Raw genomic sequence first — 144,179 nt, 5'->3', positions numbered from 1 at the left:
TTTCACTCTTCCATGTGCTCCCCCTTCCTTCTTCCATCTACCTACTATCTATACACTTTACTCACTATATCCCCTGCCCCTTCTTGTTCCATCTGCACTTCATCTCTCCCTTAATAAACATTATCATCTTTACTTATCACCTACCAGCACATAGCCTTTATGTCACTATTTATCATGCACCCCCATGACTGCAAACTATTAGATGTTTCTGTTATATTGTTGGAAAATGGCATATAGGAAGGAATTGTGCAAATGTTGGACTACAGTGTGCTTAGGATGGTTCAAGGGACTGGCGGAGCTGTACTGTGTTAAATGTAGCGAACATAGTTCAATTTCTTTGTATGAAGATAGTCTCAGTGAGGAGGAACATGTCAATTCTGCACACATTGACCATCAGAGAATGTTCTTTGGTGATTTTAGAGCTAGAACAGATTTTTCCTTTACTTCTGCAACGTGTGAAGAGGTCTAAGTTCATGGGAATTCACAGAACCACGTGAGTGCAATTTGGCAATCCTGGAAAACTATTTGCCTGCAATATGCAATTAGGTAATAGATACAGGTTAACATTATCTTGCATACCATGTGCTTCATTATGCTCAATGCCATCACAATGGTCAGTTTTACTCAAGAAGTCAGTTGAGTTGTGCGTACTGAACACACATTCATGAACCTCTGTAATGTACCCACCACCAGACCTGGTCTAAAGCAAACACAATCTCACTTGCTCTCCACTAGCCTTTGGACTGGACCATCTGACTTCAAAGTGGTTACTCGCAGGTCAGCTAAGCTTGTATAAACGGAGAGGTTCACGGGCATTCGGGCATTCCGGGGGTCCAATCAGCATTGGGAGCAGAGCAACACAAATTAAATAAAAATGCAGAGGGGGCAAGCGGGGCGGTCATTGTCGGGGTGGCCATTGTTGGGAGTAGGCCAGTGGTGAGAGTAGGAGTGTCATGCTTTGACTCAAGAGGCTTCGATGGAAAGAGGCTGAGGCAGGTAAAAGAGGCTGAGCCAAAGACACAGGTAAGAAGATTTGGTCTTGGTTGCCCATTGTACAGTGCAGGCAGGATGGCAGACATGGCAGTGGAATGCTCCTCCTGTGGGATGTGGGGAACATGGTACCTGACAGTCTCCCTGATGACTACACCTGCGAGAAGTGCAGCCAACTCCAGCTCATGATAGACTGAATTAAGGAGCTGGAGCTGGAGCTGGATGAACTTAGGAAGTCTGAACTCTGGGAGACAGAGCAATTGATAGATATGACTTTTGAGCAGGTGGTTACACCCAGAGTGCAGAATTCTGGAGTAGAGCGATGAACACCAAGAGAGGTAAAGGGAGAAGGAAGTCAGTACAGGGTCCCTCTGTGATCACTCCCTCAGCAACAGGTATACCCCTTTGGATACTGCTGAGGGGGATGACCTATCTGGGCAAGGCAGCAGCAGCCAGACCAATAACACTATGGTAGGCTCTGAGCATCAAAAAGGTAGGGTGAATTCGGGTGGAATAATAGTCATGGGGACTTGATAGTGAGGGGGACAGATAGGAGATTCTGCAGCACCAAAAGATAGTGTCAGGTTAGTGTGTTGCCTCCTGGATGCTAGGGACCAGGATGTCTCTGAGCAGTTGCAGAATATTCTTGAAGGGGAGGGTGAGCAGCCAGAGGTCGTGGTACATATTGGTACCAATGACATAAGCAGGAGAGTGGTAGAGGTCCTGTGCAGTAAGTTTAGGGAGTTTGGAAGGAAGCTGAAGAGCAGGACCTCCAAGTGGTAATCTCCAGATTACTCACAGTGCCATGAGCTAGTGAAGGTCAGAACAAGAAGATAACACAGATGAATGAGTGGCTGAGGAAATGGTGCAGGGGGCAGGATTTCAAGTTCTTGGATTATTGGAATCCTTTCTGGGGAAGGGGTGACCTGTACAAGTGCAACAGGTGGCACCAGAACTGGAGGGGAACCAATATCTTGGGAGGGAGGTTTGCTAAAGCTACTGGGGAGGGTTTAAACTAGATTTGCAGGGGGGTGAGAATCGAAGTGAAGAGGCAGAGGATGGGGCAGTTGGCACTCAAATAGAGACTCTGTAGGGAGTTTATGAGGAAAGATAGGCAGATGATAGAGCAAGGATGCAGTCAGCCAGACGGTTAAAGATGTGCCTACTTTAATGCAAAGAGTATCATACGCAGGCAGATGAACTTAGAGTGTAGATCAATACGTGGAACTATGATGTTGTGGCCATTACAGAGACTTGGATGTCTCAGGAGCAGGTATGGCTGCTAAGTGTGCCGGGCTTTAGATGTTTCAAAAAGGACAGGGAGGGAGACAGAAGAGGTGGGGGAGTGGCACTGCTAATCAGGGATAGTTTCATGGCTACAGAAAAGTAGGAAGTCATGGAGGGATTGTCTACTAAGTCATTGTGGGTGGAAGTCAGAAACAGGAAGGTGGCAATAAAACCCTACTGTGTGTTTTTTATGGACATCCGCCCCCAGTAGTAACAGAGCCATTGAGAAGCAGACAGGGAGGCAGATTCTGGAATGATGCAATAATAATAGGGTTGTTGTGATGAGTGATTTTAACTTGCATTATATTGACTGGCACCTCCTTAGAGCAAGGGATTTAGATGGGATGTAGTTTTTTAGGTATGTTCAGGAAGGTTTTCTGATGCAATATGTAGACAAACCAACTAGAGGAGAGGCTGTACTTGATCTGATATTGGGAAATGAACCTGTCAGGTGTCAGATCTCTCAGTGTGAGAGCATTTTGGCGGTAGTGATCACAACTTTATCTCCTTTACCAGAGTGATGGAGAGGGATAGGAGCAGACAATTTGGGAAAACATCTAATTGGGGTAGGGGAAATATGATGCTATTAGGCAGGAACTTGGGAACATAAACTGAAAGCAGGTGTTCTCAGGGAAATGCTGGACAGAAGGTGGCGAATGTTCAGGGAACATTTGCATGGCGTTCTGCATAGGTATGTTCCATTGAGGCATGGAAAAGATGGTAGAGTAAAAGAACCATGGTGTACAATTGAAGTAGAAAATCTAGTTACGAAGAAAAGAAAAGCTTACAAAGGTTCAAGAAACTAGGTACTGTTAGAGCTCCAGGAAATTACAAGGGTGCCAGGAATGAGCTCAAGAATTAAATTAGGAGAGCTAGAAGGGGCCATGAGAAGGCCTTTGTGAACAGGATTAAGGAAAGGTATTCCAGAGGTATGTGAAGAGCAAGTGGATGGGCTGTGTGAAAAAAGGACCAGTCAGGGGAAATAGTGGAAACATGTGCATGGAACTGGAGGGAGTAGCAGAGGTACTTAATGAATACTTTGCTTCAGTATTCACCAGTGAAAAGGACCTTGGCCAAAGGGTGACTTAAGTGGACTGAAACGCTTGAGTGCATAGACATTAAGAAAAAGAATGTGCTGGGACTTTTGATTGGTCACTGGGGCTGGACGGGATTTATCCCAAGCTACTGTGGGAAGCGAGGAAGGAGATTGCTGAGCCTCTGTCGATGATCTTTGCATCATCAAAAGGGACGGGAGAAGTTCCAGAGGATTGGAAGGTTTCAAAAGTTGTTTCCTTGTTCAAGAAAGGGAGTAGAGATAACCCAGGAAATTATAGACCAGTGAGTCTTGCTTCAGTAGTGGGCAAGTTGTTGGAGAAGATCCTGAGAGGCAAGATATATGAGCATTTGTAGAGACATAATCTGATTAGGGATAGCCAGCATGGCTTTGTCAAGGGCAGGTCATGCCTTACAAACCTGATTGAATTCTTTGAGGATGTAACAAAACACATTGATGAAGTTAGAGCAGTGGATTTATTGTATATGAATTTCAGTAAGGCATTTGATAAGGTTCCCCATGTGAGGCTCATTCAGAAAGTAAGGAGGCATGGGATCCAAGGAGACCTTACTTTGTGGATTCAGAATTGGTTTGTCCACAGAAAGCAAAGGGTGGTCGTAGATGGTTTGTATTCTGCGTGGAGGACAGTGACCAGTGGTGTTCTACAGTGACCTGTTCTGGGAACCCTCCTCTTCATGATTTTTAGAAATGACCTGGATAAGGAACTGGAAAGTGGGTTAGTAAGTTTCTTGTAGACACAAAAGTTGGGGGTGTTATGGATAGTCTGGAGGGTTGTCAGAGGATAGAGTGCGACAGTGATAGGATGCTGGGCTGAGAAGTGGCAAATGGAGTTCAACCCAGATAAGTGTGAAGTGGTTCATTTCAGTAGATCAAAGTTGAAGACAGAATATAATATTAATGGTAAGACTCCTGGCAGTGTGGATGATCAGCAAGATTTTGGGGTCTGTGTCCACAGGACACTCAAAGCTACTGCGCAGGTTGACAGTGTTGTTAAGAAGGCATATGGTGTGTTGGCTTTCATCAACCATGGGATTGAGTTCAAAAACTGTGAGGTAATGTTACAGCTATATATGACCTTAGTTAGACCCCACTTGGAGTACTGTGCTCAGTTCTGGTCACCTCACTACAGAAAGGATGTGGAAATTATAGAAAGGATGCAGAGGAGATTTACAAGGATGTTGCCTGGATTGGGGAGCATGACTTATGCGAATAGGTTGAATGAACTTGGCCTCTTCTCCTTGGAGCAACGGAGGATGAGAGGTGACCTGATATAGGTGTATAGGATGATGAGAGGCGTTGATTGTGTGGATAGCCAGAGGCTTTTTCCCGGGGCTGACATGGCTAACACGAGGGGGGCATAGTTATAAGGTGCTTGGAAGTAGGTACAAGGGGAATGTCAGAGGTATGTTTTTCACACAGAGAATGGTGGGTGCATGGAATGCACTGCCAGCAAAGGTGGTAGAGGCAGATACAATAGGGTCTTTTAAGAGACCCTTAGATAGGTACATGGAGCTTAGAAATGTAAAGGGCTATGCAGTAGGGAAATTCTGGGCAGTATCTAGATTAGGTTACATGGTCAGCACAACAGTGTGAGCCGAAGGACCTGTAATATGCTGTAGATTTCTATGTTCTGTGTTCTGTGTTCTATCTGGACAGCCACAGTCAGCCTGTTGTTTATTGATTACATCTCAGAGTTTAACAGCTCTACACCATCAGCTGCCTGTACTGTACTGCTTCCACAAAACAACAAATTTCATGACTAATTTCAGTGACAATCAAACTGATTCTGATCCTGATTCATTACGTTATCGACTTTCCTGGATAATATGTTTCAAGTTACCATGCTTGAGGGAAAGATGACTTTGCATCCATGGGTTGTCAAGTTCTTCACCAGAGGAAATTTCCACATGTTATTTATGGGCCTTTTGTAGTCTAATTAACAGTGATTGGTTAACTGACAGATCCATACCATTGCATTATGAAACTACCAAAATTTAGATGGCATTTTTCAGTAGCAATTTTGATACTTATGTTTATAAATATGTGAAGAGAAGGAATCTAATCATAAAACTTCTTTAGTGTTAGGTAATTCATATTTGATTATTATAAGAACAGTTCAAAAATTGTCTCAACTTGTCTCTGAGGAAATTAAAATTCTGTATAAATAATGAGCTACCTTTATGAAAGGTAATTAAATAACCTTTAAAGTCACCTCCTCAGGGATGGCATACAGCTTGTTAACTAAGAATGAGCCTATGAAATGCATTCCTACTCATGGATTTATTATTTACTCATCGATTTCTTTCACTAACAATTATCTTTTGCTTTGTAGGCATGATCTGTGGATTGCCTCACGATACCCCAGCACCAAGCTGTAAGTCCACAAGTAGAGACAGATGTCTAATCATTGCTGTAGTTTTTTTTTGAAGTAGGTTCTATACAAAAGGAAAATACAGAGAATAATGCAATCTGAAACAAAGTAGAAAATGCTAGAAAAACTCTGCAAGTAAGACAACAATTTTTGGATTAGTAAATTATTATATCTGTAAGTCACTGAGATTTTGATAAAAGTCAACACCCTAAAATGTTACTTTGATTTCACTCCAATTATGATCACCAACCTGACTATTCTGTGTTTATTTCTCTCAGTATAGTCACTGACCACAAGATTTATAAACTCAAGTTTTGTTCTATGGATGATAAAGTGGATACTCTTGGCTGAAAGAGAAAGAATTCCTCACAGCACATATGAAAAACTACATGTGAACTATGGCCTTGAGAGCAGCATCCATCTACAATAACGTTTCATAAATAATTTAATATTTAGTAAGCAGGTACTTAAATACAGAAAAAAAAACACCCCTTGTCTGAAACATGAGCTTCAGAGCAAGAAATAATCATATTAGACCCAGCAAAGAGTAACATAGTTACAACAAATGAAGTGCAATAAATGGAGAATTTAATCTCCCTACACTAAACTGATTATTCACTCAGCACAAGCACTGCAATGGGAAGGTAACCTCAAGTGCTGATATCAATGAGCAGCAAATACCCATAGTTTAGTGATTTCAAATATACTGAAGCAGTAGCAACAAAGAGAAACCTCATTGCAACACATTTCTCATAATTTTTGATTAGAATCATCTCCTTTTCTCCCCATGCACACATCATGCAAGTTTGAAACAGGCAATTCAAGAAATTCAACAGATGCATTAAAGTAAGACTGCATCTTCATTTAGCTCTTCATTGCTTTCTGAGCCCTCCAGTGTGAAGGAACTCTCTTTGCATATCTGTCTCTTCCACTAAGCTCTGCATCTGTAAAGTGAGATGTTCATCCTCTGTTTGTGCTGCCGTGGCTGCTATAAGAGTGTCAGCAAATGCATAAGACTCCTGAAATGACCTTTCATTACAATTCAGTAAAGGAAAAATGATTGAGATTGGTGCATCAATATGCATAGTCTTTCTGTAAGTATAGGAATGAAAATCATGCTTGATTGACAGCTAAAGAAACTGGTGACTCCCCTGTAAAATCCCATTTTAGTGCATCTTTATTTTATGAGTTAATGAATTTATCATGCCTCATCACCTTCGGTATCCTTTTTGGTGTCAGCAGTACGGGAGGACTACTGCCTGCCAGAGAGTTGATGTAAACACCATAATCAGGTTTACAACAGTATTCCCATGACAATTTCCACAGAAATATATTTATGGATATACATTGTTTATAATATGACTTTTGCCAAAGTTTTATATGATCAATAGATTGCAAAGGCTTGTGAATATTAACTGACGCTACACAGTTTCTGCAAAGGGTCAGTGATGGCCTTGGTCTATTACAGTTTAATCAGCAGAGGATACTTGACTGAATATCAAGGATATCAATTATCAGCACGGTGGATACTGAAACGTCCAATGCTCATCCCTGATTAACTTTTATAGCGTGCCCTTGGATTGGTGTAAGCATGTTATCACTACAGCAGTAACTTGATCCACATGTGCCCTGAAAGGCCATGGTGCACAGGATATGAATATATTGTCCTCTCATTCTAATGTACAGCATCTAAAGTGAAAAATAGAATAGTTTGTTGAGTAATAATGTTTCCAAACATTGTGCTTGACTATCCAAAAGGTTTGAGAAACCTAATTCACAGTCTAGATAGGCAAGAGTGTATATTCAGGCCAGATTGATTACACTTTGAAATGTTACTACCATGTCTAGAGATGAGAGGAGCTCGTATGTCCTGAAAGAGGATTGTAACTGAGATGCGGCAATGTCACTTGGAGGAGAGAAAATCCTCAGTGTACTCTAGGTGCAATCAACTTTGAAATTAATTTTGAAATATAAGGTTCGGTTATTTGCTCTCATTTTGCTCTCAGAATAACAGTGACCGTTACTAATCTGCATCATCCTTTGCAAATTCAGATAAAGGTCGCTTACAAGGTCAAATGTAAGCAGCAAAAAGTTGATAACCAGTTTCAACACTGTGCCATCACCTCTACAAAAATATCTTCTTGCTTTTTACCTCACCACAGAGATGAAAAGCTTGAAGTTGCTCTAATATATGTAGTAATTAACATATAAACATACATAGCTAATTATATTTTATTGCTGCAAATTTAAATGTCTTCTTAATGATGTATGAAATTTTGATGTTACAGAATTTCATGTAATGTTTTTATTGCTAATGTTGTTGGGCTTTTGAAATACAAGCTCCATTTTATTCTTTCACTTACTGCAAACTAAATTCAAAAGAAAAAAAATGCCACAATGGTACTGGAGTCTACCAGCCTTTCCCTACCCTTTCTTTTACTTTACCAAATTTAGAGAAGAGCGGTGTATGTAGCTGATGTTGAAAATCAAATTTGTAATCACTAGTGTAAAGCCGCAGGTTATGATATAAACAGTCTCAGCCATCAGATGTTATAGCAGGCTGCAGGCTGCTTAGGACACAGTAAGAAAATGGATGAAATTGATATTTGTATTTTGTGAACAGTAATATGGTATGCATGGGGAGGCATGCAATTTGATGCAAAATTCTACACTGGGTTTTCAATAAAAATTTGATATCAAAATCTTTCCCCACTTTTTTGCATCACTGTATGTTGGAAATACATATCAGAGTGGTATTTGTGGAAGATAGTACACTTGATGGTTCAATTTAGATAAGTAGGTAAACGCTCAGATGCATTACAGTACCCTATCAGCTTAAATTACTATACAAATCTGTGCTCACGGCATGTGATACTGGAGCTATAGAGCTATACAGATCAAAAGCATCTCCTTCAACCCACCGTGTCTATGCTGACTGCCATCTACCCTTCCATGCAAATCCCATTTATTAATAAACTTCTGTGCATTGGCAATTCAAATGTTCACCTTGAATAATAAATATTTTGATACTCTTGGTCAAAGGTGTCACAGAGAATAATTACAATTTTTATGTTTTGGAATGGAAGCTCAGAACAAAATCTTAGTCCTTGCAGCATATCTGAAATATCCTAAGTGCTAAAGGGAAGAGGGAATACAGTTCCGTAGCTCAAATATAAAAGGAAGCAAAAACTTTTGTTAAATTAATTGAGAAAACTTTTATTTACCAATTATATGCAGTTTCCGAAGATGGTTTCCAAACCACTAGCCACTTGATTCTACCAGTGGTATAATGGATGAATTTTTACCTCATGGGAATCTGCACGAGTTGATCTGTTATGATAAATCTTGCTGGGATATTCCAGTATTGCTGTGATTGATGATTTTTTAAGTGCCAAAATGATCTGCAGCTCAACCTCAACACTGTTTTCTTCAGTCTGGGATCTAACTAAGTGTAGAAAATGTGTATTTTTGGTTTTGCAATAAATCACATCTTTCTTTCACAGCATGGAGTTTGATGCAGGAGAAAATGATCCAACGTTCGGTATGAGTTATGAAAATAGGAACAGGAGTATGCCACTCTGTCCCTGAACTTAATAATGGGTGACCCAGGCCACTTTCTGCACCACTTCCCAAAAGTACTCACTTTCCTCATCTTTCAAAAAAAAAAATACTTCCTTTATAAATATCCCAATAATCTAGACTCTACAACCCTACACCTACCCTGTTCAAAGGTGTAGGGTTGGGATCAAAACTGTGCACAGTCCTGCTGATGTGACTCAATAATTTCTTCTCCAATTATAACCATATAACAATTACAGCACGGAAACAGGCCATCTCAGCCCTTCTAGTCCATGCCGAACTCTTACTCTCACCTAGTTCCACTGACCTGCACTCAGCCCATAATCCTCCATTCCTTTCCTGTCCATATAGCTGTCCAGTTTAACTTTAAACAACAACATCGACGACATCGAACCTGCCTTGACCACTTCTGCTGGAAGGATTGAAACGGTACTTCCCTATTTCTGAACTCCAGTGCTCTTGCAATAAAGACTGTTGTGCCATTTGCTTTCTTAACCACCTGCTGCACCTGCATGCTAATCGTTTGCAATTCTCGGAACACCTTGATACCCTCTGTACTTTGCACATCTGCTGTCTTTTTCTATTTATTTTGTCTTTAGATCCCTCTTAATGAGGTGCATAACCTCACACTTGCCACAGTAGACTTTGTATACCAAATTTTCATTCATTTAATGTAATCTATCTATTCTCTGTTGCAGGTCCTTGCAATGTACCTTCTCACCCATTTTTGTGTCATTGCCAAACTTGGATGCATCACAATCTTCTAGTTCATTTATACAATTCATGAAAAAATGAGAGCCAAGAACTGATCCTTGAGGTTCTTCAGTAGTTCCATCCTTCAGGCCTGAAAAAGACCCATTTATTCTGACAAAGTACTTATGTGATAACCAGTCTTCAGCCTTTGCTAAAACAATACCACGAGCTCTTGTGTATCAGCCTTCTAAGTGGCATCTTGTCAAAAGCCTTCTGGATATACAAGTGCATAATGTCTACAACTTCCCCTCTATCCACTCTGCTTGTTACATCCGCAAAGGGCTTCTGCAAATTTGTAAAAAACAATTTTCCTTTCATAAACCCTTTAATTACATAAACTTTTCTAAATGATTATTTCTTTTTTGATTAATAATTCCAGAATCTTGCCAACAACATTGCTAAGCTGTAGTTTATACATGTTAATCTTAAGCCTATAATTACCCACTTTTTGGTCTCCTTCCCTTCTTGAACGATGAAGTCACATTTGCCGTTTTTCATTTTGCTGGTTACTTCCCCAGACTCTTTGGAGTTAAAAGGATAAAGTACATCTAGCAATTAGTATCGATAAAGTGGAAGTGACCTGAGAAGATTGCATGCTTTCTCGAAACGTGAACAATGAATTCTGTTCTGTTCACCAAGGCAATAGGATGTCTTCCACAGATACTGAGTAAAACCACGTGGTTAATACATAAGGTCAAAATTCTCAGAACGAACTAGAGGGAAGTGCTAATTTTGGTCATTGATAGGAGTCTCAGAAGAATTGCTCTAAAAGAAGGAAATAAAATAAAGGGTCTTTTGTTTTTTGTTTTTACGTTAATTGCTTTTTTACGTCATGGATGCTGATGGACTGTTGGGTGTTTCCAGCACTTTCCATTTTATTTGAAGTGTCCAGCATTAGTAAAATATTTATTTGTAAATGGAATATGGTTAAATGAATTACATACTCTACCATGCTTTTGAAAATGATAATGACTGCCTGAAGATGGTGGAGATAGCCTGAGCTCCTGTGTGCTTTTGGATGAATAATAATTCAAATACAGATTCTTTGAACAACAGTCATATTTGAGTAGTTGTCATTTCAGCCATTCAGAAGGAACTACAGCTGCTGCTGGAAATCAAAACCGATTAGGAGGCTTTAAACAAATCTCAGTTCATGCCGCTTCAATCTTGCAAGCAATATCACTAGCATTGTCCACTCTGCTGCATCAGACATTGATATTCAATAAACACCTTTCTTATGTAGTCCTCACAATGTAAGAGTTTTTCATTACATCTACAGCCTAACTTCCTTTCGGTTCATGCTCTGCTCTTTTGCAAAGCATTCCCACCCTTATACACACACACACACACACACACACACTTCCTTTCTTGCCTGTCTCACCATTTCCTTTTGCTTTCTTCTTTGCTATGATGTTCCTGCACTGGCCCTCTCCCTTTCTCTCTCCCCGTTTGCCTGCTGCTTTCCATGCCTCTCTCAACGTCTGCTTCTTGTTTTGATTTCTCTCATTTTCTGATTCTCTGCTTCCCTGCCTCCCTTTCTCCTTCTCTCCCGGACCGTCAGCCCACTCATTAATTCACTGACTCAGCAGTGCATTCTGACCCTGACTCAATGATACACCGATAGCACATCCTAGATGCTCAGACCCACATTTCCACAGAATAATGATACGTCTACTCTATCACACTCACAATGGTTCTCTCTTGTAGGTGAAAATCGCCAGGGTTAGTATAAAGTGCTCCAGACAAAACTTGCCTCTTCATTACAGCAGATGGGCATTTTTGAAGGAGAGTGCCAGGCCTGATAGTTGCTGAGGTAGGTAAGCCCAGGAGAAGCAGTACTTGTCTGAAATCTGTTGGTTATAATTTCATTATATATTGGAACAGCTGATCTAGTACCAAAAGAACTCATTTTCAACCACTCTCCGTTAATGGAGCCCTCACAAATTAGTGGAGCATAATCTTTCCACATTGGCCAGGAACAAAAATAGCCCTTAGTACACTTATATCTTTAAGTGGCACCCCAACAAGCGCAAGGGAAATTGCTTTGCAATTTCTGCCTACTTCAACAAACATCCATCACCAACTTACAGTACTATGCAAAAGTCTTAGGCACATATACTGTATATAGCTAGGGTGCCTAAGGCATTTTCATTGCACTGTAGTAATTGTATGTATTTTCCCAAACTGCTGCTGGTGCTGCAGAAAACAAATTTTAAGACATATGCGAGTGATGATAAACCTGACTCTGATATGGGTCTTTTTTGTGGACTGAGAGTGGAAAGGGGGCTGGGAGAGGGGAAACATGGTTGTGAAGAGGTAGAAATTGTGGTTTGGAAAGAGGGAATGGGAAGCACCAGACAGATTCTGTAATGATCAATAAATCGATGGTTTGGAATCAAATAACCTTTCCTCGTGCCTCAGGACTTGCTCTGTCTGCATCTGCACCTCTCCCAATCCTTAGTATCTGCCACCTGTCCCACATGCCTCCCACGGTACTCCACCCTCACCATTCCTAACGTTGTTTGCTCCCACCAGATTTACAAATTTGCTCTCAGAACTAGGATAATAGGATCAATCAAGCTCTATCGCCGTCTAGGGGTAAATGACCAGTTTCAAGTGACTCAAAGTTCAGTTCAATTGAGTTCAGTTCAGTTCACAGTAATCACTGTTGTGCCGTTGGGGGCGGAGAGGAGAGAGAATGAATGAACATTCAAATCGGATTCCAAACAGACCTTTGATATTCCTCGCAGTCAGCTTTCGGGTGAGCCCTTTGTAATGTCTTCTGAAATCACCGACTGTGACCCCTCCGTTCCAGACACGATCATTCTTCAGCAGTGAACCCGGCTCCCAGACAAGGCCGGGCACACACCAGGTTCCCGCCGACCGTATCTTTCCACCCTGTGCGTCTATGGCTGGTCTCGCGACCAGACCTCCAAAACTCCCACCGACTTGTGGGGGCGCACTGCTTCCAGGGTCTCGTTACCTCGTGGTGTCATGTGTCTTAGCGAACCTACCCCTTTTTATCCCCCTACTGGGGTATCGCCTGTCCATCACACTTCAAACAGTTTAGCGTTCAAAAGGAGCCGGTCTTGACAATACTCAGACCGGTGTCTCCTTCCGTTAAACTCTCTCGTCTCTTCATTAACATTTCCAAATGCTGCTCCATTGTCTTACTTATCTCTCTCTCCTGAAGACAGGTGGCAGATCAACTGTTGATCCCACTGGTGCTAGCACAGGACAGTTAACATCTTAGTCTATGTGTACTTTTGTAACCCTCTTTCGTCACACCCCTCTCCTTTAAGGATTTTTACCGGGGTAAAAATTATAAGCATGAATATATTATTAGATACACACAAATATACATCTTCATCAGCTATTTGGCTAATACAGAGAATTTTAAGTTGTCAACACCTTGACAGACAGCAATCACACTTTCCGTTCCTTTTATATGTGTTATTTTAATAATCCTCTAAACCAGGCTCCAACTTAGCAAACTTCATAGTGGCCGAAAACACTGATGAACTGTGATCAGTGTAACCTCTCATTGGGTTTCGTCCCGGACCACGATAACAAGGGTCGTCCCATCCCGACTTAGTTTTCTTTCGCAAGGGCTTAGTAGGAGGGGGAGGGGTAGTACCCGCAAAGTTATTGCAAAACTTCCTACAGTACCCCACCATCTCCAAGAGCCTTCTGAGGGCCCTCTTGTCTGTCGGGGTTGGGATGTCAGAGATAGCCCGCACCTTAGCTTGCATCGCTGCCAGCTGCCCCTGTGTTACCACAATTCCCAGATAAGTGACCTTCGCGTGGCCGAACTCATTTTTTTCAAGGTTCACTATCAAGCTGGCTTCAGACAGCCGTATTACATCACCAATATACACCTCTGTGTTCTTTAGCCCTTTCGTCACTGAATTACTCATTCTATAGGAATGTTGCTCACTAGGATGACCTAGCGTGACAAACACCACCCAACGTCCCAGTTCTTTGCATCGCCTTGGGACAATCAAACACACCTGTGCGAGCTGTTTAGTTAGCTCTCTTAAAGGGTCGCTTTGTTCGGGGATTAAGGGAGAGACCTTATCAGCAGAGCTGGCCAAAACAATAGCCTTCTCCCATCTGGTCGGTACCATACTCATCTTTTCAAAATGGTTTTCCCCGTATCAGGTGGCACCCTAGCTTCATTGATTTCCGCGCTAACACCGACTAGGTTTGTTAGCATATCAAAAGCCTGTGACCGTCTCAGTTCGCGTCTGCAATAACCAATAACATCCTTCCTCCTGTGCAGCCAGAAAACCTCTCTCATGGCTCCGCCGACTGTTTCCTTCAGCACCTCAAAATGTCCACCGAGGGGTACCTTGTGGGCCAGGTTAAAAATCTCATCCCCATAACTCTTTTGCACCACCCCCCATTCCTCATCTGCGGTACTTGGTCTCCCTTCCTTCCTTAGCACCTCCCCCTTCACACCATAACTCACTGGCCCCCTTCCTAATTCTGTCTCACAGAGAGCTGTTTCCTCGTCTCGCTCCTGTGCCCGTATAAAGTCCTTCTCTTCTAATTATAAATCTACCTTAATTTCCCCACTTCCTCCTGTTTCATTACGCTCCTTCTTTTCACTTTCTACCCCCTCCTCGTACAAGGCTGGTAGAAACGTCTCAGCAGTCTCTCTGGACATACAGTGAGTCACTGCGCAAACAGGATGAACCTGTGAGTCCATGGGCGGGGCCTCAATGCTGGCAGGCTGACCTGTCAATCTCACTGCCGAGAACACAATTCCTCCGGCGAGCTCATTACCGAGCAAGACTTCCACGCCTTTCATCGGTAATTCGGGCCTCACCCCGATCGTGACTAGTCCAGAGACCAAGTTGCTTTGTAGGTATATCTGGTGCAAGGGTACTGCTTCTGTCCTTTCCCCAATACCTTTGACCCTGACCTCCCCAGTCTGGGTCTCTGAACTAAACTCTAACACACTCTTCAATATCAATGACTGACACGCTCCTGTGTCTCTCCAGATCCGTACTGGAACTGGGTTTAACCCCTCCTTCACCGACACCAATCCGGCTGAGATAAACCTCTCGCGCCCTTCCTGAACTTTGGCAGACCTTTCCTCTCCTAGCGGTTCGTTTACCAGCTTGATACAGCCAGTCGAAATTGCCGTTTTTCCTTTCCCCGTCTCCTTCTTTGGGGCAAAGCACCTGGACGCAAAGTGTCCGACTTTCCCACAATTATAACATATGACCCCAGGAGACTTCCTACCAGACTGCTCCTGGTCTACCTTATCTTTTTCACTAGTCCCCAGCTTATTTTCTGACTTTTCTGGCGGACTCTCCCCGCTGTCCTGACTACCCTTCTGGTAGCCTTTACTCGGGGCAAACTTCATTTTATGCGTCAACGCGTACTCATCCGCTAACTTAGCAGTTGCGGCTAACGTGGCTGCCTCTTTCTCATCTAGGTGGGGTCTCATACCGTCAGGGACACAACCTTTAAACTGCTCAATCAGGATCAGCTGTAGCAGTCTGTCATACTCCCCATCTACCCCTTTCGAGGCGCACCAACGCTCACAATACGTCTGCATCTCATGGGCAAACTCTAAATACATGCGGTCCCACTGCTTCCTCGCATTCCGGAACCTCTGCCGGTATGCCTCCGGGACCAACTCATAAATCCTGAGGATGGCCTCTTTCACCACCTCATACCTCTGGGCATCTTCCGCAGACAAAGCCGAGTAAGCTTGTTGGGCTTTCCCTTTAAGTACACTCTGAAGCAAAACAGCCCACTTATCCCTCGGCCAATCCTGACTTGCAGCAACTTTTTCGAAATGGAGAAAGTACCGATCCACATCGGTATCGTCAAATGGGGGAACCAGCCTAACCTCCTGGGTCGCCCTGAACCCTCCACCTTGGTTCGACATGGGCCCCTGCCCTGCCATCATCTTTAACCTCTCCAGCTCGAAATCCCTTTCCCTCTGCCTCTCTTCTCGCTCCAACTGCCTCTCTCTCTCTCTTGCCGTTCTAACTGTTTCTCTCTCTCTTCTCATTGCCGTTCTAACTGTTTCTCTTCGTGTTCTAGCTGCCGTACCTGGAACTCGTGCTTGAGTCTCAGTTTTTCAAGCTGCACCTGTACTGCGTCTCCACCAGGTTTTCCAATAGATATCACCTCCAGCTTCCCCTGGGGAAACACACCTTTAGATACATAGTGCTCTACGATAGCTCTGTGTATCTCCTCTCTCCTCATTGTCGACTTCTCCTTAACAAGATTCAACCGTTTGGCCACAGCTGCCAATTCTGCTTTCCTGGCATCCTCTAATGCCTCCAAGGTCGGCGCCTTTAGAAATTCCTCAATCTCCATTTCTGCTGTTTGCCTTTTCTTTCTTTCGGGAATTTTAACCCAATCAATTTACCCTGTCCCAAATTTGGCGTTCAAAATCGTGGACGAGAACCCCACTTATGTTACGTACCCTGTAACTGGGTTGCCAAACCAGCAGAAATGGACCACTCAGTTGGAGTCTGGATTACTGGAACTAAGAAAGTTTTATTAAAGAAATAAGCAACACAGTACTCTAATCAAAAGGATAATAAATGCAACAGTTCAGCAATGATAAGCACACATGTACACAGAACTCGGATAATAGGATCAATCAAGCTCTATCGCCGTCTAGGGGTAAATGACCAGTTTCAAGTGATGCAAAGTTCAGTTCAATTGAGTTCAGTTCAGTTCACAGTAATCACTGTTGTGCCGTTGGGGGCGGAGGGGAGAGAGAACGAATGAATATTCAAATCGGATTCCAAACAGACCTTCGATATTCCTCGCAGTCAGCTTTCAGGTGAGCCCTTTGTAATGTCTTCTGAGGTCACCGGCTGTGACCCCTCCGTTCCAGACACGATCGTTCTTCAGCAGTGAACCCGGCTCCCAGGCAAGGGTGGACACACACCAGGTTCCCGCCGACCGTATCTTCCCACCCTGTGTGTCTATGGCTGGTCCCGCGACCAGACCTCCAAAACTCCCACCGACTTGTGGGGGCGCACCGCTTCCAGGGTCTTGTTACCTCGTGGTGTTGTGTGTCTTAGCGAACCTGCCCCTTTTTATCCCCCTGCTGGGGTATTGCCTGTCCATCACACTTCAAACAGTTCAGGGTTCAAAAGGAGCCGGTCTTGACAATACTCAGACCGGTGTCTCCTTCCGTTAAACTCTCTCGTCTCTTCATTAACATTTCCAAATGCTGCTCCATTGTCTTACTTATCTCTCTCTCCTGAAGACAGGTGGCAGATCAACTGTTGATCCCACTGGTGCTAGCACAGGACAGTTAACATCTTAGTCTATGTGTACTTTTGTAACCCTCTTTCGTCACATCTTCTATCTATCTCCTGGCTTGTGCTTTTCAATAACCTTTTTGTGGAGTTGCTTGGAGTGTTCTTTTGTCTTCATGGTGTAGTTTTTGCCAAGATTCTGACTCACCAGCAGTTGGACCTTCCACATACAGGTGTATTTTTACTACATTAAATTGAAACACCTTAACTGCTTACAGTTATCCTGTCCTTTTTCTAGTTTCTTGTGTTCTTGTGTTCATCCTGCTCTCCATGCCAAATGGAAGATCTGAAGCTGGGTCACAAATGGTCTGATGTCATTGTGAACAGTTTGAGAGGGTAGACAACTCTCAGCGGCAGGTTTCGAGCCAGTCTTCCAGGAATCAACAGCAGCCACATGGGGGCACCATCAGAAAGCCGCAATGAAATCACACCATCTGTGAGATGTTAATGTGAGTAGATTTTGATTCTGTTTTTCTGCATGTTTCCTTTGCACACAAGCATCTTATAGCTTTTGCTGTTCTACTTTTCCAGTTCAATCTGAGTGACAAACAATCCACTGCAGGAACTAAGCAGGTTGTGCAGTATCTGTGGATCAGGAATTGTTGAAGTTTTTGGGCTGAAAACCTGTATCAGGACTGACTGAGACCATTTAATAAAATTGGCTACAGACTTCATTCATGCTTTTTATCTCTCAGCTTCTTACCCTGATTGGTCCATTGAAGAAATTGAAGTGTTTTTAGGCTAGATCCGTGGCATTCAAGACCAGTGATCCAGAATTCTACAAGAGGTCCAGGTATGACCTACTGAAGGCCATCTTACAGTAACAGCGAAAAAGCACTTTCAAGTGAAGTTAGAGATGGAACTGGATGCATGTCAGCTATGACAGGGTTCATGGGCCATTACTTCCTACAAAGCAAAATCTAACGTCATAAGTGGCTGTGATGCTTCATTCTCCAATGAGCTAAACATCTTTTGTGCACGTTTTGAAAGGGAGAATAAAACTATACCTGTGCAAATCCCTGCAGCATCTGGTGATACTGTGATCTCTGTCTCAGAGGCCAATGTCAGAACATCTTTCAAGAGGGTATACCCTGGCAAAGCATCAGGCCTGATGGTGTACCTGGAAGGGCTCTGAAAATCGGTGTCAAGACTGTTCTATGATTAAGGATCCTCACCATCCAGGACATGTCCTCTTCTAATTTCTACCCTCAGGGAGGAGGTACAGGAGCCTGAAGACACACACTCAATGTTTTTTAGGAACAGCTTCTCTGCCTCCACCATCAGATTTCTGAATGGTGCATGAATCTCCTCAGTATTTTGCTTTTTTTTTTGCATTACTTATTTATTTTCTTTTAACTCTTATTATAACTTACAGTAACTTTTCTCTGGCTTAAGATGGTGCTGGTGAAACACAGTGAATACTGTCCTGCAGCAAACAAAAAAAAACCCACTAACTACTTTATTAATCACACTCTTTCTGGTAAAGGACCACTGCAATCAACAGCCTGTAACTTCCTTTTCAGAGCTGAGCTTTTGAACCACGGGCATGACCTGGCTTTGTTGCCGTGTGAACTGGATAGTTGCAGCATGGCGTGTAAGGGCTGAATCAAGGAGGCAGGACTCGGGCCCGAGAGTGGAGAACGAGCCAATGTTTGGTCATTGTTCAGCAGACTTGAAAGCGATTTGATGTGGCAGAACTGATGCGAGGCAGAGTTGAAGCGGCAAGGTCCTGGCTGGGCCTGTGAGCAAGGTAAGACCCAAGGTTTGATTGTTAAGTGCTGGGCAGCAGAGTCCAGGCCAAGAGCTTACTGAAGCAGCAGGGTCTGGGCCCGAGAGTGTATCGAAGCGGCCGGGCCCGGATCTGAGAGCGAGGAATGATCGGAGGATTGGATGATTTAAATACCGGTCCAGATTGAAAAGGTCTCTGTGGGCTGGACTGAAGCTGTGGCCTACAACTAACGAGCTACTGGATCGGCTGCAGTGGCTGTGGACTCACTTGCACAAACTTCAGTTGCTTGTTTGCGTTTGTTGTTTGCACGATTTGTTTTTTTTTCTGCACATTGCCTGTTTGACATTGTTTTAATGGGATCCATTGAGCTCCTTTGTTTTGTGGCTGCTTGTAAGGGGTTGAATCTCAATGTTGCACATAGCTTACATACTTTAATAATAAATGTACTTTGATATTGACATTTTTGTGCACTGCACTGTATTGTTGCCGCAAAACAACAACTTTCATGATCTACTGTGGGTCAGTGATAATAAACCTGATTCAGCCCTCACTCCAGAGGACCACGATGAATGCCCATGTAATAGGTACCACTTGATTCACATTGCATGAGTACATGGCTTCTGTTATATGTGTCCATTCCCGGGATAACCTTCCAATGAAAGGAGAGGGCATTGAACCTAGTTTAGTGGAGCTATCTTAGAAGCTATGTCATGTAACCAAATGAAATCACCCAGGCCACATTATGGTTTGACTTCAGAGAATAAATATTGCTGCCAGTGGAAGCCAGCCACTGTCAGATTTCCTAATAGCTTTACATTGACAATAATATAGGATTTCTGCAGTTGATTCAAAGGTTTATAATCCAATTTCAAATTACGTTTATGAGTACATTTCTTGATTAAGAATTTTGTGGTGGCTAGCAAGATGCTTCATTATTAAGGCTGCTAACCCCAGAGACACTTCGTGGCACTTGGTATTGTATTCACCTCCCAACTATCCTCCATTTTAGAGAATCCCTCAGGGTTGGTGATGACTTCAATTCTGAGGGGTGGTAGATACCTGGGCATGATTTTGCTTTAATGCGTGACTGTTGCACACATGATCTTGGGAGAGTAAGGTCCTACTCCAACATCAAGGAGATTGAAGAAGATTTGAGGCCAGTGTGGATTTAGGGCATACACAAATACGTGGAGCTGCAGACAAGCTGCTTGACCCAACCCCTTCATTAGTTTCCCTTTCTGTCAATTCTTCTTCTCAGCTTTCCCTCCTTGAATCACTTTCCCTTTGCCTCATGATCCCTCTTAATCACTTTTGCCCTCACTCACCCTCCATTTTATCCCCTTTGACTCATTTTTTAATCCCCTCCCCTTTTTTTACTCTTCCTTTTCTACAAGGGACCCATCCTCTTACTCGCCCCTCTTTCACTGCTCTTCCCATTCTCCCATTTGCCAGTGTTGTTGACAGAATCTCAGATTACCAAGTGGAGGTATACAGGAGTGGGATGTCGCAGTAACAGTCTTGCACTCATTAGCAAGATCAAGGAATTGATTGTGGTTTTCAGAAAGGGGAAGTTGGGGAAACGTACGCTAACCCTCATTGTGGGGTCAGCAATGGGAAGGGTGAGCAGCTTTATGTTCCTGGGTGTCAATGTCTGAGAGGATCTATCCTGGGGCAACATACTGATGCAATCACAAAGAAGTCACAGCAGTGGCTATACTTCATTAGGAGTCTGAGGAGATCTGGGATGTCACCAAAGACTCTAGCAAATTTCTACAGATGTCCCATGGAGAACTGTTTGCATCACCACCTGGAATGGAGGCGCCAAGGCGCAGGATCGCAAGCAGATGCAGACTCGACCAACTCCATCATGGGCACAACCTTTCCCACCACTGAGAGCATCTTCAAAAGGCAGTGCCTCAAGAAGGTGACATCCATGATTAAGGACCCTCACCAGCTGGGACATGCCCTCTTATCATTACTACCATCAGGGAGCAGGTACAGGAACCTGAAGACCCAAACTCAACATTTAAGGAACATCTTCTTCCTCTCTGTCATCAGATTTCTGAATGGTTCATGAACCTATGAACGCTACCTTGCTATTCTACTTTCACATGATCTTTTTCTTGTAACTTATACTTTTTTTTGTGTCTTGCACTGTAGTGCTGCCATGAAAACTCAAATTTCACAGCATAATAAATCTGATTCTGATTCTGAGGATATTGTGCAATGTGGAAAGGCAGCTGTTGGTGAATAATTCTTATGAGGCCACTTGCAACCCCCAACTTCCCTTTTCTATCTGCAGCACTTTACTACTAATCACTGTCACTTCGGTCTGAACTCCACCCTCCCCTATTCCTCTGGTTATCCTGGGGAGAGTAACCTACCCATTTCTTGACCAGACACATCAACAGAGTACACGGAAGAAGGGGGTGTATGGGGTGTCAGGGAGGGGGAACATGTTGCGTCCTTTTCAGCGCAGTTTGTCCACCTTTGGTCCCCACCTGGCACTCAGCTCTCACCTGTGGTTCCCCGTACCTGTTTGCATGCGACAGCGGCCACAACCTGGGCAACGGCTTCAATAAACCAGGTGAGGGTAGCCGACGGGTCTCAACCCCTCGGTGAGATAGGGAGTTGTCTATCCCAGTATGTGAAGACAGACTTCAGTGGATTGAGCGGACGAGACCAATGGACGGTCCGACGGTCAAGAAGGTGGTTTCTGCAAACGTTGTGGAACATGTAGAGCACGACAAGACACAGAAGACGTCCTAGTCATCCACTGCACCTAGTCCCATCTCCAGCCGTCTCGACTCTTGTCTTGCCACTGGATCCAGATGGGAATTGGGAAGAGAGAGTGAGGCTGACGCTGCGCAACTCTCCCTCACTTAAATCCAAATCACATGCTAGTCTCGACACCATCATAATGGTGTTGAGGTCCTCATTGATGTCGACGATGGACGAACACACTTGAAAGAAGCCATTGAAATGAGGCTTTTGGTCTATTTATTAATGATTCCCGTGGAAGCTGCATGGCTTGCATCTGACAACTTCACAAAGTGGTGTGAGGATCTTACTGCCTGTGAGAAATCACAACTAGGTATCCACTACTCATCACTGCAAATCTGAGAGTTGGCACATAGCAATCTTGATGAGAATTAAATCTTCCTCAAAATGTTGCTCGTGTTAACTCTGCAAGAACATGTGTGCACTAAAGGTACAATAATGACAGCATTTCCGCCATTAGTTTTATGAAATAATCCCTTGCACCTAAAATATTCCATTTCTATCATCATTCTCTTTAAAGTAAAGAAAATATTTTTTTGTTGAACTGTATAATGAAATAATCTAACTGCTAAACTGCAGTTTGAGCGACTATATTTCAAATCTTGTGTCTTTCACTGGTAGAGCTTGAACTTTATCAACCTTTTGGCATCATAGACTCTCTTCAGTCAAGATCACAAAGTATTCCTGCCTATATTGGGAGCCAGTCCCTGAAATGCCTTTGGAGTTTCCAACAACCAGTTTAGTTTTATTCCCTGTGTCTTATAAATTCAACAGTAAAATATCCTTTTATTTAGGTTCATCTGAAATATATTTCTCCTTTTTCTCCTATGGAAATACTATTTACATACTACCTATGTATAATGAAAAGCATGTTTGATATATATTATAGAGATTGCATACGATGGACTTGAAAGAACAGTTTTGGGATAGCTTGCCTTTAATGCTGTGACATCACCATGTGAAAGCTACCCATGTGACCTCCAGTACACACTGATGAAATGAGTGAGGTGTAAGATTCAACAGATGGAGAGTCTGATGAATTCTCTAGAAAAAGCAGTGTTATGCAAGTGAATATTGTATCTGACAACTTCTCAAAGTGGTGTGAGGAGCTTTCTGTGTGTGGGAAATCACAACTAAATATCCACACCTCATCAGTTTCACTGCTGCAAACCTGAGAGTTGGCACCAAGAAAACTTTAATGGGAATTTATTCTTCCCCAAGAAGTCGGTTAGTGTTACTGCTGCATGTGTGCACTTGTACTCTGTCCACAGTGACCATATTGAATTTCAAGTTGCATGACACCTCAACCTCTTTCTTCATTCCCTCACTGATCCATTTGCCACAATGAGGCCAAATGCAAGTGCGAAGAACGACACCTCATATTCCACTTGAGTAACCAATGAACATCAGATTTGATATGAACATTGAATTTTTCAATTTAACTTTCTTTGTTTCTTTGCAGCTCCTACCAGTCCACTCAGATTCTCTTTACACCTTTTCCCATTCTCTTCCATTTACCTGGATCAGTCTGACTCCCCTGCCTGATTCCATCTGCCCATCACCTACACACCTATCCACTGTTTTCCTTCTCCCTGGGCAAACACATCTGATCTCCTCACTCACATCACTCCATCTATCCGTCACCTCCTTCCTCAACTGCAAGCCCCTGCCTTACTCCTTTCTCTCACTGCTTTATACTGGCTACCTTCTCTCTACACACCCAGTCCTGATGCAGGGTAACTCAACCCAAAACTTTAACCATGTCCTTGCATCCACAGATGCTGCTTGACTAACTGAGTTCTTCCAGCAGTATGGCACTTCATTGTGGCTGAACATTTAGGCTTTTATAAACACTTTGTATTGAAATACTAATTAAATAAACAGATTTAGTAGTACAATAAATACTTTAAAATATCATCATTAAAAATGAACAAGGATCATAAACTACTGTAGTTCTAAATAGTCAATGCATTCAAATGACAGTAAACACAAATGTAATCCTTTTCATATAAGTACACAATTATTTCAGGTAGTTACTTTATTGTCAATGATTAACATAAATAGATGAAAAGCCACAAAGAGTTGTACATTAAAAATATCTGGAATTTATGAAAGCAATATACCATTAACATTATATTTCCTACCAGCTACCACTTCTTGAAATAGCATGGCAGCATCTGGTTCTTTTCCTCTCACTAATCCCTATGGGACTAATTAAGAAATGTAAAACTTGCCAAAGAATCAGTATCTAGATTCTCTCTCTTTTTTTTGTGAGAAGGTACCTGATCTTTACTGAGCCCCTCTTCATAACATTGCGCTTGAGGTTAAAATTTCAATTTAGTGCCAGCTTGAGTGTATGTTGTATTGCCTCATGTTGGTATTGAAATGTACTATATTACTCGTGTTTCTTATTAACTTTGCAGATTTTTCTTGTGCAGAATGTGGTGAACGATCTCAGGGGGCATCACTAAGCATCTTGCAGATTAAAAAAAAACTTTTAGTCATTGTTTGCAGATTTAAAAAAATGGAAAAACTTAGGTTAAGCCACTGTTGCTGTGTGGCTGAAAAATGGCTGTCAGCCTATGCTTAGAAAATAATTCTCTCAATCAGTAAAAAAGCTAATTTGCCTTTAGAATTAATTGAAAGCGGAATGTGATGAACCAATCAAGAGAATGTTCTGCTCTTCTTCAGATAGTATTATGCATCTTTAACACCTACATGAGCAGGCATGTCTGAGAGGTGACTCCTCTGACACTTCATTTCAGTATCAGTGACTCAGTCTTGGTTATGTGATTAATTCCATCGTAAGGCTTGAATCTGAGAGGCAAGATTAGTACTGACTAAATTAAATTGGCATTTACATGAACAGAATTAAGTTCACCCACCGTGCTGTCTATAGTAGATGCTTGTCTCTTTGACAGGAGGCCTGTGACTAGTGGAGTGCTGCAGGGATCGGTGCTGTTTGTCATCTATATCAATGATCTGAATGATAATGTGGTTAAATGGATCAGCAAATTTGTGGATGAGACTAAGACTGGGGGTGTAGTGGACAGCGAGAAAACCTATCAGAGCTTGTAGCAGGATCTAGACCAGCTGGAAAAATGGGCTGAGAAATGGCAGATTGAATTTAATGCAGATAAGTGCGAGATGTTGCACATTTGTTGGACCAACCAGGGTAGGTCTTACACAGTGAATGGGAGTGCACTGAGGTGTGTGGTAGAACAAAGTGATTTGGGAATACAAGTCTATAATTCATTGAAAATGGTGTCACATGTAGACAGGATCATAAGGAAAGCCTTTGTATCATTGGCCTTTATAAATCAAAGCATTGAGTACAGGAGATGGGATGCTATGTTGAAATTGTATAAGATTAAAGTATTTGGGTATAATATACTGTGGTGGATTGAAGATTAGTGATGCAAATCTAGGACAGAAAGTAGGAAGAAAAAACAGATCAATTTCAGTTTGGAGGATGTGAATAGTGGGGTGCCAGAGGGTCTGTGCTGGGATATGAATGATTTGGCTAGTGGAATCAATTGTAATTTATTTGTGACTACTGATAAAGTAAAGCTAGATGGCACTATGAAATATGTGAAAGATACAAAGAAGCTTCAAAGGGATATAAGCAAGTTAATCAATTGGACAAGGATACTGTATAGGGAATATAATATGAAAAATGTGAGATTATCCCCTTTGTTGGTAAAAAAAAGGGTGTGAGATTGAAAGGTACAGTATTGAGATTTGCATGTCTTTATGCATAAATTATTGGAAGTTAGCATTGCATGGACAGTGGGTGATTAGGAAGGTAAACAGAATATTGACTTTTATTGCAAGAGGATTTCATTACACTAGCCAAGATGCCTTAATCCAATTATATATTTTGTTGAGAAAGCATATATACTGTATCAACCTATGCTTAGCACATACAGAGGATGAATTCACCAACTGAAGAATTTTTTCCCATTTTTCAGTCGGTATATTAATCTCAAGTTCTCTTTCCCAGTCAGCTTTAATTTTATTAGAGGCATCAGGACATAAATTCATAATTATATTATATACAATTGCTATTACACCTTTCTGAGAAAGATTTAAGTCTAAGATTTTTTCCAAAGTGTCCATTGGATATGGGTGTGGAAAATTAGGAGAGACAGTAATTAAAAAGTTTCTAATCTGTAAATATCTAAAAAAGTGAGATCTGGGTAAGTTATATTTATTAGAAAGTTGATCAAAAGACATAAAACAGTTATCCAAAAATAAATCGCGAAAAGATATTATACCTTTGGTTTTCCAATCAAAGTAAGCTTGATCCATCATGGAAGGTTGAAAAAGAAAATTTGATATAATGGGACTTGCTAGAATGAATTGATTAAACCCAAAAAACCCTGTGTAGTTCACAGGGCTCATATGTCCAAAGATAAACTATCTCGTTATTACTCTTATATTAATCCAATATGTGACAGATGCCAGTCTGAGATTGCTTCTTTAAATCACATGTTTTGGTCATGTCCCTTGTTGGAGAAATATTGGAAAGATATTTTTGATATTATTTCAACGGTCCTAAATCTAGACTTACAACCTCATCCAATTACTGCTATCTTTGGATTACCAATGATAGACTCAAATAATTTAACCTCTTCATCACGAAGGATGATTGCATTTCTTACTTTAATAGCTAGAAGGTCCATCTTGTTGAATTGGAAAGAGATCAACCCTCCTACAGTATTTCATTGGTTTTCACAAACTATGGTGTGTCTGAATTTGGAGAAAATTAGAAGTGCAGTTTATGACCCTTCTATTAATTTTGAAAAAATTTGGAGGCCATTTATTCAGCATTTTCATTTGATGTAATTTGATCATTTCCAAACTGGTTTTATTTCTCTGTACTGTTGTTGGAGGGGAGTGGAGGCGTCGACGCTGAGGTTTTCTTCTTTTCCATTTTTAAGTTGTTAGTTTTGCCCAAGTCTTTTAGTTTAGTTTAGTTTTTTTTTCTTTTGGGATGGGTTTTTTTTCCCTTTTTTTTGTCTTTTTCCTTTTTTTTGCTTTATATTATCCGTGATCAGTTCTACATGTATGGGAGTTTTGGTAATTTCCAATATATGGTTTTGCAATTACTCTTTTTTTAAATGTAACAATACATCTCATTTTATCTGTATTATTGCTATGTTTTGTTTCTATATTTTGAAATTAATAAAAAGATTGAAAAAGAAAGAGAAAGCATATATAGAATATTGTATAAAGGTCTAGTGTGTTTATTGTTGGATTGATTCAAGTGATGAAACAGTAGGTTTATGGTGTGAAGACAGATAAAGCAGAATTGCCTCATACTTATTTGATACTTATTTGACATTTAAAGCAATACAATCTCATTGAAATATTGAAATTTCTTGTAATTCTTAACAGGGTAGATGCAAAGCTAATGCAATTATCTCCCTGGTTGGTGTCTATTATCATGGATCACTGCCTCAAAACAAAGAGTAGCCATTCAGGCCAGGGATGAAGAGAAATGTCTTAATCTACCAATGGATAAAACTTTGGAATCCTCTGCCAAGATGAGTGTGGAAGTCTGGCTGGCCATGGAGATTATTAAGACCAGGCTAGATAGACTTTTATATATAAAATTAATCAGATGATACTGGATTGATGCAGGAATGGAGCATTGAGGTATGAGATTAACCATGATTTTATTGAATTGCTGAGCAGGCACAATGAGGCAAATGCAGCATTCCTGCTTCTATTTTTATATCCTCATAAACCACACCCAAATACAGAATAAGACCAATTGCCTGCAGACTGTCAACCAGGATTAAGAAGATATGGCACTCATTCAGCAGTGCCTGAAATGCCCCAATGCACCCTTTTCGATATTCTAGACAAAAATGTCCTAATACCCTGAGTGGCGGAAACTGAATCTATAAAATAGAAGTAGGTAACCACTGGCACACAAATGTAAATGATGTTGAGAATGGCAGGAAAATTGGACTAAACAAATAGCTCAATGTAGATCAAGCAGAGAAAAAATGAACTTAATGACTTCCCATCTTATCAAATTCTAAAATTTTACATAAATCACTCGGAATTGCTAGAAGTGTGGAGCATATAAAAGCTTTCGTTGTCATTGTGTTTATAAAGGTCCTGGTGCAGAGTAGGTTTTGTGACTGCTATGAATGTCCTGAAGGAAAGAAAACAGTCTGCAAGATGAAGTTATCAATTCATTAAGCTGATCACAAGGGCTGACATTTTTAATTAACTCATTTGCATACTGAACGGGACAGAAACATTTATAACAATCACAATTAATATCATTCTGAATACTTCCATTTCAAAGCACTTGACTACAATGCATTTTCAATGAGATGCAGTAACAGCGTTTTTTATAGTACATGATTTTCTCAGAATTCTTAGCATCAAGCAACTGTGCATGTTTACACTGGGACTGATCCCATTTTAGTCTCTAAGGCATCACATTTTTGGGAATTGGGTGGGAAGTTTAGGATCAGTTGTGACCTTGAGGAATGCAGATGAGCTTGAGGAGTAATACAACCTGTACTTGCATCTACAGTACCAGTTATGCTGGAATCTTCTGTTTACATTTGACACTACAAAATACATAGTTTGCTATATTTTACAATATAGGACAACAATATTCTTATACATTATAGCGCTTCAGTCACATACATTGTGAGAAATAACTGATAGATGATGAAGCCATTCATTGCTAATTTATCTTTTACAGATGTCTGTAAAAGAGAAGGGGATAAATTTATAACCTGATCCTTTGTAAAATTTGCTCTGAAATTCCACCCTACAAGAAAAAAAAGAAGACAATTTGATACAAATCCAGCAAAGGGAACAAGATGATAAGAATATTTTCTGTAGAACAGCATTGATCTGTAAAATGAAAATTTTGTCAAGCTGCAGTTATTTCTGCTATCAGTAGCTGATGCTATATTATTTCTCATAATTTCAATATTAAAGTCAAAAAGAAGAAAATGTGCAATGTAAGTTCTTGCAAATGCTCCCTCATGTGAACACATTTATAATATACTTAAGGGATATTCTCATTTTAGTTCTACATTTTTGTTTTGCTTCTGCTGGGATCCACCATATTTAAACTGGTACTCAGTACACATTGTTATGGGAATATGTGTATGAGGACCGTTTTCTTTGTCCCAGAGTTGCTTCAGGTATATCTCAGAGAATGGCTCATGAATTAACATGTTAACATGGTGTTGCTGTATATTTGACTAAAACATTATTTAACTGGGAACTATTTTTCATTTTTTTTCTGATATAACATTAAAACATTTTGAGTTCAGGCAAGGGAATATTCCAGTCATTACAGGTTTTTTTTTTGTCTGAAACTGAGGCCGATCTACACAATGAAGCAGAGATGCATGTGACAAGATTGTACCTTAATGTTGTTTTGATAATATTAATGCAGTACAAAAGAGAGAAGTCCAGCAATGTTGTAATACAATTACTGAAGACAATTTATGTTTTTTGTGATTTGGATAACTAGAGGCATCTCACTATTTTTAAAGATAGAGCATCTGTCATCTCTTCAGTACTATTATAAATTGTCAATTTTGTGCAATGCTGCCATATTCCCTTTGGGGTTCCTGAAAGAGCCTGTGGCATAAATTAATTGAGACTGTCACCTTTGCTATAACAAGTATTGCTGCTGCAATTGAAGATAAAATACCTGGTGATTAGGCAGAATCAATGCACACATTGCTGTTTGTTGAAAGCTAAGAGGTTTGTCTTTGGCATGAAGCCAAAAGCTCTCTCTATTCCCTTGTACTCCCTCCCCTCCTTTGGTTCAACTGTGAGTTGCAGCTTCAGAGCAGAGATTTATTGATTTAACACATTTTCTGAGATTACCTATATTGAAAGGGGAAGATATACTCTACCTTCTGGGTTTAGTTTCTGCTGCCAATGTGCAAGGATTGCACATCGGTGGCAGAAGCTATGGGATGAATATAAATGGAGAAACTATGGAATCTCTAAGCAATTTCAATAATATTCCAAGTTGTCCAATTCATTGAACTGATGAATGTAAAATAGGTCAGGGTTATGTCTATAGAGACATCTACTTCCCTGGGAAGACTTATTCTTTTAGCAGAGAATATAACTCCTAAGCTGGCAATACTTCTTATACAACAGCACAGTAATTTTAGCATTTGCAGCTTTATACAGTGCCTTTATTGAAGGAAAACGTTTTGCTGATTGCAGAAACTTCAGGTTAAAATGATAGCTGCTGAGCCAAAAATGTTGTTAAGAGGGTTGCAAATGTTTTGTTAAGATAGTAGGTGGTAAGTGGGGAAGAAGCAGAAGTATTTTGGGAAGGAATTCTCAAATGTAGGGCTAGATAGCTGAAGGCACAGGTGCCAAAGCTGGGTTAACAGAAGCTACAAGTGCTATATAAATAGAGTTTGGAAAGATCCATATGCTGGAAGAAGATAGTGAAACAAAGAAGAATAAAGTTATGAAAGGATTTAAATGAAAAGCTGAGAACATTGTGGTACAGAGGGAAAGGAGGAATGTAGGTCAGCATGGACAGGCCATTGGGGATTTGTTATGGACTACAAGATAACAGAATGTGAGCAGCAAAGTTTTGGATGAGATGGGGTTTAAGATGGATGGAAGGAAAGCTTACAAACAAAAGCATTGGAATAGTTAAATGCAGAGATGAAAGAAGCATGGCAGAGAATTTCTGTGGCAGACTAGCTGAGGAAAAGACAAAACGGTGTTATGGTGCAGAGGCAAAAACAAAGGGGCTTTGTGGTGGAGAGAACGTGGAATCAAAATCTCAGCTCAAGGTCACAGAGGGTCCATCTTGTTTAGTTTGTATTTGACTATAGTCTGGGAGGAGATGGAAATTTTAGTAAGGTAACATAGATGGGGCGAGGCTGGTGATTGCAGGGTTTCAGAATTTAGATGGATGAATTTGCAGGTCATCTATTTTTGGGTGTTGCAGAAATACCCTGCCAAAACTGGGACAAGATCAAGTGAGATCTTGAAAAAAGGAAATTAGTGACCATTGGGGAATTAAGATGCAATGGTGTGAGGTTTGGAAGAGAGGAAATTCTTGTTTTGATCAGACAGGGCGAATAAATTTAAATTGGGCAATTTCACTAGTCAGAGCAACAGATATTGGAGAAAGATGCTGTGGTTGATATTATCATAGGTTGAAGAAAGAAAATAATAAATTGTGTTTGATGTTACACCAATGCTTTCCATTGCTTTGTATGGCTAGAAGGATGCAAATTTTATTGGAGAGAATCAAATATGAGCCTGGACGAATGAGGGCATTTCAGAAGGCAACAACAAGAGAAGGAAAGGAGGCTAGAAATGAGGTAATATTTTTCTGCCATAGAAGGGATGAGATGAAAATTTTGTGAAGCACAGAATCGATGGTTGAAAAGTTTCTGTAAAGACCTCTGAGCAGAGGGAAGGAATCACGAGAAGTGAATGTTAGAGTGTCAGTGTGGGAGATATGAAGACATGGTTGCTTGGAGTTGATGTGCTTACTAAATTTAACCATCACTGCCAGTTGGAGCAGTGGATGGTAAAACCATGATTGTAATAGTGCAGTGACTTCCTGAACAAGTTAAAGCTCTGAGGAGACTATATGGCCTCTTAAGCCTGGTTCACTGATAAAATCGTGACTGATTTGATTGTAAGCTCAGCTCAAAATTCTAATCTGTCTGCAGTAAACTTTCACATGCCTCACTTACTAAGTATCTATCAATTTCTGCTGTACAATATTCTAGCACCTTTTCAAAAAGAGAGCTCTAAGATTTGTGATCCTCTGAGGGGAAATAATGATCTCTTCTTTGTCTTCTACTGACAATCCCTTATTTTGAAAGAATGAACTCTAGTTCTAGATTCTTCTACAATAGGAAATATCACCACCACATATACTCTGCCAGGACCTTTTAAGATCTTTTATGTTTCAATCATTCCCTCTCATTTTTCAAAACTCCATTGGATACAAGCCCAGACTATTCAGTTTCCCTTTATTAGTTAATCAGCCCATTTGTGAAATTGGTCTAGTAAACCTTCTCTGAACTGCTTCCAGTGCATTAATGTCTTTCCTTAACTAAGAAGAACAATATTCTATGAAGGGCACTCAACTCACTGTGATACCTTATACATTGAAGTGTAATTGTCCCCCTTTTGTATTCAATTTCCACCAACAAACAATAACATTTACTAATAACTTTCTGGAGTTGCCAAATAACCTTTTGTGACTGGTGGTCTATGACAACCAGATCCCTTTGCAACTTAAAACTCTGCAAAATTGCATCATTCAAATAATATGCATTTCATTATCTTTCCTGCTACATTTTCATATATTATATCCCATTAGCCATATCTTTGCCCACTTATTTAATTTAACCCTATGCTTTGTACGTGAGGAGATGTAGAGGATTACTTGACCCAGAAACAGAGCAGCAGAGATGACTTAGCAGTGAGTGATACCTTTAATAATCAACTGCAAAATGACAAGCCATGAGAGGCCATAAGAAAGAGAACCGATACTAAACTCACAGGTAATAAGGTAAGTGAAGACTAGGAGCAGATGGTTGGTTCAATGGGTGAACAAGGACTGTGGATGGAAACTGGGTTTAAATAGGTTGCAGGTGATGTGTTTGAAATGACTCCTGTTAGCTGGTTGAAGACTGGGAGGTGCAAGCCTGTGCAGGCCTAACATTATAGCCTCCTGATGTCCTTTCCATATCTTTCCATCTTGTCTATTTTTGTGTCATCAGCAAATCCAGCGGCCATAGCTTTAGAGCCTTCATGAAAGTAATTTATATAAATTGTAAAAGCACTGATCCCTGTGAAACACCATTAGCTATATTGTGTCAAAAAGACTCATTTATGCCTACCCTTTGTTTTCATATCTTCTATCCATGCCTATATGTTACTTCCTATACTATGAGCTTTTATTTTCTGCAATTACTTTTCGTGCAGCACCTTCTGAATGCCTAACTATAGAACATCCACAAGTTTCCCTTTATTCACACCACATGTTACTTTTTCCAAGAACTCCAATAAATGATCAAACCTGACTTGACTTTCACAAAACCCCGTTGACTTTACCTGATAGGCTGGAACATTTAAAAGTATGCTGCAAGAACATATTTACCAAAAACTCCAAATAGTTTCCCTAAGACTGTGGTTTCTGACCCATTGTTTCCAACTCACTCTCTTCCATGCTATTTTCTAATCTAAGGGTATCTTTCCCCAAATCTGGGAATTCTGGAAAATTAAAAACAATTTACTTGTCTATTCCTGGTTATTCTATAAAATAGAGATTTTTTGTAATTAAATTGTGGATAATCGGACGAGATTGTATTATGTTAGGACCAAGGCAAGGACAGAATTAATGAAAGCCTCAGAAAGAACTCTTCAGGGAGAGCTTAGACAAGAACAGGAAACAAGGCCTCACTTTAAAAGGTATGTGGTAGATGAATTCCAGAAGTTCATGTACAGACCCACCTGCCTTAGGAGCTGAATGTGCTTTATTAATGAGAGAAAGGCATTAGAATTGCCATAACAGCAAAAGCATGATGGGAAAGGATGATTTTTAGAAAAACATGTCTGTGCATTCCAAAAGAAAAAATGCAAATGGTAGAAATCTGAACAAATATAATGAAAAATTCCAAAGATGAGTCATTGACCTGAAATATTGATGCTCTTTGTCCCTCAACAGATGTTGCTAATATGCAAGGTACTTCAGCTTTTTCTGCAATAACTGTAATATATCAAACCTTATATAATAGAATATAGAACATAGACATCTGCAGCACGTTACAGGCCCTTTGGCCCACAATGTTGTGCTGACCATGTAACTTACTCTAGAAACTGGTCTAGAATTTCCCTAGCGCATAGCCCTCTATTTTACTAAGCTCCATATATCTACCTAAACCCTATCGTATCCGGCTCCACCACCATCGCTGGCAGCCCATTCCAGGCACCCACCACTCTCTGCGTAAAAAAACTTACCCCTGACATCCCCCCTGTACCTACTTCCAAGCACCTTAAAACTATGCCCCAGGATAAAGCCTCTGACTATCCACACGATTAATACCTCTCATCATCTTATCCACCTCTATCAGGTCACCTCTCATCCTTCATTGATCTAAGGAGAAAAAGCCAAGTTCACTCAACCTATTCTCATAAGGTACGTGCTCCAATCCAGGCAACAACCTTGTAAATCTCCTCTGTTCTCTCTCTACCGTATCCACATCCTTCCTCTAGCGAGGTGACCAGAACTGAACCCCAGTACTCCAAGTGGGGTCTGACCAAGGTCTTATATAGCTGTAACATTACCTCACGATTCTTGAACTCAATCCCATGGTTGATGAATGCCAACACACCATACGCCTTCTTAACAACACTGTCAACCTGCGCAGCAGCCTTGAATGTCCTATTGACATGGAACCCGAGATCTCTCAGATCCTCCACACTGCCAAGAGTCTTACCATTAATATTATATTCTGTCTTCAAATCAGACTTACCAAAATGAACTACTTCACACTTATCTGGGTTGAAGTCCATCTGCTACTTCTCAGCCCAGTTCTGCATCCTATCAATGTCCCGCTAGGACCTCTGACAACCCTCCAGACTATTCACAACACCCCCAAACTTTGCGTCATCAGAAAATTTACTAACCCCTCCTTCCACTTCTTCATCCAGGTCATTTATAAAAATCACAAAGAGGAGGGGACCCAGAACAGATCCCTGTGAAACACCACTATTCACTGACCTCCAAGCAGAATGCGAACCAAATACAACCTTTTGTTGGCAAGCCAATTCTGAATCCACAAAGGAAGGTTTCCTTGGATTCCATGCCTCCTTTCTTTCTGAAGGAGCCTTGTGTGGGGAACCTTATCAAATGCCTTACTGAAATCTATGTACACTATATCCACCGCTCTACCTAATCTGTCAATTGTCCTGCCTCCCAGATGATCCTTAGTTCATCCACCTCCAGTCCTTAATGTGATCTTTCAGGAGCTGGAGTTGGCTGCACTTCCTGCTGGTGTAGTTCTCAGGGAGGCCATGAATTCCCACATCCCACAGGAGGAGCATTCCACTGCCATATCTGCCATCCTGCCTGCACTGTACAATGGGCAACCAAGACCAAATCAGCAATAACAAAAGGAAAAACCTACCCTTCTTACCTGTTTCTTTGGCCTCAGCCAAAATGTTTGAATGAATTGTTCTGCCCTAGTTGTCAAATCCTCAAGCAACTGGTTCACATTTAAAACAACTATTAATCAGAAATAATTGTCATAATTACCCCCTTAAGTAATCGGGCAAAGTGACTAAACTCTTCTTTACATTCAGTTTTTGGGGATCGAATTACTGACATGTTAATTTATACCCTGAAATAATCACAAACATTTTAATTGTTACTTAATTTATAAACAGGAGTCAGATATAATATTAAATATTCTTATGTACCCACCAGTGTAGACGTAAGGCATGTAGAAATGCAGAAAGACCTTCCATAACCAGTAGAATGGCCACAGTGAGAACAGCAAATGCAGCAAATATGATTGCAAGACCCATTGCGTTTAAACCTTTACTTGTAGAGAAGCCATTGTGTAGAACCATATGCCACAACACTTCAGAAAGTTCTGGAATAAATAGTTGAAAGGGTCAAGTGTATCATGTGAGAGTAGAATCAAAAGTAGGAGAGACCTTGCAATGTTAAGACCCCTTTATCAATGCTAGTTGAGTTTTGATGATACAAGGACAAAATTGCATTGACAGTTCTGCATAATTATTTAATATAGCACATCAGATATTTTGCTGTTCAGTTTTTGACTGGTGCAGGTTGCATTAGAATTGTTACAGAAAGTGTTAACTTGGACTGGGAGAATAATTTCAAGCCCGTTAATTGACAAAAAATTGTTGCTTCTATAATTTCAGTCACAATCATATAGCGACAAGAATGAGCCTATATTTGGAATTAATACTTAACTTGTCTCTTCAGTGGGATTTCAATGATTTCCAGCTGTTTCCATAGCAATTCACAATAAGTGGGCATATCTGTTTGACTGCACTGACATTTGATTTATGACAATGATCCAGTATGTGGGTTGCATTTGTTAATGGCATTATATTATCTCTATTTACTTGCTGGTCTTCTACTTTTAGCTGCTTTTCTGAGATAATAGGGAGGCTATATTTGTCATTTTCCAGTTCTCACGAATCTTTATTGAATTTACTGAATTTGCATAAACGTGGTTTAAATCTTTTTCTAGTTCAAGCCGCTAAGAGTGCGTTCCCTCACTTCTGCCCATCTGACCCTCAACACAGGTGCCCCTCAGGGCTATTAAGCCCCCTCCATACCCATGAATGTGTCACCACCCACAGCTCCAATCCGATAATCAAATTTGCTGATGACACTACGCTGATTGGCCTAATCTCAAATAATAATGAGGCAGCCTACAAAGAAGAAGTCATCACCCTGACACAGTGGTGTCAAGAAAACAACCTCTCCCTCAATGTCGCAAAAACAAAGGAGCTGGTTGTGGACTACAGGAGGAATGGAGACAGTCTAACCCCTATAGACATCAATGGATCTGGGGTTGAGAGGGTGAACAGCTTTAAGTTCCTTGGCTTTAAACATCAATGAGGATCTCATGTGGTCTGTACATACTGGCTGTGTGGTGAAAAAGGCACAACAGTGCCTCTTTCACCTCAGATGGCTGAAGAAGTTTGTTATGGGTCCCCAAATCCTAAGAACTTTCTCCAGGGGCATAACTGAGAGCATCCTGACTGGCTGCATCACTGCCTGGTATGGGAACTGTACTTCCCTCAATCGCCGGACTCTGCAGAGAGTGGTGCGGACAGTTCAGTGCATCCATTCAGGACATTTACAAAGAGAAGTGCATAAAAAGGGCCTGAAGGATCATTGGGGACCTGAATCACCCCAACCACAAACTGTTCCAGCTGCTACCATCCGGGAAACAATACCGCAGCATAAAAGCCAGGACCAATAGGCTCCAGGACAGCTTCTTCCACCAGGCCATCAGACTGGTTAATTCATACTATCGCAACTATATTTCTATGTTATTGACTATCCTGTTGTACATAATATTTATTATAAAATACTATAAATTGCACATTGCACACTTACACGGAGACGTAACGTAAAAATTCTTACTCCTCATGTATATGAAGGATGTAAGTAATAAAGTCAATTTGATTCGTTTGAAGGTCAATTGTACAAGACTTATAGACCAGGTGCTTACTTCCAGCCATCATACTTATTATCAATTCTCAGCCGTTACTCCTGATGGTTCGATGATGACTGTCATTTGTTGTCTAAGAATCACTGTATGAATTTGGCCAAGGAAATTTGAGTTCATTTAGAACTATAAAATTAGCTGAAATAAATGTAACGTTAAATGAAGAATTTTTAATTAAGCTTAAGTTGAACAAGCTTGTCATCTCTTTGCTCTTTGCCTTCTGTTTTCATTCTCAAACTTTACTTATACTTGACTTGTCACTTAATCCACCCTTTCTTTTTGTTCTGTCAAGTACAATAATATAAATGATTGGATCAGTAGTGAAGTTCATACAATAGCCACCTCATCTTGAAATCGTTGATGCTGAGAGTTAAGATGGGGACCTTTTACACCTGTGTTCAGATAAAGTATCTTCTAAAAAATGATTTTTGTAATTTTGCCAGATGAATCCTTGATCCTGCCATAATATCCACAAAATTGGATATACCCAGCCTTTACAAACATTTCCAGCACAGCCTTCTAGTCTTGAATTTTTCAACCGTCTTACAAAGCTATAAATGTAAAGTTGGAGATTGGACCATGTGTGATGAGTCCTACATTGATATTTGTGTCTTCCATGCTGTCATTTTGGATAACCAACATAAGTCGTGGGGGAAGATGCTGAGTTAGGACTTGGATAGGATCCAGAGAACCCACTGATGAGTATTTGGAAAACTGGCCTAATTAGGGAGCATCAGTGTGGCTTTGTGTAGAGCAAGCCATGTCTTGCTGATTTGACTCAAGGAGGTGATAAAAGTAATTGTTGAAGGTAGAGCTTTGCATGTTGTCTTCATGGATCTTAGTAAAGTGTTTGGTTAAAGGTCAATATGAAATATTGATATATAGAGTGGACTTGTATAGGATGTTTCCTATAGTGGGAGAGTCTAGGTCCAAAGAGCACAGCTTCAATATTCAGTGATGTCCCTTCAGAACAATGAGGAGGAATTTCTTTCGCCAGAGGGTGGTGAATCCATGGAATTCATTGCCACAGATGAAAGTGGAGGCCAAGTCATTGGGTATATTTAAAGTGGAGATTCATAGGTTCTTGATTAGTAAGGGCATCAAAGGGATGGGGAGAAGGCAGGAGAACAATTCATTCAAAACATTTATTATATAGGGTTTGATATATTACAGTTATTGCAGAAAAAGCTGAAGTACCTTACATACTAGCAGCATCTGATGAGGGAGATCCCTAGCCCCTTCAGCAATTTGATGGTGGATGTGGCTATAAGTCCCCTACAACCCACTTTCACAGGACCAATGCTGGTTTTCCAGCCCCCTCACTGAGCTTCAGCTGTTGGATCTACATAGGGTAGCTTCTTGCACTCATCTGCTTCAGCCACCGAATCCTCCCACGGGACTGTGAGTTCCACGATGTAGACAATCTGTAATGAATTGGACCAGAGAACCAAGTTTAACCTAAGGTTGTTGGTAGCAATTTCCGGTGGAAAGTTGAGTTGTTGATTGACATCCATCAGCATTTTCCAGTCACGGGCCATGCTCATCTGTCCTGTTTCTGGCTTAGGGGGGAGATTAGTTGGTCTTTTCCTTCCCTCTCGGATGAATGCTGCTGGTATCAGAGTGTTAGTCACTCCAGGGGGCAAGGAGTTGGTTGCTATCCTCTTGGTCTAGATTGCTGCTGCCAGACTCTTCAAGGCCTGGTTGTGATGCCACGTGTATCTGCCTTCTGTGAGGCTGGTTTTGCAGTTTGCTAGGATATACTTGAGGGTTGCCGGAACCAGGCACAGGGCACAAGCTGGGTCCTCACTGAGCAACTGATGGAGGGTTTTTTTTTGTGAGGGAAGTGCATCATATGTAGCTCTGATGAGAAAGCTAAGTCTGATTGCTTCCATCTCCCATATGTCCTTCCAGCTGATTTCCCTCCTCTCACTGCTTTTCCACCACATCCATTGCCCCTGCTTAGCCAGGGAGACAGCTTTGCACTTCTGTCTGACTCTTCTTGCTGCCGTACTTCCTTGACAACCACCTTCCTTTGCTCTGGGATGGTGGCCGTGTGCCAGTTGGGTCCACTTGCTGCCAGACCAAAGCCATCCCTGCCCTATTGGACTTGCCCAACAATGTCTCTATGCCTAAGGGCTGCTGTTGCTTGCTGCACCACATCAGCTGGGGTCCATTACACCCAGTTGATAAGGTCTGAGCAGCGTTACTGATGGTCTTGTCACCAGATTCTTTGAGTGTCATCTGTAGACGTAACTTAGAACACTTTGAATTCCTCTTTAAGGCTAGTGAAAGGTAGTTCTGGACTCCTTTACCATAGAGACTGATGTTACTGATACATCTTGGGATAACAAGCCAATTCTTTGCAAATGATGTAATAGTTCGCTTGAGTTTTTTCATGGTTGTTGGTGGGATCTCATGGACAGTGAGTGGCCACATCACCCAGGGTAGGAGTCCAAACTGTAAGCACCAGAGTTTCAATTTTCCAGGCAGCCCAGTCTTGTCAATATCACCCAGGCCGCTGGCGATGTGTTGCTTTAATTACTGCAGCTGCTCTTTGTCATGAAGCTGGCATTGTACCATCTACCCAGGCTTTGGACAGGCTATTCAGACACTGTTGGAATTGGGTCATCACCAATGAAGAACTTCATGTCTTTCAGCATGCCCTTGGCAATGGGATGCTTCATGACTTGCTGGGTTTGATTTTCGTTCTAGCCCACTTGATGTTTTCCTGCAGCTTTCCAAGAAGTCGCTTGGTGCATGCTGAAGTACTGGTCATGTAGACGGATGGGCTGGTAAGTTAGCAGACAATACAAAGATTGTCGGTGTTGTGGAGAGCATAGAAGATTGTCAAAGGATATAGATCATAACACCATAAGACCATAAGACATTGGAGCAGAATTAGATCATTTGGCCCATCGAGTCTGCTGATCCTTTTTTACTCTCTTCAGCCTCACTTCCCAGCCTTGTCCCTGTAACTTTTGATGCTGTGGCCAATCAAGAACCTATCAATCTCTGTCTTAAAGACACCCAATGACCTGACCTCCACAGCTGCCTGTGGTAATAAATTCCACAAATTCACCTCCGTGTGGCTAAAGAAATTTCTCCGCATCTCTGTTTTAAATACACGCCCCTCTATCCTGAGTCTGTGCCCTCTTGTCCTAGACTCCCCGAATATGGGAAACATCCTTTCCATATCTTCTCAGTCTAGGCCTTTCAACATTTGAAAGGTTTCAATGAGATTCTGCCCTCATCCTTCTAAATTCCAGCGAGTACAGACCCAGAGCTATCAAATGTTCCTCGTATGATAACTCTTTCAATCCCGGAATCATCCTTGTGAACCTCCTCTGAACCCCCTCCAATGCCGGCACATCTTTTCTCAAATGAGGAACCCAAAACTGTTAATACTCAAGGTGAGGCCTCACCAGTGCCTTATAAAGCCTCAGCATTACATCCTTGCTCTTGTATTCTAGACCTCTTGAAATGAATGCTAACATGGCATTTGACTTCCTCACCACCGACTCTACCTGCAAGTTAACCTTTATGGGGTTCTGCACAAGGACTCCCAAGTCCCTTTGCGTCTCAGATTTTTGGGTTTTCTCCCTGTTTAGAAAATAGTCTGTACATTTATTTCTACTACCAAAGTGCATGACCATGCATTTTCCAACGTTGTATTTCACTTGTCACTTTCTTGCCCATTATCCTAATCTGTCTAAGTCCTTCTGCAGTCTTCCTGTTTCCTCAACACTACCTGCCCTTCCACCAATTTTCGTATCATCTGAAAACATGGCAACAAAGCCATCTATTCCATCATCTAAATCAGTGGTCCCCAACCACTGGGCCGCAAAGCATGTGCTACTGGGCCGCGAGGAAACGATATGAGTCAGCTGCACCTTTCCTCATTCCCTGTCACGCCCACCGTTGAGCTGGAACGCATGCGAGGTCATTACCCCCGCATCATCCATGTCAGCGCGGGAAGGAGATCAATTCCTTGAGCTTGCAAATGATGGTAGGCTGAAAAGTATGTTTGACATATCGTGTCTGCTGGCATTCTGGATCAAAGTGAAGGCTAAATATCCTGAGATAGCCACGAAAGCACTGAAAACGTTGCTTCCATTTCCAACATATCTCTGCAATGAATGCAACGAAAACTAAATTGCGGAATAGACTGAACATAAGGAACCCCCTTCGAGTATCACTGTCTCCCACCACCCCTCGATAGGACCGTCTTGTTGCAGGAAAACAAGCCCACAGCTCCCACCGATTCAGCAATATTGGTGTGTTGCAATGATTTTATTTGTTCATACGGGGAAAATATGTGCTGTGTGTTTAATATCCAAACGTTACTTAAAATGTTATGATGCTATTGACCTATAAGTGACTTATAATTGACTTATCACTATATTCATGGGAGGAAAATATGCGCTGTGTGTTTAATATTAAATTTGTTAGATAAACCCTTTTAGAAACAAAATTGAGTGTATTAGCCACTTATCACCTATATTCTGGTCGTGATTAACACCCCCTCAAACAGAATCGCCAAAAACGATTTGTAGAAAAAAATCGGCACGTACATGCATGCGCAAGTCACGCATGCGCACTGGTGCCTGTGCAAGGCTTCATGGTCATGGTAGTCTTTCTTGGGGTAAACACAATGTATTTGACTGCTACTCTAGTCCTTTGGCAACCCTACCACCCCCCTGCCACCCCTGGTCGGCCGGTCCGCAAGAATATTGTCAATAATAAACCGGTCCGCAGTGCGAAAATGTTGGGGACCCCTGTTCCAAATCATTGATATACAGCATAAAAAGAAGTGGTCCCAATACTGACCCTGCAGAATACCACTAGTCACTGGCAGCGAACCAGAAAAGGACACCTTTATTCCCACTCACTACCTCCTACCAATCAGCCAATGCTCTAACCGTGCCTGTAATATTTTCCAGTGATTAGCTGAAGATATGATTGGAGAAGTGGCAGATGGAGCTTAGTCTGCCCAAATATGGGATGTTGCATTTTGGGAGAACAAATATAAAAGGAGAGTACACTGTCAACGGAAAGACTCTTAATAGTGTTGATGAGCAGAGGGACATTGGGGTCCAAGTCCATAGCTCTGTGAAAGTGGATATGCAGTTTAATATGGTGGTAAAGAAGGCATATGGCATGTGTCCTGCCAAAGTGTCTCAGCCCGAAACGTCGACTGTACTTTTTTCCTCGATGCTGCCTGGCCTGCTGAGTTCCTCCAGCATCTTGTGTGTGTTGCTCGGATTTCCAGCATCTGCAGATTTTCTCGTGTTTGCGTATGGCATGCTTGCCTTTATTAGTTGAGGCACCGAGTTCAAGAGTTGGGAAGTTATGTTGCAGCTTTATAAAACTGCATCTGGAGGATTGCATTCAGTTTTGGTCGCCCCATTATAGGAAGGATGTGCAGGCTGTGGAAAGGGGTATGGGGAGGTTGACCAGAATGCTGCCTGGATCAGGAGGCATGTGCTATGGGAAGTTAGACAAACTTGGGTTGCTTTCTCCGGAGTGGTGGAGCCTGAGGAGAGACCTGATAAAGATTTGTAAGATTATGAGAGACATAAATAATCAATAACTTCTTCCCAGGGTCAAGGTGTTTAATACTAGAGGGCACGTGCTTAAAGTGAGAGGGAATAAATTTAAAGGAGATATGCAGGGCTAGTTTGTTACACAGAGAGTGCTGAATGTCTGGGGTGGTAGTGGAGGCAGAAGCATAGGGGCGTTCAAGGGGCTCTTAGGCACATATGTGTGCAGAAAATTGAGGGATATAGATATTGAGTAGACAGAAAGGGTTAGTTAACTAATAAATTAATTTAGTGTTGTTAATTACTTACCAGTTTAATTAGTTTGGCACAACATCATGGTCCGAGGTGCCTGTTCATCTGCTAGACTGTTTTACATTCTATACCCTATGTCTATGAAAGACTCCATAATCATTTTGCTAGTAAGGATAGGGAGGCCTCCATTTTAATGACAGTCTTCAGTGAAAACATTGGGAGGAACACCTCTGGGCTAAACCACTAGCAAATAATTTTCCAAGACCTGTGGCTGAAGCAGGACAAGTCTGGGTGGCAATTACTTTCTATTATTGCATTGATCACCACAAATTCAGCAGGATAAACGTTTAGACATTTTCAGCAAGGACTGGCTTCTAAGGGTGGCCTTATCAATCTGATTTCATGAAATTAGTTCATTTTTATCTCCAATACAAAATAGAATATGCTGAAGATACTTGACAGGGCAGGCAGAGGGAGACAGAGTCAGTGTTTCAGGTCATTGATTTTTCAACAGAACTAGCAAGGTGAGAACACGTTTGTTTTACGTTGCAGGGATTTGTATGTGTTGTATTTCCAGGATTTTCTCCTTTTCTTGAGGTCTATTTTTCAGAATCTGCCGTTTCTTGTTTTTCAGTATTTATCTCTATCTTTTCTGTTGCTACTTCATAGCACAGATTTAAATAATTGATTTACAAATAATTAGAAGGTAGTATTCGAAAGCAGAATTTCAGGTCTTACTGAGAATGAGGCAACAATATTTTCACAATAATGCCGTAAATCAGTAGGGAATGCATGATCATTGGTGAAGACAAAACTTTTTCTGTATTTCACTGAATGTACAGATTAAATGTTAGAAGTAAATGTCATTTACGTCCAAACTTCAGAACCGTCATTCTTTAGGAATGCTTTCTCCTGTACTTTCACTCCTCAGTTAGGGACTGTATGTGAGGAACAGTTCTTTGATTTTTTTTACCCTGACTTGAATGCTTCATGCTTGCAATGATTCTACAGGATAAAATAGTTTATTTCTCAGCACTGGCATCTTTCATGAGTACCAAATTGCTTGAATTCTCAACACTTGCCAGTCAAGATATTAACTGATTTCTACTAGGTAATGGAAAGGTTAAGCTATCAGTACTCACCAGCATGAGCCAAGCTCAGAGCCCATAAACGCAGGTAAGAGGCAGTGTTCGACACACAACCCAGGCAGTACTCAATTGTATGGATCCCTTGCTGTACAAAGGTATCACCAAAGCTGAACTGTTAAATAAAACAAAATGAATTCTGTAGTAACTTGAGGTTTGCAGCATTAACACATTAGTTAATATGGAAAACATGTGGACTTATGACTGACCTGTAAGTTAATCATGTAATTAAATAATAAGAAAGCTATGCTTTTAAAAGTGAAGTACTTATAGCATAATAGACTTTGATTCCAATCTGCTGTTGTGGAAAGGATTAATTAGAAAAGTCAACACACTGCAGTAGAAGTGGAAAGAAATAATCTCATAGCTCGCTAGTCTGACTCGTTAAGCACAATATAAACATCCACTAATGCCAGGAAAATACTAATAAACTTACTTTTTATCGGCATCACCACCTTACCTTACTTTCCATGCTAATTTACCTTTTCTTCTTCCCAATGATTCTTGCTACTTCCTCCATTAATTTCTGGTCCACTGCATTCTGTCTGGAGGATGGAAACCTTTGAGATGTCACACTCAGCCATTTATTATTTAAAATAAATTATCAATTAGAATATCTACTTGTAAGGCAAACTTGGACCAAAATAAGGCAATGGCACTGGTACATCTAAACAAATCAGTAAAAGAGCATTGCATCAATGTGGTTCTTATCAAAAATTAATCTGAGTGTCTTCAATTATCTGGGGAGTTTGTGGACTCGAATCAAAACCGTGGTTGATAGTGATGGTTGGGATGGGGTTAGGGTGTTTTGGTGGAATGTAGCAATAACGCTTGGCTGAGGGGCAGGTTTCCAATTACAGTACCACAGCAATACTTAAGGTGTTAGCTCTAAAATATTAGATGCAGCTTAATGATTGAGTATGAATGATGACTATTATATATTTCTCATGCATGGCAGAGATGAGTATAGATTGAGACATAGCTTCGTTGATAATTGAGGAAGGATGATGAAATACACGCGGAAGAGGATTGGCTGCAGGGTAATTGTCCAGCAGATGGGGTTAATAACTTTAAAGTGTGATGATAGAATTACTGTTTTGTGGTCCTCAGTAGACACTTGCTTCAATGTTAGGAAGACTGCTTCAATTCATTCTATTTACTATCCTTTGGGTTTGAAACAGTGAAATCAGTATGAAGGCTATGTGCAGAATTAGTGAACCTTTCTAATGAATTACATGATTAACATGATTAGCTTACAATTATGCCAGTGTCTAAGATGAATAATGTGAGCTGCCTTAATGACTGTCGCCCGGTGGCACTCACATCCACAGTGATAAAATGCTTTGAGAGGTTTGTCTTGACTAGACTGAACTCCTGCCTCAGCGAGGACCTGGACCCATTGCAATTTGCTTATTGCCACAATAGGTCAATGCCAGATGCAATCTCAATGGCCCTCCACACGGCTTTAGACCACCTGGACAACACGCACACCTATGTCAGGATGCTGTTCATCAACTGGAACTCAGCATTTAATACCATCATTCCCAGAATTCTGACTGAGAAGTTGCAAAACCTGGGCCTCTGTATCTCCCTCTGCAATTGGATCCTTGACTTCCTAACCGGAAGACTACAATCTGTAGGGATTGGTGATAACATCTACTCCTCGCTGACAATCAACATTGGTGCACCTCAGCAGTGTGTGTTTAGCCTACTGCTCTACTCTCTATATACCCATGACTGTGTGGCTAGGCATAGCTCAAATACCATCTATAAATTTGTTGATGACATAACCATTGTTGGTAGAATCTCAGGTGGTGATGAGATTCTATGTAATGAATCAGAGAACTAGGTAATGTTAGAGATCTAGAAGATTATAAGACTAACAAGAAGGAGCTTAAAGGGGAAATTAGGAGAGCCAGAAGGGGCCATGAGAAGGCCTTGGTGGGCAGGATTAAGGAAAATCTCAAGTATGTGAAGAGCAAGAGGATAAGACGTGAAAGAATAGGACCTATCAAGTGTGACAGTGGGAAAGTGTGTATGGAACTGGAGGAACTAGCAGAGGTACTTAATGAATACTTTACTTCAGTATTCACTATGGAAAAGGATCTTGGTGATTGTAGTGCTGACTTGCAGCAGGCTGAAAACCTTGAGCATGTAGATATTAAGAAAGAGGATGTGCTGGAGCTTTCGGAAAGCATCAAGTTGGATAAGTCGCCGGGACCAGATGAGGTGTACCCCAGGCTACTGTGGGAGGTGAGGAAGGAGATTGCTGAGCCTCTGGCGATGATCTTTGAATCATCAATGGGGACAGGAGAGGTTCTGGAGGATTGGAGGGTTGCGGATGTTGTTCCTTTATTCAAGAACGGGAGTAGAGATAGCCCAGGAAATTTTAGAACAGTGAGTTTTACTTCAGTGGTTGGTAAGTTGTTGGAGAATATCCTGAGAGGCAGGAATTATGAACTTTTGGAGAGGTATAATATGATTAGGAGTAGTCAGCATGGCTTTGTCAAGGGCAGGTCGTGCCTCACGAGCCTAATTGAGTTTTTTTGAGTATGTGACTAAACACATTGATGAGGGAAGAGCAGTAGATGTAGTGTATATGGATTTCAGCAAGGCATTTGATAAGGTACCCTATGCAAGGTTTATTGAGAAAGTAAGGAGGTGTGGGATCCAAGGGGACATTGCTTTGTGAATCCAGAACTGGCTTGGCCACAGAAGGCAAAGCGTGGTTGTAAAAAGGTCATATTCTGCAAGGAGATCAGTGACCAGAGGTGTGCCTCAGGGATCTGTTCTGGGACCCTTACTCTTCGTGATTTTTATAAATGACCTGGATGAGGAAGTGGAGGGATGGGTTAGTAAGTTTGCTGATGACACAAAGGTTGGAGGTGTTGTGGATAGTACGGAGGGCTGTCAGAGGTTACAGCGGGATATTGATAGGATGCAAAACTGGGCTGAGAAGTGGCAGATGGAGTTCAACCCTGATAAGTGTGAAGTGGTTCATTTTGGTAGGTCAAATATGATGGCAGAATATAGTATTAATGCAAGACTCTTGGCAGTGTGGAGGATCAGAGGGATCTTGGGGTCCGAGTCCATAGGATGCACAAAACAGCTGCACAGGTTGACTCTATGGTTAAGAACGCATACGGTGTATTGGCCTCCATTAATCATGGAATTGAATTTAGGAGCCGAGACGTAATGTTGCAGCTATATAGGACCCTGGTCAGACCCCACTTGGAGTACTGTGCTCAGTTCTGGTCACCTCATTACAGGAAGGATGTGGAAGCCATAGAAAGGGTGCAGAGGATATTTACAAGGATGTTGCCTGGATTGGGGAGCATGCCTTATGAAAACAGGTTGAGTGAACTTGGCCTTTTCTCCTTGGAGTGACGGAGGATGAGAGGTGACCTGATAGAGGTGTATAAGATGATGAGAGGCATTGATCGTGTGGATAGTCGGAGGCTTTTCCCCAGATCTTAAATGGTTGCCACAAGAGGACACAGGGTTAAGGTGCTGGGGAGTAGGTACAGAGGAGATGTCAGGGGTAAGTTTTTTACTCAGAGAGTGGTGAGTGCATGGAATGGGCTGCTGGCAACAGTGGTGGAAGCGGATACGATAGGATCTTTTAAGAGACTTTTGGACAGGTACATGGAGCTTAGAAAAATAGAGGGCTGTGGGTAAGCCTAGTAATTTCTAAGGTAGGGACATGTTCGGCACAACTTTGAGGGCCGAAGAGCCTATATTATGCTGTAGGTTTTCTATGTTTCTATGAGAGGGTTTACAGGAGTAAGGTATGCCAACTAGTGGAGTAATGTCGCAGCAACAACCTGACACTCAACGTCAGTAAGATGAACGAGTTGATTGCGGACTTCAGGAAGGGTAAGACGAAGGAACACATACCCATTCTCAGAGAGGGATTAGAAGTGGAGGGAGTGAGCAGTTTCAAGTTCCTGGATGTCAAGATCTCTGAGGATCTAACCTGGTCCCAACATATTGATGCAGTTATAAAGAAGGCAAGACAGTGGCTATTCTTCATTAGGAGTCTGAAGAGATTTGGAATGTCAACAAATACACGCTGAGACTTCTATAGATGTATCGAGGAGAACATTCTGACAGGCTGCATCACTGCTTGGTATGGTGGGGAGGGGGGCTACTACACAGGATCGAAACAAATTACAGAGGGTTGTAAATTTAGTCAGCTCCATCTTGGGTACTAGCCTACAAAGTATCCAGGACATCTTCGAGGTGTCTCAGAAAGACAGTGTCCATTATTAAGTATCTCCAGCACCCAGGGCATGTCGTTTTCTCACTGTTACCATCAGGTAGGAGGTACAAACTCACACACTCAGCAATTCAGGAACAGCTTCTTTCCCTCTGCCATCTGATTCCTAAATGGACATTGAACCCTTGGACACCACCTCACTTTTTAATATATATTATTTCTGTTTTTTGCATGATTTTTGATCTATTCAATATACATACACTGCAATCTATTTATCTATCTATCTATCTATTTATTTATTTATTTATTATTTATTTATTGTTTCTATATTATGTATTACTTTGAGCTGCTGCTGCTAAATTAACAAATTTCACGACACATGCTGGTGATAATAAACTTGATTCTGATTCTGAATCATAGTCAAGTATCTAATGGATCTGAGTTTCAGAGTTTAGTTTGTTCATATGTGATCATTTTGATTTTGAAATTGATTACCTGAATGGTGGTGTTGAAAGAGTAGACAAAGAGTTAATTCTTTTTAGCTTCTCCCTGTTATGCTTCTATCGGGAGGATTTTCAAAATTAAAAGTCATTCTATCAGTGGGCTTTAGGTGATAACAGGTTATTGCATAGGTATGGAACAAACTGAATGTGTTCTAACTGATAAGATTTCAGCTGAGGTCTAAAACAGACTTCCTTTGTTACATGTGATGGCTTTATCAACTTCAGCAAGTTGCTCTACTATGAGATAGTGGGCAGGTGGTTAACAGTCTCATCCATATCAGTATAGGTAATTCTTCTGAGAACATTTTTTAAGCAATAACCTGAAGTATTAACTCTCCATAATATGATAACTATTCAACTGAATGGCAATTCAAACAGGATGAAGGTCTGGCGAGTTATTCTTTTTAAATCTAAAATCCATCTACTTTGAAAGATACTATACCTCTTACAAAGCCAGGGTGAAATAAAAGTAACAAAAGCAATCTGTTAGCATAGATTGTGGTGCATTAACAAAGCTTGGCTGGCTATTCGAGCTTCAAACTTGAAGCCTGAAAAGCGGGTCCTTAATTGTAAGAGTAATTATTATTGAAAACTATTATTGTCTATGTGTAATTATTAATAATTATCATTGCACAAATATGATTATAGACCAAAAGACCATAACATGTCAGTGCAGAATTAGGCTATTCGGTCCATTGTGTCTGCTCCTTTACCAAACAAGAACCTATTGATCTGCCTAAGATACACCCAATGACTTGGCCTCCATTGCCCTCTTCAGCAATTAATTCCACAGATTCACCTCCCTCAAGCTGAATAAGTTCCTCCTCATCTCAGTCCTAAAGGGATATCTCTTTATTCTGAGGCTTTGCGCTAGAATCCCGGACTCTCCTACTAATAGACATATCCTTTCCACATCTACTTTATCTAAGCCTTACACTGTCCGGTAGGTTTCAATGAGATCTTTTCTCATCCTTCTGAACTCCATTGAGAACAGGGCTAAATCGTTCCAACCCTCTTCATAGATTCAACCTTTACATTCCATGTGAAGCTTCTCTGGATCGTCTCAAGGGCTGGCATATCCTTCCTTAGCTACAGGGCCAAGAATTGCTTACAATTTTCCAAATGCAGTCTGAACAAATATGCGAGAAGCAAATGTGGTTGGGCACCTTATAAAGCCTCAGCATTACATTCATGCTTTTATATTCTAGTCCTCTTGAAATGAGTAACAGCATTGCATTTAACTTTATTACCGACTCAACCTAAAAGTTAACCAGAAAGGAATTCTGAACTATGACTTGCAAATCCCTTTGCATCTATGATTTTCGTATTCTTTCTCCATTTAGAAAATAGTCTGAAACAATATGTGTAACTCCACTCTTCCCTACTCTGTATTCTAACCCTCCCAACCTGACCAACTCTCTGCAACTGAGACGTTATCTATCCCTCCACCTATCTTTGTATCGTTTGCATACTTGGCCACAATGCCATCAGCTCTGGATCATTAATCTAGATAAATAGTGTATAAAGGGAAAAGTTGTGGTCTCAACACTAACCTCTGTAGAGTTCCACTAATCACTGGCAGCCATCCTGAAAAGGACACCTTTATCCCCACTCTCTGCATTCTGCCAATCACCGAATCTATCTGTGCTAGTACCTTGTGTCTAACACCATGGGCTCTTATCTTGGTTAGCAGCTTTGTGTGTCATGCCTTTGAGTAAATATTAATTTATTTACTTGGAAAAATCTGTCAATAACAATTTAAATAAATAAACACTATACATAAATTATTTATAAGCGTTGCATGGTTAATTCCCATGAAAGTCAATAAAAAGCTTTGCATTCTATTACTTTTTGGAATAAAAATAAATTATTCTTGAACTGATCTCAGAAAGAGGAATTTTGCTTCAATAGACATGGGAATCCATTTACCTTTTATGTTTAGCTTGTGGCCATTAAAGGAACAGATTAATTCAACACTGTTACACAACACACAATAATATTTTATGCTTTGTATATTATTATGCTGAATGTCAAAATCAGTAGGATTTTTGCTTTATCATCAGTAATAGCATTGTGCATAGACTAGTTTGAAATAAGAATATGCTTATCTTAAAAATGTATTCGGAGAAGATTACTTAAAAACATTACGCACTCCTCAACCAACGTTACCAAGAGTAACTTCTACATTCAAAAGAGTAACGAGGTCAAATATCCTCACCTTCAGCTTTTTCCTTTGGTGGTCATTGTACAGCAGGTAGGGCTTTATAAGGAGCATCCATGGAACCATCAGCAGAGCCAAGAGAACCAAGAACGTTTGCACACTCCTCTGTGGAGACATGTTTTAAATTATTTTAAAAATGTACTGATGTAGAATGGACAATGAAAGTACCACTCCATTTTTGATTGAAAGGTAAAGGGCACTGACTTTTCACAATAGCTATCTTTATAATTAACTTTTTTTGCAACTCACATTCAATAAGCAGGTCCTGCTTATTGTCTGCATTCTCGAATTCCTGTTGCAGCTGTTTGAATTAATAGTGTTGCATACCACTGTGCATAGTTTTTATTATTAATTCAGTCTAAATGTTCAATTATTCATCGTAATGTTAAGTAGAAATAGATCTCACACATCCAGAGAAGGTATTGTATCAGAATTAGTGATATCTTCCCTGGCTCCCTTATATCTTCCCCATGCCTTTATTTACTGAATCTCTCTTACAGACTTTGAAGCACAGTGTTTTATCATCCTTAAAAATGGTTCCCTTTTTGTTAAATTTTGTACTTTACTACTTGCCATATACATTATTTTACCCATTTCTCTACCTCTGATAAGCACTCATTTTGTTCCCTTTGTATGTGTCATTTTCCTTTATGAACATAGCTTTCCAGTGTGAAGAAGACTGGGATTTTCTTAAACTTTTCGTGGCATGTGGGTGTTGCTGCCTTGGGCAGAATTTATTGCCTGTCTTTAAATGTAACTGAGAAAGCAGAGGTCAGCTGCCTTCTGTAACTACAGCAGCCTTGCGTGGTGAAGGTACCCATAATACTCACATGTAAGGAGTTCCATAATTTTGACTCAGAATTGATTCAGAATTGACTCAGAATTCTGCTCAGGTTGGTGACACATAGGGGCAGCTTGAAAGTGGTGCAACTCCCATGCAGGCTGTTCCTGTCCTTCTCAGTGGTAGTGATTAGGGATTCTGGATATGAAGTCTTGGCAAATTGCTGCAGAGCAATCTGCAAGTTGTTTGCAAGGTGGACCAGAATGGAGGAGTTAAAGATATTGATGTGGTACCAATCAAGGAAGTTTTTGATGGAAAGATCGCTGAATATCAAAGGGGTATCCTCTCATTTAACAATATTCCCTAATATTCATTCTCTCTCACTAGCCATTGCACAAATGAGAGTGGAAAGCATTTTACATAACTAAAATAATTCTGACTATTCTTTGGCAAGTGATTCACATCCAGATTTTCCAAACTTTTACAAACATTTACAGGGCATAACTCAGAGATGCCATGGAGTACTGTTCACTTTCTCGAATGAGTGCAGCTCCAAAAACTGTTGAGACACAGCTCCATTAATGTTAAATAACATACTTAAATGGCAGTCTGTCCACCATCTTATTAATGTACACCATCTACAGGATGTTCTCTGTTAAACATTAAGGTCTTGTTAGCACCTTAAAGTTGGTAACCTCTATCGTCTAAAAGGAAAAATCACAGCAAGTGACTGAGAGTGTGCAAGCTTCCCTCCAAATCATCCCCATCCTGATTTGGTCACATATTGTAATTCCTTCATGATCTCTGGGCCAAGATTAATTCCCAACATCACTTTAAGAAATCTGCTCACAACTGCCTTCTCTGTAATGGCTGGAAATTCCCAGGTCCATGAATGAATATAATACATTTCATTGTTAATGAGTCGGAATTCACCACTTGTAAAGCACCATCCTGACATGGAGTGTTGAAGGTCTAAAAGGAATCTCCAAGATTTTCCTTAGGACATCTAGATCAAACTAATAAATGTTCCCCTGTTGTGGAGTCTACTTCCTGAGACTAATATTAAAAAAAACACTCACAAAGGTTAAAAATCCTGACAATTATAGGCTCATCCTGGAGGGCAAGGATAGTACATATTTTGAATCTTTCATGATCAAATCACTTCCTTAAAGTGAGGAATCGGAGAAAGAATTTTAGTTCAAAATGGTATTCTGTTCATTCATGCATTAACCCTAAGGAAATTATATTTTAGTTTACGTTTATTCCCGTCCAGCTCATATGTAGTCTGTAGGATAGAGGAGAGAAATGGAACTCCTTTCATGCTCTGTGAGACCTAATGCATATGAGACCATAAGACCATAAGATATAGGAGCAGAAGGAGGCCATTTGGCCTATCGAGTCTGCTCCACCATTCAATAATGGGCTGATCCAATTCTTCCAGTCATCCCCACTCCCCTGCCTTCTCCCCCTACCCTTTGATGCCTTGGCTAATCAAGAACCTATCTATCTCTGCCTTAAATACACCCAATGACTTGGCCTCCACAGCCATTTGTGGCAACAAATTCCACAGATTTATCACCCTCTGACTAAAATAATTTCTCCGCATCTCTGTTCTAAATGATGTCCTTCAATCCTGAAGTTGTGCCCTCTTGTCCTAGACTCCTCTACCATGGGAAATAACTTTGACATATCTCATCTTTTCAGGCCTCTTAACATTCGGTATGTTCCTATGAGATCCCCCTCATTCTCCTGAACTCCAGGGAATACAGCCCAAGAGCTGCCAGATGTTCCTCATATGGTAACCCTTTCATTCCTAGAATCATTCTCGTGAATCTTCTCTGAACCCTCTCCAATGTCAGTATGTCCTTCCTAAAATAAGCAGCCCAAAACTGCACACAATACTCCAAGTGTTGTCTCACGAGTGCCTTATAAAGCCTCAACATCACATCCCTGCTCTTTTATTCTATACATCTAGAAATGAATGCCAACATTGCATTCACCTTCTTCACCACTGACTCAACCTGGAGGTTAACCTTTAGGGTATCCTGCACAAGGACTTCCAAGTCCCTTTGCATCTCTGCATTTTGACTTCTCTCTCCATCTAAATAATAGTCTGCCCGTTTACTTCTTCCACCAAAGTGCATGACCATACACCTTCCAATGTTGTATTTCATTTGCCACTTCTTTGCCCATTCGCCTAAACTATCTAAGTCTCTCTGCAGGCTCTCTGTTTCCTCAACACTACCCGCTCGTCCACCTATCTTTGTATCATCGGCAAATTTAGCCACAAATCCATTAATCCCATTCTCCAAATCATTGACATATATTGTAAAAAGCAGCGGTCCCAACACCGACCCCCGTGGAACTCCACTGGTAACCGGCAGCCAGCTAAAATAGGATCCCTTTATTCCCACTCTCTGTTTTCTGCCGATCAGCCAATGCTCCACCCACGCTAGTAACTTTCCCGTAATTCCATCTGCCTTATCTTGCTAAGCAGCCTTATGTGCGGCACCCTCTCAAAGACGTTATGAAAATCCAAGTACACTACATCTACTGTATCTCATTTGTCTACCCTGCTTGTAATTTCCTCAAAAAATTGCAGTAGGTTCGTCAGGCGGAATTTTCCTTTCAAGAAACCATGCTGACTTTGGCCTATCTTTGTCATGTGTCTCCAGGTACTCCATAATCTCATCCCTAACAATCAATTCCAGCAAATTCCCAACCACTGATGACAGGCTAATAGGTCTATAGTTTCCATTCTGCTGCCTCCCACCCTTCTTAAATAACAGAGTAACATTTGCAATTTTCCAGTCATCCGGTACAATTCTGGATTCTATCGATTCTTGAAAGAATATTGTTAATGCCCCTGCAATCTCTCCAGCTATTTCCTTCAGAACCCAAGTATGCATTCCATCATGTCCAGGAGATTTATCCACCCTCAGACCATTAAGCTTCCTGAGCACCTTCTCAGTTGTAATTTTCACTGCACCTACTTCACTTCCCCGAGATTCTTGAATGTCCGGTATACTACAAATGTCTTTCACTGTGAAGATTGATGCAAAATATGTATTCAGTTCCTCTGCCATCTCTGTGTCTCTCATTACAATATCTCCAGTGTCATTTTCTAGTGGTCTTATATCCACCCTCAACTCCCTGTTACCCTTTGTATACTTAAAAAGTTTTTTAGTATCTTCTTTGATATTAGTCGCCAGCTTCATTTCATAATTCATCTTTCCCTTCCTAAAGACTTTCTTAGTTTCCCTCTGCAAGTTTTTAAAAGCTTGTGTTATCATGTTTTATGTCACACCCCCTTAGGTCCAAATCAAGCTCAGGGCTTCAGAAAACCTTCAGAGTAACTAATGATGATGAACCTCAGGAAATATCTAATGCAGAACAAAATGGTGACACACTGAGTTAATTAAAACTCTCCGTTAGATAAGAAACAGAAATCTACAATTAACACTGGCATAAACTTGCTTTACTCAAAATTTTGCTTGCAGTTTTCCTAATGGGAGAGATATGAAATGTACCTCACAGTTTTAGTTTATGCATTGATTGCAAAGATCAGGAGAACCTCTAAACTTCCCTTTTGGAGTTATAAGCCTAATGTTCTTGTTTTTAACATCCATTAAACTGCTGTTAATGAGTGGTTATGGTAACCAATATTAATATTTGAATATTACATTTCAGTATTCAGATTTACGGTTCTCAAATAATAAAATAAATGACGAGTAGTAGTGTGATCAACTTGTCTGATGATTTTGTAAACTGAATGCTCAATAGTGTCATTAGTGATAATTATGCTGACAATGGAATATCAGGGATTACTTTAAAACTTGTGACAGCACCTATCTTAATAATACAAGTTGAGTACCGCTTATCTCAAATTCCAAAATCTAAAACCCTCCGAAATCTGAAATTTTCTGAGCACTGACATCAAGTCACAAATGGAAAGTTCCACAAGGCAGAGGGAAGGTTGCCAGGCTATATGCATGTCTCTGCACACCGCAGACACTTTTGAGAAGCGACCTCACAGAGGTAATGAAGAGAATTTAATGAAAAATAGAAAAACACTGCATAAAATGAAAAATGAAGATCTCAACTGTGTATTGAAAGAGTAAATTTGTCAGCATCGAGTGAACATATGCCACCTGATGATATGCTGATCATAAAACAAGCCAAGGTATATCACAACAAACTGAAAATTGATGGTAATTGTTTCATGAGCAAAATGATTAAAAACATTATATAAAATTAACCCCCTCCATCATAGTTGATGTGGAACAGGCAGCTGTTTGAAATCGATGGTGGATATGAAGCCAGTCGCTGCACTGGAACCCTGTATAGATGCTTCAGGGGCGGTTATTCAAATCTGACAGTCTGTGGAGGACCCAGTTCCATCATGTCAGACTTTGCTCTGTCTGTGGACTTTCACTCTGTGAACTTCACACCAGCTCGACATGAGCTGTATATGTAATGTAAATGGATTTCATGTTTAGACTTGGGTTCCATCCCAAGGTATCTCATTACATAGATGCAAATATTCTGAGATCTGAAACACTTTTAGCCTCAAGCATTTTGGATAAGAAGTGTTTAACCTGTCGTACTAAAAGCAATGGTGCCCCTCTTGAAATGGTGTTATTTATTATATTTATATAAGTTTAATAAAAAGTTTAAGATGACTTAAATAAGTTTAGCAATTACATTTTGCTAAACAAGCCAGAACGATAAACTCAGATTTCTCAAGTGCCCACCTGATTACAGTAGAAGAATGTAATTGTTGGATCACTGTAGTTAAACATTAGCATGTTGATGAAATGGACGAGGATGCTGGGAGCAATTTCCGACTCAGCCACGGTAAATTGGCACCACTTGAAGATTATCAAGAAAACCAAGTAACCAAACAGAGCAGTCATGAAAATAATCTCTGGGATAAACTGCAGGAAAATGTTGTTAAGCTCCTTAAAGTAACTGAAAAGAAATACAAACATTTTCTAGTTAGAATTAATATTTTTAATAGAAGAATTGCTATTCTATAACTTTGTGAGAAGAATATTTTATAATTTCTATCTGCCACTGTAGTCAATGTAAACCTAAAGAGGCACACCATTTTAAAACAACAAAATATACTTAATATCTAAATAGAGGGTCAAATTTTCACCTAAGTGTTGGGTAATGCATAAACAGGGTGCAGATAATAAAATATGGTCAGGTGAATTGTATGTTTGTCATAGAAGCTCCTGAATATTTCTTCCATTCAGTAATTTCAATGAGAAAAAAATAATCCCTATTTCCCATCACACCTTCCTCCTTGTGTTCCATCTGGGCATTGCTCTTTGCTGAGATACTGAAAGTGAAGACTACACTCTAGTATCTGAACAAAGTCTCAGAATAATCACGAGGCTGACTAAAATGTGGTGGAAGCTTTCATATGTTGGGCCTGTATAAGTCTGAAGATAACTGAAGAACATTCTACCAATAAATAATGTTCTGATATTCAGATTTTTCTCTTTTTTCTGTAAAGAAGCATTTGACAATCTTGTTAAATGATGATGTAAAATTGATGTTTAATCAGGAATTAATAAGTTCCCTCTATTATTTATAATGATGTAGTCATCATATTTGTAATTATTCACATATAAGCCTGAAGATTTTATTAACAGTACTGATAGGGATCCTTTAAGTTAAGTTATCTAATATTTTAATGGAAACATTATAGCATTAATAACCATTTAAGTCTAGTGATATTGAAAATGGACATTTCTACTCTAGTTTCTTCTGTAACAAAACAAAGTGACTCAGTATCTGTTGAAGCAAAGGAATCAATAATGTAGTTTTTTTGTATTATCTATGGTTTAAGTTCAATGAAACTTAAAGAAGTAACACAGCTAAATCAATTTTCCCTCAGGTACAACTGTAAAAATTAAAAAAGTCTGAGGGGGACTTCTAACATCTTTAAGAGAGTTTTACATAATTGTCACTCCACCTAACTTTCTGAACAAGGCCCTGTTGGTAAAGTCAAGGTCCCCCAGGCATGTGCAATAACATGAATGATCTGAAACAGCACAGATTCCTTCCCCAATTAGTTGGTGAAAGCTAAAGTTACCCTGAACAAGGAGCAGGCGGGAAACAGAACTACCCGCCTGCCCCTTGGGCACCATGGTAGCATAGAGGTTAGCACAAGGCTATTACAGCTTGGGGCATGGAGTTCAGAGTTCAATTCGGGTGTCCTCTGTAATGAGTTTCTGTAAATCCTCCTTGTAGAATGCATGGGTTTTGGATGGCTAAACGTCAACTTGGCTAAAGGATAGCTGCCATTGGGAGGTGAATGTCCAAAGATATACAGTGTATCGGAAAGATAGGTTAGTAGGCAGAGGGGGTGGTGTGGCCCTGTGTATAAGAAATACAGTAATATTAAATCATTAGAAAGGAATGACATAGGATCAGAAGGTGTAGAGTCTTTATGGGTTGAGTTAAGAAATGGAAGGGGTAGAAGGACCCTAATGGCTGTTGTATACAGGCCTCCAAACAGCAGCCGGGATGTGGATTACAATTACAGCAGGAGATAGAAAAGGCGTGTTAGAAAGGCAATGTCATGATAACCGTTGGTGATTTTAACATGAAAGTGGATTGGGAAAACCAGGTCAGTGCTGGACCTCAAGAGAGAGAATTTGTAGAATGTCTAAGGGATGGCTTTTTAGAACAGCTTGTTGTTGAGCCCACTAGGTGATTGGCTGTGCTGGATTGAGTGTTGTAGCAATGATCTGGAGGTGGTAAGAGAGCTTAAGGTTAAGGAACTCTTAGGGAACAGTGATTACAATATGATCGAGTTCATTTTGAAATTTGAGAAGGAGAAACTAAATTCCAATGTGTTAGTATTTCAGTGGAATAAAGGAAATTACAATGGCAAGAGAGAGGTACTAGCCAAAGTTGACTGGAAAGGGACACTAGCAGGAAGGACAGCAGAGCAGCAATGGCTGGAGTTTCTGTGAAAAATAAGGGAATACAAGACAGGTGTATTCCAAATAAGAAGAAATTTTCGAATGGAAGGACACTACCGTGGCTGACAAGTGAAGTCAGAGCCAAGGTAAAAGTAAAAGAGAGGGCATACAAGGAAGCCAAAGCTAGTGGGAAGTTAGAGGATTAGGAAGCTTTTTAAAACTTACAGAAGGAAAGGAAAGGAAAAGATGGATTATGAAAGGAAGCTGGTGACTAATATCAAAGAAGATACTAAACGCTTTTTTAAGTATATAAAAGGTAAAAGAGAACTGAGGATAGATATAGGACCAACAGAAAATGACGCAGGAGATATTGTAATGAGAGATGGCAGAGGAACTGAATGTGTATTTTGCATCAGTCTTCATAGTGTCAGGGAAGTGAAGTCTGTGTAGTGAAAATTACAACTGAGAAGTTGCTCAGGAAGCTTAATGGTCTGAAGGTGGATAAATCTCCTGGACCTGATGGAATGCACCCTCAGATTCTGAAGAGAGTAGCCGGAGAGGTTGCGGTGGCATTAACGATGATCTTTCAAGAATCGATAGATGACTGGAAAATTGCAACTGTTACCCCACTACTTAAGAAAGCACACTATAGACCTGTTAGTCTGACCTCAGTGGTTGGGAAGTTGTTGGAATCAGTTGTTAGGGATGAGATTACGGAGTATCTGGAGGCACATGACAAGATAGGCCAAAGCCAGCATGGTTTCCTGAAAGGAAAATCCTGCCTGACTAACCTACTGAAATTTTTTGTGGAAATTACAAGCAGGGTAGACAAATAAGATGCAGTGTGGATTTTCAGAAGGCCTTTGAGAAGGTGCCGCACATGAGGCTGCTTAGCAAGATAACAGCCCATTGAATTACAGGGAAGTTACTAGCATGGATGGAGCATTGGATGATCAGCAGAAAACAGAGAGTGGGAATAAAGGGATCCTATTCTGGCTGGCTGCCAGTTACCAATAGAGTTCCACAGGGTTCGGTGTTGGGACCGCTGCTTTTTATGATGCATGTCAATGATTTAGACTATGGAATTAATGGATTTTTGACTGAATTTGCCAATGATACAAGGATAGGTGGAGAAGCAGGTAGTGTTGGGGAAACAGAGAGCCTGCAGAGAGACTTGGATAGTTTAGGGGAATGGGCAAAGAAGTGGCAAATGAAATACAATGTTGGAAAGAGTATGGTCATGCACCTGGGTTGTATTCCTTGGAGTTCAGGAGAATGAGGGGGGATCTCATAGAAACAATTTGAATATTAAAAGGCCTGAACAGATTAGATATGGCAAAATTTTTTCCCATGGTAGGAGAGTCTAGGACAAGAGGGCATGACTTCAGGATGGAAGGATATCCTTTAAGAACAGAGATGTGGAGAAATTACTTTAGTCAGAGGGTGGTAAATCTGTGGAATTTGATGCCATGAGCGGCTGTGGAGTCCAAGTCATTGGGTGCATTTAAGGCAGAGATAGATAGATTCTTGATTAGCCAGGGCATCAAAGGTTATGGGGAGAAGGTAGAGGAGTGAGGATGACTGGAAGAATTGGATCAGCCCATGACTGAATGGTGGAGAAGACTCGACAGGCCAAATGGCCTACCTCTGCTTCTATATCTTATGATCCTATCTTATGGTTTTCCTTGGGTCCTCCAGTTTTCTCCCACAGTTCAAAGACAAGTCTATTGATATTGAATTGGTCATTGTAAATTGTCCCATCATTAGGTTGGGGTTCAATTCGGGTTGTTAGGGGTTGCTGGGGCAGTATGGCTCAAAGGGCTAGAATGGACTACACCATGCTATATCTCCAAATAAATAAAATCAATAAATCTGTAGCTATGTTATCTGTCTGCCTCACGCTAATTAGGGAAACTTCCACCAACCAAAGAACTCCAGTGGGGTCAATTCAGAAATGGACATTACCCTATGGAGCTGCCAGCCCCACATTCTAAAGAATTCAGTTCGTGTATTCTGCTCTCATTCTCAAATAATTCCACAGGACAATATTTGTAGACTAGCCCATAATGTCCAATTTCTGAATGGACACTGAACCCACAAACATGACCTCACTACTTTTTTTTTGCACTGCTTGTTTAACTACTTAATATATATCAATTTATATCAATTATATCCTTTAATTCACAGTTTTTTTCTCTCTACCAAGTATTGCATTATACTGCTGCTACTAAGTTAACAAATTTCACGACTTATGGCGGTGGTATTAAAGCTGATTCTGATTCTGATAATTTGTAAATAGCAGGATGTATCTCTGAATAACTATCCACTGGTGATAATTGCTGATCTTTTTGTCCACCTCTGCCATTGTGTCAATGAACATGTATGGAATGAGGTACTTCGAAACAAATTACCACTCTGTTGTATCTTTAGGTTCTTTTGTGCTGCAGTGTGCATAGACAAGTTTAAAGCGATTGGACTATAAACAGACTATCCTTTATAAAAGGCAGAAGCTCTCATTTAAATTGCAGTGTCTGGGCACAAGAATGTTTCAAGAATTATACAATGTGATACAAACTAGTGCCTAAAGGTAACCCAGACTTATATAACCCACGGTTCTCACCAGAGTTACTCCCAGGTCTCCAAATTGATATTCTGGTTTCTAAATGCTATTAACTTTTGGTGGTGGGTTATACTTTGCTTTTTCCTCTGTTAACTCACAGATTTCTTAATCAGTGATTCTATCATCCAATCCTGGCAATTATTCCTAATTATTCCATCTGTGTTTCCTTTTGGTATTATGTTCTTACTATCTTCAATCTTCGATGTACAATGGCTGCATCATTACTTCTAGGTCCTCTCCACTGAAGCAAAGAAAATTGTGTGAAAATTAATTCAACTGGCAGCTCTAAACAGTTGCAGTTACGTATTCTATTCCAGTTCCTAAATAAGCTTCCACTGATAATTTCAGCAGTAGAAAAGATTGTACACCTGCTGTGGTGAATCTCATTTAGCACTATTGCAGAGGGATGAATTTTAGAAATATTTTCTTTTAATTCTTTAAAGGCAGAGTTTTCCTCTTTCTCCATGATCTACCACATTTTAATTTTGATTATACCATTCAGACTTTTTGGATTTTCTAACATTTTTGCTTTGTTAGTCCTATCAATGTGGAACACTCAGCATGTGAATGTCAATTTAACCCTTGATTAAGCAGAACCAACTGACCTACTGGAAGAGCTGATCAACTAAAAGAATTTTTGACAAATATGTTTTTTCAACACTAGGTGGAAACCTTTCATCATATGTATAAAACAAGCTTTAACTCTGCATTAGATTCAAAAAATAATTTCATTTTAGATCAAGGTAGAGGATTCAGTGCTAGAGAATGAAAGCATTTTTCCCATTTATATAGTTAGATCACTCATTAATTATAAACCAAATCCCATAGTGCTTCACCCCAGTACTATGTCTCTTAACACTAAGGAAAGCATTCTTTCTTTCTGTAACATTGAGATGCTTTTTGCTATTGAATCCTACTGACCTTTATGTGTTAAACGAATTTTGATAAGTCAATTCATAGTCTCTTCAAAATGTATTGTACAACCTTGAATCTTTGGGATTTTATAGGCATTACTGAAAATAGAACAACACAATACAGGAACACGCTCTGCAGAAAATGGAACAGTAAAGCTCAGGAGCAGGTAGGGAACAGAGGGAAATGGACCCATATGCAGGCAGATGGTTGCATCCATCTATTCCCTGACTAATTCCATTTGCCTGCACATGGCCCTTATCCCTCTGTTCCTTGCTTATTCATGTGCCTGTTTAAATGCCTCTTAAACTTTGCTATCATCTGCTTCTACCACACGTTTAAGGCACCTATCAGTGTCTGTAGAAAGAAAGTGCCACACACATTTCATTTGCACTCACCTCCTCTCACCTTAAAAATATGCCCTCTAGCTTACCATGTTTCTGGGGGAAAAGACTCTGACTATCTAACTTATCTATGTCTCTCATAATTTTATATACTCCCATCTGGTCCTAGCTTTCTTTAACTAATACACACCAATCCAGACAGCATTTTGATGAATCTTTTCTGCATCCTCCCCAAAGCTTCCACATCCTTCCAGTATTATGGAAACCAGAAATGCACACAATCTTCCAAATGTGGCTTAACCAAACATTTTCTTTACAACTGTATTATGATTTGCCTATTTTTATGCTCAATATGCCAACTGATCATCATACCTACCTTTTCCTTCTAAGGAAGGATTCTAAGCTATTTGGAAAAGTAGAAGTATATCCAACTACTTTTCCAAATAGCATTTATTTATTTTATTTTCAGCTCTTTATAATTTATTTGGTGGAATAGTAATTATGCATAGGACAAAAGAGACGTGTGTGTGTGTGTGTGTTTGTGTGTATATGTGTGCACACAAGTGCACGCTTGTGAATACATGAGGGGAGAGTGAGATGGAAAGGAAGTTGCATTTGGATTTGGAGTTCTGGTTCTGGGTGTACTCCTGTTCCTAGCACTGATATTCAGTGGAAGGTGGAAATGATCCCCGGAGAAAGAATCATTCATGAATTTTTATTTAGGCTTTTTACCAAGACTTCATTCCATGGTTGGGACCCTTTTGATTGAACTTTCATGCCTTCATAGTAATCTCACGGCCACTTTTCAGTAATGTCAGGGAGAACATTTTCAACTTTATAGAAGTTTGATAATCTGTGTAGAATTGCTTGTACTTTGCCATATGGATTTGGATTAGGAAGTATTTAACAGGATCCCAATCAAAGTAAATAACTACATTATATTCTGATTGAGATCGGATACACAAAACAGTGTAAAAAAGCAGAATTTAAATGTCTATTGATTACAGCCACACAGATGGACAACTGTGACATGATACATGATAGAGGAGAGGAGAAGATGGCGGCACGACGCAGTGTGCAGCGGCCACTCTGGTGATGAATATCTGTTATCTGTCAAGTAGGGTGCCGTGCACAATCCTGATTTGATGGAGACAGACGTGAGAGCACGGAGGAACATCTGGTGAAACTTCTGAAATGCCTGCTTTGCTGCCGCTGCTACTGTGTGATCTGAAATCTCGGGAGGGCAAGGCCCCGAGTCCTCTGCTTTGCTTGTTGCTTGGCGGCTGGGGCAGGGTTGAAGCACTCGGCAGAGATGGTGCTCGGTGCTTGGTGTCGGAGGGCTGATCAGAGGCTCAAAGTTTTCCGACGGACTCAAGAGTCGGCTGTGGGCGGGTGCTTCCAGGATGCTGCATCGGCAAGTTTGTGGCGCTGGAGGTTCATGGCAGGGAGAGTTTCTCCCTTCTAAAGTCTGCGTGAGATGATGGGCTATCGGGACTTTGAGACCTTTTTTTACTGTGCCCATGGCCTGCTCTTTATCAAATTACGGTATTGCTTTGCACTGTTGTAACTATATGTTATAATTATGTGGTTTTTGTCAGTTTTAGTCTTGGCCTGTCCTGTGTTTCTGTGATATCATACTGGAGGAACATTGTATCATTTCTTAATGCATGCATTTCTAAATGACAATAAACGAGGACTGAGTGTCCTCATAATCTAATCTAATAATCTAATATTTTTAAATCAAACTTTTCATTTTCTTTGTGCTTTTATAATCTTGTAGCCAGTGCTCTGTACTCACATGTGGTTCAATAAACTTAGAATTACTCCAAAAAGCATGTGAACAATCCCCAGGATGATTGACATTTTCATTTTATAGGAGTTCAGAAATGTTAATTTATTTACAGCAATGTTCCAAATCTGGGGAAAAAAAGGATAAAATGTCATACCCATGCTTACAGCAATCTTAGATTGTTATCATTAAAGAATATGCAAAAACCCAACAAGAATATACAAACAAAAACAACAGGAGCAGTATTTTAAAAATTAGGTGCAAATTTTAGGACTCTACTGGATTAGAAAATAGTCTAAGAGAATAGGGCAGACTAAAAGCACTGTATAGATAATGACTAAGTTGATTTTTAAATGGTGCTGAAAGGAAGATTGGAAGGCTACAAGATGCTATGGTTAACTGGGGCAAGTACTGATAACTCTAATATGTACCCTGAGACACAACTCCCTCTCTATATCAGTTTAATCTTCCCACTTGCTGGGTCTTTTGAGATCTTCTTCTTATTTTTTAAGATATCCAGAGGTTGAAAGATTAAACGTGATTCAAGATGATGATTGTTTTAGGAAGAGAAAGGGAAACAAAATGAACTTAGGTAAAACACACACACAACAATTTAGAAAACAGAATACCAAAGTTACAATGGGGAGATATAACAAGGAGGATGGAATCAGAGTTTAATGCAACTTACTGGATCAATGCCAAATGGATAGGGTTTTCCTGAAAACACTCCTAGCAGAGCAGGATTCAACTGAAGTACAGCTGATTTTTGTAATGTTTCATTACTGAAAAAATATAGAGATATGGAAATCATCAAAATCAATTCCTGACCCTACAACTACTGAAGTTACAATAACTAAGCCACTTTCATGTGACATACATTGCGTTTACAGTGTTATGCTTACACACAAATTCTAAAAGGGTTTCTAAACTCTACCTTTTAAAGCATGATAATGACTAATAGAGCTATCAAGCCATATGAATTATAAAAATCAGATGTATTGTATAATACTATTGACTGTGGTAGAGTAAGTATATATATTTGATTTCTAAATGTAATAACTAAGCAGAATTTTAATTCAATGATATTAGACATAGGAGCAGAATTAGGCCATTCAGCCCATCGAGTCCCCTCAACCATTTCATCATGGATGATCCAGGATCCCATTCAACCCCATACACCTGTCCTCTCACCATATCTTTTGATGCCCCAACCGATCATGAATCTATCAACTTCTGCTCTGAATATACCCACGCACTTGGCCTCTACCGCAGTCTGTGGCAGAGTATTCCACAGATTCATCACTCTTTGGCTAAACAATTCCTTCTCATTTCTGTTCTAAAAGGTCACCCCTCAATTTTGAGGCTGTGTTCTCTAGTTCTGGATACCCACATCAGAGGAAACATCCTTTCCACATCCACTTTATCGAGTTCTTTCAACATTTAGTACATTGCAATGAGATCCTAGCACATTCTTCTAAGTTCTAGTGAGTACAGATCTAAGGTTGCCAAATGCTCCTCATATGTTAACCCCTTCATTCCTGGAATCATCCTCGTGAACCTCCTCTGGACTCTCTCCAATGACAATGCATCCTTTCTGAGATAAGGGGCCCAAAACTGTTGACAATAGTGTCTTATATAATTTCAGCATTATCTCCTTGTTGTTACATTCTATTCCCCTTGAAATAAATGCCAACATTGCATTTGCCTTCTTTACCATAGACTCAAACTGTGAATTAACATGCTGGGAGTCTTGCACGAGGACTCCTAAGTCCCTTTGCACTTCTAATGGTTGAATTTTCTCCCCATCTAAATATTAGTCTGCACTATTGTTCCTTTTACCAAAATGCATTTTCGTACATTTCCCAACACCATATTGCATCTGCCACTCTTTTGCTCATTCTTTCAATTTGTCTAAGTCCCACTGCAATCACATTACTTTCTCAGCACTACCTACCTCTCCACCTATCTTTGTATCATCTTTAAACTTTGCCACAAAGCCACCAACTCCACTAAATCATTGACAAACAATGTGAAAAGTAGTGGTCCCAATACTGGCCTCTGAGGAACACCACTAGTCACTAGCAGTCAACCAGAAAAGTCCCCCTTTATTTCCTCTTGCTGCCTCCTGCCTGTCAGCCATTCCTTTATCCATGTCAGTATACTTCCTTAACACCATAGGATTTCATCATGTTAAACAGTCTCATGTGAGGCACTATATCAAATACCTTCTGAAAGTCTATGTAAATGACATCCACAGCCTTACCTTGAAGAATTCTAACAGATTTGTCAGGCAAGATTTCCCTTTACAGAAACTATGTTGACTTTGACTTATTTTATCAGTAGTCTCCAAGCACCCCAAAACCTCATCCTTAGTATGGTTTCCCAACCACTGAGGTTAGGTTAACTGGCCTATAATTTTCTTTCTTTTGCCTTCCTCACTTCTTAAAGAGTGGAGTAATGTTTGCAATTTTACAGTCTTCCAGGATCATGCCAGAGTCAAGTGATTTTTGAAAGATCATGACAAATGTATCCGGTATCTCTTCAGCAATTTTTCTCAGGACTCTGGGATATAGTCCATCTGGTCCAGGTGACTTATTCTCTTTAAGACCTTTCAGTCTGCCTGGGGCTTTTTCCTTTGTAATAGCAATGGCACTCACTCCTGTACTTTGACACTCACAGACCTCTGGCACACTGCTAGTGTCTTCCATAGTAAAGATTGATGCAAAATGCCATTAAGTTCATCTGCCATTTATTTGTCCCCCATCACTACCTCACCAGCATCATTTTCCAGTGATCCAATATCAACTCTCATCTCCCTTTTATTCTTTATATAACTGAAAAATACTTTTGGCATCCTGCTTATTATTGGCTAGTTTGCCTTCATATTTCATCTTTTCCCTTCTTATAGCTTTTCTAGTTGCCTTTTGTTGGATTTTAAAAGCTTCCCAATCATCCAACTTCCCACTCACTTTTGCTACCTTATATGCCCTTTTCTTGAGATCCACGCAGTCCTTAACTTCTTTTGTCAGCCACGGCTGTTTACCTCTGCTATTTGAGAACTTCTTCCTCTGTTCTATCCTGCACCTTGTGAACTATTCCCAGAAACTTCAGCCACCTCTGTTCTGCTGTCACCCCCACCCGTGTCCCTCTTCAATATATTAAGGTGTTCATTTTTGGGTTAGAGTTTAACAGAGATGAAATAAGATTTGCTGCCAAGTCTAAAACGAACTATGAGATTGGCAGGTTGGGATGTTAGTTTAAATATGCAAATCCAGCTTGAAATAGATTAGATTGAAATTAAATTTATGCCTAAACTGTTTTATATGTTTGCTTCTTTGTCATAAGCTTTTTCCCCTATGAAAATTGTAATTTATTTATTTACTTGCTTGAGGAAAATAAACCTTTGTAACGTCAAAATTATGGCGTGATAATGGCACTAAACGAGGAGTCTAATGTGGTCAAATGAATTAAATAATGGAAAGAATGAGGTCCAGAATGAAGCATTATTCCTACATAATTATCATTGGATTGTTCAGGGTTGTTGAGAGGAAGCATGTTTTGACACATTATCTTATGGCAATCTGGAATTCTTCCCCAAAACCCGTAAAGATTAGATTAATCAAACATTTTAGAGCTGAGATTGATTAGATTTTGTCAGATTTAATACTAAAACCAAGGTGGCTAGCTTGAGTTAAGATGTAAGTATAGTCTATTGTGTGGAATAGATAGAGCTAAGATGTAACTACTATCTAACAAACGCTAGAGGCTTTTTCCTAATTCTACTCCTACGCCACTCTTACTTGACAGAACACTTTTCTGCACATCTTCCTTGATGAGAGGAGGAACCATATATGGGTAGTATTTCAATTGCTGATTCACAGAAGAATTCCCTTTGGGGTTTCCTATTGATCTGTTAGATATTTGCTCATAAAGATGCAGGAAATATAGTGGAAATAACTGGTGTTGCAAATGAAACCCATTTGTGTTCTGTGAGTGGGTTTCCCATTATTTTACGAGAATCCTTATAGAATTCAGAGGAATTCTCATGTGGCATACTCACTTCCAGTGTCCATTTGGCTGAAACATAGGTCTGACACTCCAGGCTGATCCAAAGATGTTAAAAGCTTTGGAGAAGCAGTCATTATAAATGAGGCCAGTATAGATCGAGAAGAGTCCCATCAGCAGAATAATGTAACGTCCATGAAACAAGATGTTTAAAATCTAAACAAAATTGAAGTTCTTTTAATGTGTTCTAAGTGTCCCTCATTTGTATCAGAAAAAATTACAAATCATTTTAATATTGAAATATTATTCATCAGTAAGTATTTTAAAATACTTAAATTAAAATTAAGTATATCTTTAAAGGTTTAGGGTTTTGATTTCCTACTGTGGCATAATTAGGCTGATGATGGTTATCCTGTCATTGGCTAGGTTGGTAACTTAATGAAGCAAGCCACTTACTTCATTTTTCATTTTTTTGTTTCTCTGGTGCTTTTCATACAAGATCATTCCTAGAGCTGCTATAGCCATGATCAGTCCATGCCCACAGTCACCAAACATAATGGCGAAAATAAAAGGGAACGTGATGATGCTATAAGGGGCTTTATGGAGGCAAATAAACAAATGCAAGACATGATTAGTATCAATGCACAAGTATTATAAGAGTAATTTCTGAGACCATAAGACCATAAAACATAAAAAAGCAGAATTAAGCCATTTGGCACATTGTCTGCTCTGCCATTCCACCATGGCTGATTTATTATCTCTCTCAACTCCATTCTCCTGCTTTCACTCTGTAACATTTCACACCCATACTAATCAAGAACCTGTCAGTCTCCATTTTAAATAAACCCAATGACTTGGGGGTTTCCACAGCCATCTGTGACAATGAATTCACAGATTCACCACCTCTGGCTGAAAGTATTTCTCTTCATCTCTGTTCTAAACGAACATCCTTCTATTCTGAGGCTGTGCCCTCTGGTCCTAGACTCAACCCCTATGGAACCATCCTTTTCACGTCCACTCTATCTAGGCCTTTCAACATTTGATAGGTTTCAATGAAATCTCCTTTCATTCTTCTGAACTCCTCATACATTAACCTTTTCATTCCCGGGATCATTCTTGTGAACCTCCTCTGACCTCTCTCCAGTGTTAGCACATCCTTTCTTAGATAAGGGGCCCAAAATAGCTCACGATAGTCCAAGTATACTCTGACCAATGCCTTATAAAACTTTAGCCTTGGTGTTTGCCTACAGAAAAAAAAAGATTTAGATAAGATCGTAGCCATCCTTCTTGCTGTATGAATTATTTTTGAAGTATAACACTTGTTTAGGAGGAAGAGTTGAAGTTAATTTTCTTAAATCAATGATCTGGACGATCAGTTAAAATGGGTGGGCTGTGTTAGCTGAGGGACAGATGTTGGACAAGGCATTTTCTCTTCTCTTCGGATGATGCAGTGGAATGTTTTACATCCACCGGAGAGAGCGGCTTGGACCTCAGCTTTAGGAAGACACGGCTAAGGCTGTACTAGTCAGTGACAGCTCTGACGCTTGTATTGTGCTACAACTCATAACCTTCTGACTTCAAGATAAAATAATCAGATTAGATCTTCCATATAGTTTCATAAAGTTGTCATCATTGTAATTAGATCTATAATCCTACAAACTACAGCTGGTGGACAAGTACTTGGTCAATTTGTATGATGTTCCTCTTCCCACTTTTTAACTAGTTTGCTTATTTTAAATGATTTATTGTCACTTCTAACTTAGCAGAAAGCAGAATATCTCTTGCAGTTGTATTTAAATAAAAATACGTTTTGTATGGGTGGCCTTGTGAAACATGCTCTCTGACAAAGCAGAGACAATCTAAAAGCCTTGTGGAAAACTAGATATTGGATAGAGAACAGAAAGGAGGAGTGGTGGAGAGGATTAGGAAGGGAACTCTACAGAGTAGGCACTTGTGCCCTAAGTCTGTAAAATAATAGGATGGGAAACAACAGAAAATCTGCAGATGCTGCAAATTGAAAGCGACACACACAAAATGCTGGGGAAACTCAGCAGGTTGGGCAGCGTCTATGGAAATGAGTAAACAATCAATGTTTCTGGACCGAGACCCTTCTTCTGGATAGAGAGGGAAGTGGGGTAGATGCCTGAATTACAAGGTGATAGGTGAAGCAAAGTGGGTGGGAAAGTCAAGGGCCGGAGAAGAGAGAATCTGATAGCAGAGGAGAGTGGATAAGAGGAGAAAGGGAAGGAGGAGGGTACCCGGGGGGAGTAATAGGCAGGTGAGAAGAGGTAAAAGGCCAGAGTGGAGAATAGAGGAGGAGGGGGAATTAATAGGATAGCTGTTGCAGAAAGACAAGAAACAAAGTTATCTGTTGTTTGCTAAGTAACCAAGAAGGTAGATTTTACTTTGCATCAATTTTCTGGTTAGAATACAAGGAGAAAAAGGACAAATTTTATGGCACAAGGTCCAAAGCCCCTCTTGAAAAAGTGGTGTAGCCAGCCACTTATGTTCCTAGTGGCTGACTACGCCAGGTAGTAAGGCCCCTTAAATATGATAGTGAGGAGTTTAAAGTACAATTTGAACAACATGATAAGAACTCCCTACTAAACTGCATTGCTTCTTTGCTGCCCTCTTGAGCCACTCTTGGAATTTTTCACTCTGACAAATGCACACATATACAATATGTCTACTTGTATACAATTCAGAATGTGGGGTGCACTTTGAAATCATTGTAGGACTCTTCCTGGTCTATTATTGCAAGTGTAATTGATGTAAATTATATTATTCCTTAACGCATTTTCCAAAAACATATAATTATTGAAAAACATTAAAACAATTAAAATGCCAAACCTCCATTCTGCAAGCAAAAACATCAATTCAAATGATCTGAATACACTGGGGAAGTCCAGCAAGACTAAGCCCCACTCCCAGAGTCCCCATGGAGACCAACAATAGATTTTCACACAGCAAGTGCTGGACAGTTCTGTGTTATCTCAAGTTTTACGAAAGAACAAATGGCTGAATGCCAGCTGTTTTGTAGCACTTTTCAGCCTGATGGCTTTGATATTCACATTCAAGGCTGGAAGTTATAGATAAATTGCATATTTAGACTTTACCAATTCCTGGAACACCTCACCTGCTTAGTTTTCCACTCAGTCTGACGCCTACGTATGCAGTGCTATTTCAAATTGCCTTCTGCTGTCTCCCTCTGCCAGACCCACAAAGTTTACCTCACCATTGCGATGTTGCCTGCCACTTCCTTTTGAAACAGTGCAGGAAATGAGGCAACAAAAGTGTGAAGTATTGATTTGGTATTCCAAAAGTTAAAAAGCAATCAAAACTGCGCCGATGATGCATTGAGATTGCATTAGTGACCTTGGCTGTCTGGCTTGTGGTGTTGATCAGTCATTGAGATTGATGATCCCTGGGCATCTCCTATACTATGGATCATTATGGATGACATCTATTTGTGTTCATTTTCTTTGTTCTGTTTATATAGATCACATCTGGTAGCATGTTCATCAGCCTATGAAGGGAAGTAAATAGGTGGTGCAGATATAAATGTGGATGAGGGAAATTATTAGGTTGCTACCAGCAACACTTTGGCAGGAGGTGCACTTTTTTCAATGGCTCAGACTAATTGTTTACTCTACAGTATTGTCTTTGTGATGCTCTAGCCATCTGTGGCAATCCTGAAATATCAGAGCTGTGACACAGCCTCTGAAACTGACAGATGTACTGGTGATAACACTGGGTGCTAACACTGCCCTTGACACTAACACTGCTCCAGCTGCTCCAACAGTGAATAGATTGGCTGTATTGCGTGTGCTGGTTTAATGTCTTTACATTTTTTGTAGCAGTTAATTATTTCTTCATTGAACTATTTGAAGTTGCTATATTTGCAAAAGTGAAACCTTTTAAAATAACCCAAAAGCTTTGAAAGAGAACGATGTAGTGCATATATCTGAATATCATAAGAACAACTATTCTCCGATTCTAAAACCTGTGAACACCTTATTTACTGAAGCTTATTTAATTATTTACCTTATTTAATTCAAACCTGTTCCTGTAAGTTACTTAATTAGAAATTTAGTAATTGACTGATTTCATTCAGTCACATACAATTTGGCTAATGTGTGCTTTTATGACTGGAGGCATACAGAAAAGCTAGTTAAAATTAAATGTATTTTCCTGTGATGTATAACAAATGAGATTTTGCTTTACAACTGGCAAACTAATCTCTGCAGCTTAACAAACAAAAATGAGCACAATTTCATATTCTTGCTCACAATATTGCACCAACAGTTATTCAATTTGTGATTAATTGTTCTGGTTATGAAGGTCTATTATAAAATACAACTGTTGTAATATATGTTGATATATATTACAAGGAGCTGAAACGATCTAATTCCCACTTTCCACCATGCTGCTGATTCTGAAGGCTGACTTAAAATCCTTTCCTGGCTCTCATACTCAGAAATTTACACCGTTTTTTTTTGTAATTTTTCTGTGGATGCTTGTCAAATACAAAAGGTTGACACACAAAGAGCTGTGACAGGGCTGTAACTAGACAATTATCAATCTATAGTTATTTTTTCTGATTAAAATACAATAAAAATAAATCAAAGATTCTTGAGGCTGCAACTGGGTCACATGATTTTCCAGGTGCAGGGAAACAAGCATTTGGGGAAGTGGTCTGATAGAGCGAGTGTGGATGTGTGTATACGGTGAGCCTTTGATTTTTGCTGCATCCACATAATCCAATAATTCAGGACACTAACTTGGGAGAATCTTCCAGCTGTTCATATGTTGCTGCAGCACAGTTGCAGCACAACCTCATTCCATGTAACTTTTCACCTTAGGGGCAAGTTCAGCAATCACTACACTGGATGGAGAGGAGTCGCTGGACATACTCGGTTCTGTTGCTGTCCTGTTCTTGAAACATCAAGAGCACCCTGACTTAATTCTCAGATCAGAAAGTGGAAGTGTTGCTCGGCACTGCCAGGCAGTGGGGACACAAACCAACATCTGGAAGAACTATTTCAAGCACATGCTAATCTGTAGGTGGTGAATCTGCTTGCAATCCATCAGGCAGAATTTTGTTCACAGGAGTTTGTACCTGGAAATCCGTATGCTCCCGTTGCTTCCTTTTACAAAGCATTAGAACCCTCAGAAGGGGAATGCGTAACACACTGTGGTCACCAGTCAACCTGACTGTGCTCCCCTGATTGCTGGGGCAGCTTTGAGTTGGAAATTGTCACTCTATTCCCTGAACAATCACAACAATTCATCCCAATATCCTACATCCTAATCACTTCCCCCTTGATTTCCGTGGCTAGCTGGCTCCAGAGGCCTCTTGGTAGCTGCTTTTTAGATGTAAGAACATAGAAATACAGGACATAGGCTGTAGACCCTTCCAGCCATTCTGCTGTTGCTGTACAGGCCCTCCCAAAGTTATGAACACTCAAATTATGGACATCCCGTATGTATAAACAAGTGCTTGGGAGACTGTTGGGATGAATGAGGATGGATGTACAGTTTTCCAAATTCATCACCCTCGACTGAAGAAATTTCTCCTTAGCTAAGTCCTAAATACCATACCCTCTACGTTGAGAGTATGATCCTTCATTCCAAATTTCTGCCTCCCCAACCACCTAAAGCTAGGAATGGCATCCTCCTCAAATCCAATCTGTTTTAGCCCCATCTGAATTTTGTGTGTTTTAATGAGATTCCCACTCACTCTCTGGTGAACACAAGCCCAGTCAACCCAATCCTTCCCTGTACAACTGACGTACTGTTCCACAAACCAGTCTGGTGAAAGCTTGATGCATTAATTTTGTGACAAGTGTATCCTCTCTTCGGCAAAGAGACAAAACTGCACACAAACCTTTGTGTGCTTTCACCCAGTCTGTGTGTAACGATAACAGGACATCTTTGCTCCTGTGTTCATACCTCTTACAAAGAAGGTCAAGCATACCATTAGTATTTCCTAACTGCTTGCTACACTTGTGTGTTTGCTTTTAGTGAATGGTGTGCAAGGTCAACCAGATCTCTTTAAACTTCAGTATTTCCCAATATTTCATCATCTATACAGTACTCTTGCTTTCTGTTTTTTCCTATCAAGTGAAATCTTCATATTTAAATTCAGATTCAGATTTACTTATCACCTGCATGGAAACATACAGTGAAATGTGTCATTTGCATCAACAACTAACACACTTCCTAATCCATGCCAGGAACAATTACCCGCATGGCTCCCCCTGCTACACGGACACCAGAATAATCATGTCTGAAACCCAATAACCTTCAGGGCCTACAGTTTGTGTGCTGTCTTAGAAACATAGATAATAGGTGCAGGAGTAGGCCATTCGGCCTTTCGAGCCTGCACCGCCATTCAGTACGATCATGGCTGATCATCCAACTCAGAACCCTATACCTGCCTTCTTTCCATACCCCCTGATCCCTTTAGCCAGAAGGGCCATATCTAACTCCCTCTTAAATATAGCCAATGAACTGGCCTCAACTGTTTCCTGTGGCAGAGAATTCCACAGATTCACCACTCTCTGTGTGAAGAAGTTTTTCCTCACCTCGGCCCTAAAAGGCTTCCCCTTTATCTTCAAACTGTGACCCCTTGTTCTGGACTTCCCCAACATCGGGAACAATCTTCCTGCATCTAGTCTGTCCAATTCCTTTAGGATTTTATATGTTTCAATCAGATCCCCCCTCAATCTTCTAAATTCCAGAGAGTATAAGCCTAGTCGATCCAGTCTTTCATCATATGAAAGTCCTGCCATCCTAGGAATCAATCTGGTGAACCTTCTTTGTACCCCCTCTATGGCAAGAATGTCTTTCCTCAGATTAGGGGACCAAAACTGCACACAATACTCCAGGTGTGGTCTCACCAAGGCCCTGTACAACTGCAGTAGTACCTTCCTGCTCCTGTACTTGAATCCTCTTGTTATGAATGCCAGCATACCATTCGCCTTTTTCACCGCCTGCTGTACCTGCATGCCCACTTTCAATGACTGGTTTATAATGACACCCAGGTCTCGTTGCACCTCCCCTTTTCCTAATCATCCACCATTCAGATAATAATCTGTTTTCCTGTTCTTGCCACCAAAGTGGATAACCTCACATTTATCCACATTAAATTGCATCTGCCATGAATTTGCCCACTCATCTAACCTACCCAAGTCACCCTGCATCCTCTTAGCATCTTCCTCACAGCTAACACTGCCACCCAGCTTTGTGTCATCCGCAAACTTGGAGATGCTGCATTTAATTCCCTCATCTGTGTCATTAATATATATTGTAAACAACTGGGGTCCCAGCACTGAGCCTTGCGGTACCCCACTAGTCACTGCCTGTCATTCTGAAAAGGTCCCGTTTATTCCCACTCTTTGCTTCCTGTCTGCCAACCAATTCTCTAACCACATCAATACCTTACCCCCAATACTGTGTGCTTTAAGTTTGCACACTAATCTCCTGTGTGGGACCTTGTCAAAAGCCTTTTGAAAATCCAAATACACCACATCCACTGGTTCTCCCCTATCCACTCTACTAGTTACATCCTCAAAAACTTCTATGAAATTCGTCAGACATGATTTTCCTTTCACAAATCCATGCTGACTTTGTCCGATGATTTCACTGATTTCCAAATGTGTTGTTATCACATCCTTGATAACTGACTCTAGCATTTTCCCCACCACTGATGTCAGGCTTACCGGTCTATAATTCCCCGGTTTGTCTCTCCCTCCTTTTTTAAAAAGCAGGGTTACACTAGCCACCCTTCAATCCTCAGGAACTAATCCAGAATCTAAAGAGTTTTGAAAAATTATCACTAATGCATCCATTATTTCTTGGGCTACTTCCTTAAGCACTCTGGGATGCAGACCATCTGGCCCTGGGGAGTTATCTGCCTTCAATCCCTTCAATTTACCTAACACCACTTCCCTCAGTTCCTCCATCTCACTAGACCCTCAGTCCCCTACTATTTCCGGAAGATTATTTATGTCCTCCTTAGTGAAGACAGAACCAAAGTAGTTATTCAATTGGTCTGCCATGTCCTTGTTCCCCATGATCAATTCACCTGTTTCTGACTGTAAGGGACCTACATTTGTCTTAACCAATCTTTTTCTTTTCACATATCTATAAAAGCTTTTACAGTCAGTTTTCATGTTCCTGCCAGTTTTCTCTCATAATCTTTTTTCCCTTTCCTAATTAAGCCCTTTGTCCTCCTCCGCTGGACTCTGAATTTCTCCCAGTCCTCAGGTGTGCCGCTTTTTCTGGCTAATCTGTATGTTTCTTCTTTGGAATTGATACTATCCCTAATTTCCCTTGTTAGCCACAGGTGCACTACCTTCCCTGGTTTATTCTTTTGTCAAACTGGGATGAACGATTGTTGTAGTTCATTCATGCGATCTTTAAATGCTTGCCATTGCATATCCACCGTCAACCCTTTAAGTATCATTTGCTAGTCTATTTTAGCTAATTCATGTCTCATAACTTCAAAGTTACCCTTCTTTAAGTTCAGAACCTTTGTTTCTGAATTAACCATGTCATTTTCCATCTTAATGAAGAATTCCACCATATTATGGCCACTCTTACCCAGGGAGCCTTGCACGACAAGATTGCTAACTAACCCTCCCTCATTGCTCAATACCCAGTCTAGAATGGCCTGCTCTCTAGCTGGTTCCTCGAAATGTTGGTTCAGAAAACTATCCTGCATACATTCCAAGAAATCCTCTTCCTCAGCACCCTTACCAATTTGGTTCACCCAATCTATATGTAGATTGAACCCATTATAACTGCTGTTCCTTCATTGCACACATTTCTAATTTCCTGTTTAATGCCATCCCCAACCTCACTACTACTGTTAGGTGGCATGTACACAACTCCCACCAGCGTTTTCTGCCCCTTAGTGTTATGTAGCTCTACCCATATCGATTCCACATCCTCCCGGCTAATGTCCTTCCTTTCTATTGCGTTAATCTCCTCTCTAACCAGCAATGCCACCCCACCTCCTTTTCTTTCATGTCTATCCCTCCTGAATATTGAATATCCCTGAATGTTGAGCTCCCATCCTTGGTCACCCTGGAGCCATGTCTTTGTGATCCCAACTATATCATATTCATTAATAACTATCTGCACATTCAATTCATCCACCTTGTTACGAATGCTCCTTGTATTGACACACAAAGCCTTCAGGCTTGCTTTTACAACACTCTTAGCCCTTATACAATTATGTTGAAAAGTGGCCCTTTTTGATTTTTGCCCTGGATTTGCCAGCCTGCCACTTTTACTTTTCACCTTACTACTTCTTGCTTCTACCCTCATTTTACACCCCTGTGTCTCTCTTGACTTGTTCCCATCCCACTGCCACATTAGTTTAAATCCTCCTGAACAACAGTAGCAAATGCTCCCCCGAGGACATTGGTTCCGGTCCGGCCCAGGTGCAGACTGTCCTGTTTGTACCGGTCCCACCTCCTCCAGAACTGGTTCCAATGCCCCAGAAATTTGAATCCATCCCCCTTGCACCATTTTTCGAGCCATGTATTCATCTGAAATATCCTCCTATTTCTACTCTGACTAGCACGTGGCACTGGTAGTAATCCAGAGATTACTACCTTTGTGGTCCTACTTTTTAGTTTATCTCCTAACTCTCAAAATTCACCTTGTAGAACCTCATCCCGTTTTTTACCTATATCGTTGGTACCTATGTGCACCACGACCACTGGCTGTTCACCCTCCTGCTCCAGAATGTCCTGCAGCTGCTCAGCGGTATCCTTGACCCTTGCACCAGGGAGGCAATGTACCCTCCTGGAGTCTCATTTGCGTTCGCAGAAGCACCTATCTATTCCCCTTACAATCGAATCCCCTATCACTATAGCTCTCCCACTCCTTTTCCTTCCCTCCTGTGCCGCAGAGCCACCCATGGTGCCATTAACTCGGCCGCTGCTGCTTTCCCTGATGAGACATCTCCCCCAACAGTATCCAAAACAATATGTCTGTTTAGGAGGGAGATGACCTCAGGGGACTCCTGCACTACCTGCCTACTGCTACGCTGTCTAGTGGCCACCCATTCCCTTTCTGCCTGTGTAGCCTTTACCTGCGGTGTGGCCAACTCACTGAACGTGCTATTCACGACTTTCTCAGCATCGCGGATGCTCCAGTATGAATCCAATCGCAGCTCCAGCCGCTCAATGAGGTCTGCCAGAAGCTGCAGCTGGACACATTTCCTGCACACATAGTCGTCAGGGACACTGGAAGTATCCCTGATTTCCCACATGCTGCAGGATGAACAAACCACGGGGCCGATCTCAGCTGTCATGACCTACCCAATACGCTACAGTCTCACCGCCTTCCTTGCTTCAAATAAAATACCGCTGCAGACCGTTCTCCTTTTAAAGGAACTTACCCGGCCTTACCTCACTTGGAGTGAAGCTCATCCTCAGCCTCTGCTCGCCGAAGCCTCTCGAGACAAAGCCTTCCTACTCTGTCTCCCTCTACTCCGTCGCCCGCTACAACATCGCCCGCTCCGGCAAATTGCTCTCTTTTAAATATTCCCGCTGCCTCACGGACTGACTTGCACGCGCTTGTGCAGTCCTGTCCCGATCAACCGCCGAGAAAAATGGCGTAGAACAGAGAAATTTTTGGCACATTACAAACCCCTCGGCCCACAATTCTGTGTCAACCATGAAACCTACTCTAGAGACTGCCTGGAATTTCCCTAGCGCATAGACCTCTACATTTCTAAGCTCCATGTACCTATCTAAGAGTCTCTTAAAAGACCCTATTGCATTCACCTCCATCACCATTGCCAGCAGAGCATTCCACCCACCCACCACTCTCTATGTGAAAAGCTTATACCAGGCATCCCCTTAGTACCTATTTCCAAGTACCTTAACACTATGCCCCCTTGTGTTAGCCGTTTCAGCCCTGGGAAAGATCCTCTAGCTATTCACACAATCAATGCCCCGTGAGGAAATGGGGACATTCAGGAATGGATCCTCCCAAATTTTTACACAGTTATAGAACCATAGAACCATAGAAACTACAGCACAGAAACAGGCCTTTTGGCACTTCTTGGCTGTGCCGAACCATTTTCTGCCTAGTCCCACTGACCTGCACACGGACCATATCCCTCCATACACCTTCCATCCATGTATCTGTCCAATTTATTCTTAAATGTTAATAAAAAACCCGCATTTACCACCTCATCTGGCAGCTCATTCCATACTCCCACCACTCTCTGTGTGAAGAAGCCCCCCCTAATGTTCCCTTTAAACTTTTCCCCCCTCACCCTTAACCCATGTCCTCTGCTTTTTTTCTCCCCTTGCCTCAGTGGAAAAAGCCTGCTTGCATTCACTCTATCTATACCCATCATAATTTTATATACCTCTATCAAATCTCCCCTCATTCTTCTACACTCCAGGGAATAAAGTCCTAACCTATTCAACCTTTCTCCGTAACTGAATTTCTCAAGTCCCGGCAACATCCTTGTAAACCTTCTCTGCACTCTTTCAACCTTATTTATATCCTTCCTGTAATTTGGTGACTAAAACTGAACACAATACTCCAGATTCGGCCTCACCAATGCCTTATACAACCTCATCATAACATTCCAGCTCTTATACTCAATACTTTGATTAATAAAGGCCAATGTACCAAAAGCTCTCTTTACGACCCTATCTACTTGTGACGCTACTTTTAGGGAATTTTGTATCTGTATTCCCAGATCCCTCTGGTCTACTGCACTCCTCAGTGCCTTACCATTAACCCTGTATGTTCTACCTTGGTTTGTCCTTCCAACGTGCAATACCTTACACTTGTCAGTATTAAGCTCCATCTGCCATTTTTCAGCCCATTTTTCCAGCTGATCCAAGTCCCTCTGCAGGCTCTGAAAACCTTCCTCACTGTCTACTACACCTCCAATCTTTGTATCATCAGCAAATTTGCTGATCCAATTTACCACATTATCATCCAGATCATTGATATAGATGACAAATAACAATGGACCCAGCACTGATCCCTGTGGCACACCACTAGTCACAGGCCTCCACTCAGAGAAGCAATTCTCTACCACCACTCTTTGGCTTCTTCCTTCGAGCCAATGTCTAATCCAATTTACCACCTCTCCATGTATACCTAGCGACTGAATTTTCCTAACTAACCTCCGATGCGGGACCTTGTCAAAGGCCTTACTGAAGTCCATGTAGACAATATCCACTGCCTTCCCTTCATCCACTTTCTTGGTAACCTCCTCGAAAAACTCCAATAGATTGGTCAAACATGACCTACCACGCACAAAGCCATGTTGACTCTCCCTAATAAGTCCCTGTCTATCCAAATGCTTGTAGATTCTGTCTCTTAGTACTCCCTCCAATAACTTACCTACTACCGACGTTAAACTCACCGGCCTATAATTTCCTGGATTACTTTTCGATCCTTTTTTAAACAACGGAACAACATGAGCCACTCTCCAATCCTCCGGCACCTCACCCGTAGACAGCGACATTTTAAATATTTCTGCCAGGGTCCCCGCAATTTCAACACTAGTCTCCTTCAAGGTCTGAGGGAACACTCTGTCAGGTCCCGGGGATTTATTCACTTTAATTTTCCTCAAGACAGCAAGCACCTCCTCCTTTTCAAACTGTACAGTTTCCATGATCTCACTACTTGATTCCCTCAATTCCAAAGACTTCATGCCAGTTTCCTTAGTAAATACAGACACAAAAAACCTATTTAAGATCTCCCCCATTTCCTTTGGTTCCGCACATAGCCGACCACTCTGATCTTCAAGAGGACCAATTTTATCCCTTACAATCCTTTTGCTCTTAATATACCTGTAAAAGCTCTTTGGATTATCCTTCACTTTGACTGCCAAGGCAACCTCATGTCTTCTTTTAGCCCTCCTGATTACTTTCTTAAGTATTTTTTTGCACTTCTTATACTCCTCAAGCACCTGATTTACTCCCTGTTTCCTATACATTTCATACAACTCCCTCTTATTCTTTATCAGAGTTGCAATATCCCTTGAGAACCAAGGTTCCTGATTCCTATTCAATTTGCCTTTAATCCTGACAGGAACATACAATCTCTGCACTCTCAAAATTTCCCCTTTGAAGGCTTCCCACCTACCAATCACATCTTTGCCAGAGAACAACCTGTCCCAATCCACGCTTTTTAGATCCTTTCTCATTTCTTCAAATTTGGCCTTCTCCCAGTTCAGAACCTCAACCCTAGGACCAGATCTATCCCTGTCCATGATCAAATTGAAACTAATGGTTTTATGATCACTGGAGCCAAAGTGCTCCCCTACACAGACTTCCGTCACTTGTCCTAACTTGTTTCCTAACAGGAGATCCAATATTGCATCCCCTCTAGTTGGTCCCTCTATATATTGATGTAGAAAACTTTCCTGAACACATTTTACAAACTGTAAACCATCTAGACCCCTAACAGTATGGGAGTCCCAATCAATGTATGGAAAATTGAAATCCCCTACCACCACAACTTTCTGTTTCCTGTAGTTGCCTGCTATCTCTCTGCAGATTTGCTCTTCCAAGTCTCGTTGACTATTGGGTGGTCTATAATACAATCCCACTAATGTGGCCATACCTTTCCTGTCACTCAGCTCCACCCATAAGGATTCAGTAGACAAGCCCTCTAATCTGTCCTGCCTGAGCACTGCTGTAATATTTTCCCTAACAAGCAATGCTACTCCCCCACCTTTCATTCCTCTGCCTCGATCACATCTGAAACATTGGAACCCTGGAATATTAAGCTGCCAGTCCTGTCCCTCCTGTAGCCAAGTTTCACTAATTGCTATAACGTCATAATTCCACGTGTCAATCCACGCCCTCAACTCATCCGCCTTCCCCGCAACACTCCTAGCATTGAAATATATACACCTCAGACTATTTTTACCACCACTCACAACCTTTCTATCAGCGGATTTGCTTAAACTTTCAACATCATTTATTTTCACCCCAGCCACACTGTCAGCTCTGGCACTCTGGTTCCCATCCCCCTGCAAATCTAGTTTAAAGCCTCCCCAATAGCACTAACAAACTTCCCTGAAAGGATATTGGTCCCCCTGTGGTTCAAGTGTAACCCGTCTCTCTTGTACAGGTCCCACCTGCCCCAGAAGAGGTCCCAATGATCCTGAAATCTGAAACCCTGCCCCCTACACCAGTTCCTCAGCCACTTGTTCATCCTCCAGAGCATCCTATTCTTACCCTCACTGGCACGTAGCACAGGTAGCAATCCTGAGATTACCACCCTTGAGGTCCTGCTTTTCAACTTCCTACCAAGCTCTCTATACTCACTCTCCAGGACCTCCTCACTCTTCCTTGCTATGTTATGTCTTCCTTGTTATGTTTTAATATTAAACCACAAATAATGTCTGATGCTCCCCATCTCTGACAGAGACTTGGATAGGAAATGTTTGGAAAGATATGGACCAAACAGGGAAAATTGGACTAGGTTAGATAGGAATCATGGTTAGCATTAACCAGTTAGGCAGAAAGACTTGTTTCCATGCTGAATGACTCAATGATTAAAAATCTGCAGCAAAAGTCTGCTGGAAGTACAAGGATGATGATTCTGTTTTTCTACCTTTGTTAGTTTTAAGCATACATGTAGAAGGGCAGATTATTCTCCAATTTGTAATTCACTTAAGAGACTGCAGGCAATACAGGAATCTGTTTTTTTCCTTCAGCTGCTGATAGGTTTGTAGTTTATTTCCAGCAATTACTGTTTCCAGTTTTAACTTGTATCACATTGTTTTAACTAGTAAGTAAATTAAAAGCTGTTCCCACATAATAAGCAATGTAGTTATCTGATTTCACTGCAGTACCAGTATGCTGTTGGGAATTTCAGGCATATGAAAGTGAGCTCAACCATCTGTAGTGCAGCATGCCAGTTCACCAGTTCATTCTGTCATCTGGGATTCCCCTGCACAGCATTCAAGTTCTCCTTTCAGCTAAGTTAATGGGGCGCACACTGGTAGGAATTTTTAAAGCTCTTTGTTCAGATCTGATGTGGAAAGGAACCTGATGCAAACAACGAAACAAGCAACCTCCACCTCACAAAGTGTTGACTTTTTCACTGTTCTCTTAAAACAGTTGTGTTATTCTGTAGTGACTGAAGTAAGACTACATATTTTCTTATTTCTGTAATGCATACTACAGCAATACAGTTTTTTCAAGATGGTAGACACTTTTAAGGGGCATTGTCATAGAAAACTTCCGGCCAAGCCTGGGATATATTCTACCCAGTTTCAGTTGGCAGTCCAGCAAAAGAGGAAATCAAAATTAAGGCTTTATTTGTGTTGGATCGAAGGACTGAGAATATTCATGAGGTGCACAAACAAGGGGAAAGGGTTATGGGGAAAGGGCAGGTAGGTGGAGATGAGTCCACGGCCAGATCAGCCATGATCTTTTTGAATGGCAGAGCAGGCTCCACAGGCCAGGTGACCTACTCCTCCTATTTCTTATGTTCTGAAGATCTGGGTCATGGCCACATTCAGTATCTCCCATCCATGCAAGCTAAAGCCCCTCTCCGTCTCTGGTTCCACAGGTTATGCTGACCTTAGGGATACCTGTCTGGCACTGAGCTCCGCACTGGTCACCTGAAGCCCATCAAACATACAAATGGGAGACCAAGGTCTCTGAAATATTCAAGGTCAATGTTGGGCAGCAGGTGGGCTGCCTCTCCCAGTTGACCACTGTTCCAATCCATGCCAGGTACCGTTACCTGCATGACCTCTCCTGCTGCACTGTCACCAGTGTAAGGATGCCTCAGGGAGTTGACTACCTGAGAGTCACGTCTCAGAATCACGTAATGGATACACTGTTCCAATGTATTGTAGGTGCACATCATGTGGAATGATCTTTGATCTTTGACAAGAGCCTGTTCCGAGTATATACAGTAATTTATGTGCTCATAAACTGCTTGCGTGACACATGATTGTGATAAAAGTGACTTGTATCTTCACCCTCTCCTAAAATGCAAGTGATGGAAGTGCAAGAGCCCATCAGAACTTGTGTTGATTGATTTCCGGACTCCACAGAAGTGGGGGATTCTGTGGTTGGGCATCGAAAGGGTCTTGAGCTAACTGACCTGCTATCATACTTCTGAACGGTTGGATGTGTCTGAAGGCTCCTGAGCCTCCTGCTGCTTCCATTCTTTATGGTTTTTTTTACATACTGTGGTACACAGACAAAGCAAACTATTTTTTAGCTGCTGAGCACATCAAGCAGGCAGTGGAAGTAGAAGTCAAATTAGTTGCAGTTGAATGTGATCTTCAGGCTGCTAGTGATCTTGGGAGCTGACAGGCAGTCCTCAAGTTGTGGGGAGTAATATGAGAGCAGAGGTGGATGGAGCTGTGACATGATGCTGAATAATGACCAGCAATGGTTAAACACTTCCTGGACTAGGTCAATCAGTAGCATTACTGCCTTGTTACCTCTTACACAGTGGTTTGCTAGGGTGTATTACACTGAATTCAATCAGCAAAATTAGGAATGGAACATAAATTCCATGGAGGATTTGATGTATGTCCTAATAAACATTGAATACTTAGTCTCAAAGCAGTTTCATGATTTAGATTGGTGTCTACATTCTCTGGAACCTCCAGCCAGATGAGGCATGCTTGAAAGTTAAGTTGGGTGCACACTCTGATAATTACGAGAAGAAGTGTTTCAGTGGAAGAGAGCAGTGCCCTCCTGCAGGATTACATTTCACTTGGTGAAACAAGAGGCCTTAACGTGGCAGACATAAGCTGCAGGAGAGGCTGCAAGGGCGATCATCATGTTGACAAGATCTGCTGGGAAAGAGCTTCATGCAAGGCCAAGTGCATCAGTACTGAAGAATGAAGATGCTGCTTTGTGCAAAAGTACGGTTAGCTGTGGCTAAAAAAATGTATTTCACCAGACGCCTTCACTGTTTTAATGAAGTTTGTTTGGTTCTACGAGCGAAGGGGATTTTTTTTTATTAATAGCATGATTTGATGCTTATAAACTCCCTAAAGATTCCCAAAAGAGCTGCAGTTAAGGTGCTTTTACATTGCCGTTGTTATACACTATCGTCGTGCCATAATTTGAAGGTGTAGATTGCTGATGTTGGAGAATGGGGCAGCAGCTGCAAGTTCTCATTCCGTCAAACAAATGTGACAGGGTTAGCAATAAATTTGTGTACATTGACACTACAAACAGATTTCCATTCTTCATTGCCCGCAACAGTATCTCAAAGGAAGGAGTCATCATTTCAAATGAAATCAATGCTGATGGGTCTATCAGGATAGAAAATTTACTGAAACCAAAAATGTCATATAATTACACTCACCAGCAATATCTGGAGTACTGACATGTTCTACCTGTGTTTTGCAAAGAAGCAGCTTTATTAATCAAACATCTATTCTAAGTCTATATGCAGCCTGTTTAATGGAATGACACTGAAGCTTTTGGCCGGCTGGTGGCACAATGGCATCAGCGCCGGACTCCGGAGCAAAGGCTCCCGAGTTCGAATCCAAGTCAGGCCACCCCCCGAGCACGCTTTCCATCTGTGCCAGGTTGAGCGTCGAGCTAGCCACTCGGCCTCGTAAAATAAAAGGGTCGAGTCTGGAATGTTCATATCGTGACCCGGTTAATCCGAAAGGAGACCAATCCTGACACCATGCGCCAGACAAGAATGGCTGACTGTCTGGTGCGACATGCAAAAAAAAAAGAAAAAAACTAAAGCTTTAACATTTCAGATGAGAACATTGATAACTTGCTATCTTTACTAATTTCTATCTAGGAACAATTGATCTTCAGGCCCTCTGCTGGTCGTGGTTGACCATGGATATTGCATCCTAGCTGTCTAGATACGCAAGCCTGGGCAGTACGATATGGAGAGCAAGCTGTTGCCCATGTAGCAGGCTCCCCTTCTCCCTGCAGCTGATGAATCCAAAGGAACGGCAGAGACCGATACAGTTTGGCACCAGCGATGCTGCAGGAGCAGCCAGTCAGCGTTGAACTCAACATGGAGGCCTTAGGGACTCCAACTCCTTTCCAGAGTGTTTACTCCAGAAGCCTTCTGCATGAGTGGGTATAGCCACAAGGCAGAAGAGGTTTGAGGTTTGGAGTTTTACTTCTCCTAGATTAGCTACCAACCACGGCTGACGGCCCCTGTCTGCCCAAAGCGACTGGTTTTAAGTCTCCAGTAACCCACCTATGCCTCTTCTCCTATTAGTAGAAACGGTTTTGCTGGGCTTAGTAGCTAAGCCACGCATGAAAGCCAGGAACTGGACTTGATTTTCAGAGGTTACTTGAGGCACCTGCCTTTAGGAGCATTTAATAAGTAGTGGGAGCTTATCCCCACTAACACCCTGGCTATAACAACCTTAAGAAACCACAATTACTCTAATCTTAAATAACAGGTGCCTGAAATATTAACTCTTCTCTCTACAGATTCTTCTTAACCTTTTGGGTGTTCCTAAGATTTTTGATTTTTATTTCCTGCACGGATTCAGGAGGAAAGTTAGATTTCATGGGATCCAGAGAGAGCTAGTTAATAAGATAAACCTTGGATTGATGGTAGGAAGCAGTGGGCAATGGTGGAAGGTTGTTTGCTGGGCGCCTGATATGCTCCAGGGCCCATGTTATTTATCATCTATTTCAATCATATGGTTGAGAATGTACAAGGTACGGTTAATAAGTTTGCAGATGACACTAAAATTGGTGGTGGTGTTGACAGTCATGATGCCAATCCTTATAACAGGCTCTTGATCAGCTGGGTAAGCGGGCTGAGGAATGGTGAGTGGACACGAGGATATCTGCAGATGCTGGAAATTCAAGAAGCACACACAAAATGCTGGTGGAACGCAGCAGGCCAGGCAGCATCTATAGGAAGAAGGTGTTGCATTCTGGAAAAACAAATGAGGCTATGACGTTCACAGTGAATGGAGTTAAGGAAAGAGGTTGAGCAGGTTGGTACTTGTTCATTGGAGCGTAGGAGACTTAGGGGTGAACTTATAGAGCTATATAAAATGATGAGTGGCATGGATAAGGTGACAGCACTAACTTTTTTCCTTGAGTCATGAACTCAAGGGCATTGTTTAAAGGTGACAGGGGAGAGATTTAGTAGGAACCTGATGGGCAAATTTTATGCCCGGAAGGCAATCCATATATGGAATGAGCTGGTTGAGGGAGGTCATCATCATCATCGGCAGCCGTTGATCCCCGGGACTGTGTTCTCTGGTGGACTGTGTCCTCTCCAGGGCGCAAGCCTGGGCAGGAAGATTTGAAGAACCGGCTGTTGCCATGTAGCCTTCCCCCGTTCCACGTCACTGATGTCGTCCAAGGGAAGGGCAAGTGCTGATACAACTTGGCACCAGTATTGTCGCAGAGGTTGCCAGGGTGAAGTTGTAAACAACATCAAACTGCCTTAGGGTCCCCGGCTCTGGATTTCCTCTTTGGGGTTTACTCCCAAAGCCTTTCTCATGGGTGGGTATGGCCACAAAGCAGCAGAGGTTTAAAATCAGAGTTTTCCTTCTCCTAGGTGGGCTGTCATCCAAGGTTGATGAGCCCTACCTGCCCGACAGGCAGGTACATTAATAACATTAAAAAAAACTTGGATAGGTGCAAGGAAAGGTTAGAGTGACATGGGCCAATGGGAAATGGAAATGGCTTATGTCGGAATCTTGGTTGGCATGCTTGAATTGGTCTGAAGAGCCTGTTTCTGAGCTGTCTGACTCCGACTCTTTCACCCTATCAGCAATGCTTTGCTCTTATATTATCTAAACTCTGGTCCATTAATGGCAATGTGGTGTGCTAATTAAGTATGAAAAGTCCCTCTTTTTTGCTTCTAAAGCTCTGCATTGCCAGCTCATTTGGACAATTTCAGGTTTCTTCACTATCTAGCAGATGCCTTAGTTAGGAACCCCTGATCTAGAGTGACAATCCAAAAATGTTCAATTGCTTTCAAACCTATGTTTCTTGGAACATTCGTCAAATCCCTACATGGCTTCACCACTCCCCGTCTTTGCACCTTAGTCCATCACCACAACCTCCAAGACCTCTGCACTCCTTTCTGTTTGGCCTTTTGATCACTCCCGACCCGTAGCACTCCACCACTGACAGCCAAAGCCCTCCTTCTGGAAGTCATCAGAATCAGGTTTAATATCCATGGCATATATCGTGAAATCTGTTAACTTAGTAGAGGCAGTACATTGCAATACATGATAATATAGGATAAATAAATAAATAAACCAATTAGTTTTAAATATATATATATATAGGAATTAAATAGTTAATTTTAATACAGTGCAAAACCAGAAATGATAAAAGTGAGGTACTGTTCAGGGGTTCAATGTCCATTTACGAATTGGAAGGCAGAGCGGACGAAACTGTTCCTGAATGGCTAAGCGTGTACCTTCAGGCTTCTGTGCCTCCGTTCTGATGGTACAATGAGAAGAGGGATGTCCTGAGTGATGGGGGTCCTTAATAATGGACACCGCCTTTCTGAAACACTACTTCTTGAAGATGTCTTGGATACTATGAAGGCTAGTACCCAAGATGGAGCTGACTAACTTTGTAACTTTCTGTAGCTTCTTTTGGTCCTGTGCGGTAGCCGCCCCACCCACCCCATACCTGACAGTGATGCAGCCTGTCAGAATACTCTCCATGGTGCATCTGCAGAAGTTTTCGAGTGTCATAGGTGACAAACCAAATCTGCTCAAACTCTTAATGAAATATAGCTGCTGTCTTGCCTCTTTATAGCTGCATCGATATGTTGGGATCAGGTTAGATCCTCAGAGATCTTGACACCCAGGAACTTGAATTTGCTCACTCTCTCCACTTCTGATCCCTCTATGAGGATTGGTTTGTGTTCCCTCGTCTTACCATTTCTGAAGTCCACAATCAGCTACTTGGTCTTACTGAAGCTGAGTGCAAAGTTGTTACTGCACAGCACTCAACTAGCTGGTGTATCCCTAAGCTGCAGGAGGCGAGTAGCTGGGTGACTGTCAGGAGAAATGGAAATGTGAATAGGCAGTTAGTGCAGAACACCCCTGTGACCATTCCTCTCAATAATAAGTATACTGTTGTGGGAGATGACCTCCCAGGGGAATGCCATGGAGATTGGGTTACAGGCACTGAGCATGGGTCTGTGAACTCAATAGTCAGGAGATTCTGTGGATACGAACGGGATACTGGGATGGTACATTGCCTCCCAGATGCCAGGGTCAGGGACATCTCGGATTATGCCCACAGCATTTTACAGAAGGAGGGAGAGCAGCCAGATGCCTTGGTACATATTGCTACCAATTACAGAGGAAGGAAAAGCAAAGAGGTCCTGAAGAGAGAATTTAGAGAGCTAGATAGAAAGCTGAGAAGCAGGACCTCCAGGGTAGTAATTTCTGGATTGCTGCCTGTGTCATGCACCAGTGAGGGTAGAAAAAGGATGGTTTGGTAAATTAATGTGTGGCTGAAAAGCTAGTGCAGGGGATGGGAGCCTTCAGGTTCTTGGATCATTGGAATCTCTTCTGGGGAAGGTTTTGATCTGTTCAAAAGTGACAGATTGCATCTAAACCCCAGGGGGACCAATATTCTCACAGGCAGATTTGTTAGAGCTGTTGGGGAGAGTATATACAGGCCTCCCAACAGTAGCTGGGGTGTGGACCACAGATTAAACGGGAAATAGAGAAGGTATGTCAAAAGTGTGATGTTATGATTGTCATGGGAGATTTCAGCATGCTGGTCAATTGGGAAAATCAGGTTGGAAATGGATCACTGGAGAGTGAGTTTGTTGAACTGTACGAGAAGGCTTTTAGAGCAGTTTGTCATTGAGCTTACTAGGGGATCAGCTATACTGGATTGGGAGATATGTAATGAACTGGAGGTAATTAGGGAGCTTAGGGTAAAAGAACCCTTAGGAGACAGTGATCACAGTATGATTGGGTTAAACTTGAAAACTTCTTTTTATGCTGTATATCAATGATTTAGATGATGGAATAGATGGCTTCATTGCCAGGTTTGCAGATGATATGAAGCTTGGTGGAAGGGCAGGTAGTGTTGAGGAAACAGGTAGGCTGCAAAAGGACTTAGACAGATTAGGAGAATGGGCAAGAAAGTGGCAAATGAAATGCAATGTTGCAAAACGCATTGTCAGGCACTTTGGTAGAAGAAATAAATGTGCAGACTATTTTCTAAATGGGGAGAAGATCTGAAATCTGAGATGCAAAGGAACTTGGGAGTCCTTGTGCAGGACACCCTAAAGATTAACTTGCAGGTTAAGTCAGTGGTGAGGAAGGCAAATGCAATTCAATTCAAGATGTCTAGAATACAATTCGCATTCAATTCAAGATGTCTAGAATACAAGAGCAAGGATGTGATGCTGAGGCTTTATAAGGTGACGCCTCATTTTGAGTATTGTGAACAGCTTTGGTCTCCTTATCTGAGAAAAGATCTGGTTACAGTGGAGAGGATTCAGAGGAGGTTCACAAGGATGATTCAGGGAATAAGAGGGTTATCATACAAGGAATGTTTGGTGGCTCTGGGTCTGTACTCACTGGAATTTAGATGGATGAGGGGGAATCTCACTGAAACCTTTTGAATGTTGAAAGGCGTAGACAGAATAGATGTGGAAAGCATGTTTCCCATGGTGGGAGAGTCTAGAACAAGAGGGCACAGCCTCAGGATAGATGGGCATCCATTTAAACGGAAATGTGGAAAAATTTCTTTAGCCAGGAGCTGATGAATTTATGGAATTTATTACCACAGGCAGCTGTAGAGGCCAGGTCATTGGGTATATTTAAGGCAGAGCTTGATAGGTTCTTGATTGGACACGGCATCAAAGGTTACGGGGACGCCAGGGAGTGAGGCTGGGGAGGGAGAGAAGAAGGATCTGCCATGATTGAATGGTGCAGCAGACACGATGAGCCAAATGGCCTAATTCTGCTCCTTTGTCTTATGGTATTATATCTTAGTCCTGTATGCCCTCTCAATTCCATCTGCGATTCTGCCAACAATGGTTATATCATCAGCAAATTTATAGATGACATTTGAGATATACCTAGCCACACAGTCCTGGGTATAAAGAGCGTAGGCTTAGCACACATCCCTGAGGTGCACCAGTGTTGATCGTCAGTGAGGAACAGTTATTAATACCAATCTGCTCAGATTGTGGCCTTCCGGTTAGGAAGTTGAGGATCCAATTGTAGAGGGAGGTACAGAGTCCCAGATTCTGTAGTTTATTGATCTGGACTGTAGGAATGATAGTGTTAAATGCTGAGCTATAGTCAACGAACAGCATCCTGATGTAGGCATTTGTATTGTCCAGGTGATCTAAGGCAGTGTGAAAGCCATTGAGTTTGAGCCGTAGTCCTATTGTGGTGATAGGCAAATTGCAGTGGGTCCAGGTTCTTGCTGAGGCAGTTGATTCTGGCCATGACCACCCTCTCAAAGCATTTCATCATTGTAGATGTGAGTGCCTCATTCTTGATAGTCTCTGCCTTTGTATCTAGCTCTACACCTTTAAGATACCTCTTCAAATCTACCTCTTTGAACAAACTGTGGGTCATGTGCCTTGATTCCTTCTGAGGCAGCTTCGTACCAAGCATTGTTTGAGGATATATGTATGAAATGCCTTGACATCTATATGTCATATGTACTGTATGGAAGTACCTGTTTGTTGATAATGTAGCTGAGTTAGCAACTTCCTAAAGGTATTGTGGTAGAGTTGCCACCATGAGAGCAATTACAATGAGAGGCTAAGCTGCATTTGAAATTGCCCTGGTCTTCCATATTACATAAGAACATAAGGAATAGGAGCAGGAGTAGTCCATCTAGCCCATTGAGTCCGCTCCACCATTCAATAAGATCATGACCATGGACTCATCTCCACCTACCTGCTTTTTCCCCACAACTATGCAAATTTATATACAATTTATATAAAGTAATATTATGGCTGAAGTGTCTGCTGAAACTCATTGCAAAATCACGCAAATAAATTCTTCCATGAACTGGAACAATTGAGGTGATTGAAGAGTAGACTGGAGAGGAAGAAAAACTATTTCTGGTAGTGTCTTTTCTCTGGAGGTGACTGTAATGGCACAGAATGGTCCATGGATAATGAAGGCAAGTGGAAAACAAGGTCAGTGAATAATCATCAGTGGACAGTTACTGGTATAGAAACTAGATCAATATCAAGTATCCCATCAGGCTCTGGGAAGACACTCTAATGATTAGGAAGAGATGCTGGAAAACACAGATCAAATAAGCACAATTAAGGAAGGTCATGTAATCAACACCTGGTCAAACTGTAACTGAGAACTTAGCTGAAACGGATTTACAGCACTGTGAGCTATCCCATTGTAAACTATTTCACTGTGAGCTTTCTGGAGGGCAGAACAAATGAATGGGGCTATTTTGGAAATGATGCCTTGTGAAATGGACAATTTGATAAATTGCAACAAAGCACAAACAAATGTTTTGGTAACTGAGGAACCAAATAATTGAAATAAATGTAGAATTTTGTCAGCAGGATCGAAAGAAGTTAAAGAAATGTTTATTTGTGTGGATAAGGATTGATATTATAGCTGTGAAAATGGGAATAAGGAACAAAGCAGTGTTTGAATGATATGCAAAGGAATATATATGAGATGACCAGTAACTCCTGAGAGCAAACACGGAAGAAAACCCTGAGTCAAGCACTTGGAGAAGGGCTCATGGAGAATGCACAGGTTCATCGTGTGGGTAATGTTTGAATATAAGAAGGAGATTTTCGAAGTTGCAACAGTAAATCAGATCCCTATAACTAAAAGAATTGTGAACCTTAAGAGTTAATGAAGTGTTAACTTAAGAGCTGCTTGGAACTATGTAGCAGATCTTTGCATTGTTTGAATCAATTGTGATTAATAAAGAAGTATCATTGCTCAACTAGTAACTGTTCACTGAAAGTTACTGTATTTCCTGACCTCGCATTCCATCTGCTTTCATATTCCACAGAACACTCTCTGCCTTTTTAGTCACTACCAGAAATAATTTCCCTGCCTCTCCAGGAAAATGGGTCTATTCTTCAGTTACCCCAAATACTCATGTAATTATGCAAATGAGTCTCAGCTGAAACTCCCTCCGTAGCTGTACGACTGAAGACCAGCGCAATCTCAAATGCAACTTGGCTCCAAGTTGGTAATTGCACTCACTGGGGCCACTCCACTGCATTGTCTTATGCAAGTTGTTGCCTCAGTTACGGCATCAACAAATAGATGCTTCCATACACTGCCTGGGGTGTTTTGTCATGTGCTGCTTTTAATTAGCAACTCTGGACAACTCTAACAGTATAACAGCATATACTTACAATACACAACAAATTTGTTAAAAAAAAGTTGGTTTAATATAATGGCGGGATAATATGTCCATTAGGTTGAAAGATTTCAAGTGCAACTTTGAACTATTAGGAATAAAATACATTTTGTATGCTTTATATTAGGGATGAAACATTAATGCTTCTTAAAAATTTATTTTCTTATCCATTGCTTCAAATCTCAGCACTGGTTATATACTTGGACTGATTTGTGGAGCATTTTGTTTTATAGTAAGTGCTAAGACTAAGTGGACGTGAGGTCCAATTCCAAAGCAGCCATTGCTTCTGATAGTAGTTCAAGGACACCATAAGCAGGAGGTGGGGCAAAGCCATATCGCAGAAAATGGAAATTGCAGAGTGAAATTGGAAGAAAATCATGCTCTGGGACATAATTGTCATGATCTTTAACTTTCTAGAGAGTCAGTGTATTCAGTGATGGGATTAATAATATTAACACCGAGGATGAGAAGTCTTCATGGTAGCTGCCGCTGTGGTATCAAATGTTGTATGGAAATAAGATGGAAGCCTCGTTATTAATTATCTGTTCTGATGCTGAACTAACAGTTTGAAATGAAACCTTAGACATACTAGAGGGAATGATTTGAATGTTATTGAAACAGTTGACAAATATTGTGTTTTGTCTGAATTGGGATGGAACAGGAAATTTCTGTTTCTTAGATAATTTCAGACCAGTAAAGTATATAATGGAAGCGTGGAGAAACTGGCACTGAGATGGGGAACCTTTATGGACCTTATGGTTAGGTGATCCATGATGGGTTGACCGATCTTCCTTTATTAGTACCATGATCTTAATTACCAGCACCACCCACATTTTAGTCAGTTTTTGTTGATGAAGCTGTCAATAAAATTGAAAATCTAAATAATGAGTAAGAGTTGTCGGCCTAACAATTTTATTGGGGAGGTTACTTTATGAAATGTGTGATTAAATAGAGGGGTAAAATTAACCACATTGTGCCCGAGGCAAAGTGCTTGGTGTGAAGCAATTTCCAGCCAATGGTCAGTTAATCTTTCTTTGTGATTAAATCAGAGATATGATATACATATACAGATCAGTGACTTGTTAAACGCCCAGTTTACAGAGCAGGACAGGAAAAAATGTTGGACCTAAGCTATTTAAAGAAACCATTTGATGGAGATGTTGCAATTAAAAATGCACTGGAATTTACAATCATGGTATGGATACTGGCTTCCTGGGCTTCCAGCAAGAAGAGGAGCAAAAGGACAGAGGTTAAAGGGAAGGGTGTTTTAATGGAACAGAGGGAAAAATGAGGAGAAAGACTATGTCCCAAGTATCTCCAAGGAGACAAACACCTAGCTTAATTGTCTGATGAACAATGCATCCAGAAGCCAATATTTTCAAAGTCAGTGGTTTCAGAAATCTTTTAACTTCTGCAAAAGATCTACTCATCCACTTGTGACAGGATTGCCTTGAATGTAGAGCTGAAAGTATTTAATGACTTGAACTTTCTCTTATTCTTGGACAGGTCAGGCAGACTTTCAGACAGTATGTTAATGCCCTATCTTCTCAAAGTTCATATACCTACATGAACATTTGTTCAAAGGCTGCCCCATCATAGTTATCAAGTGATGCAGAAGTGGTGTGTGATCTTGACTATTGAGAAAATGATACACAGTCTATCCCCTTTTCCCTCAGCCTATCAAATGCCATCTCTGTGGAATAATTCACCTTATGCCCACCCACTCCTTAACATCTGTAAACTGCTAAATGCCACTTGGTGGATCTGAACTTTCAGATATGGTGAGTCATTCCTTTCTTTCTCCCCTCACTCTGGAATCTGTACCATATACATATTATGTGGCAGAAGTTGCTGCCAGATAAGGATGGATTGGGGAATTACTATAGACGATGGTACGCCCATAACTAATTCGCCTTCTCATATCACACTTCCTTCTCTCTATTTTTAAGAATGTTTTAATTAAGAACAATTATAATAGGTTTATATTAATAAAATAGTAATTAGAAATAAGAGCAATAAAAATGCAATATCAAAGAAAATAAAGAAAATGACTTATCCTAAATTTATCTTTTTAAATAAAAGCCACTATACTTGTTCAAATGAATAGAGTGACTTGTATACCAGCTTTGGCTACTGAAGAGCTAGATGCAAAGTGCCTCCAGTCCTTTCGCTCAGTCTTAAGGGAGCTAGGGCTTTACTCTTTGGAGAGAAGGAGGATGAGAGGAGACTTGATAGAGGTATACAAGATATTAAGAGGGATAGATAAAGTGGATAGCCAGTGCCTCTTCCCCAGGGCACCACTGCTCAATACAAAGGGACATGGCTTTAAGGTAAGGGGTGGGAAGGTCAAGGGGGATATTAGAGGAAGGTTTTTCACTCAGAGAGTGGTTGGTGCGTGGAATACACTGCCTAAGTCAGTGGTGGAGGCAGATACACTAGTGAAATTTAAGAGACTACTAGACAGGTATATGGAGGAATTTAAGGTGGGGGGTTATATGGGAGGCAGGGTTTGAGGGTCGGCACAACAATGTGGGCCGAAGGGCCTGTACTGTGCTGTACTGTTCTATGTTCTATGTTTTCAGGAGCTCCCGCTAAACTCAGTGATAAATACTGAGTGCGAGACCTGATGCATTGGACTCTAACTCCCAACATATTTCTGACTTCTACTATACACGTTCAAGTTAAAACATGTCCCTCCTTCCTTCCCTTCCTCTTGTCATGATCACACACTTGTTTCACATGTATATCATGTTTGGCACCTCAGAATTGTACAAGACCTTGCATAAGGTTTGTCTGTAAGTGTGTGTACTGTATGTGTGCAAAAATCAAAACACTGGGATAAATTGGCATTTCCCAAGCAGCATCCATGAAATGCAGCCTATTATGATCTAAAAACTCTTTAGCATTTTAATATGACTTGTTGGCACTTGTGGAACTTCTCATTAACCAATATCTGATCAAAAATACAAAGGGAATGAAGTGTCAGAGAGCCCATGATAGCGCATGACATTCTAATGGCTTCTGGTAAAAAGCTTGACCTGATACCCTGATGCACGTGAATTCAAACCAAATCAATATCTAATTACTGCTCTCCAAATCTTTTGTCCTTAGTGCATTAATTGCCACTGAGCCTTGAGATGTAGCGATTTACAATCCAGAACATTGTAAGCAGCAGTTTGTTAGATAAAATAAGCCAGAATAGTTTTAGATAATGGATTTATACTGCAGAAATAAACCTATATTCCTGGAAGTAGAATGGCAAATTCATGAAATACATCACTATTAATATGCAATTCAGCTGTAACTCAAGATGAAGAAGAAATATGGTACCGATTCTGGATTTCCATCACTTGCTGATTGATTTGCGACACAAATGGCAATATGCTCTTAACCTCTCTATTTTTAAGAACTTTTTCATTAAGAACAGTTCTAATAGATGTATGTTATTAAAATAGTAATTAAGGATCTATATACTACTAAAACTCTCATGTTCTGTCTGTCTGTCTGTCTGTTTGTGACCTCCAATTAGTGCAAACGGTGCATTACAGCAGAACTTTTTTTGGCTAAATCGAATTAAAATGTGCTCACTTACAGAATGCAGGCAAAGTTCAGGGTTATATATTTGTATAAAATTGCTCATTTGCCAAAAATTAACAGGCTCCCTTTCACCCAAGACCCGATCAGCCATCATGGAAATTGGGATGCGACAGCTCAACGCATGCGATTGCGCACGGCCAGCCTCAGCAGCGACACCTACCAGAGCAAAAGGGCAGGGCAGCTCTATTTCAAGGGGTCACATTCTGCTAATCACCATCAGCATGTGCAGGATTGGGACAGATCTAACTGCCACCCATCAATAAGAGATCATTAAATCTTATTGTAATGACTTACTTCAAGACACCCATAAAACTCTTTGCTGCAGTCAAAGGATAGCGGTCACTATATCACATCCATTTAGGAGAGCGCCAACCACATCATCAAGAATAATCAGCATCCTTTGGTGTTAGTGCTTCGTATCTTCTATCCAGCATTTGGGTAAAAAAAATGGTCAGCCTAATTATGCCACGTGGAAAGGGAAGGGGGACATTATGGTCAAGAGATGACGCCAAATGTCGTCGGGAAGCGGCAAGGAGAGGGAGAGAACAAGAATTGGATGAGGCCAGGGCTGCACGACTCCAGGATCAAAGAGTCAGGACAAAAAAAGATGAGAGAAGAAGAGATGGAGGAGGAGAGGCATGCACGTCTCCAGGATCAGAGACAAACAACAAACAGCGGAAGAGATGAAGGGACGGGGGATGAAAGGGCTGCACGTCTCTAGAATGACAATGAGAGGCACGAGGGTGGCAGATAAACCAGAAATGATGCCATCAAAAGTGTCCTTCATTAAACGCGGAGGAGCTATATTTGCTTTGCTATGCGTCGCTCTTCTTTAATAAACTGAGGTTTTCTACTTCAGTTTCCAAAGCAAAGCGATACCAATAGCATTCAGGAAAATTTAATGTTCATTCTGGTCATATCAGACTGCACTACCCTTCTCTCAAAGGGTGCCCCAACGGGTCACCCTGTTGTCTAGTAAGAGTGATAAAAATGTAAATCGAAAGAAAATGAATTACTTAACGTCAATTTACCTTTTTAAATAAAAGCCAGTAATCTTATTCAAATGAATGGAGTGACCTGTATACCATCTTTGGCTACAGTAATACTGAAGGGCTAGATGCAAAGTGCTTCCAGTCCTTTAGCTCAGTCTATTCAGGAGCTCCCGCTAAACTCAGTGTTAATACAATGGCTGAGAGCAAGGTCTGATGCAGTGGAATCTAACACCCAACATATTTCTGACTTCTCTGTTTTAGTGCACAGATGTGGAAACTGAAGGTCCTTGAACTTTGAATGGTAGTTCATTGGTGCTTTCCTCTGGGATTGTTGCCCACATCAGAGCTTGACCTGGTCCGATGAGTAAATAAAGAATGTGTTCCAACTTCCCACTGGGTCTTGGATCACCTGGATAATAGTAATACCTACATCAGGCTGCTCAGTTTTTGACTACAGCTCAGTGTGCAATCAATCGTACCCTCAGTTATAATCAATAAGCTCCAAAACCTGGGTCTCTGTACCTCCTTCTGCAACTGGATCCTTGACTTCCTCATTGGAAGATCGAAGGTTGTGCGGATCAGAAATAACATATCCTCCTCGTTGACAATCAATGCTGGTGCACCACAAGGATGCATGCTTAGCCCACTGCTCTACTCCGTCTACACCCGTGACTGTGTGGCTAGGCATAACTCAGATGCCATCTGTAAATTTGTTGACGACACAAATATTGTGGGCAGAATTTCAGATGATGACGAGGAGGTGTACAGGTGCAAGATAGATCAGCCAGTTCAGTGGTGTCACAGCAACAAGCTTGCACTCAATGTCAGTAAAACCAAAGAATTGATCATGGACTTCAGGAAAGGGAAGTTGAGGGATCATGCACCAGTCCTCATCAAGGGATCAGAAGTGGAAAAGGTGAGCAGTTTAAAGTTCCTGGGTTTCAACTTCTCTGAGGGTCTATCCTGGGCTCAACATATTGATGAAATTACAAACAAGGCACGACAGTGATGATATCTTATTAGGAATTTGAAGAGAATTGGTATGTCACTAAATTCAGTTGCAAATTTCTACAGTACTTTGGAGAATATTTTAACTGGTTGTGTCAAGGACGTTGTTGTAAACACAGCCAGTTCCATCATGGGCACCAACCTCTTCAGCATCCAGAACACCTTCTAAAGGTGATGCTTCAAAAAGGCGACATCCGTCATTAAGGACCTCCATCACCCAGGACATACTCTCTTCACATTGCTACCATCAGGAAGGAGGTACAGGAGCCTGAGGGTACAAACTCAGTGTCTCAGGAATGGCTTCTTCCCCTCTGCCATTAGATTTCTGAATGGACAATGAACTTCTTATTGTAATTATAGTTTCTGTTATTATGTATTGCAAGGTCCTACAAAACAACAAACTTCACAACGTCTGATTCTGAGGACGGTTGTTCATTACTGGGAGATATAGTGAGAGTCTAGGGACATGGAAAATATGAACAAAAACTAAGAAGCATTTGATATAAGTCAGCTTATCGGGTGTCACGTGATGAATAAACAGCTAACATAAAATAGAAGAGATTTCATCTAAATATCTGAAAATAAGACTTCATAAGAAAGGAGTTGATTGAAGAAACTAAAGTACTGCAACGTGAAACTAAATCTGATTAGCAATAGTGAGCTGGAATGAGAATACTTATGCTGTAAACAAAAACAGCCATACAGCTTAGAATAATGCATATTAGTTTGATAAAATCTAATATTATTGGTGTTAAGAGCTTCTGTGAATGACAAGGGACAGGAATTGCAGACAATAAGAACAGCCACTTGCTCTCCAAATCACACATTGAGAATCACCATCAGCTGTAAATCCTGGAACAGTGCGCCCAGCAGAATACATTCACCAGGAGAACTGCAGCAGTTCAAGAAATGGCTCATCCCCACCTTCTCAAGTGCTGATAGGCATTGGGCTCATGTCCTCCAAAGTAAATAGATAAAAGATCGCAATTATTAAACATATTTGCAATGAGGTTTTTTCTGTGCCAGGTCGTCCCTGGGTAATGAAAGTTCCTACTTTTATAGATGTCCTCAATCGATTTTGTCTGTTAGTCACAAAATACATACTTGATATGGTAACCACACATCCACAGTAATGAGTGGCATCAAAAGACCACTCACTAAAAGTACAGGAGACGGAGTAAAATACATCAGACTTCGGAATTTAATATTATTATAGAGGTGGATGGTGGAGATACATCTCTACCAAAGGAGGTGTCAGGTGCTCCTTCCCTCTGCTAGCCTGAGAGTCACTGTTGGGCAAGGTGTAGCCCCCGGAACAGGGTCGCGTGAAGCTATGGGAGCAGCTGGTAGATGGTCATGTGAGCAGCTGGTGCCTAACACATGTCTTGGTTGTGCAACCACTGACATCAGCAGACAACCTCTGAAGAGTATTCATATTGGCTGTGGTCACCTGTCTTGTAAAGACACTGCCCAGAAGAAGGCAATGGAAAACCACTTCATTAGAAAAATTTGCCAAGAACAATCATGGTCATGGAAAGACGACAACCGCCCACGTCATACAACAGGGCACAAAATTACTGAATGATAGGAGCTCTGTTATATGTTGGGGATATCTATAAGTTGGGAGTTTCTAACCTGCAGGGGCCTGTATAATAATTAATAATAAGTAATTATTAAGCTACTAGTCTATTTCTGAATGCATTGGACCAGATTATTATATTTTATTCAGAGATACGTGCAGTGTGAAATTGGCCTTCCTGGCCCAAAGAACTGCACACCCAGCAACCAGTCTATTTAACCCTAGCCTAATCACAGAAAAATTTAAAATGACCCATGAATGTGCTAACCGGCATGTCTTTGGATTGTGGGAGGAAACCGGAGCGCCCAAAGAAAACCCATGTACTCATGGGAAGGATGTACAAACTTACAGTCGGTGTTGGAATTGAACTTTAAACTCCGATCCCCCAAGCTGTAAGAGCATTGTGCTATCTATTACACTAATGTGGCTCCTGTTTATTATACTTTATTATATAATTTGGGCAATAAAGTCAAAAATATTGGATATAGTTTTCCAGGATCTGGACAAAGAGGCAATGAAAGAATCCATATTCATTTCCAAGTGTATGACTGGAATAAGAACCTGGTGTTCCTATGTTCCTACTGCCTCTTTCCTTCCAAATCACTGATTTAAAAATGAACTAACTACAATGCATTTTGCACATGATAAAGGCAATTGTGACAGGGTGTCAGTGGTGGAGGGAATGGATATTTTTGTTATTGATGGGGTGCCAATCAAGAGGGCTGCTTTGTCATTGATAGTAATAGAGTAATCCCCAGGCAAGTGGAGATTTTTCCATTTTTGCCTCTGATTGTGCCTTGTAGATGGTGGAAAGGCTTTGGGACGGCAGGAGATGAGTCATTTTCTGAAACCTCTGACCGGCTGTTTTAACTTCTTTGGTTTTCAGTACAATCACTTGAGAAGAGAACCCTGGGTGTTTTGTTTGCATTTTATAGTCAATAGAAATAAAAGCTGATAGAGATATAAAATGAACTACCAATTTACTGGTATCTACTTTGCGCTAATGTACAGCCAATATCAAGCAATGACCCTCTGGTCTTTATTTCATTGACAATAATGCTATTGCAACTATACTGAGTATATCATATGAATTTAGGATTACAAAAAGACAAGCAATCATGTTGATATCCAAAGAAGTACTTTTGAGAGGATAAAGGTTATAAGTTTTGATTGTATTATTGGTGATCAGATCAATTTCCACATGTGGTATTAAGCTTTCAGCAGGAATGGAGATTAAGCTGATAATTTTTTGCCCTGTAGCAGATGACAGCTTTATATCATGTGCAGTCCTATTTATAAAAATATGATAGCGACTGGATAAACAAAAAAACTAAATTGCAATAAACCATAAAGACCAGCAAGCATTTAAATGCATTTCATCAACCACCACAGTTTGAGTGATAGCAGGGCAGAGGATCAGACCCTTTGATCTTTTATACATGTGCCGACCATAATGCCAATGTAAACTGCACATCTGCCTGCACTGAGTTTGCAGTACTGTATATCCTTCCAGTCCCTGTCTGTTTATACAGCTTCCTAAATGCCTCTTAAATGTTGCTATCTTCTTTGTATCTGCTTCCATCATCTCCCTGGTACCTACCACTCTCAGTGTGAAAACTTAAAACTTCTGCCCTTTCAGCTTAAAGCTATACCCTCTGCTATTTGAGATTTCCACCCTGGGAAAATGACTCTGACTATTTATCCTATCAATGCCTCTCATAAGTATATATACCTTTATCAGGTCACCACTCAGCCTCCAAAGTAAACAATCCAAATTTGTCAAACACCCTAAGCCAGGCAACCTCCTGGTGAATCTCTTTTGCATCCTCTACAAAACCTTCACACTCTTCCTGTAATGTTGTGACCAGAACTGTACACACTACTCCAAGTGTGGCCTAAGGAAGATTTTATCCTGTGGCGATATGACTTCTCCACTTTTTACGTAAGCAACTGAATATAAGCACTTAAAAATATTAAGCACTTTACCTGGATTAACTTCTCGATAGCTTCCAACCCCATATGCATCAACAATGTTTTGAAAGCCCTCAGTAAACGTGTTTGTCTTGTTATATGTTGGAGGGGTTAGTTTTGCCTCTATTCTGTTCAAAATAGGAGGCATAATGGAACCGTTCCGGACCTAGAGAAAAATAAACTTATCAGTTGTGTCATCAATGTACCTTAGTAAAGACTTGAGTGTAACAGGCAAATAAATTGAATACTTTTCTCTTTAAATGCCCTATCTTTTGACAATTAGTTTTAAAGAGCTTCTGCTGTGAGTCTGAAATGTGAACAATGCTTAACAATAACGTGGCTGGTGAGTTGAGTTCATCAAACATGTTCTTCTGATCCATGCACTGTGTCACTGTGCAGTCTGATGTAAACTCTCAGAGACAGAATAGTACTGGACTTACATTAGCAGGAAATGAAAATAACTAGTCAAAAAGGGACCAGAACAGCAATGATATAACGAGCTGCAGTGCGGGGGTGGGGGGGAAGGGTATGTTGAAATCCTGACTTGTTTGCCCATCCTCCCAGCTTTTGAAAGATAAATTAATGATGGTGGAGCAGGAAAGAAAGAGGAGAGGGCAGGAAAAATTGAATCAAATAAAAAAGCAGGCTGACTGGGGAGTTGTTTAACCGATCAGATGAGGGGTACAGCAATCAATAGAGAGAGAGAAAAAACATGAAAGAGCACCCAGAAGAAAAATGTTGAACAATAGGAGTGGCTCATCGATTATGTTATCGATGCACAAAACATTGCCAGCATGCCCTGTCAAAGATCAATAACTCCAAAGCAAAAAGGCCAAATTTGCCTTTTTCTTTTAACTGTATTGGTTATCCATTTTTCATGAGCTGCTATTCACATATGTGACTGGAATAAACATTGCGAGTGAACTGACTGGATAATATTAGATCTACACGTCAGGCTGAAAATTTTGTGCAACACTTCAGATAGACTCTCACAGAATTCAGCATAATCTATTCTTCCTAATTTAATCGCTTCCTTTCATTTTTTTAATGAACCGCTCTTTCTGCTAAACTCTGTTTCTGCCTAGGATGTTCAGATGAGAGTGACCATATATGCAGTCTAAAGAATAACCTAATCACTAAATCACTGTGAAGTGATCAATACCTATCCAGTTCCTATTCACTGCAGAATGATGATTCATCACTATCATGTCTCACACAGTGCAAAGTTACTGTAGGTCAGCATTCCAGCTTCTGTGAACTGCATAATGAATATAACTAATCTATATACACGTACGGCAGCATAAGTGTTGTTGGTGATTACACACCAAATGCTCTATGGTACTGAATAATCCAATCAGCATATATTATAAAGTGATTATCATGCTGTAAATCAGCTCTCATGCATTACAGATTGACTGTCATCCTTCATATCAAATCTGGTGAAAAGCCAAAGACCTTAATCTTTAATTCAGCTTTTTCTTGCTTTGTGCAGATGCTGTCTGACTTACTGAGTGTTTTCACCTTTTTTTGTCTTTTATCTGCCCTCAATTAGGAAGAAATATTTCATTCTTTCACGGTGAGTACTTTGTCCTTTGTCCCTAGTCGGGTAGGCATTTCAGCCGTGCGCCGCCTAAACCATTCCAGTACAAGTGTTGCTTAAGCAAGCATTCATTAATTAATTTATAAATTGGGATTGTTTATTTAGTGGTGGCATTTACTTCTACGTTGTAGTCAAATCAGCCATGTAACTGCCAATGAGAATGATAAGGTGAGTATGGGTCTTTCGGTGAATGGGAATTGGGAATGTGGTTTCTTGTGCTTTCTTTTGGACTCATTTCATTGATTTGCTAGGTGAAAAGAGGCAGAATAGGTTGCCTGCTCAATTTTTCCTGCCCTGCACCCGCTCACTGAACAGCTGGAGGAAGGATCTGTGGCTTCACAATGGCAATGCAACAGACCACTCTGAATTTTGCAGCCTCAGTGTTGAGTGCTGTAAGGTTGCTACAGAGCAGTGGATGTATGGTTTGCAGCATTTCGTTTGCTTGCTCCATAACATTTCATGTGACAGGATCAAATTTTCTTCAGTTTGGTACATTTAATTAAATCCATGTACCCTTTGGGTTAAAGTTCTTGCCTTTGTATTCAACGGCTTCATAATATGAAACCATGCTCTCGCTAAAGCCTATTTCATCCAAATATATGTGCAGTTCTTGCTCCTCATTCCCTCATCAGTCTTCCAGCCATTCTTTTAAACACAAGCTCTTTAGATTTCAAAACTCCGTCTGAAATTCTCCTGACCCAACAGATTCTGCGGAGGCTAGAAATCTGGAGCAGCACACTCACAAAATGTCAGCCAGCATCTATGGAGAGAAATGAACAGGAAATGTTTTGGGCTGAGATCTTTCATGAAGATTTTTGACATTTCGGGTCCTGATGAAGGGTCACTGTCCCAAACGCCAAGTGTTCATTCCACTCGTTAAATGCTAATGGAGCTGCTGATTTCCTCCAGCATTTTGTGTGTGTGTTGCTTCTGAAATTCCCCTTACTTCTTCCAGGATATGATTATTTTCCTCCTATTAAAAACCTTTCTCCATCACTAATTCTTTGGCTCCATCCCATGTTGTCAGTGGTGCAGAAATCCCTCTCTGCTCTGCACTTTTAGATATTTTGAATGTGAGAAATCGTTCTAATTCTTTTTTTAAGCCTCATTAACTGCAGAATAACTATATATTATATCTGTATTATACAAATCCTCATACACTCCAGAATGGTTAATGACAATTAGCTCAACCTTTAAACTGCAAACTCAAAGCTGATTATTGGCATGATTAAAACACGCACAGAGAATAATGATAGCATAAATATAAGTTAATGACAGTTTTACAACAAAGCTTGTAGGTCAACTGACAATTCTCAAGGCAGTTATAGAGTCACAACTAAATTTAGTTTCCTTATTTTTTGACACTTCTGAAATACTTACCGCTTCTTTTATTAATGTGCAGTGAACTTTCTTAAGGTCTGTAGCAGGACACCAGATTTCAGCTATCAAACACTTCTGGGTGATATCAATGTTACAGAGATTTAGTGTGTAATAAATTGCCTTCATCTTCTTTACTTTAACATTCCACTTGTAAATATCCTTAGCAGCAGAGACCAGTAAGTTCTTACGGTGTTTCTCTGTCTGGACAAGTATCTGTTAGAAAAATGAAAAAAAAATCATTTTTAAATTAAATTTAAGTTAAATTAAGTGTTGGATCCAATCTCATCAGAGTAAATAAAATGAGGTGAACTGTTATGTTATGAATTGCAGCACGGAACTAATATTCTTGGTTAATGCTCAGATCAATCATTCAAGAAATTATTAAGTGCAGCAATGGATATGAAGGTTTTTGGCAAAAGCTCATTGAAAACTTGTGTACAGTTTACTCAAACTGTATATGAATGACATTGGGCAGATTTAATTAGAGGAAAGGAAAAGTACAAATCCTAAGCAAAAGGTGTGTATCTGTAGAAGCTAGAAACACGAAAATAAAAAGAGAAAATGTTAGAAATGCAAAGAAGCTCAGCTCATGTCTAACTTGAAGGTATTGCAGAAAGTGTGAGTATGAAAGAGAATATTTATCAATTAATTGTTCAAAAGACATCAATCTATTTTCTTTAAATAAATCCAAAAAAGAATTAATACCTTTATTTTTCCAAAGTAAAAGAATTGGATCACTCAAAGAAGGCTTAAAAAAGTAATTTCAATAAATTAAACTACAAAGTTTAAATTCTTTAAGATTAAAAAAATTGCGGAACTGGAGCCAAATTTGTAAAGAATACTTAATCACAGGATATAGGTTTAAATGAACAACTTTAGCTAATTGTATAGGTAAAGCAGCACCCAATAACGAGGTTAAATAAAACTGTTTTACAACTTTCAGTTCCAGGTCTACCCAAATTGGCCGATCACTCTTATCAACCCAACATAACCAAAAAGACATGTATCCCACATTAACAGCCCAATAATACATTCTTAGATTAGACCTCCATCCTTTTTCAATTTTTATAAGTGACATTTACTAATTCTTGGTCTTTTATTATATCAAATAAAAAATAAAATAATAGAATCACTCCGATCAAAAAACTTCCTAGTCAAAAAAACAGGGATATTCTGAAATAAATATAAAAATTTTGGTAAAATCATCATTTTAACTATATGAATATGACCAACAAGTGAAAATGTAAGTGGACTCCATCTACTAAATAAATACTTCATAGAGTCTACTAAAGGAACAAAGTTGGCTTTATAAAGATCCTTATATTTTTTAGTAATTATAATACCTAAATATCTAAAAGAATCCATGACTTTAAAAGGAGTATTATCATATATAGAGGCAGAATCATTTAAAGGAAACAATTCACTTTTACTAAAATTTATTTTATATCCTGAAAAATCTCCAAATTCATTAAATAATTTTAGCAAGGCAGGAATAGATTCGTCAGGATTAGATGTATAAACCAATAAATTGTCAGCGTAAAGAGCGATCTTATGCATGGTCTCATTCACAAAAATCCCATGGATATTTTTAGCCTCACGAAAAGCAATAGCAAGGGGTTCTAATATTAAATTAAACAACAAAGGACTTAATGGACAGCCTTGCCTTGTCCCCCATGAAAGCTGGGCTTTTTTCTTAAAGATGTGCTGGGTGAGTCCCGGCTACTGCTGCATTCTCCGCGGCAATGTATCGGGCTGTAGCCTGGAGGTTGGGACCGCTGGGGTGGTGGGACACTGGGGTGTCATCTCATCGTCGTCTATTTCCATCAGGGTAGGCAGGTCATCTTCTTCTATGTCTGCCTGCTTCGATGTCAAAGGTCGAGGTTCGTTGTCTGCTGTGGCTGATGTGGAAGGCTTGAAAAACGACAGTATGCTTGACTGCTTAGCCTTGCACATCTTTCTATCATACAGTTCTTTGTAAGCACTCAAACCATCTTGCAAATATGCCCTAAACTGATGTACTCTTTCAAAATTAAAGTCATACTTTTCTGCAATCATTGAAGCGAAAATCTCACGCAGTTGCTTCACGTTCAGTTCCTGGACGACTTCACTTTCGTTCCGTTTGCTACTGCATTTGGTTTCGATTGTTATCCTTTCCTCTTCCAATTGCATCAGCTCTTCATTTATCAGTTCTTGGTCATGGGATGCTAAAACCTCTTTCTTTTTCAATCTTTTTATTAGTTTCAACATCATACATATTACAAAAAATAAGTACAGAGCAATTGGGATTGTATTAATTAATAATAATTATTATAAAAGTATACAGTCAGGTAAGACCTAGTTAATAAACCTCCCAAAATCACACAGATTAACAATAAAATATATAAAGAGTATACATAAAATACAAAAATATCATAAAAAAAAGAAAAAGGAAAAAATATATCCCCTAAAAAAAACGAATCTACCCAAACTAAAAGAAAACTAAGGAAAAGAAAAAGAAAAAGAAAGGGCTATTGTGATACTTCAGATAGAACCAATAGTGTCGCCACTCCCGCTCCTCTCCCCATGTATTGAAATCACAAAGTAGATCTGGAAAGGGTCAAATTACATCATGTGGAAACCAAAACCTCTTCAACATCATCTTCGTTAACTTCCACAAGCCAAACTCACTTTGTCCTTACTTCATTCACCACAATCGAAATACTTAATTATGTCTCGTTTTACGCTAAGTGTTACACCCTTACGAGCTCTTTCATATTCACAGGAAGAAGAGGAGGAAGTGGGATTGATTAGATTGCTCTGTTCAGAACCAGAATGAACTGATAGTCTGACAAGACTACTATGGTGTAAAAAAGTCAAGCTTCTTAAGATTTCATCTGATAAATGGATCTCATATGAATTACTTTACACTTTACACTTTATACTTTTTTGTCGCCATACAATTGGTACTAGAACGTACAATCATCACAGCGATATTTGATTCTGCGCTTCACACTCCCTGGATTACAAATATTAAATATTAAAAATAGTTAAAATTAGTAAATATTGTTTGTAAATAGAAGATAGAAAAATGGGAAGTAAGGTAGTGCAAAAAAATACCAAGAGGCAGGTCCGGATATTTGGAGGGTATGGCCCAGATCCAGGTCAGGATCCGTTCAGCAGTCTTATTACAGTTGGAAAGAAGCTGTTCCCAAATCTGGCCGTACGAGCCTTCAAGCTCCTGAGCCTTCTCCCAGAGGGAAGAAGGACGAAAAGTGTGTTGGCTGGGTGGGTCGTGTCCTTGATTATCCTGGCAGCACTGCTCCGACAGTGTGCAGTGTAAAGTGAGTCCACGGACAGAAGATTGGTTTGTGTGATGTGCTGCGCCGTGTTCACAATCTTCTGCAGCTTCTTTCAGTCTTGCACAGGACAGCTTCCATACCAGGTTGTGATGCACCCTAGAAGAATGCTTTCTATGGTGCATCTATAAAATTAGTGAGGGTTTTAGGGTACAGGCCAAATTTCTTTCGTTTTCTCAGGAAGTAAAGGCACTGGTGGGCCTTCTTGGTAGTGAACTTTGCTTGGTTGGACCAAGTCAGGTCATTTGTGATATTGACCCAACTTTTCACAACTTTTCATTTTTTAATAAATTTCATCAAAAATGTTTTATTCCAACGGTGGTTTGATAGGGAAGATGTTTAACTCTTGGCGTTGAAACAGTGAAACTAGAACTTTAGCTTGCTTACTGCTAGCCAAATTTATTTGAACCAAATTCAGGCCAGATCACTAATGTGTTTTCTGTTGTAAAAGGTGGTTATGGTGTAGGAAGCAAGAGCTGCGTGGGAAGTAATCTTACATCTCTACAGCCAACATTGATATACATGCAGATTCCTAGAAGGTGATAGCAACACAAGATAATATTCAGTATCTACTAAGGTGACAAGTGTTTTCAATGAACTTAGTTGGCCTTTCTCAACTTAGTATGAGATACTCATATGGTAGGAAAATATCTGTGCAGATAGGATGTGAAGGCTGTGGCTAAGTAGGAAAGTGGTGAATAAGTTAAACTCTGTGTGTATACTGGAAATTGAGAACAAAATTACAAATTTTCTCATAAGATTATACCTAAAGCATAGGGGGCGTTTACTCAAAAATATAGGTTGAGATATTCTCTCATGATTTGTCACTATAATTCACGGTGGCTGGGTGGAGTTTAGGGCAGGACATAGCCTTGTTCAGATTGGTATTCTCTTCATTCACTTAATGTGGGCAGATACGTAATGGAAGTAATGGACAGGCACTCACAATCATATGAATGATGCCCGATGCCATGCAGGGCAATTCTCACACTTTCATCCTTAGTGAGACTGGGACTGTTGAGGAATCGTGCAGGGAATGGTGGAGGTGGAATTGGGTGCTGATTCCGTCTTTGTCTATTGTTCTTCAATGGCAACTTCCTCATGTGTGCTTGGAGTTTGAACCTCACTGGTTACATAGTGTGTGCCTCTGGCATGCATCTGAAACATTCAAATTGCCTTGAAGCAGGCAAGCTGCAGAATTTTTTCCAATGACAGATGCAATGAGATAAACCTGTGGGACTCAGTAATTTATTTATTTTATTTAGAGATACAGTGTGGAACAGGCCCTTCACTGCTCAACAAGCTGCAGCACCCGACAACCTGCCTATTTAACCTGAGCCTATTCACAGGGCAGTTTACATTGACCAATTAACCTACTGCTCTGGCCTGTGTGAGGAAAGTGGAGCACCTGGAGGAAACCTGAGTAGTCACGGGGATAACGTACAAACTCCTTACAGATGGTGCCACCACTGAACTCGAAACTCTGAAACCCTGAGCTGTAATAGTGTCACGTCAATCACTATACTGTGGCAGTGCCCCTATAATGGAGGCCCAAGGAGCAAATCTACCTGCATAAACCCTAGCGCTTTGCACTACAATGATTTTTTTTGTTCTAATTGTGCTTTTTCTGATAAAAACTGTGTATAATTTATGTTTTTCTTATGAACATTTGATGTTTCGGGTGCTGATCTGGCCATGGACTCATCCCCACCTATCTGCCTTTTCCCCAAAACCCTTAATTCCCTACTATGCAAACATCTATCCAACCTTGTCTTAAATATATTTACTCAGGTAGCCTCCACTGCCTCATTTGGCAGTATGCTGCAATTTTTTACATTTAAATAACAATCTACTCCTTCCAAAGTGGATGACCTTGCATTTACCAACATTGTACTCCATTTGCCAGACCCTTGCCCACTCACTTAAACTATCTATATCTCTCTGCAGATTCTTCGTATCTTCTGCAAAATTTGCTTTTCCACTCAATTTAGTATCATCAGCAAACTTAGGTACACTACACTGGGTCCCCTCTTCCGGAACATAAATGTATGTTGTGAACAGTTGCGGGCCCAGCACTGATTGCCAACCAGAGTAAAACCATATATCCCAACTCTCTGTTTTCTATTAATTAACGAATCCTCTATCCATGCTCATACGTCACCCCCAACCCTATGCATCCTTATCTTAAGGATAAGTTTTTTATGTGGCACCTTAATGAACACCTTCTGGAAATCCAAGTAACTAACATCCATTTGTTCCTCTCTTTCCACTGTGCTCATTATATCCTCAAAGAACTCCAGTACGTTTGTCAAACAGGACCTGCCTTTGCTGAATTCATGCTGTATCTGCCTGACGGATCCATTTTTTTCCAGATGCCTCACTATTTCTTCTTTAGTGATAGCTTCAAGTATTTTCCCAACTACAGATGTTAAACTAACTGGCCTATAGTTACCTGCCTTTTGCCTACATCCTTTTTTGAACTGTGGTGTGACATTTGCCATCTTCCAATCTGCTGGGACTGGCCCAGAGTCCAGTGAATTTTAGTAAATCATCACCAAAGCCTCTACAATACCATCTGCCATTTCTTTCAGTACCCTAGGATGCATTCCATCAGGACCAGGGGACTTATCCATCTTCAGGCTCACAAGTTTGCTCAGCACTACCTCTTTAGTGATAGCTATTGTATCGAGGTCCTCACCTCACATCGCATCAATAACATCTCTCTTTGGCATGTTAGATGTGTCCTCCACCATGAAGGACACAGGTTAGTCATTCAAAACCTCTGCCATTTCCTCATTACCCATTATCAATTACCCCTTCTCATCTTCCAAGGGACCTACAATAACCATATAACCATATAACAATTACAGCATGGAAACAAGCCATCTCGGCCCTTCTAGTCCGTGCCGAACTCTTACTCTCACCTAATCCCACTGACCTGCACTCAGTCCATAAGCCTCCATTCTTTCCTGTGCATATATCTATCCAATTTAACTTTAAATGACAACATCAAACCTGCCTCAACCACTTCTGCGGGAAGCTCGTTCCACACAGCTACCACTCTCTGAGTAAAAAAGTTCCCCCTCTTGTTACCCCTAAACTTTTATCCTTTAACTCTCAACTCATGTCCTCTTGTTTGAATCTTCCCCACTCTCAATGGAAAGAGCCTATCCATGTCAACTCTATCAAACCCCTTCATAATTTTAAACACCTCTGTCAAGTCCCCCCTCAACCTTCTACACTTCAAAGAATAAAGACCTAACTTGTTCAACCTTTCTCTGTAATTTAGGAGATGAAACCCAATCACTTTAGCTACCCTTTTCCACTTTATATAATTTCCCAGTCTTCCGGTTTCCCACTACTCTGGGCGACCTTGTATACACGAGCTTTTAGTTTGATGTCTTCTTTTATTTCCTTAGATATCCAAGGCTGGCTCTCCCCGCCCTTACTGTCTTTGCTTTTAACTGGAATATATTTTTGTTGGGCACAGTGAAAAATCTCTTTGAAAGTCTTCCACTGTTCCTCAACTTCCCACCATATAGCCTGTGTTCCCAAACTGCACTAGCCAAATCCTCCCTCATTCCATTGTAGTCTCTACTGTTTAGGCATAATACACTGGTGTTAGATTGAACTATTGCACCCTCCATTTGTATGAGAAATTCAATAATACTGTGCCCGTGATGCTGCTGCACGTAGCCTTTTCATTGCACCTGAGCATACACGTACTTGTGCAGATGACAATAAACTTGACTTTGACTTTGACTACCTGTCCACTTCTACACAGCATTCTTCTGGTCCAGTTCATTACAGATCACCTACATTGTGAAACTCACAGTCCCGTGAGAGGATTCAGTGGCTGAAGCATATGAGTGCTAAAGGTTACACTATGCAGATCTAGCAGCTGAAGCTCAGCGACGGGGCTGGAAAACCAAAGTTTGTCCTGTGGTAGTGGGTTGTAGGGGGTTTATAGCCACATCCGCCATCAAATTCCTGAAGAAAATTGTGATCCATGATCAGACTCTATGGCAAGCCATAGGAGCCACATCAGAAGGAAGCGGAAAGAATAGCTCACTGGCTTAGGTTTAAGCAAAACGACCTCTCCTGGGCTCCAAGACAGCATCAAGAGAGTGGGAAGACACAATGGGATGCCAGAAGTCATCGCTGAGCCCTCTGGAGATGTAGTGGGCTAATCGGTGAAGGAGGGTGCCCACTTAAAAACCCCAGCGTGCCAACCCTGTGCCACTTCCAACATCAAGGCAGTCTCGAGCAAGTGCTCACAACCCATTGGCATGAGGGACATTAACATTCTATCCTGTGTTTCTTGGATTTGTTTTTGAACATACCATGTTAATGTCCTCAATTCGCATATTTACATCAACACTCATTTCCATTCTTTCATGCAGGGTTTCCGGGCAAGGATACACTGTGGCATGGAACCTATAATAAGAAAGAAAATGAGCAGTTTAAACTCTGCCTTAAATCATTCTTCTGTGAAAGAGATTTACTCATTACTGTGCTCACCCATCACATATTTTTTTCACTTTGTTTTTAAACTGTTCGCCTTGGAAGAAGACTATGAACACATCTTTACCGATGAAATCGTCCTGTGAATAAAGAAAGGGAAAAATATAACTATTCATCTGAATATATTTGGATGACATTGTGGTTGATTACAAGCTAATTTGTTCTATGGGAAACAATACTGAGTCAAACACAGTTATTTCTCAGTAACTAATGTTATTCTTCATGAACTTCAGTGAAGGGCAAAATCATTCAGGGCATAAATCCAATTGTGTTTATTTCCTGACAAAGGATTATTTTTTAAAGTTATTCTCACGGTTTCTTAGTATTTCATGTTACGTATGTACATAATATATTCAAAAGGGCACTTATAAAGGCTAAGTCAATGCCAGTTTTCATTTCCTGTACAGAATAATCAGTAAAGCATGAAAAATACCTAAGGCTATTGCTGAAGGATATGTAATTATTTCAGAGCCCAGCATGAACATTCAACCATCTTTCAAAAATAGCTCTGCCAATATTGTCTTGAAATTTCTGAGTCCTAGGTCATGCACCAGAAACGGTGTTTTGCTCAAGTTCATTGGTGAACTTGACAGGTTCATGTATCACAAGCTTCACGGGTATGACAGTTTACGACACCACCAAAAGATCACAGATCGCTTGCTTAATGTGGATGCTGTTCTCAGAGAAAATATGTTTAATAGAATTGTGAAACTAAACTCCTATCTCTGTTTTCACTAGAAGTGGTCACTAAATTCACATTACAGACAGAGGTTCTTGTTTCTGTGCAATACTATTCTTAAATGAAATTGCCTGTTATAATTCCTTTTCTCAGGATTTTCTCTGGATAATTTTGAATTCTGTTCTCAGTAACACAAGAGCAGGGACACCATGTTGCAACTTAATGTTCAGACCTTCATTAGGGCACACCTGTATGATACCGTGTGTACTTCAGGTAACCACACTATGGAAAATTGGCGTGTACTGGAGAGAGCACAGTGGAACTTCAGCAGGACGTTGTCTGGATAGGAAAAATATTGATTGGTTAGGCTGGGTTTCTTTTCCTTGGAACAGAAGAGGCTGAAGTGTGATCCTGATAGAGGTGTATAAAATTATGAGGGGTCTAGGTAGGGTAGTTGATAATAACCTTCTTCCTTGGTGGGGGTGGGAGGCCATGGGTATGAGGAATGAGGTAAGAGGTAAGAGGCTCAGAGGGAATTTGAGGGGCAAACTTCATGTCTAGATCTGCATTTGTATTCTAATCCTCATTTCCAGAGGACTGGACAGACCACATTTGGTCAGAATACATTCAGAATTTTGTGAGTAGTTTCGGGCCCCATGTCTAAGAGTAGTGTGAGTTGTGTAATTACTCAACTTGAGGATGATGTTCTCCTAAGTAGTTGTCTATGGTGGGTCTTCAGATGGCTTTAGTGGCTGATCCAGGCTTCACATAGGATGTTAGGCGATCTTGTTTAATGGAGAACACCTATGTGTGACTTTGCTTAGCGTGGGAATTTGATGCACGGGCAGCCACCACATGGTCATTGACAAATTGGGGTCAGGGTACAGTGGCATCCATTGGCTGGATAGGTCTTTGTCTGGAATCTTCCCTTTGACCTTACCACCATGGGTGACCCTACCAGGAGCCAAGTATCAGATGGCTAAACTCCAGACAGCGTTAACATGTGAGGAGTGTTTGATGACTCTGGGCCTGTACTCACTGGGGTTTAGAAGAATGAGATGGGATCTCATTGAAATCTGTTAAATATTGAAAGGCCAAGATAGAGTGGCTATGAAGAGAATGTTTTTCATAGAGGGGAAGTGTAGGATGAGAATAGGCACAGCTTCAGAATAGAAGAACATCCCCTCAAAACAGAGAAGAGACATTTATTTCACCAGAGGACTGTGATTCCCTGGAATTCATCGCTACAGATGGCAGTTGAGGCCAAGAAATTGGGTATAATTAAAGTGGAGGTTGATAGGTTCTTGAGGGCATCAATGGTTATGGGAAGAAGACAAGAGAATGGGGTTGAGAGGGAAAATATATTAGCCATGATTTAATAACGGAGCAGACTCGAAGGGCCAAGTGGACTAATTCTGCTCCTGTGTCTCATGGAAACTTCTCACACAGAATGAAGCTGGACCGTGAAACATGTAGCATGAAGAGACGGTAGAAACATCCAGACAAGCATAACTTACCAAGACTTAGAAGGCTACAGGCCAAATACGGGCAAATGGAATTAGTGTAGAGAAATACAATGGGCAGTGCAGATCTGGTGAGCTGCAGGGCCTGTTTCTGCACAACAGACTTCGGTGATTCCATGTGCGGTATCTTCCTTGGAGTCATTTGTAATAAAATATTTTGAACTCCAACAATCCCCTTAGAAAAAGATCAAATTGCTCTACCCTATACTCAAGGAGAGTTATAACACAACCAGTACGCTCACTGTGCTTTCAGATTCTGCTTTACTTTAATATCAGTCTTTCCCTGGCTGATTGAGCTACCCATCTGACTCACCTCAGTGCAATGTAAGTACGTGCCAATTAGTTCCTATCTAAGTATAGAAACCCGAAGTTATCTTGATGTTTCACAGAGTGGAACATGGCCATGGCACAGTCTTCACAGTAAAACTTGCAGGCATCCAGAAGAAAACTTTAGTGCCACAGAGGTATAGGTTGGACTATTATTGCTTCAAAGTTCCGGCTACCTTCAGCATCCATCCCACCTATAGGATCCTCATAAATTCTCACTCGAAGCAACAAAGAGCAGCCAAGTGCAAGGTGTCAATAGAACACAGATCAATACAGCACTCAGTAGGAAAAGGCCTTTCAGCTCATGATGTCTGTGCCAAACACGATGCCAAATTAACCTAATTCTCTTCTGCTTGCACATGATCCATATAACCTCCATTCTCTGCATTTTTATGTATTCATCTAAACGCCTCTTAAGTGCCACTAGCTCATTTGTTTCCACCACTATCCCAGCTGCCTGTTCCAGGCACTCGGCATTCTGTAAAAAACTTTGTCCTTCTCAAATTCATGTCTACTACATGACATTTCTATCTGTGATAAAGATTCTAAGTGTCCATCCTATTTAATTACTCGGAATATTTTATTACAATACTTCATAATTTTATAAAATCCATCAGGTCTCCCCTCCGCCTCCAATGGTCTAGAAAATACAACTCCAGTTTGTTGAATCCTCTCATTTTAGCTCATAACCTCTAATCCAGGCAGCATCCTGATAAACCCTTTCTGAACCCTTTCCAAACCCTATACATCCTTCCTGCAATGGAGTGACTCAAATTGCGTACAATGCCACCAGAATATCACAAGTTTGGTAAATCACCCCGAATTAGCCAATATTGTGAGCATAAATGTTTTTCTTACAGCCACTGGATCCTCCGGTGGGACATTGATTTGTACATGACGTAAGACAATATTGCCATGACACACCCGCCATAATAACCTCTCAAAAGCTGGAAATCGTTCGCGCTTGATCACCCCAGTGACAAAACTGAATAAAGAGAAAAAGAAATCTGTGAGAGTGGATTATCTTTAATTTCTCTGGTAGCTTTGTACATAATTTGTACATAACATGATGTTGTCCTGAGACATGCAAACAAGAAATCATTTCCACCTGCTGATAAGGATATTGGTTTCAGCCAGGCCAGATGTTGCACTGCTGCAACTGGGTCAATGTCATTGGGCTGCACAGTATTGAAAAATCAGACACATCAATAACATTGGATGATTTCTGCTGGAAGCTGAGTTTAATGCAATTGATGACTTAGATAACTTACATTTGTGTAGTCTGGGAAAATGAACTTCCTAGCCTCAGACTTGAAAAATATAAGGTAAAGTGTAATGCTGTTTGTTCATAAGTTTATTCTAATATTAATAAGCTTTAAAAATAGACATTTTAGATGGTAACAGACAACTGTTAACCAGTGTCAATTTGAAGTCTCCCAAGATACTTTCTAGTTGAGTCTAATGCAATAGGAAACAAATAGTATGCATCTTATAAACCAAAACTTAATAATAAGTGTATTACATCTCAGAAAGTTCAGAGTGAGTGAACAACAGGCAATTTGATATAGAAACTTATGCTAGAAGAAATAAAAATATCAGCATGCTCTTTGGATCTCTCCAAACATCATGATTAAATAACTATGGTACAAGCAATTGATGTAAATTACTTAATGGCAATTTTAAACAGAGGTAAGAGCACAAACACCCCTACCTTCAGCAAATGTTCCTTACTCATTCTTCAAGTACCCTGAAGTAAAACAATGTTACAGCAATTCTCTTTAATTATCGTTATAAAAAGCATTCAATGTGATGGAATTGTTATGGATCATCCTATCAGCTCCTGGTTTGTTTAACATCAAGAAATGAAATTGTGGCTTTTGTTTCCTTTAAGGTAAAACATGTAAAGAAGGCAAATGAAAAAGAAACTGCCCACCTAATCTTTGTTAATCAAAGTAGATCTCAAAACCATAGATCAGCACAACCTAGGAATTAAATTGTAATACTGTATAAGACCACAGACGATAAGGCTTAGGAGCACATTTAGACCAGTCAGGCTATCGAGTCTGTTCCAATGTTCCATCATGGCTGATTTATTATCCCTCTCAACCCCATTCTCCTGCATTCTCCCCATAACCTTTGACAACCTAACAAACTAAGAACCTATCAACCTCCGCTTTAAGTATACTCAACGACTTGACTCTACAGCTGTTCACGGCAAATAATTCCACAGTTTCATTATGTTCTGACTAAAGAAATTGTTTCTCAACTCTGTTCTAAATGGGCACCCTTCTAATCTGAGGCTGTGCCCTCTGGTCCTAGATCCCCCCCAATATAGGATACATCGTCTCCACATCCACTCCATCTAGGCCTTTCAATATTCGATAGGTTTCAATGGGATCCCCCCCATCATTCTTCTAAACTCCAGTATGTAAAGGGCCCAGAGCCATCAAACACACCTCATACAATAACCCTTTCATTCTGGGAATCATTCTTGTGAATCTCCTCTGGACCTCCTCCAATGGTAGCATATCTTTTCATAGATCAGGGGCCCAATATTCCAAGTGCAGCCTGACCAATGCCTTGTAAACCCTCAGCGACACATCCTTGCTCTTATATTCTAGTCCTCGCAAACTGAATGGTACCTTTGCATTTGCTTTCCTTACCACTGACTCACCCTACATGTTCACCTTTAGGGAACCTGGCACAAGGACTCCCAAGACCCTTTGTACCTCTGATTTTTGAATTTTCTCCCTGTTTAGAAAGTATTTTATGACTCTATTTCTTCTATGATAGTAAATTTACTTTGAACTTTGAACATCCCTACACTATATTCCACCTGCCTCTTCTTTGCCCATTCTCCCAAATCTGTCCAAGCCCTTCTGCAAACTCCCTGCTTCCTCAGCACTACCTGCCCCTCCACGTGTCTGTGTATCATCTGCAAACTTGACAACAAAGCCATCAATTCCATCATCCAAATCGTTGAGATACAATGTGAAATGGAGACTCTATACCGACCCCTGCGGAACACCATTTGCCACTGGCAGCCAAGCAGAAGGGGCCCCCTTTATTCTCACTGTTTGTCTCCTGCCAGTAAGCCAATCTTCTATGCATGCTAGTATCATTCTTGTAAAATCATGAACATTTATCTTGTTAAGCAGCCTCATGTATGGTGCCATGTTAAAGGCTTTCTGAATATCCAAGTAAACAACATCCCCTTTGTCTACCTGCCCGTTACTTTTTCAAAAAATTTCAACAGATTTGTCAGGCAAGATTCCTCCTTAAGAAAGCCACGCTGATTATGGCCTATTTTATCATGTACCTCTCAGTACCCTGAAACGTCGTTCGTAATAATGGACTCCAACATCTTCTCAACCACTGAAGGCAACCAGGATGACAGGCTTGAGTGGAGCACCAACACAGAGGCTGTGTACAAGTAGGGCCAGAGTCACCTCTACTTCCTGAGGAGACTGAGGTCTTTCAGAGTATGCAGGCCTCTCCTTCACATTTTCTGCCAGTCTGTTGTTGCCAGTACAATCTTCTATGTGGTGGTTTGCTGTGGCAATGGCATCAACATAGGTGATGCCAAGAGGCTCAATAAACTGATTAGAAAGACTGGCTCTGTTATAGGAGTCAAACTGGACACACTGGAGACTGTGGTAGAACAAAGGACCCTACAGAAAATCCTGGCAATTCTGGACAATATTTCTCACCCTCTGAACAGAGGGGCACTTTTAGAATAGACTAAGACAACTTCAGTAGGTGGAGCTTAGGGATGATGGCACCTAATGGCAACTCCTTTGCTTGCATCTTCGGAAGCAGCTCTATTTCTATCCTTAATATCTCTATTTTTTCCTTTCAGGGTCCTTTTGAAGACCCTGACCTGGAGTTACATGCTGACTATGGAAATGAGACCCGCTCTCGGGGTCTCGCGACTGATTGTTATTCAATATACTAAGGATGCATCCTAGAAGACTAGCACGCCTTCAGGGTTTTGGAATTTCATGGCTCTGGAGGCAGGCAGACTCAAGTTCGGTGCCTCTGCAGGAAATCGGTGTGTCGTGGGAGATGGAAGATCGAAAGCAGCAAGCTGGCTGCTGGCTGTGTGCCCAGAGACCCGAGTTCTTTGGGCACAGAGCTTGGAAAAAGTAAAAAAACAGACTTTTAACATCGTAAATCAGTGAGTTGTTTGTTATGTCTCCTCTCTTGCTGTGAAACGGAGACAGCTCTTTTTCCCTTATTAGGGAGAGAGAGAGAGCCTGTGCTATGTCGAATTACTGGGTGAACGAGTAGTCTTTGGGGTACTGCAACTCTGTGTCTTTATTGATGCCTTGCTGCACACTTGACTGCTCAGTGGGGGGGGGTACCGATGCTTTTTTTGCTGGTGGGGGGGGCTTTGCTGCTGCTTACGTGTGGGAGGGGAAGCTGGGAGGGCTTTGGGGTTCTAATATTTAACTGTCATTCATTCTTTGGGGCACTCCTCTGTTTTCGTGGATGGTTGTGAAGTAAAAGAATTTCACAATGTATTTTGTATACATTTCTCTGACATTAAAAGTACCTGTGAAACCTTTCAAACATTTTGAAACTGTGCTGCTCCAAAGGGCAATATATAAGATCATTCTTAACCCCAGCCAACCTATAGCTAGGAAAGTGATGATCCCCTCCTGTTAGACTGTTTGAGGTAACCTATTTTTTATTCATTCTTACTTTTCTTCTAATATTTATATATTTGTATATCTGAGCATTTGTAATGCTACCGTGACACTGTGATTTCCTTCAGAATCAATAAAGTATCTATTTTGTCTATCTATCTTTATCTTTGGAATGTATCTATCCTGTGTCCTTTGAATTCCCCCCAGAAACTTCAGCCTTTGTTGATCTGCCATCACCCCTGCTAGTGTCCCCTTCCAGTCAAATTTGGCCAGCTCCTCTCTCATGTCTTTTGTTATTCCCTTTACTCCACTGTAATACTGATACATCTGACTTTATCTTCTCCCTCTCAAACTGTAGTTAAATTCTGATCACTGTCTCCCAAGGGCTCCCTAATCAACATCCAACACCCAATCCAGAATTGCCTTTCTTCTAGTGGGCTCAATCATATGCTGCTCTAACAAGCTATTTTGTATGTTCTGGAGAGAGGCAGTGTAACTGATTTTTGTTTGTTCAGCTGAGGCAAACTGACTTGGTTAATAGGGTATACCTTGTTGCTGACATCCTTCCAGCATTATGAAAAAAAAAGCCAATGCAGCCAGTACACAGGCATAAATATTATATTTTTGTAATTAAAGATTTCCGAAATGTGAAGAAATGCAAACCCAAGGACTACAGGTTATGTATTGCAGATTATCTTTACACATTTTCAGCACTTCTAGAGGAAGCCACACTGCATAATTTAACTTGTAACAACCATAGCTAGCTGAATTCTAAATGAAAATAAAACTTAAATGTAGAAAGACAAATTATCTGGAAAAGGATGGAAGAGTCTGTCACAGCAACAACCCTTGGGAAGGAGAGAAATGTAAGCTGCATATTTCATGTGCTGTGTGTTTCGTCCCTTTGAGCTGTTTCTGCCAATTGTATTTTTGATTATTTTGTGCTAATAAAGCCTGTTGTAGACTGCCATTTAAAGGACCATATTTACCCCAGTTTCAGACGACCTCCTGCGCTAGTACTGCTATGTCTCCTTGAAAACCCTGTTACGTAGACGGACTCTTCAGAGGGCAGCTCGGAGCCTGACAGCTGGGATTCCGCCTGGGGAAGACAAAGCCCAATGCACTTTAACGGCTGCAAAGTGCTTTTATTCTTCGATTACTACAGACTAAAAGCTTGTTTTCCATGAAGTGAAGATTGTTTATCAATTATGTAAATATAGGACACCCATGCAGAAGACCCATTTGCAGGACTATTGTAAAAGAATCTAATTTATTCCTACAAATGAGAATAGAACAAATTGATAAAAAGCAATTTATCTTACAGTAACAGGGACTGAGAACTCACAGATGCCCATCCTGTTTGAGGTGTTGAATGAGCTCAGTGCTGATGTCAGTACTGACCCTGTCAAGAGTTTGTCAGCTCAGCTGGAAATCATGTAAATTAAGTATTGGCAATGGATATCCAGATAATTTGGGCTGTATATTTGATGCCTTCCCCCCTCTGTTCCTTCTCTTCTCTCTGCCACCCCCCGCCCCCCACGTCTCCAAGGTGTTGATTCCGGAAATTGTGGCTTGCTTTGGGGATATGTTCCTTGCAAATTTCATTACTAATGGGGATAAAATATTTTAATTTTGGGAGGTTTACTAAGGAGTTAAGACAGATTTTGAAGCAGTACCCCGATCCAGATGCGTAGGGGCGAGGCAGTTCTACAGCTGCTACAATGTTGTTCGCTCCTAACAAATTGAGACTGTTCATAAATAACTTGCATCATCTCCAGAAGTTTTAAACATGTCATGCTATAATGCACCAGACCACATATTCTGTCCTCTTAAAAAGTAGTATCACATTTGTTAGTAAACCAAAACTAAACGTTTAGTCCTGCCGAAGAGTTTCAGCCCGAAACGTCGGCTGTGCTTTTTTCCATAGATGCTGCCTGGCCCGCTGAGTTCCTCCAGTGTTTTGTGTGTGATGTGAAACATTTATTCATAAGCTAAGCAATATGTCGAGATGAAAAGATGAAGACAACAAATCAAATCTGACCACTAATGTTTAAGTATTCTGATCAGAACCTGTTTCTTACATAATCCTCTTTAATCTTTAATATATTTGAGCTGAAAGTACTTTGTAGACTTTTGAGAAATCATACATAAATAATGTAGTTCTTATGCTGATTGAGTATGATTTCATATACAAACTAAACCGAAGTATTTGGGCTGATGTTTGAATTTTGCACTTCATGGTGAACGTATAACAATTAATCAAATGGCTTTTTGAAGATCATTATTTAACTCTATTATTTGAATAACAATGAGAATATTGCCTCTTGACACCAGTTTGTACATCTCATAAACCTTCATACAACTTGCGCCAACTGGAAATTTAATATCTTGTCTGCTTCCATTTTAACACTAATTCCTTCATAACTATACAAGGAAATGTGTAAAATTCCATTGGTAAGGAGGTACCGAAACCTAAAGTCCCACGCCACCAGATTCAAGGAAAGTTTCTCTTCAACCACTTGGTTCTTGAACCAACCTGTGCAGCTTTAATCACTACCCCAGTGCAGCAACTGTATGGCTGTTTAGAACATTTTGTAGTACAATAACTTTGCTTTTTGTTGTAATTGTGTTCTTTCTCGCAAAAGTTGTGCATAATTTATGTTTTTATTTCTTTTGAATGTTGTGTATTTGATGCTATGTGTCTGTGCTGCTGCTACAAGTATTTTTTCCATTGTATCTGTGCATTTCTGTACTTGTGCATATGACAATAAGTTGCATTTTAACTTTGAATTATTCCTTTCTCATGCAGGATAGAAGAGAATGAGGAAACACATTTCCCAGCAAGTATGATGAATGATACAATGCTTTCTAAAAGTATTCATCTCCCAAACCTTTGTTCACATAAATGGGTATTACAACCAGGGATTATGATCACTTCAACTGAGAATTTTTATCTGTGAACTATATGCTCTTTTATCACAGTAGAGCCCCCAAATAAACAGAAAAAAATTGTAAAGCATGAAAAGCTAAAGATTCAAAAACTGAAATGTCAGCAATTCAAAAGTATTCATCCCCCTTTGTTCAGTACTTAGTTAAACGACCTCTCGCAGCTATTAGAGTCTTTTTGGATACAGGTAAGTCTCTATTTGCTTTGACCACCATGATAGAGCAAGATTTGCCCATTTCTTCCAGCAAAACTGATCAAACTGTACATTTTGGTTGAGGAGCGGTGGTGGACAGCAATCTTGAGGTCTTGCCAGTGATGTTCAATCAGGTTAAGGTCAGGGTACTGACCAGAACACTCAAAGGCATCACTTTTCTTCATTTTAAGCCACTTTGTGGTTGTTCTGTCAGTGTGCTCTGGGTTTTTGCCCTGCTGAAGATGAACTTCCTCCCCGTTTTAAGCTTTCCGGCAAGTTTTTATCCAGGATCTCTCTGTATTTAGCAGTATTCATCTTCCCATCAATTCTGACCATATTTCCAGTCCCTGCTGCTGAAAAGCATGCCTACAGCATGATGCTACCTCCACCATACTTTACAGTAGGAATGGTGTTACCTAGCTAATGCATAGTATAAGATTTACACCACACATACCGCTTACTCTTAAGGCTAAAATGTTCCATTTCAGTCTCGCCTAACCACAAGACCTTTTTCCACATCTTTATAGTATTTTATAAGTGATGGCTTGCAAAGTCTTTATGGGCAAGGATATTTTTTTTTTAGCCAGGGCTTCTTCCTTGCCATTCTTCCATAAATACCCTTTTTATGCAAGGCCTTAGAGATTGTGGATCCTGTTGCAGTCACTGACTATTGCAGTTCCCTTAAAGTGACTGTTGACATCACAGTAACCTCTCGTGCATGTGCCATTCGTCTCCAGTGACGAAGTTTAGAGGGGCGACCTGACCTAGGCAGTGTGGCTGTGGTTTCATATCTTTTCCACTTTTTCATGATGGATTGCACTGAGCTCCAAGGTGTGTTCAGTGCCTTTGATATGGCCTTGTACTGTTCCCCAGATTTGAGATTCTCCATTATCATTTCCCCGACTTGTCTTGAATGCTGTTTTTTGTTTCATTTTGGTTTGGTCTGATGAACATCTACCATACTGTTGGACCTTACAGAAAGAGGGGGTATTTATTCAGGTGATCCTCTGATTTCCTAAATATTTATCAACAAATTGGGTAAGTTGCTAAGGGAATAGTATCTCGCCAGAGGGAAGTTAGAGTAGTAATTATAAAAGGGATGGAAACTTTTCCAGCCTCACAATTTTGGTTTTTAATTTTAAGTAAATTGTTGATAGGTTTTTGAATTTTGGAATTTTTCTTTTAATTTGACATGATGCAAAATATATTGTAGAATAGCTCAAAATATCCTACTTCAATATGTTTTAAGTTTAGAAAATGAGACAGTAAAATGTGAAAATAATTGTGGAGGCCGAATGCTTTTTCAAGGCACTGTACATTATGCCTCCTACAGTCTTGTTTACTATGCAGTAATTTTAAATGTACTAGCTTTCAGGGGGTTGATACTTTTAATTGTCAATGTTGTATGTGAAGAAGGTGGATAAGGGAACTATCAGATTTTGATGAAAGGTTATTGGCCTGAAATGGTAGCTATGGAGTTCTTACCTATTATTTCCAGCACTTTCTGTTTATATTCTCTAGGGTTTGCTGAAATGCAATTGATTTGCTGATACAACACTAGGTTTCCCATTTCTGTAATGTAATTTGACTGAAGGTACAAGAAATAGTTTGGTAATTTATGAAGTTTTTTTTTAGGGTTTTCAAGGCTATCAGAACCATATTGTAACACCTATTTTAATTACATTGAACACAGAATATAAAAACAGAATTGCAGCTTTTTTTGTTGCAAGACAGACATACTGATGGTACCTCCTGTCCTTCAGTTGCCAGCCTCATACTTCCCGTCATGGGACACAGAGTAGGGATTTGGTATTTGGTGGATTGGTGCAATATTAAAGCACCTTGTGAGTGGTAGAAACCATGATGAACATCCAGTAATAGGACATTACTGTACTTTCCTGAGGTTAAGTCATCTGAATAAAGCCATAGTTTCATACAGTGATGCCCTGGACTGGTGAAACTCCGATTTCTAGTTGCTGGTTCCAGTAACCCTTGGTGAATGAATGTCTAGCAAACAAGAAATTTGTCATTTTGTAATGTAAGTATGAACAGCAAACAGGCTGGCTCTGTTGCTACCTCTTGTAACAGCTTGGAAGGTGCCATTTGTAAAGAACAAGATTGTAATCCATTCGACTTCTCTAAATAATACTTTGCCATCTGTCAGTTTCATTTCTTGTTGCAGGAATGACATAACCAGTCTGGTAAAGCAAAGTTTCTCTCACACAATGCTCCTCTGAAACAGCAGCTATTGTACGTTGCTCAGGAGGGTGTAATTAAAATCACTTTAAATATTGTTTAGAATGGACATTATTTGACTGTGGTATTACAAAACAATTTCATTTTAAACTTAAGTTAGGATCTAAGGTGCTTTTGGCAGGATCAAGGTCCATTAGAAAATGGAAATAGCTAGATATCTGGCAGTAAGTGAACATGACTGGTATGTTATTTTATTTTCTCAATCTCCTTGTAATAAAGTTCAAAAGTAAATAAGAAACAAAGGTAGCTCTACTAGACTTTATTGATCAGTGAAAAAGTCTTTGCTTAAATCAGTAGCTCTGTTTTTCTTTCTACAGATGCTGGCAGACCTGCTGAGTGTTTACAACATTCTCAATTTTTGTTTGTAGTTCCGTTGTTATTTCTTCTTCCAATCTGCTATTCAAATCACCAACAAATTTGCATGTGATGCCCGACAAGCTGTTGATCATTGGGGAGACAGTAAGTAAACAAACTTCTCTGCTTTAGGAATAGAATCATAGACATAATCATTTGGAACTCAGAGTAATGAGAGGGTGACAATATTTATTCTGAATAGAATTCACGCTATCATCAAATAGTCTAAAGTATGTGCTCATTTGTGAACTATTCCTTGTTCTTTCACAGGAACTACTGAAAATTCTCCTGTGCTCATTCAGCATTGGCTTAGAGTTGGATATGATTACTGCAGAACTGCTTTGCTCTCTCCACTGTCTCATCCATCATATCACTCAAACCAGACACACCCTGGTCTGAAATCCCAGACCTGATGTGGTAGGTCATTGGGCAGTGTGAGGTTTTGAAGATGATGGGAGGAAAGACTGAGACATTGTGCATTAGGGGGATGTAAAGGTTATAAAGCCTGATGGTGCCCAAAAGAATTATGTGGACATTAGATGATGCCTAATTATGACATTAGGTATTATCTAATGTCCACATATGATAGGCAGCAAGAATGGCAGATGGATTTAAAAAATGGATGTAACTTTTCCTTAAGGTGACATGTTCCAATATTTAGTCCCCTAAGTCAGAATTTAATAATCAAAAGTCAAAATTTACATACAATGAAGTTTGGATTATATGATTGAATAGGAATCATTAGAGCCAATTTTAATACTTTCTATAATTTTGATTCTCACTGACTAACTTTGAGGTTGAGGGAATAAGACCCTCAAAGAAGAAGAGTCAGGCATTCTTTTGGTATAGGTACCAAAATTCCATCCTCTCCTCTCCTTGAATACATTTAAAACTTTCAAAATGTGTGCCTCAGGAACACATCCAATATACAGTCATTAGTTTCTAGTTCATATTTTTAGTTTAAATTTTAAAGTGGTATCTTGGAATAAGTGAAGTATTATTAGCATGCAAATTCTTATGGTCACTGTAATTCTTCCAGTTGATCAAGGGAAGACAATAATCATATAGAAGGCAAAATAAAGATAATGAAACATTTTGTCAATAGGAAACCCATCACAGTTGGTTGGAAAAATCACTCCTGTCTCTTTCACAGGTCATTACTAAACTTATTGTTTTACTGAAGGTAGATGTGATAATATAGAAGGATTTTTCATTGCTGTTTCAGTTACAATTGTGTTTACTAGGCAGAGCTGTTAGTCCTGAGCTGAGCCCTTGAACCTGGAGGACCAGTGGACCACTCTTAGTCTGTTCTCTACCTTCTGACCTGTTTGGCATGGGTGACCCTAACAAGAGCCAAAGCATAAAACCCTGATTTCAGCCAACATAACTCTCTGGCTCATTGAAGCACGCAAGCCTCCAAATGCAACAAGATTGTGATCCTCTTGGATGCCCTGGACGCCGCGAGAGATGGAGGACCTTCATTGCTGCCCTAAATGCCAGAGGCGTACAATTGATATGTACTACAGGTACGGTATGTTAAAAGATCCAGAAGCATAGAAACTAATTGCAATGGTCTGTTTTTAATTCTATAGGGTCCCATTTCTGGGTTCTGCTCCTTGACAATGCAGATCAGAGATAAAGTCCCTGCTCAAGTACATGCAATTCATTCACTGTTCATGTATTTGTAGTATTAGTTAGCATCAAATCTGTTCCATTGTTCTCGAAATTCTGGTTGTCCAACCTCTCCAACAAAATACACACACATCCCTATATTTTTTGCCTACTTTACATTCCCATCTGCATTGTGTACAGAAGTACAGGGTGGCTCTCCTGGCCTTGCCTCATGCTGTCCCAATATTTTATGAGTAGTACCCTAAAGCCTGTTGCAAGGGTTTGACCCAAAATGTTGAGTTTCTCCAGCAAATTGTTTGTTGCTTCAAATTCCTGTATATGCAGATCCACTTCTATATTTCCACCTTTTTGTAAGGACCTATGTCTACATTGCCGACTGCCGAAGAGCTGAGTAAAGCCATCGACAGCCTGCCCACTGGGAAGGCACCAGGATTGGATGGCATTTCACCAGAGGCCATCAACTGTGCAAAGGGTGTCCTGCTAAACCACCTGCATGAACTATTGTGCCAGTGCTGGACAGAGGGAGCAGTGCTGCAAGACATGAGAGACTGCAACATTGTCACCATATATAAGAACAAAGGGGACAGAAGCAACTGTAACAGCTACAGGGGAATCTCCTTGCTGAGCATCTTTGGGAAGGTCTTCGTCCACGTGGTCCTAAACGGACTGCAGAAAATAGCCGAAAGGGTATATCCCGAGTCTCAGTGCGGTTTCAGGTCGGAACGCTCCACAATCGACATGATCTTCTCCCTTCGACAGCTACAAGAGGAATGCAGAGAACAAAGGCAACCACTCTATGTCGCTTTCATTGACCTTACGAAGGCCTTCGACCTTGTGAGCAGAGACGGCCTGTTCAAAATCCTCGGCAGGACTGGTTTCCCCCCGAGGCTCCTCAGGATAGTTCAGTCATTCCACACAGACATGAAGGGCGTCGTTCAGTTCGATGGCTCTTCTTCGGAGGCCTTCAACATCCACAGCGGTGTGAAGCAGGGCTGTGTGCTTGCCCCCACCCTGTTTGACATCTTCTTCGCAGTCATGCTGAAGCACGCCTTTGGAACATCAACTGATGGTGTCTACCTCCACACCAGATCGGGCGGGAGGCTGTTCAGTCTGTCCTGGCTGAGGACAAAAACCAAGGTTTGTGAAGTACTCATCAGGGACATGTTGTTTGCAGACGACGTGGCACTGGCAACACACTCTGAAGAGCAACTGCAACGCCTCATGGACAGCTTCTCAAGAGCCTGTCAGGACTTCAGCTTGACCATCAGCCTGAAGAAGACCAACGTGTTGGGCCAAGGCGTTGAGCACCCCCCTGCCATTACCATCAACAACTACGAGCTGGAGGTAGTTCACGAGTTTACATACCTTGGCTCCACCACCACCGACAGTCTCTCCCTAGACCCCGAGATCAATAGACGGATCAGACGAGCAGCTTCAACGTTCGCCAGGCTGACAAAGAGAGTCTGGGAGAACAGAAAGCTGACGACGCACACCACAGTCTACAGGGCCTGCGTCCTCAGCACACTGCTTTACGGCAGCGAGACCTGGAGCCTCTACTCCAGACAAGAGCTGCGTCTCAACGCCTTCCACCTTCGCAGCCTGAGACGCATCCTGGACATCACGTGGACCGACTGAGTCACCAACAATGAGGTCCTGGCCCACACCCAGATACCTAGCCTCTACACCCTGCTCCAACAACGCCGTCTCCGCTGGCTGGGCCGCATACACCGCATGTCAGATGGGAGGATCCCGAAAGACCTGCTGTACGGGGAACTGGCCTCCGGCAAGAGAGCACAAGGGCGGCCCCATCTTTGTTTCAAAGATGTTTGCTAGAGAGACATGAAGTCACTGAAAATGAATGTCGAGAGGTGGGAGGACATCGCAAGCGATCGCTCTCACTGAAGGCTGGAACTACGCAGAGGTCTAAAAAGAGGAGAAGAGAAGCTGAGGCTTGCTGCTGAAGAAAAGCGCACTCGTCGGAAAAACAGCACCAAGACGACACTGGAGGACAGCGCTTTCGAGTGCAGTCGCTGCAGCCGAGACTGTCACTCCCATGTGGGCCTCTACAGCCACAACAGACTCTGCTCTAACACAGACTGAAGCAAGACTTTCCAGGCACAGATCCATGGTCTCGCGAGACTAACAGATGCCATCATTATGTCTACTACAGTTAATTTCTGAGAATTGACTTTTTCATTGAATCTGATTAATTTATCAGGACTACATCTATGCCAAATGCAGGCAAGATTCTGCTTTGTTCTTGAACTTTTAGTAAGCAGGAGTCTCCACCAAAGAGACAGTGACCTGGAGGTTGTTATCCATCCAGGAATGTTTCGGAGTTTTTCTCTAAGCAGCCTAGGAAAAAATTGCGCAGTGGCCTTATTTATTTTGTTATCTTTTAACAGTTTTGGTTATCAGTTATATAATAATTTGGGCAAGGGTAAAATGACTGCCTGACTAATAGCCAAGAGTCTTCCAATCCTAACAGTATGGAAGAGTAATGTAATGATGGATAAAAGCAATGGAATAAAAAGTTCCTGACCTGAAACACTAACTCTGTTTCTCTCTCTACATATGCTGCCTTTCCTGCTAAGTATTTCCAGCATTTTCTGTTTTTATTTCAGACTTACAATATCTGCATTATTTACTATCTCGATGTGGGTTATGTGTTTGTTTGTATATGTGTGTTGGGACTAGCATGGAAGATGAAGGATAATGTCACAGTTGGCAAAAATGTTTTTCCAAACAAAATAATCGTTAAATCCCAGTACTACCTATTAAGCAGTTATAAGAATGAAATACAAAATAAATACTAAATTAGACATATTAGTAGAACTATCCTAAGTAGAGAACACTTTAATATTTCTCTTGATGGCACTTGTTACTTGATGATGCTGCTATAAAATCATCTGCAATAACTTCTCTCTGTGGTAATAACTGACATACCTCTTCAAAGAAGTCTTCAGTTATCTGAAGAAGAAATTTTAGCTCTGTCAGCTCCAGGCAATTATTTTTCAAAGCTTCTTGGTTTGTGTTGATCTCTTTCAGCTCCTTTTCCAGCCTTTCAAAAACAGTCTAAATGAGAAACCATGAGGATGTTACTATTTCAATTACTTATTGCTCTGCGAAAAACCCTTATAGGGAGCAGATAAGCACAATTAAAATTAACATATGGAGAAAACAATGGATTGAAATGTTGATAGATAAAATATCATTTTATAAAAAGGATTAAAATATCTTTTGATTGAAATTATAAGCAAAGTATAAATTGATTGGCACTTTGCCTTTTAGTTGCTTTAAATCGCAGACAGATTGCTATGAATCTATCAGTATAAATATTCATTAAAGATAGAAATTATGGAGATAAGATTCAGTTAATACTTAGAACGTTTGTTACATTTCAATGGAAATAGATTCCAGGATTAATTTTAACTGTAATTATTCTGAACCATTGTGACAAAGTTTGGTTATGTGGAACATAGGAACATATACTTCATTAAGGTCTGTGGCACTCATTGCTCAGAATGTGAGGACAACCATTTGGGGAAGAAAATATTGGTAAAAACAATTTCTAGAAATCAGAGGAGAACTACATAGTCCTTTGAGAATAGCATTATAAAGTCCAGTACAAGTGTAAGGTACACACAAACAATAGGCAAAATGTCCTTACGGCCATCTTCCCCCTTTAATAAAATTGTGGTTGATCTTACTGCACTCTGATGAAAAAAAAAGTGATGAAAAATCTATGCCCAACTGATTCTGCTATTGTGATTGTGTTAAATAGTGAAATTAGTAGTCATTTATTATTTCAGAAATGTTGTTTTAAGTTTATCCTAGAAGCCCAGATAGTTTCAGATTTCTGGATCAGTATGATCTCTTACTGGGAATGTCTGACCTGTACAAAAAAGGATGGGTTACCCTGAAATTAAGGGGGAACCAATATTCTTGTGGGTGGGTTTACTAGAGCTGTCTGGGATGGTTTTAACTAATTTGGCAGGGGAAAGGAACCAGAATGATATGGTTGAGGATGGGTAGTCGGTATACAAGCAGGTGCAGTGTCAGGAAGGACAGGCAAATAATAGTACAAAGTTGCAGTCAGTGGGATGAATTGACTGGGGCAAAATCAAAAAAGCTGATGAAAACAAGACTGAAGGTGTTATATTTGAATGCACACAGTCTAGGGAATAAGGTAGATGATCTTTTTAGCGCAGTTAGAAATTGGCAGGTATGATGTTATTGGCATGGTTGTGTCTTGGCTGAAAGAAGATCATAGCTGAGAGCTTAATATTCTGGGATACACCTTGTATTGAAAGGACATGCAGGTAGGCAGAAGGGGTCGGGTGAAGTGGTTCGATAGGTAAAAAATGAAATTAAATCCTTAGAAAGAGGTGATAGGATCAGAATATGTAGAATCCTTGAGGTAAAAAGACCGTCAAAATGCTGGAGGAGCTCAGCAGGCCAGGCAGCATCTATGGAAAAGAGTACAGTTGATGCTTCTAAGACACTTCAGCAGGACTGGAGAAAAAAGATGAGGAGTCAGAACTCGGAGTACTTGGAGGCACATGATAAAATAACCCAAGGTCAGCATAGTTTTCTTAATATTGCTTGATAAATCTGTTGGAATTGCTTGAGGAAATAAAAGGTGGATAGAGAAAAGAGAGTCAGTGGATACTGTTTACTTGGATTTTTAGAAGACCTTTGATAAGGTACTGCACATGAGGTTCCTAAACAAGATAAAATCCATGATTTTCTGCAGGGGTCCATCCCTGTTAAGGCAGCAGGAAGATAAGTAAATGATTTGGATGACCAAATTATTTGTCCAAATTTGCACACAATAAGAAGATAGGTGAAGGGGCAGGTAGAATTGAAGAAGCAGGGAGCCTTCAGAAGGACAGATTAGGAGAATGGGCAAAGAAGAGGCTGATGGAATATAGAGAAGGGAACTGTATGGTCATGCAATTTGGTAGAAGGAATAAAGGTGTTGACTAATTTCTATATGGGGAAAACATTCTAAAATTGGGTGTGCAAAGAAATTTAGGAGTCCCCATGCAGAATTCCCTAAAGGTTAACTTGCAGGTTGAATTGGTGTTAAGGAAACCAAATGCAAAATTAGCATTCATTTCGAGGGCACACAAATATAAATGTGGTATTTAATGCTGAGGCTTTATAATGCATTGGTCTGACCACACCTGGGGTATTGTGAGCAGTTTTGAGGCCCTTATCTAAGAAAAGATGTGCTGGCATTGAAGAGAGTCCAGAGGAGGTTCATAGGAATGAAAGGATTAACATGTCATGAGTGTTTGATGGCTCTGGGCCTACACTCACTGGAGCTAAGAAGAATGACAGGGAACCTCATTGAAACCTATTGAAAATTGAAAGGCATAGATGGAGCGGACGTTGAGAGAATTTTTTCTATAGTAGGGGAGTCTAGGGCCAGAGGACCAGCCTCAGAATAGAAGGATGCCCTTTTAGAACAGAAATGAGGAGGAATTTCTTTAGCCAGAGGGAGGTGAATCTGTGGAATTCATTGCTACATATGGCTGTGGAACCAATTCACTGGGTATATTTAAAGCAGATATTGATTAGTAAGGGTGTGAAAGGTGAAGAGAGGAGAATGGGGTTGAGAAGGATAACAAATCAGCCATGTTGGAATGGGAGAGCAGACTCAATGGGCCAAATAGCCTAATTATGCTCCTACTGTTTGTCTTATGGTCTATGATTACTAGATCGTTGTATTGTCCAGAATGATTATTGTCACATGCATGATAATAAAAATACCCCAAATAGTTACCAAAGGAGTAATGTTGGAAGAGGTTAGGATCTAAATAAAAAGAAAATATCTATAATGGTGAATAGTGATTGGCCATTTTAAAATCATTAGACTCTCAATCAGAGGTCATACATTAATTTTTTATATTATTTGATTGACTCCTTAACTGAATGTGGCTCACCAATTTCTAGCAAGAAAATTGGTACAGAACAAAAAGGAGTTGAAGGAATAGTCATCTTGTCTTCCCATAAGTGGATGAATAGCACATTAATGTGAAAGATGAAAGTCACTGGGAAATGAGATCTGTGTGTGGAAATACAGCAAGGCAAATATAACAACTGGTGGACAACTATGTGCACAATACAGTAATTAATTTGCATATTCCTCATAAATATATGAGAAGAAAGTGATAAATATTAAATCAAATCTAAATTAAATTTTGAATCTTATTTACCAAGAACAATTATGTTTACATCACGGAAGGTTTCCAAGGAGCAAACCTAATCATACTATGTAGTACTGTAACATTAAACTTATGGGATTTTAAAAATCGAAACATGACTCAATATTTCTTAAAATGTTATCCATATTATAAAGGAATCACAGAAGAAGAAGGTAACAATATCCTGCATAACCAATAACATCAGTATTTGCAGAAATCAATGCTTACCTCCAATTCAATGACATCTCTGGGGCAAGGGGCTTTGTCATTTTCTGCACTTTCAATGATTGGGATATTAGCTTTTGTAATTTCTTTTTCTAAAAAGCCTGCAGAAGGGAAGTAAATAACACACAGCTTGAAGCACATTAGTTTTTAACAATGTTGATAATTTTTCTAAATGAATTATATAAGTAAAATTGTAATTATGCAACTGGGGTACAATCTCTCTCTGAAAACCTACGTAGAATTCTTTCCATTTCTTCACATCGCCTGACTTCATTCACAAATTTTCTCTGGAATGCAACAATCCCTGGATTCAGCTCCAAGCGTAAGGGAAGAATCAGATGAGATGTTATTAACAATGTGAAAGGCTTATTGATAGACAGTATTGTGTCCAATATTTGTTTGATGATGAACTTCAATGTAAGATAAATTACAAAAAAAAAGAAATTATTAATCATTTACTCAAAATTTGCTAAAGGAATACAGGAAACGTCACATCTGTTACGTGGTTTCAGTAGCGAAATATCTAAGAGCTCCTTTTGTTTTCAAGGGATATAAAGATATGCTTGAAAACATTTATTACACTGTCAATTTTTTGCAAACAGGAAGAAAACAGCATTGTCAGCAGATTTTGTTTTGCATGAAACGGTACTTACATCTCTGAATTGTACAAGTCCTAGTTCTCCCAATTCGTTAACCGAACAGTATGCTGTTTCAGTCTGAAAAAAGAGTTGAATCAAGCACATTTCTTCACTCCTGAAAATTGAACCCATTTCACTTGCGATTTCTCACCAAGAAGTCGAAGTCAGAAGATTTACTTTATTCTATTTGATCTCAAAGTTCTCTCCTGGAAAAAAAAGTTGCACAATCAGTTCATATATTAATCCTGAGTCTTCTTCCTTCTCCAAAGATTTAAGTTGAAAAGCATTTTTAAGTTAATTAGCATTGATTCTTTATGGTTAACTTTTATGGAAATCCAGCTGCATACAATAGGATTGCTAGGAATACCCAAGTTCGTTGTTTCACCGTTCAGCAAACATGAACGTAAGTTTGTCTATCAGAGCTTAGGAAGACCTTATCTTATCACACAACTGTTTATATTTATACTCTATGATAAAAATTAAGCATAATATGCAAACAAGACCAGTCACTGAGACAAACACAAGCAAATGTGTTCTGGTGATGCACAAAAATGAACTATGAACAATGTGACTATGGACTCCCTCTACTTGTACTCAATTAATGGCCATATCCAGAGGCAAAATAGTAAAACTTTTCTCAGGGCTCTTCAGTCATTAATCAATACATTTAATGTGACAGAATTGCCAATATAATCTCTCAACCCGTTCATACTTACGTGATCATTCATTGTCAAATTGTGAAAGTCATATACCATCTAGAACAAAAGTATAGATTTGTACAATACTACAGTAAGAATTCTGAAGTTCCAATAAAGCCTGTGGAATATAAAGCGAATGTATCCACAGGAGGCCAGAAATAGCGGAATGGATGGTTTAAGCTGAGGCAGAGCTTGAGGAGATAGCAGTGTTATATGGTAAAAGGCAGTTGAAGGATTTCATGATGTGCTTATTTACAAAAGGAAGGTGAAAGAAAAAAGATGCTGTAAGACTGGTATAAAAACAGAAAATGTTGTATACACTGGGGTCTACAGACAAAGAAACAGGGTTAATGTTTCAGATCAAAGGCCCTTCATCACAACTAAATAGAGAGATAACAAACGCAATTTTCAGTTGCTGAGTAAGTGGCAACATGCAAGGAAAGGACAAAAGGAAAAGCTATGATAGGGTGATCCCAGGGTGAAATGGTTTCTGGAGACATTGAGAGGACAATTGTACTTTTTTTTTGGTCTGGATTTCTTTCTAAACTAATAAATGGAGAGATTCATTAGCATTTGACTTAGTGTAAACAGTCTTCATGATCTTTACAGGTCATTATACTGTTTTCATATACTGTATACGAAGTTCTTCAAAATTCTTCCCAGTCAACTTCGTACTGGTTGATTGCATCAGTTTTCATGGTTTTGTTTTGCTTTCAAGGAAATTGATGACGGATATCCCTTAATATCACAATTATGGGAAACAGACTCCTTGCAACTGCACTCATTAGCTCGACATCGCATGCTGCTACTATGAAGTTCAAAGTTCAAAGTAAGTTCAAAGTTCAATGCAATAGCTTTTTCTCAACAGGAAGTTCTTCCTTTTCCCACAGATGTTGTGTTGTGTTGTGTTGACACTCTGAGCCTTTCTTGTGAGACTCTGCAAATTTTGTGCCTGTGTATCTGCTGGTGTATCTATTACCAAAGCCACACTAAATGCCTGCAAGGAATTCAGTTTCTTCCCACTGAGCACCCTTCTTTGAGAATGCATTGCCTTTGACTCCACAGGCTATATGAAGTTGACACCAACCCTGGACCACATTTACATTATTCAGTGATATGACTCAAATTTGTGACAAAGCATGCAACTCTGACGGAGGCTGTGGGATGACCGTACAGAGGTTTATATCATGAGAGGACATAGAAAAGGTGGATGGCCACAGCCTTTTCCCCAGCATAGGGGTTCCACAGCTGGAGAGCATAGGTCTAAAATGAGAAGGAAAAGGTTTAAAGGGGACCAGACAGGCATTTTTTTCACACAGAGCACAGTGCATATATGGATGAGCGGTCAGAGAAAGTGGTAGATGTAGGTACAATTACAACATTTGAAAGACAGCTCGGCAGGTTCATGGACAGGTAATGTCTGGAGCTCTTAATGGTAAGTCGGTGGGACTTACCCAGTAAGATTAGAATAATTAAGTAAATACAATATTAGAAAAGTGGAACGTACTGGAAAAATTCAGCAAGTCATGCAGCTTCTGTGGAAAGAGAGACCATTAACATTTCAGATGACAGCCCCTTCATCAGACCTGCGGAAAGAGAAAAATAAGTTAATCTAGGTTTCAGTGAAACGTGCGTGAAACAAAGGGAATTTCTACAATAGGGTGAGGGAATATGGCAGGTGAAATTAGATGAAGCTGTTATTTGTTTCTGACGTGTTTATGGCATACTCGGATGTACCCGGCAGACCAACCTATTTGCAGAGAGGAAAAGCATGTAGAATGACAGGCAGAAACAGTTCTTAAATAGATAGAGAATAGCAGCTCCAGGGCTCCGTTGTTTTAGACGTGTCAGAGCAGCAGTGATTAAAATGGGAGTGCTGGTGTTACTGGAAAATGTTATGGCAAAGCTCAGCCAGGACAGACTGGAGAGCTCATCTAGGGAGGCTTTATTAGATTAGATTAGGTTTGATTCAACTTCATTGTCATTGTGCCGAGTACAGATACAAAGCCAATGAAATGCAGTTAACATCTGACCAGAAATGCGAAGAATAGTGTTATTTACAAAATAACTGCAAAAAAAAGTAAGTACTACAGCACACAATATAAAAGTACGGAGACAGTACAATATGGATGCAATACTGCTTAGCGCTGTGATGTGAGGTTCGGCAGGGTCACAGCCTCAGGGAAGAAGCTCTTCCTGCGCCTGCTGGTGCGGGAGCAGAGGCTCCTGTAGCGCCTGCCGGATGGGAGGAGAGTAGAAAGTCCATGATTAGGGTGAGATGCATCCTCGATAATGCTTTTCACCCTGCCCAGGCAGTATTTATGGTAGATGTTCTCAATGGTGGGCAATTGGGTGTCGATAATCCGCTGGGCAGTTTTCACTACCTGCTGGAGTGCTTTGCGGTCCGATACAGGACAATTGCCATAGCACACTGAGATGCAGTTGGTGAGTAAGCTCTCAATGGTACAGCAGTAAAAGTCTGTCAGTATCCTGGGACGGAGGTGAGCTTTCTTGCTGCTTCACAGGAAATAAAGGTGCTGTTGCGCCTTTTTGACCAGAATGGAGGAGTTCAGGGACCAGATGAGATCCTCGGAAATGTGGACACCAGGGAATTTGAAGCTTGATACACGCTCCACTACAGCTCCATTGATGTAGATGGGGATGTGAGTGTGGATCCTAGCATGCCTGAAGTCTACAATGATCTCCTTGGTCTTTTGGGTGTTAAGGGCCAGATTGTTGTTGGCACACCACGCGGCCAGGTACTGGACCTTGTCCATGTAGGCCATCTGGCCATCCCCTCTGATCAGGCCAACGACCGTGGCGTCGTCTGCGAATTTGATTATGGAGTTAGAATCATGTACCGGACAGCAGTCATAGGTGAAAAGGGAGTACAGAAGAGGGCTCAGCACACAGCCTTGAGGCATGCTGGTATTCAGAGTGAGAATGGAGGAGGAGAGGTTGTCTAACTTAACTGATTGGGGTCTGTTAGTCAGAAAGTCCAAGGTCCAATCGCAGAGGGATGAGCTGATACCAAGCTGGCAAAGATTGGCGATCAGCTTGGAGGGGATCACAGTATTGAATGCCGAACTGAAGTCAATGAACAGCGTTCTGACGTAAGAGTTGGGGCTGTCCAGTTGTGGGTGGAACCCAGGAATAAGAATAAGAAGGGTATGCCATTAGTGGGTTTATATTATATATAACCAACAGTCCGCAGGATTTAGATGAACAAATTTGTAGAGAGAATGCAGACTGTTACAAGAAATGTAATGTTGTTATAGTAGGTGATTTTAACTTTCCACATTTTGATTGGGACTTCCATACTGTAAAAGGACTAGATAGGATAGAGTTTGTTCAATGTGTTCAGGAGAGTTTCCTTAATCAGCACATAGAGGTCACAATGAGATAGTGTGTGATACTTGGTCTCCCATTAGGGAGTGAGACAGAGCAGGTGATAGAAGTTTGTGTAGGGGACACTTTGCATCTAATGATCATAATGCCATTAGTTTCAAAGTAAAGATGGAAGTAGATAGGCACGGTCCTTGGAATGAGATTCTTAATTGGAGAAAGGCCAGTATTGATGGTATCAGAAGGGATCTGGCAAGTGTGGATTGGGATGGGCTGTTTTCTGCCAAGCGTGTACTGTACTTGGCAATTGGGAGGCCTTCAAAACTGGAATTTTGAGAGTGCAAAGCTTATATGTGCCTGTCAGAATAAAAGTTAAAGATAACAGGTTAAGGGAACCTTGGTTTTCAAGAGATATTGAGGCCTTCCTTCTGGAAAAAAAAGAGCTGCATAGCAGTTATAGGTAGGTAGGAACAAATGAGGTGCTTATGGAATACAAGAATGTAAGAGAACTCTTAAGAAAGAAATCAGGAAGGCTAAAAGAAGGCACGAGGTTGCCCTAGCAGACAAAGTGAAGAAGACTCCTTTGGGATTCTATGGATATGTTAAGAGCAAAAGGATTGCAAGGGACAAAATTGGTCCTCTGGAAGATCAGAACAGTAACTTATGCATGGAACTAAAAGAGATGGGGGAGATCTTAAATGGAACTTTTGCATTGGTATTTACCCAGGAGATGGACTCAGAGTCTATGGAAGTGAGGCAAAACAGCAGAGGTCAGGGACCCTACACAGATTACAGTGGAGGAATTGTTAGCTGTCTTGAGGCAAATTAGGGTGGATAAGTCTCCAGAGCATGACAAGATATTCTGTCTGACCCTGTGGGAGGCGCGCAGAAATTGGAGGGGCCCTAGCAAAAATATTTAAATCATCCCTAGCAACAATTGAGGCACTAAAGGATTGGAGGAAAACTAATGTTGTTCAGTTGTTTAAGAAAAGCTCTAAAAATAAACCAGAAAATTATAGCCAGTGAGTCTGATATCAATAGTGGGAAAGTTATTGGAAGATATTCTAAGGGATCAGATATATGAATATTTGGATAGACAGGGATTGATTAGGGATAGTCAGCATGGCTTTGTGCATGGCAGGTCATGTCTAACCAACCTTATAAAGCTTTTTGAAGACGTTACCAGGAAAATTGATGAAGGCAAGGCAGTAGGTGGACTTTATCAAGACATTTGACAAAATTTCACATGGGAGGTTGGTCAGGAGGTTCAGTCACTTGGCATAGATGTAGGAAATTGGATTGAACATTGGCTTTGTGGGAGTAGTCAGAGAGTGGTAGTAGATGGTTGCCTGCCTGACTGGATGCCTATGACTAGTGGAGTACCATAGGGATCGTTGCTGGTCCCTTGTTGTTTGTCATCAATATCAATGATCTAGATGATAATGTGGTTAACTGCATCAGCAAATTTGCAGCCAACATCAAGATTGGGGGTGTAGTGGACAGTGAGGAAGACCATCATGCCTTGCAGAGGGATCCGGACCCTGGAAAAATGGGCTGAAAAATGACAGATGGAATTTAATGCAGACAAGTGCAAGGTTCTGCACTTTAGGAGACCCAGCCAGGGTAGAACTTATACAGTGAGTGGTAGGGCCCTGAGGAGTGTGATAGGACAAAAGGATCTGGGAATACAGGTCCATAGTTCATTGAACATGGCGTCACAAGTAGATAGGGTTGTAAAGAAAGCTTTTAGCACCTTGGCCTTCATAAATCAAAGTACAGGAGATGAGATGTTATGTTGAAGTTGTATAAGACATTTGTGAGGCCTAATTTGGAGTACTGTATGCAGTTTTGTTCATCCACCTGCAGGAAAGTTGTAAACGAGGTTCAAAGAGTGCAGAGAAATTTTACAAGGATGTTGCTGGGTCTGGAGGACCTGAGTTATAAGGAAAGATTGATCAGGTTACGACTGTATTCATTAGAACATAGATGACCGAGAGGAGATTTGATAGAGATATACAAGAATATGAGGGGTATAGATAGGTTAAATGCAAGTAAGCTTTTTCCAATGAAATTATGTGGAACTACAACTAAAGATCATTGGCTAAGAGTGAAAGGTGAAATGTTTAAGAGGAACATGAGTGAGAATTTCAGTCAGACTGTCGTGAGAGTGTGGAACGAGCTGCCAGCACATGTGGTGCATGCAAATTCAATTTCAATATTTAAGAAAAGTTTGGATAGGTACATGGATAGTAGGGATATGGAGTGCTTTGTTCCCGGCGCAGACTGGTGGGAGTAGGCAGTTTAAATGGTTTGGCACTGACCTGATGGGTCAAAGGCCCTTTTTCTGTGCTGAACTTTTCTATGACTCCATGACTTTGCAGGGGTTCGCAACCTTTTTTATGCTATGGACCAATACCATTAAGCAAAGGGTTTGTGGATCTCAGCTGGGGAACCCCTGCAGGAAGTAAGAGCATAATATCCAGTCCAGAGGGGATAACTTCGCTTAACTTCACTCGCTCCATCACTGAACAGTTCCTACTGAACTGGACTCACTTTCAAGAACTCTTTATCTCATGTTCTTGATCTTTATTGCTTAATTCTTTATATTCTTTCTCTTTCTTTCTGTAATTGCACAGTTTGTTGCTTTGTTTTGCACACTGGGCGTGGTCTTTCATTGATTCTATCATGTTTCTTGTATTTACTGATCGTCCACAAGAAATTAATCTCAAAGTGTAAGTGGTGACATATATGTACTTTGATAACAAATTTACTTTGAACTTTGAAAGCCATCATGGACAGACTTCATTCATCCACATTATTATTTTTTATAAGTACTGTTCAATGTTTTCAAACATAGAGTAAAAATCACATTCAAGGTTCTGCTAACCAGCTGCTGTGTTGTGAAAGATGCTACTTTTGTATGCGTGAGGGTATTGACAACATTAGGACAGCAATACAAAATTCTCCATATGGGTCCTAATGTTGTAGAATATGTCAGCAACAGCACTGGAGGCACAGAAGTGTGGCATGATGTGGGTGGGGTGGGGAGTTTGTAGGGCACCAGAATAAACAGGAATGGAAGAAGTCGAGCTGGGTGAGGCAGACAGAATTGTCAATGCTGCAGGAGGATGCCAGGAAGATGGGAACATGCAGATCGTCCCGAGCAGGTTTTAATCTCAGCAGAATTGTCAATCATTCTAATGCTTTTTTTTTAAACTTTGTATTCATTGTTCAGGAGATGGGCACTGAAGGAAAGCCCATTTATTTGCCTGCCCTAATTGCCCTTGAGAAGGTGTTGGAAGGACACTTTCTTACTTGCACTGCTGTAGTAACAATACAATTGAATAGCTTGCTGAACACCATATATCATAATGCCAAAGCATTTGTCAGCTCCAGCAATCACATACTGCAAGTACTACAGCACCTGCATTACTCCTGAATCCCATGTTCTTGCCTGAAGGCTCCAGTACAAGCAAAAAGATAACCTTTAAAGAGAAAAGCTTGAAGTGATCTGAGGTACTCAAAACAAATTATAATATACAGTTTCAATCAAGATAACAATCTTAAAGATGAGCTTTATTTGTAACATGTACATTAAAACACTGAAACATACAATGAAATGTGTTGTTTTCGTCAAAACAAATCAGTGAGGATTGCGCTGGGCAGCCGACATGTGCCACTACACTTCTGGCTCCAACATAACGCACCTACAAGGGTTCAAAGGTTCAAAGGTACATTTAATGTCAGAGAAATGTATACAATATACATCCTGAAATTCTTTTTCTTCACAACCATCCACAAAAACAGAGGAGGTGCCCCAGAGAATGAATGACAGTTAAATGTTAGAACCCCAAAGCCCCCTCCCAGCTCCCCCCTCCCCCACCAGCAAATAAAAGCATCGGCACCCACCACCGACCACTGAAGCGTGCAGCAAAGCATCAATAAAGACACAGCTCCTTAAATCTAATGTGCACTTCTTTGGAATATGGGAGGGAGCTGATTCACCCAGAGGAAACCCACACAGTCGCAGGAAGAACATAATGAACCTCTTGCAGACAGCAGAGGGAATTGAACCTGTGATGGCTGGCTCTGTAGTAGATTTACATTAACTGCTATGGTCCATGCCACCCAATATGAGTATTTTAATAATATCTATGCATTCTTTATTACCAGGTTTAGCTCCTGTTCTCAACCTCAATTTTTTATTAATCTCTCCTCTTTTTTTGGAGTTGGCTCTTCACCCGTTTCCCAGTCCCCATATTTGGATGTCTGTGGCTAATTACTTCTTTAAGAAAAAATTAACAGTGGTAAGGCAGTGTCATAATCTTTGTTTCTATTTTAGATTAAGTTCAAGCATTGTCTGAGACCATACTATTGACTGCAGCTCTGGACAAATGTAAGTATGAAACTTTTTTTATTGATTTTGCGAAAGAGCAGGCATTAAGAAACTGCTACAGAGAGTTCATAAATCATTATGAACCATTAGATTTAATCTTTTCATATGCAAGATTAATTTACTATGCTAATTACCAAAGAGTAATATACACACTTAAGATAACTGCAGTCCTGAAATTGCTATGCAAGTAATTTCAAGAAATGCCCTCTTACAGTACAGATGGACTTGTGCCAGGAGTGTGGAAGCAGCTCCTTTGCTGGGCTTCCAATTACAGGAATACAGACAATAGGATCTGGACTGGAATCATGGTTGTCTGCGATTAGAGATTTGTTGAGGTAGAAATTCTTAATCGACTTCTAA

General features: G+C 40.7%; 1 protein-coding gene across 1 annotated transcript; it reads right to left on the bottom strand.

Moving 5' to 3' along the window:
* Nucleotides 1-28,586: 28,586 nt before the first annotated feature.
* Nucleotides 28,587-135,512, bottom strand: LOC140195710 (V-type proton ATPase 116 kDa subunit a 1-like). The gene is made up of 21 exons (XM_072254420.1): nt 135,396-135,512; nt 134,978-135,056; nt 134,746-134,843; nt 131,252-131,380; nt 121,913-122,022; nt 117,133-117,259; nt 113,743-113,825; nt 113,565-113,658; nt 105,887-106,099; nt 102,922-103,072; nt 68,867-69,006; nt 68,466-68,626; nt 65,094-65,187; nt 64,415-64,533; nt 56,554-56,770; nt 50,962-51,123; nt 45,612-45,666; nt 44,558-44,562; nt 44,073-44,190; nt 35,347-35,518; nt 28,587-28,668 (listed from the first exon to the last, which is right to left on the bottom strand). Exons 1-21 carry the CDS (start codon nt 135,510-135,512, stop codon nt 28,587-28,589), a joined length of 2,526 nt encoding a protein of 841 aa, XP_072110521.1.
* Nucleotides 135,513-144,179: the final 8,667 nt, after the last annotated feature.

Source organism: Mobula birostris, chromosome 3 (genome assembly GCF_030028105.1).
Source record: "Mobula birostris isolate sMobBir1 chromosome 3, sMobBir1.hap1, whole genome shotgun sequence".
Taxonomy (NCBI): Eukaryota; Metazoa; Chordata; class Chondrichthyes; order Myliobatiformes; family Myliobatidae; genus Mobula; species Mobula birostris.
Note: the sequence above shows the minus strand (reverse complement) of the source record. Positions and strands in the feature narration are given on the sequence as shown.

What these genes read in the sequence shown, in the direction of transcription:
- LOC140195710 (XM_072254420.1), bottom strand. Translation starts at nt 135,512, where the DNA reads ATGGGTTCAATTTTCAGGAGTGAAGAAATGTGCTTGATTCAACTCTTT. An exon ending in CTGAAGACTTCTTTGAAGAG is followed by an intron (nt 122,023 to 131,251) that starts GTATGTCAGTTA and finishes TGTCTTCCCCAG; the next exon opens with GCGGAATCCCAGCTGTCAGG. An exon ending in CATTCTTCTACTGTAATCAG is followed by an intron (nt 51,124 to 56,553) that starts GTGGGCACTTGA and finishes ATGTCTCCACAG; the next exon opens with AGGAGTGTGCAAACGTTCTT.